This window comes from Podarcis cretensis (genome assembly GCF_951804945.1).
Source record: "Podarcis cretensis genome assembly, chromosome: 2".
NCBI lineage: Eukaryota > Metazoa > Chordata > Lepidosauria > Squamata > Lacertidae > Podarcis > Podarcis cretensis.
Window position 1 is genome coordinate 71,570,923 of NC_137171.1, and position 144,179 is coordinate 71,715,101.

The following is a 144,179-nucleotide window of genomic DNA, read 5'->3' on the forward strand; positions in this document are numbered from 1 at the left end:
TTCTTGCAACAAAGGGCTACCTACGTTAATCCAGCATCCTACTGCATATAAGAAAACGTATGCTTCATTGACTGCAGACCCGTGGGGCTTTAAAGTTTGAAAGCACTCGACCAAAAAAGGAAAATAAAAAGAAAATTCCGCAAGAAAGCTTGCTTTTAAAAAAATTTTTGGCTGCCACACGCAGCCCAAGCCCAGCGACGCTAAAATCCTCGATTTCTCCATTGTTTTCTTTGGGCAGCTCCCACTTCCGACTCTTGGAGAGACCCCCAAAGATGGCTTCCGAAGCTATCTGGGGACCGCTCTATCCGCCTTAAGTCTATGGTTAGCCGTATAGGCCGCTGCGCGCGTCCCCCGGGATGGCTGGGTGCTCTTTGCAAGGTCACATGGTTGAGCGCACCGGAATTTCCGGTTTCCTCTGGCTCGGCGTTGCGGCTTGGCTGTGGAGGCCCAGAGTGGCTGAGCTGCCTGCCTTGCTTGTGGTGGGTATCTACCTTTCGCGCCCCCGCTCTTTCTCTGGCACGGAAGGCCCAACCTGCCTGGCTGGGCTTGTGCGGCCGACTCCCGTCCGCCTTGGGTCGTGAGGGAGGCGGGTAGGGAAAGGGTCCCCCCCCCTTTGTCCCTCTTGGAGCAGAGAGACCGCACGCGGGAAACACGCCTGGCGCTGACAGGGCCGCGCGGGACAGGGCGGCGGGGAGGGGAGCCTCTTGCCAGGGATACCGGTGACTCTGACGCATCCTCAGCTCGTGGCATTTGCTGGGTGGGGGGCAAGAAGAGGGGGGCGTTTGGGCCGTAGAAATGCTCTCACGGCAGAGGGGGGCCTGGAGGGGTGTCCGCTTGTTAACAGTGAAGGAGGTAGACCCAAGTTCTGCACCCGGCGACGGCGAGGACTGTTGGTTTATTATGTATTTTGTGTCCTTTCTCTGTAGTATTATGTTGTGAATCGCCCTGTGATCTTCGGGTGAAGGGCGGTATACACATTTAATTGACAAATTCGTAAATAATTGGGGGGTGCGATGGGTTTCAAGCTTCCTGTGAGAACGCCTTTGGAAGGTTCCCCTTCAGTTACTGGTATCTTCAGTTGATAGGGTTGTTCAGAGGCCTCTCTTCCTTGGCACTTGGGTGAGCTGCTGCCAGTGTAGGCTAAGCTGAGGGTGTACCATTGGATTGGCTTGTGTAGTAAGATTTCCTGTGCTGTTAAACTCTGTCAAGGAGATGTGGGGCGCTTGCAGATTTGTGATCCAGAAGTATGATTGGAACTGAAGGTGTAGAAACAAAAATAAAACCCCTGGCTCTAGGAATAATTGTGCAAGCATCTGGGGAGGAAATGAAAAGTTAGTAAATTTAAATGATCTCAGGAAGGTGTTTTTATTTTTAAAAATCTGTTCATTGTTTTATATAGTTAATTGTGAAAACAGTAGATATCACCGGCTATCTTAGAAGGGGGCCTCCCGCCTTCCCATGTCTCACACGACAGAATGCTAGCAGTAACACATACATACACATATGCATTCCAGGGTGTTGGACTGGATGACCCCCAAGGTCTCTTCCAGCTCTACAGTTCTATAATTCTATGATAATCTGAAAAGCTAGTGCTCTTCCCTTTAAAAAAATTTTTTAATTTTATGTGAAGTTGTGTAGATGTAATCATATCATTTTTACATCTCATCCCTAACTGGCCTTTTGGGAGGAAGAGTGGGATAGAAATTTAATAAGTTAAATAAAAATGTCTGCTTGGAAGCTACTTCTGTTGAACTCCATTGTATCCACCCCCAAGATGGTAGAATTAGGAGTGTGGCCTTAATTAATTGGCTATGAGTAATAACTGTAGTCTTGGAATCAAAGCAAATGCGGTCACACTTTGTTCCAGTGACATGTTGCTGCTGCAGGCAACACATAAATGAATGACAGATTCTAATTATGCAAACCATCAATAACCCTTTACCTCTCCCTGAGCTCCTTAGAGTATGAGTGGGATAAGAAATGAAATAAATAAAAACGGCATTTCCCCCATTATATTTACTGAATACCTGGAAAGGCTTGTTAATGGATATAGAGCATATTCTTGTTTTTATTAGTTTTAATATGGTAGAATTTTTATTCAGAACACACTCTATTTGAGCATTGGCTTGGGAACACCTAATTCTGTAGCCATATTTTAATTTTGTTACAGCTGCACTTATATGCTGCCAGAAGACACCCATTCCAAACTGGCTTTAAGCAATTTAATATAATAAATAACTGAAAATGCAAATAAACAAAAGAACCAGTTTTAAAACAAGCATTAATTATTACAAATCATCAGCATCAAAAACACTCAAAATAAGGAAATCAATATATTGAACCCTTTTTAAAGTATAATTATTATTTTAAAAGTTATATTTTAAAATGCATCACATTGAGTTCTTGGAAAACAAAGGACATACCTCTACAAATAGTTTGTCTGCCATTAAAAATTGTTGTTTTTTTAAAAAGTTGTGTACAGTAACCTTCAAGGCAAAAATGGAATATTCTTGGATTGAAATATTTACCTAGTTTCTCTTGTGCTGCCATTTCTAATCGCTGCTTTCTGTCCTTTCATTGTTGTGCAGAAAATATCCTGTTTGTCCTGTGTAAACTATAGCAGTTCATTGTTGCAAGTGATGGAAAGTTGTTTGCCATTGTCAGAAAATGTAGTAGTTGGTTGTTGCTAGGATAACATGCAGTTAGTTATCAGTTCAGTAGTTATTCTTACAATGCTCAAATCAATGCAAGTCATAAGGTTATTTGTGACTTTCTTTCAATACAAACTGTTCACAGGCTAGTTGAGGCACAGAACATGTATAGGAAGTGACACATAAAGAGAGGCTTTGTTTATCCTGCTGCTCAGTCTTTTCTTCCCAAACTGCTCCACCCTAACACTCAGCTGTGCTGTTTTGCAATTTATCTTTGTTAATTCTACCTATAATTCTGGTAGAAATGTATACTAAACATGTTTTTCCCCCAGTGCACTTGGGATCAAGGTATCTAGAACTCAGCACATTTTTGCTTTAGTTTACTAGATTATCATATTTTCTTATGTTTCCATGCAAGTTTCCATGCAGAATTAATGCTAGCACAGGTTTTTTTTACTTATCAGTATCAGATTAATAATATTTATTCCCTGGACTGGAATGTGTATTGTATGAAGTGAAAACCCACCCATTGGTTGTGGAAATGCATATTTATAGATTTATTTTTAAAGCCAAGCCCTAGAATGTATGCTGGAAACAAAAGTATTTTTGATATAAACATTGGAAACAGCCCAATTGGACAATGTGGCATAGTGCTGGCCACATATTTGCCCATTTTTTAGTCATATTATTCATTTGCAGAGTTCTTCTGAGGAAGACATAATGCAACTAGTATCATGGTTGTTCCCGTATGATTAATAGTGGTGGATCTGATCTTTCTTCTTCTTTCACCTTCAACATATTGTACATAGATTTAAATTGGGATACATACAGACTTTTGTTCTTTATAGAGTGGGTGTTTAAGGCAAATTGTGGTGGAGTTCAGGAAGTGCTGTACATTTGCCAATATCCAGAATAAAGAGCATCTTGCTAGTGTTTTTGGCAAAACACAGGTGATTTATTTGTGGGCAGTTAGGATGGACTGGAAGTGGCTCTGAATTTCAGGTATGCTAGGTGTGTGTAAAGTTCAGTGAAGATTAGATAAGAACTCCTCTCTCTGATGTGCAATGTGCTTTGCTGGACCTCCTTCTTTACTCTTACTTCCTCTTCTTCTGCTCTTTCCACTCTCCATATCTCTTTTGACACTTCTGAATAAATTATGGAGCAACTTCACACAATAAATTAGCACATGTTGCTTTTCTTTGGATATGACCCATGTTGTGGTATTGATGCTATGTTTTAAATTGCTCTAATCAGAATGGGCTTACTTTATAATTCTGATTGAGTTAAATGCTGTCTGTAGATGTGCAGGATTCACTGAGATGTTGAAAGACCTGATGAACGTTCTAGACTGTTATTGATTCAACCACTCTTGTGAAACATAGGACCTTGCAAACCTCTTATCAGTAGAGGTGTTGGGGAAATGTTTTGATTTAGAATAGTTGTCTCACAGTTTACAATGGAAATTCGCACTGTCTTTCATTTGCACAGTGGTCAACTGCTTAGCTTTTGACTCTTACCTTGTAGGTTCAAATCATTCAAGAAGTTGAACTGGGTAATATTTGCTGGTTTAAAAGATAAAATTTATTAGCCAGAAGAATGCTAATTTAGTTGGCTTTTTATCATATTTTTATCTTGTAGAAAACACAGCTGCAGTTTGACAAAAACAAGAACTCTTTCTTCTGTTTGTCTTATCACAGACAAAATGTGGGGAAACCCTCGACCAGCCAACAGAATGGGTCCTTTTCGGTAAGTGTTTAACATGAAATAAGTTTTTGTATTTATATTTGTCCTGCATTAGGCTAGATACCATGTAATAAGATGACACAAAATCTCTGCTTCATAATTGGTAGCCACTTGTGACAACCCACTTGCACAGCATCCCTACAGGGCTTGCCCTTCCCCTCCACCAGCTCCTCCCCAAGGTTTCCTAGTGCTGCTTTTTATGTAGTCAAAATAACATCTCGAGTACACACGAGGGAGATACCATTAGTTCTGGGGGAACCATGGTCATGGAATGCTGATGAGAGGAAGAGGATAGAATGGAGTATCCTGGAAGCAGATGTAGCTGGTGCATATAACTCAGTGTACACTTGGAAGGTATGAACATTTCCCTTGTCAAATTGACAGTTATATTAACAAATGCCTACAGGAACTATTAAATGTTGTTTTGGCAGAAAGTAGGTTCCAGAAAATAGATTCCATTCGATGTTGGGACACTATAAGGTCATGGAAGAGTGTTTATGCTCGTGTTTATATGTGCAGGCCATGAACTTGACCCTCATGGCCAAAGCTGCTTTGCTAGGCTACTAGAACTGTACATTATGCCTTGGTTTATGGTAGGGCCTTGGAGTTTCTAGGATCAAATGCTCCTGGAAACTTTATGGCATGCATGCATATGCTCTGACACAATGAAAAATCTTGAGAGAAACAGCTATACTGACAGAACCACATTGATAGGTTTGGGGAAATGTCTTCAAAGAGTAATGGATAGTAGCCATCAGCAGACGACAGAGATGCTTTGCTTTTATGCATGGGTTTGCCTACTAAATACGCATGAGACATGTTAGATGGGTATGCAGTTGTTATGGTGCAGATGAAGGAGCACATGAGGAAGGTGCAATATGCACTACTGCAAATTGAGATCCAAGTAAAACAATGGTGCGAGTCGAGAAAGTATATAAAATCTCATAATTGTCTCCCCTTCTTGATAGTACGTTAGTACAACTAACACATAGACTGGGCAGTGTCATTCAAATACAGTATTGAGCTTGTCCACAAAGGCCTTGTTTTATGAATATAGCAGCATGAGCATAGTTGCTCAACTGCTTAAGATAGTGATAAAACCAGATTTAATGGAAATTCTTTATTTGAAGGAGCATCAAGGACAAATGCGGTGGCTTCCTTAATGGAGAATTCCAAATGCCCCAGCTGTATGTACTGTGAGACTATGTAGATTGTTACCTTCAATGACTCATTAATATTTCAGGTATTCCATGTTGAGTTCAACTGGGAATTATGGTGAAATGGGAGTACGCAAGTTTACTTGTCACGCCTGTCGTATACTGCCTCCTCTTAAACTACCAAACATCAATATCTTCTGCGGATCTTACTGTTGAACAGCTCTGTAAAAGGTTTAGAGAAGACATGCTGATGTGTAGATTACAAACTCGAAGGACATTATGAATAACACTGTCTTTATTTCTACAGTGGGAGCCAAGAAGAAAGGTTTGCTCCCGGGTGGAACAGGGATTACTCTCCTCCTCCCCTTGATAGTCTTGCTCAAGAAAGACACTCTGGCAACTTCTCTGGCAGAGAATCACTTCCTTTTGATATCCAGGGACACCCAGGCATCCTCAATCCTCAGTTTGCCAACAGAGAGGAACCTACTTTCAGCTTTGGAGGTAGAGATGGACCACATAGTGACTTCAGAGGTGGGGAGGGTCATTTGCATGGTTTTGGAGGCAGAGATTACCCACCTGATTTTCAGAATAGAGATGAGTCACACTTGGACTTCAGGGGCAGGGTGCCACTTCTTCCAGATTTTAGAGGCAGGGAGATGTATCAAGGAGATTTCCAGGATAGGGAGGGGCAGTCTATGGATTATAGTGGAGGAGACATTCCTCCAATGGATTACAGGAATAGGGATTCTTTCCGTATGAACTACAGGGATAGGGAAGCTCATAATATGAGCTATAGAGGCAGAGATGACGCTCCATCTGATTTTCGTGCAAGGGGAACATTTGATTTAGACTTCAGAAACCGAGATGGATCTCACCCACACTTTAGGGCAAGGGACATGTCTGAACAGGATTATAGGGGCAGGGAGCAGCCATATTCAGAGTTTAGGAAAAGAGAAATGCCTGATATGGACTTGAGGAGCGTGGGTGCAGCTGACCTAGACTTCAGAGACAGAGATGTACCCCATTCAAATTTCAGAAATAGGCCAAAATCTCAGACTGATCAGGATTTTAGGGGTAGGGATGTGCCACCTCCTGTAGATTTTGCAGACAGAGATGTGCCCTCGGTGGACCCAAACCTTGTGGACTACCAGCATAGCCTTTCTACAGTGCCGCCAACAGATAGAGAATGTGAGGTAGATGAGGCTGGACTTGCTGCTAGGGAGCGGTCTTCCTTTAGTGTTCAAAGCAAGGAGTTTCCACATTCAGAACCAAGAGCCAGAGAAGAAGAATCTCAAAGACAGAAGCCCGAGACTGACTCGTCACTAGACTTCCAAAGTAGCTGTGGTCCTCTTCCTACTCTTCAGGATCAAGATAAGCCTTCTCAGGCCTTTGTTAGCAATCAGGAGTTCCCTGCGGGTGAACAGCAAGTATCTGAACCATCTGCTCTTGGACTTAAGGAAAAAAGTGACCTGGATTTCCTTGGAAGGCAGGATACAGACTACAGGGGCATTGAGTATCGAGATGTAGATCATCGACTGCCAGGAAGTCAGATGTTTGACTATGAACATGGCAAGTCTTTTGCAGAGGGCAAGTCTTCTAAAGATTCTCAGCCAGATCTTCAGGTATGTGATTTGTTGGAAAGCTTGTATCTATAATCATGTGTAAACATATTTATGAAAGCTTTGGAAGAATATGTTAATTACAGCCTCCCCTCCTTTATATATTTAAAACCTAGTTAAGCTACTGTAAGGTAATATTGCAATGATATTTTATAACATTGAAACTTTCTCAAATCTAGTAGTCTTCCTTTGCTTACTAGTAATTCAAATTGCACATTCCTGACTGACAGGGGACTTCAAACAGTTTACATGTGAAGCTGGTTGTGCTTCAACATCGTGAACGTCTTATATAAAAACAATACAGTGTTATTTATTTTAAATCATTGTAAACAGTTTAGTAAAATGGTAGGTCTTCATTATTGTCTTTAAAGTTTCCTTGAACTTTTTCTTTAAGGACCAGGATTATAGAACCGGCCTCAAAGATATAAAACCAAGCAAGCTGATTCGACTAGGAAAAGTGCCTCAAACTGCAACAAAAGATGATGTAAGTATTTATTTTGCTTCTTGAAACTTAATTAGAACAGCCAGTATTCCACAGTAGCAGTTTTCTCCATATGTTGTATTATTTTTATTGTTGTTGTTAATTAAATTTATATGCTGTCCTTCATCCAAAGATCATTAGCCAGTTTACAACATAAAAGCACAAAATGCACAACATAATAGTGAAAACAATAACATCCCCAACACACACATTTAAAGGCCATATATAGTTTAACAGCCAAAGGCCTATTTGAAGAGGATTGTGTTTGCCTGGCACCTAAATGTATGTAATATGGGCGCCAAGCAAGCCTGGGAAGAGCATTCCATGTGGGGGGCCTCTGTGTAAAAGGCCCATTCTCGTGTTGCTGCCCTCTGGACCTCTCATGGAGGAGACACACAGATAAGGGCCTCAGATGGTGATTACAGGGTCCGGGTCAGTTCATAGGGGGAGAGGCGGCCATTGAGGATCTGAGGCATTTAAGGCTATATAGATCAAAACTAGCACTTCGAATTGGATCTGGAAATTAATTGGCAGCCAGTGCAGTTGGGCCAGGATTGGTGTTATATACTCAAGCTGTCTTGCACCAGTGAGCAACCTGGTCATTGAATTCTGCACCAGCTGAAGTTTCCAAACTTTTCAGAAGCAGCCCTGCGGTAGAACAGAATGTTCCTTTTTTAAAAAATGTTATCGTGTAGGGTTTTTTTTTAAAAAAAAAACTTAACTTGAAACTTTGTTTGCTTCTGTAGATTCTTAATGCTTTCCAAGCGTGTGTTGGGACACCAGTGAAGAATATGCGCCTGAAAGATTATACTACAGGTGAGAATTTATTCAGTGTCTGTTGGGTGGATTTACATTTCACCTTGCAATTATGGCTTCCTTTTCTGACATCCTTACTACTATTGATTAAATGGCCTTTGGGTCATCTAGTCTTCCCTTGCCTTCTTCAGGATTGAGCCCAGGCTTAGCAGAGGTGATTTACAGCTGACTTGCTAATTCTACAGTAGCCATGGAAAAAACACCCCAAAAACACTCCTAAAGGAAGCCTTCTGGAGATGACAATGGATTGTTTCTAGTGGATGCTCCTTATTAAATCTTCTCATTGGGCAAGATTACTTGCCCTGTAACATCCTATGTACAAATAGTCTTCTCTTGAGATGTTGTGGCACCTAATTCTAGTATCTTCAAATACAGATAGCTCTAAATAGCTCAGTGGAAACGTTTCTATACTTATATGCTTCCCAAGTTTCTATACGTTGGGTTGGACTTCTCATTTCAGAGGATGGCTTCATTAAAATCTCCTGGCCTCAATCCGTAAGTTCCTGACTTGTCCAAATAAAGTTTGGTTAGGAAATAATTAGCAGTTTTCTTGGTGGGGTTTGGGGAGGCAAAGAAAGAAGGACAAGGTTAAACATGAAGGTAGGGAACGTGAGACATTAATATTATAGTTCCAGAAGGGGTGAGAGATGCAGGAGGAAAAATAGGGAGATGTTCTGGAACTTTTCCTTTCCTTTTCCTGCTCCAGTCTGATTGTAACAGAAATCTCTATAATGATTTAAAATCTGGAGCTTCTTTAAAGCAAACAGTCCTGTAACCTACTAGTGTGTGCTACATCCTTAGTACATGTATTTCCTGTGTCGCTGTGATGTGGGAATCAAATAGTTTGCTTATATACCCTCAGTCTGGGTAAGGGCACTGAAAATATCCACAAAGTTGCAAATTTTTCTTTTCAGAAGTTGTTCTTGGAGTACCTCCAAACTGCTTTCAATATCCTGAGTACAGAATCTGTTTGGAGACTTTGCATCAATTTAAAGGGAAGCAAAATTCAAACTGCTATTTGAACTTGGTGTATAAAGAGCAGTGTCTTTGTGCTATTAGGGCTGCTTCTGTGAAGGAAACTGGGGGGCTGTGAGGAGATGTAACAGCAGGCCATCATTGGCACTCTGAACATGTACCTTAGCATCATGCAGTTCCTCCTTCGCTTGCAGATGGAGATCAGAAGCTTCTGATCACCGTTTTAGGCAAAGCACAATTTGCAGTTTGTCTGAACCCAGCAAACTAAGCTTTCTGCAAAATGCCTGTAAGCCAGGTTTGCAAACTATTGAGTTGAACATTGCTTGCAGTAAATCCATAGTTTAATGTTTGGGCAAAACTGCAAATAGTGGCTTGATGCAGATCATGGCTGGAAGTTCCTTATTTTCTCATGTGGGGGTAGGAAGCAAAGTGAAAGCCTAAGGCTTGTTTTTGTGATGCCAAACCATGGGTGAAATTCAATATAGCACTTAGGCAAACATTCTGTCCTCCACCTCTCTTCCCTGTGTCTCCTAAATCTGTTCTATGGGTTTCCCCAGGCCTCTGGAGCAGATTTGATGCTGGCATGGGGTGCGTGTAGGGAGAAAGATCCATTGTGCAACCAGAAGTGTTCTGTTTGCACAATTATTTAGTTGAAAACCACCCCATGTTCTGCTGTTAAGTCTGAGTAGTTTAAGTAAGTCTATTCTACTGGATACAAACATTTGTCAATATATGGAGATTCTCCCTACAGTTTTCTTAATCGCAGTGACAAAGAGGCCATCCGGCGTAATAACCCCTAACTGGGAGGGAAATCATATGATCCGTGCTTCTCTGCTTCCTTTATGTATTGCTGTTTACAACATGATTCTGTTCAGATTTATGATTTTTTTAAAAATATAATAATTAAAGAAATATTTACTATAAAATATTTATTTGGAAATGATAATTTCACACCCTTCTGTATTTCTACTCCCAGAGAGGTTGACTGCTAGTAGTAAATAGTTAAAAAAAATACAGCATCATATTGAAAAACTAGAATTAAAGCATAGGTGTGTGCAGTTTTGTTTTACTTTCGGTGTCAACAGATTTCTTTTTGAAATGTTTGAAGCAAACCCTTTGAGCTGAAAAACAAATCCTTGGAATTGAATCCCAGTGTTTATGTTTCTGACAAGTATGTTGGGAAATAGAGAATTGGGATTAAGTAGGGTTGAGTTCCGTTTCATGAGTAACTACACTGAATGAAAAGTTCACTAAATCATTCGTAAAATAGAATTTAGAGGAGAGAAACTTATTTTAGCACTCTGGTATGTATAAGCAGGCATAAAATATGTGTTTGATTTGTATTAAGGTGTAACTTCTCTTTGGATTATGACGTGGGGGGGGGATTACTAATGTGCCCGGTGGGGTTTGATTTCCAACAGTCCTCATCACTGCTTGAGAAGCTGTACCCAAACTAGGGAGCTGAGAAATTCTGTCAACCATTTACAGAGCTTTCAGCCAAAACTAAATTGAATGCCATGTTCTGTGTGCTGCTGCAATACAGCAGAAAAACATAATATATAGAGGGGATTCTGGGTGCAGAGAAAGTTCTGTATTCTACAGGCATCTAGGTTTTCTGGGAAGAAAATTCTATTTTAAGCCACCTTATATATTTGTCAGAGCAATAAATCTAAATATTTTGAAAACGATAGGATGTGAAAGGGACGAAAATATTTGAATTATGTTCATATTTTGATAGTCAAGTGTGTTCTTGAATTACGAGCAACTGAAAGCACTTTGAGATACATATTTTGCAACTATGATTTGATGTTTGTATTGATGCTTGGGGCGGTTTCTCAGGAGGTAAGCCCTGAAGGGGTGGCATGAGGGTAGAGTTTGTGCAAGAGTTCGTAAAATGTTCTCTATCACAATCTGTGTACGTTGAGAACTTCTCATGTTAGCTGCCTTGTTAAAAATATATATATGAAAAGGTGGAATATAAATTTAACAAATAAGGTTTGGTGAATACTTTAGGTTATAGTGAGTATTACAGGTTATATCTGTTCAATGAAAGATCTTCATTCAGTCCTTCTCTTACCTGTTTTTGCCATAACTGAATTCTGCCCCTCATCTTTGGCTGCCCTGATATTTCTCTAACTCAATTAGAAAATAGTTGCATGTGGAACTGAGTTTCCTCTGTGTAATGCATGCTAAAGCTCTGGTAGGCAGGGAGTTTGCAGCTTGTTGAAAACATGGCATATTTAGTTCATAATTCATGTAGCCTCTTTAGGCAGGTATGCTATGTTGATGTGACCAGATAGCAACTGTAAGTCTCCATGTGAAAAGTGAGCAAGTATCGCCTGAATCTATCCTCTCTGATAACGTAACATAAGATATTTGTTCTTACTTCTCTTAAGGATGCACGCTTCACCTAACCACATCATACATGATCAATTTCATGCTCTTGTTTCTGGGATTTGACTAGTTATAATTCAGTCTGTGTTCTGCCATATATTTTGGCAGCCTAGATCTGACAGGATGTTTAAGCAAGCTACAGGATTTGAGCATGATGGTAGACTGTTGATGATTTGAAACTCAAAGAGAAGAAGAGATCTGTACAGTGGTGCCCCGCAAGACGAATGCCTCGCAAGACGAAAAACTCGCTAGACGAAAGGGTTTTCTGTTTTTCGAGGTGCTTCACAAGACGAATTTCCCTATGGGCTTGCTTTGCAAGATGAAAACGTCTTGTGGGTTTGCTTCCTTTTTCTTAAAGCCGTTAATACCCGGGGAATCCATGCTCCGCAAGACAAAAAAATCGCAAGACGAAGCAACTCGCGGAACGAATTAATTTCGTCTTGCGAGGCACCACTGTACAGTCATACCTCGGGTTAAATATGCTTTGGGTTGAGCATTTTCTGGTTGCTCTCTGTGGCGACCCGAAAGTAACAGAACACGTTACTTCCAGGTTTCATCGCATGCGCAGATGCTCAAAATGACATCACACACATGCGCGGAAGCGGCGAATTGCGACCCGTGCACGTGCAGGCACAGGTTGTGTTCGCTTCAGAATGTGAATGGGGCTCCAGAACGGATCCCGTTCGCATCCAGAGGTATATGAGTAATTTGGGGGAGAGTTGGGATGGTTTTTCAGTTCATGCCTTGGTGCATTGAAGCATCTCATTTCCCCTATTTAGGGTATGGACACGGGTGGCGCTGTGGATTAAACCACAGAGCCTAGGACTTGCCGATCAGAAGGTTGGCGGTTCAAATCCCTGTGACGGGGTGAGCTCCTGTTGTTCGGTCCCTGCTCCTGCCAACCTAGCAGTTCAAAAGCACGTCAAAGTGCAAGTAGATAAATAGGTACCGCTCCGGCAGGAAGGTAAACAGCGTTTCCGTTTGCTGCTCTGGTTCGCCAGAAGCGGCTTAGTCATGCTGGCCACATGACCCGGAAGCTGTACGCCGGCTCCCTCGGCCAATAAAGCAAGATGAGCGCCGCATCCCCAGAGTCGGCCACGACTGGACCTAATGGTCAGGGGTCCCTTTACCTTTACCTACATCACAGGAAGAGAGAACTTAATGTCATTTTTATGGCAGGCAGCTTGAAATTGGACATACGGCCTTTTGTTTCATACGAGTCAAGAAATATTTTAAGGAGTGGGTTGTCTCTAATAATGCTGACCAGTGCCATCATATCCAGTGAATGAGCTTGTGAGCAAGTCACTTCGTTTTCTAGCCAGTATTGTGATTGCTTGTTAACTCCCAAGAATGATGTGATTATCAAGTCTAAAACTAAATAAATTATTGAATAAAAGTTTTTTTTAAAAAAAGCCAAACTCCCAGTGTTGCCATTTGTCTGAAATATAATTAAGACAGCCATATTCCATTTGTTTCATCAAACCACAGTTCCATGGTGTCAATTTCATAGAAATTACATGTGATGTAATTTCTGCATACAAAATTTCATGCCCTATTTTTAAAATAAGAGATTAAACTACAGTTTCTTTTTGTTTGTTTGTTGGTAAAGGTAAAGGTACCCCTGCCAGTACGGGCCAGTCTTGACAGACTCTGGGGTTGTGCGCCCATCTCACTTAAGAGGCCAAGGGCCAGCGCTGTCCGCAGACACTTCCGGGTCACGTGGCCAGCGTGACATCGCTGCTCTGGCCAGAGCCAGAGCCGCACACGGAAACGCCGTTTACCTTCCCGCTGGTAAGCGGTCCCTATTTATCTACTTGCACCCGGCGGTGCTTTCGAACTGCTAGGTTGGCAGGCGCTGGGACCGAGCAGCGGGAGCGCACCCCGCCGCAGGGATTCGAACCGCCGACCTTTCGATCGGCAAGCCCTAGGCGCTGAGGCTTTAACCCACAGCGCCACCTGCGTCCCTTGTTTGTTTGTTGATATCATGGATAATTGTGGCTTAAATAAGCCAGGTTCTGTGAATGCAAGCCAAGGGACTAGGAGGGAGTGTGCAGTCATGTGATCAATTCTCTGGCCAATACCTATTATGTCTGAACTGAATCCTTATCTCTCAATTTATTAAAAATGATATGGTGAGTTACATATGGTCAAGTGTAAGCTATTGTATGGAGGCCATTTCCAGCAATCTGCTATGCCTATAATGCATAGACCAATCTGAACCTTTATGTAAAATACCCATAAGCTCAAATACCAGTGATGACTGTGATAAATATGTGTTTAGAAAGATATGTAAGATGATAGTCACCATTAGAGAAATTCATACCGTTGTATATACCTTTTTTGAGGTTTTCCTCTGCCATGAATTTCTGAGCACAAACTAAGCAAGTTGTTGCTGTTAACAACAACTTGTTGTTTTAAAAAATAACTAGTATGGAGTGGAGAAGAGACCAAATAGGGAACATATGGAAATTGTGGAGTTTAACCCTAGGCCCCTACCATGATCCAAAACATTTGTATGTCGTTGTTGGGAGTGGTCATTAGGAGATTTGAAGCAATGAATTAGTTCTCTGATGTGTTTTAGTCTAGTACTTGACATAGACTGGTCTGAATGCAGTGGTGGGCCAGGTGAGGGCCCATAATCTGAAGCTGAATTTTGACAAGATTGAGGCACTGTGCAGAGGTGGTTCCTGGGTCTGGGAATTGAGGCTGATGTTGCGCTTACCCTAAAAAGGGGCAGATACATAGTCTGGGTGTGCTCTTGGTTACTGGTGGCTCAACTAACCTCTGTGGTAAGGAGCACCCTTCACCATCTTAGGTTGATGCACCAGTTACAATGGGTTCTGGATGGGGATAAACTACTGGCTGTGATCCATGTGTTCGTAACCTCTAGGTTGGATTGCTATTATGCAATCTCTGTGGGTTGCTGTTAGGTTTGGTTCAAAATCTGCAGCTAGCGAAGAATGGTTTCTACTTCTGAGTGGAGTCTCCTGTTTCACCCACAGCATCTGTGTGGAAAGAACTGCACTGGCTGCTGATCAGTTACTGAAACAAATTTAAGCTGTTAGTGTTGGCCTTTATAGCCCTGAGTAGCTCAAGACATGGATATCCCCAATAGACTGACCCAGTCATTACTGTCTGCTGAAGGGGCCCTCCTTACTGCGGCTCAACCTACAAATATCTATTTGGTGGGCACCTGGAGAAGGGCCTTTTCTGTTGTGGCACTTACCTTGTAGAATGCTTTTCTGTTCAGATCTGGTGGGCACTAAAGGTGGCATGTTGCCTGCCATGAACTTTTCCTGATTGCTAGTGTTGTTTCCTGTTGCCGTTGGCTACTGTGACGTTGTTACGAAAACTTGTTGTTTTTATTTACTGTGATGTTTTTACTGTGACTTACTGGTTTTTTTAAGGTTTTGTGTGTTATGATTTGAACCGCTTTGGTATTTTTGAAAAGTGAAACCTAGTCTAAAAATCCTGTTAATAAGCAAATTTTAAAAAATATGCTTAAACCAAAATACAAATAGGCAGTGCATAGAAAGTTTGAGGCAATTGTCATCTTCATCCTGCTTTGAATTGCTGAGAAATCTGTTGAGGGTGCTGTGTGGATAGTGCTAAATTTGTATGGCAGAGAATGAGCTTGAAAATTGCTGCTTGGTCACAAAGCTTACCAAGTGGCGTTGGACAGGCTGTGGGAAGCCAACCTAACATTTACTTCAGGGTTATTGGGATAAAAGAAAACTATTTCCATATTTCAGTGTAAATTACAATATAAACTCATTAAAATTGCATGCAACTCTTGCTGGCCTTATGAGAGGTATAATAAATAAACATTTGATTTTTATTAAGATCTTAAAGTGGGAGATTGTCTCAGTATATGGAAGTAAAAATAGATTTAATGACAGAAGGCATTATCTATTGTTTGTGTAGAATATGATTAATTTCAGCAATGGTGTTTGTTTCTAATAGAAAGTCACAACAGTTAGTCTTGTGGTAAAAATGTGTCACAAATTTTATTTCCGATTGGGAATTTATAGACCTGTACAATCCTTTCCCTAGTATCTTTACCTGATGGCAGCTGTATTGCTGGGGTGTGTGGAGGCAGAGGAAAATCTACTGCTTGCAAACGTATTTCACTAGAATGCAAATTTTCACACTATAAGTAGGTAGACAGATAGCATGAGACTGTTTTTAGAGGTTTTGTTTACAATCAAGCAGCATATAAATTCTGTTAAATAAAAATAAAATAAAATGTAGTTTTGCCTTAAGAAACCTTTATAAAGCTGCTTAATTGATTGCACAGAATTCAGTAGCTCATCTTCCACATACATGGGCATGGGCATTACTCAATCTGCTGGTCCCCGTGCCTCCCGAGAAAATAGATAAAATCTAACACTGTTAGCCAAAATTTAAGTTATTAGTGACATGGAGATACTGCTGAATATGATATTGCCTTTAAATATTCTGCCCTCTTTGCCCTTCAGTTGTGTAGCAAGTTATGTCATGACATCTTCTTGCTGTAAATTTGCTTAACAGCCGCCACCAATAATATTGGTTAGGGATGGACACACAACATACAATGTGATGACATCACAATATGGATAAATGTTGTTGTATATTATGAAATGCTGCTTAAAAAATAATAATCATTGTCATTATTAACAACCCAAAAGTGCGGTAGCAGGGTGTTACATCATGGTATATAGAAAGCAAAAGAAGCAATAAATAGTAAGAAAAGGAAATGCTAAGAAACTAATATAACTCAAGACATCCATATGTCCTGAGCTGACGTAGATGGTGAATCTTGATCATCAAGGTCCAAAGCATAAGAAAGAAAATCCCACCAGATGGCATAGTTCTGGATCCTCCAACCCCCAGGAAACTTTTGTGTTCTTCCTTCCCCCCCACCTTAGCCAAATTCCATAGGTTCTCACATCACACATCCCTATGCTACCTGTAAAATGTTCAGCGCTGAGTGATAAGGAGACCAAAGCATTGCAAACTAGTTTTAGGACATAGCATCTTTCCAGTGATTTCATGTCAGAGGAAGGTGGATATCTCCTGATAGACAAAGATGATGTGTGTGTATGTCACATAGAGTTTCTGGTATTTGTTTGCTTGTTTTCTTTAAAGAAAAAACAAAAACAAAACCTATTCATACTCCTGTGCCAGTTACTTATCTGTGCTACACAAGGTCTTCTGTTGCATTAATTTGTTCTATCTGCAATACCAGATCGGACAGAGTTAGTACATAATGTTTATGTTTTGTGTTATTTGTGAAAAGAACTGAAGCATCTGAGTAGATGAAGCAGTCAAAACAAAATGTTTTATTTTTGTTTCATTGTGAATTATTCCATTGCAAACCAGTTCTTGCAGTTTCAGCCTTGGAAACTTTGCACACTGTTCCCTGCTTAAAGTGACACATCTTCCCTTGAGTAAGCCTTGGTATTAATTTAGATGGTTATGAATCCTTGATAATTTTGAGGTAAGGACATCTTTATGTACCCTTCTGGCCTCCGTTTCAGGCAGATGGGTGCATCGCTTCTTGAAATAACTTTCATCGCTAGAAAATACTATTCTATTAGTGGAATATGGTTAACTAACCATTTTACAATATGGTTAAAGAGATTACAAATGGAACCCCCCCTCCCAATAATTGCTTGTCCTTTAACTTGGACTACCTGTGAAGAAAGGAACAATAACATTTTAGGGTAGTCTTGTTAATTTCCTTGCAGTGTTTTAGAACTGCATTAGATCAGTTTAAAAATCAAAATCAAAAGGGTTAAAAAAATTATCTTCACTTGAGGTGAAAAAGATTCTGAGACTAATACTATTACCGTAGTAAAAAATTAACAAAAACTTAAGCACTTTGACTTCTTGGTTTCACAAGGGTTGAAATGATGCCATTGAAACCAGACTCTGCTGCCTGGACTTTTGAAATGGGTGTTATGCTTTTTTAATAAGTGTAACTCTGTAGTGTTCAGTATCTCCTTAATTTCTAGGAGAATTGGCCCTTTACACTTTGGTTGGCTTTTTAATGGAAACCCACATTGCCTACTGAATTTTACAATGTTTAAGACCAATTTTTAAAAGCACCAACTATTGCCTTTGTTTTGTTTTATGGGGAGCATAGGGTGGCGGTAAATGGGTGTGTGCTGAAGGGAAGGGGAAACTGGGTACTGAAATTGTGGCTTTCTGGCACTAACGCAAATCCCGTCTGTATTTAAATGCTGTCCCCAGGTTACGACTATGGCTATATCTGCGTGGAGTTTTCCCTCTTGGAAGAGGCCATCGCCTGCATGGAAGCCAACCAGGTTGCTTTACACTTCGGTCGAAAATGCTGCTAGAAGAATATTTTTGTGGGGAGGGTTGACACCTAGTGATTTTTTAAAAAATAAAGATTCAGAGAAAGTCTTCCCCCCAAAAAAACCTGTACAGCATAACAGCCAATATGCTGATGTATTGCAGAAATCTGGAGAGGCTTAATGTTCCACAGAAAGAACTTACGTTCATTTTTTTCCTAAATAGTCTGCCTCTCAAGTTGTGCATGCTCCGCAGGCTTGATAGTTTCTAAGTGTGGTAGTTAAGGAAAGGTTTCCAGTTCTGGTGGTTGTTCTTATGAGCTTGTATATGTGGTAGATTTCAAGTGACAATAGCTAAACTGCTAATGTCAGATGTTTCACTTTCTTGATTGTACAGTAAAATGAAAATCTGTACTTCCTCTAAGCAAAATAGTTATGTTTGAATATGCTCTTGGGAGTGCAGACACACACACCCCTCTACGTGTATTCATGGGCTAGACCACTAATATGCAGCTCTGAGTGAAAAATCCAATTTGCATGCCTCATTTGTCTATGTGTTTTCATCTGGTTGGAGGGGCGGGCTTTGTCTGTTTCCTTGAGTATTCATATTTATATTTTTATGCAAGTTGGAGCTGCATAAGAGAAGTCTGGCCTGTTCCAGCTGCACCTGGTTAATCTGAATGTCTTAACATTTTCTTAGAAATAGAAAGTCACTAGCATAGCTCCAAATTATATCTTTGGCTAGGTTTTTATATATATATATTGAGCGCTATAAATAAAAAGTAGTCAATTATAGCAGAAAATGGATCTTACAATAATACCCATGGCTTGGAAATTTTAGAAAATAAGCCCTATGTTCCCCCCCCCCCCCACTTTTAAGAAATTGATCAAATTCTCAACTATTTTTACATAGTAAATTCTTACTTGTTGTTACTCAGTTCTTCATATCCAGCTTGAGAAATTTCTTCCAGTTTCTGGCTGCTACAATTCTAGAAGTGATTTTCTCACAAAAATAATGTAAGCTGGAAACACTGTGTCCTTGGTAATCTCAGTGAACAGATTGATGCTAAATGTGATGATTTATACCCAGTAATTTGAGAAATGAAATTTAGGAATCCTCGCCACGAATCTGTTCTCATAACATGATTATCAGATATAATGACCAGAGTGCTTCCCTGTCCAACAGCTGTCAGGTACTTGTTTATACATATTAAAGTAAAGCAGCCATTTGAATGTTGTAGTTATTTTCTGACAGCATCCTATTTTTGTAGAATCTACGGATTGTCCTTCTAGATATTGTCATTGCCCATCCTTTTTTTGTTTACTGTCCCCCGTAGCTCAAAAACTCAGGGCAGCACTATATATAAGCCTGATTATAACGCAGAATATGAATTTTCTTTCTTTCTTCAAAATTGGCTTAACCAATAAGGAAGATGATACTTCATTATTATGAACCATTTATCATTCACTTTGTACAATAAAAAGTCTCAAAGTGACTTGGCACCATTTATCATTCACTTTGTACAATAAAAAGTCTCAAAGTAACTTGGCAATGTAAAATACATACTTGAGAAACATAACATACATAAGCTCTGTAGTTCTTGCGGGGGTTGTTTCTTAACTCTTTCAGATGTTCCATAAATTCTCAATCACGACTGAATTTGAAATATTACTTTGGAATAAGAATTCCTTATACCTTTAGCAGCATTTCATAGCTGCTGTTGCAGTAGTCTGTCTGCAGCTTTATTCTGAGCTGTAGCTAGGTCTTTTTCTCTTCTTATTTGCATTTATACCATACCATAGTTCATCCTATTCTGGACAGATAACAGACGATAACTACCCCAAAAGGGGAAGTGATGGCAACAAATTTGGATGACATTAGAAGAAGATTATACAAATTCAAGGAGGATAAAGGCTATCAGTAGTTACTAGATACAATGGCTGTGTTAACCCAACTACCTGAGGCAATATACCTCTGAATGCCAGTTAGTGAAAGTGACAAGTGGGGAAAGTGCTGTTTGGCTCAGGTTCAACTTGCAGGCATCCCACAGAGATCTGATTAGCTGTTTTGGTAGCATAGTTTAGATTTGTGTTAAATATGGTTGGCATTTACCACAGTGCTGCCCACTAACAAGGTTTTATTTTCAAAACCCACATTTCTCTTTCACCAGTGGCCTGGAAACAGTTTCCCTGTTTCTTCTTCATCTCGCTTAAGCTGCAGCAAACTCAGATGTTGTTTCCAGTAGCCGTGCAGCCATAAACAAGTTTCCCACCATTAAAGCTTCTTATTCCGCAGAGAGTCCCAAATTAATCTGAGCAGTGGCTCTTTTGTACACATGGCTCAAAAAAGCACTGGCACAAGGTTAACCGTCAAACATAAGCAGAGGGCATACTGCAGAGCCCCTTCCCTTCCTTTGGATCAACTTTTGATTTATAATATTTGGATGCTTTCTGACTCAGGATTGACCAGGTTCAGCTTCTGCCTGTTCATTAACTGTAGAGTTTGTGTGTGTGGGTGTGTGCTCTATATCAGGGCAGAATTTCTCTTTGACGTATTGTACATGAAGACCCCTCACCCTCAAAAAGCTACTTTACTTTTTGTAGGAAGTATGCCTGATGTACTGTCTTCTGCCAGTTTGGACTGCTGTAGCCAAACCAATTAAAATATGTGGGGTTTTTTTAATGTGCCAGGAGAGTTTTAGAACCCTCTCCTATTCAGATACAGAGAAAAGCCCAGAAATGGATTCAGTGTCTGGCCATATCGGTGAAGGCACCCAGGCGACAGGAGCAGGGGGCTACTAAGCAGGATCTGTTGATGATGATGAAATCCACAGGGTTACTGTTGTCCTTGTCACCAGAGGGATTTATTTGGCATTCCATGCACTCTTGTTGCTGCAAGTGCAGTGCCATTTAATTCAGGGTAGAGAAATGAGTAAAGCAAACAATAATTGAATGTGTCTCCTGTTCTCACTGATAGAACACCCACTGTGTGATATTTGTAAAATTTTAATACCATGACTTTCATGGTGGTCTGTGGTCAGTTGTCCTGTCATTTGGTTTTGACATCACTTTCTCTGTTAGTATGTTGCTGCTGTCCATTTGGGGTGAGATGCCTTTTTAGGTAGGGAAGAGGTGCGGAAAGTAACATGTCTAATTTGCATCGCCTGCATACACGGAGCTGAATTGTTATCTCACTACCAAAATGACTTCAGAGTTAATGAACTGGCTCCTTCCTTCTTCAGACAACAGCCTTGAAAAGGAAAGAATTTAGCATTTCTTCTTAATAGAAAATTACTGAGTATGCCTTTTTTTTAATTGAAGAATTCAGTTATTTCAAAAGGTTATTTCATTTTGAGGACATGTTTAGCTCCCTGTGTGGGAGCAACCTGTATTAATTTTCAAAATCTCAGCTATCCAGGGTATTCATGTGCTTTTGTTCTTTATAGTCACCAGGAGCCGAGGAAGATTAAAATGCTGCCAGTTCTGCCTTGTCTTGGTTCCTATTCTAAAATAGCCAATGTCTGTCATTTATTTTAAGCATAGATTACCTGTGATTGAAAACTGAAGAATATTTGTATTAGATGATGGCATTAGTATAGTTGTCGTGATACTGTTGCCAGTCAGTGAAACGACTGAGCTGACGCAAGGTTGTGTTACAAGGTTTATTTGCTATGCCTGAGTTGGGTGATCCATTTCAAGTTAGTTATAGCCCTTGTAATACAAAGGATATAAATTCCATAAACCAAATTGATAAGCGTGTTCAATTTCTCACAGTTGTTGAGTAGCTCTAACACAGCCAGATCTTTCTCTTACCATTTTCTGGATCATTGATAAATCATTAGAATGAGCTGGATAAGGAACTGTAGAAAAACCACAAAATATGTTCTCTTATCTTTCCAGTGAGGCCTGATTCATGTTAAGTTTGAAGCCCTTTGCCAACAGTGGTTCTTAACTGTGGTCCATGAACCACTGACGCAGGCAGTTTAAGGCAATTTAGAGCATTGACTTAAGGATGAAACATTGAGGCCAGCAGCTCATCTATGATACGTTTGACCAGTTGTGACGTAAAAGGAAGAGAACTTTATTGGGAAGAAAGGCTGGTGAAGTGTGTGGCTGCAATTCTTGCAGTTCTTCTTTTACTTCTTATGTGCAGTCTGTGGCACATTCACTTGTTAGCTGCAGTATCCAGCAGTGGTTTTGCACTAGCAGAAAGCACATGATTGTGCATAGTGGGGTACATTATCTTTTTGGGATTGATCCTGCCAGCTCCACTCCATGCCTTCTATGCTGCTCCTAAAGGTTGGGGAACTCTCTTGAAAACATGGGATATGGCATGGAAGGCTGTCGTGGGGAGGAGGAAATACTAAAAACTGGATGGCTCAACTTGCATGAGCAGAAGCGCTTTCCACTAGTACAAGGCATCATAAGTTACAGCCCAATATCTTTTTCCAGTAAAGAACTTCATTTGTGTGCATCTGAGGTCTCAGACTGAGCATTTATTTGGTTATCCTTGTGATATCTATGGAACTACTGTGGAAAACAGTGTGAGACAACAAGTTGCTCCTGCAGCTAATTTTGTTGGCACCAGGTGGCTAGGATTTCTCAATGGGAACTCCATTGTGCAGACAATCCCCAGCCATAGCAGGGCTAAGTGGTTCACCTGATGCCATGGTGATGAGGTATGATTGACAGGTGGGCAGCCTCATCCACTGGTAAAAATGGTCTTCAGGGTGGGATCTCAGAATGCAGCTTGTCCTGTCTTACAACATCTCCATTAGCTACCATGTAAGCACAGCCCCTGACATCATCTGAAGTTGGCCCATTCTTCCACCCCCACCAGTTCCTTTCTTGCTTTTTGTTCCTTCCCCAGTGGCATTTAGGTTTGGGAATTCTAATCTGAGATAGCCATGGTGAAAATTGAAGCAGGGCAGTGGTTATTCTGGGCTAGTTAATCCAAAACAGTTTTTTCTCTGACTCTGTCAGTTACAGTGGTGTCCCGCAAGTCAAATGCCTCGCAAGACGAAAAACCCGCTAGACGAAAGGGTTTTCCGTTTTGGAGGTGCTTCGCAAGACGAATTTCCCTATGGGCTTGCTTCGCAAGACGAAAATGTCTTGCGAGTTTTCCCAACTTTTTTCCCTCCCCCCCCCTTTTTCTAAGCCGCTAAGCCGCTAAACCGCTAAAAGCGCTAAGCTGCTAAGCTGCTAATGGGCTTGCTTCGCAAGACGATAAAACCGCTAGACGAAGAGACTCGAGGAACGGATTCTTTTCATCTTGTGAGGCACCACTGTATTTGCTTCCGCTTGCTTACTACTAGCATGTGCCTTCCCTCTTAAATAGCAGATTTACTCCTGAGGGAGTGTACCCTCAACAAGGAAAAGATAGGCCCTTGAGGGCTTTAGTTAATACAGTGGTACCTCAGGTTAAGAACTTAAATCAACCTGAATTAAGCTGAGAAACAAGTTTGTAACGGGGGGCGGGACTAAGACCAGGATATTTTAAGTGTCATACTCTCCTGCCTGAGTGTTAAAGACACAGTGAAAAGCACTTGCCTGTATATCCCATTGCTATCAGAGGTATGGTAGGTGAGCAGCGGAGATAGGGCCTTCTTTCTAGTAGTGCCTAGATGGTCGAATGCTGTCCCTGGTGAAAGCTCTGGACTCCTTCCCTACTTTCATGCAGGTCCACAGCTAAGGCCATTTTTCCCCCACTAACCTTTTAATCTTTGACTATTGTGTCCTATTAATGTGGCTACTTATACTCTTTTATGTTTTGCAGTGGTTTCATTGTTTTAAAGCTACCTTTTGACAGTGTTGTATAAAGCATGGAATTAAATGGAATTAAAAAAAAATGTCACTAGAGTCAAATGCGTGAGAAGTTGGTATAATACAAGTTGGACAATGTTAGGAGAATTGCATGAGGAAAATATTTGCCTTTTGCTTTCATCTATGTGGGTGGCGCTGTGGGTAAAAGCCTCAGCGCCTAGGGCTTGCCGATCGAAAGGTCGGCGGTTCGAATCCCCACGGCGGGGTGCGCTCCTGCTGCTCGGTCCCAGCGCCTGCCAACCTAGCAGTTCGAAAGCACCCCCGGGTGCAAGTAGATAAATAGGGACCGCTTACTAGCGGGAAGGTAAACGGTGTTTCCGTGTGTGGCTCTGGCTCACCAGAGCAGCAATGTCACGCTGGCCACGTGACCCGGAAGTGTCTCCGGACAGCGCTGGCCCCCGGCCTCTTGAGTGAGATGGGCGCACAACCCCAGAGTCTGTCAAGACTGGCCCGTACGGGCAGGGGTACCTTTACCTTTACCTATGTGTAAATACTTTGGCGATCGTATCTTTGCATAATTGGATTGTGTGTGCTGGCAATATTGTGTTGCATATTTTGCCTCTGTACAAAGGGGGAGTCGCTTGATTAACCAAGAGATTACAACAGTCCTTTCCATGTAGCTTTTACACTTCTGTCTTCTTTAGTCACTCTTGTTATTCTTTCGGCAATCGTTTTTGTAAAGCAAAATCTCATATCAATATAGGATCCTGCTGAGATTGCACTAAAAAGGCTTTCTGTCTTCTTCCTCTGGTTAGGGGAAGCTCTTATTGCTGTGGGATTTGGAAGAGGTGTCCACGCTGTACAGTGGTACCTCGGGTTAAGTACTTAATTTGTTCTGGAGATCCGTTCTTAACCTGAAACTGTTCTTAACCTGAAGCACCACTTTAGCTAATGGGGCCTTTTGCTGCCGCCGCACCACCGGAGCACAATTTCTGTTCTCATCCTGAAGCAAAGTTCTTAACCCGAGGTACTATTTCTGGGTTAGCGGAGTCTGTAACCTGATGCATATGTAACCTGAAGAGTATGTAACCTGAGGTACCACTGTAGTAATATGACCACTAAATAGTGACCATATTCATCTGCAATGCTAAAACAAAAACACAAACTAATACAGTAGCCCCCTCCCACAACACAGTTAAAAGGACATAGAATGTTAACCAGCCAAAGGCCTGTTTAAAGAGAAATGTTTTTGCCTGGCATCTAAAAATATATAATGAAGGTGCCAGGTGAGCCTCCTAGGGGAGAGCATTCCACAAACTGGAAAGCCACTGCAGAAAAGGTCTGTTCTTGTGTTGCCACTCTCTGGACCTCTCCACTCTCGTGGAGGAGGCACATGAAGAAGGGCATCAGATGATGATCACAGTGTCTGGGTCAGTTTATATGAGGAGAGGCTGTCCTTGAGGTATTGCAGTCCTCCGATATTTAAGGCTTTATAGGTCAAAACCAGCACTTAAAATCGGGCCCATAAACTAATTGGCAGCCAATGCAGTTGGGCCAGGATTGGCGCAATATGCTCAAATGGACTTGCCCTCGTGAGCACCCCGGCCACTGAATTCTGCACCAGCTGGACTTTCTGAACAGTCTTCAGAGGCAGCTCCTTGTATAACACATTGCAGTAATCTCTTTGAAAACACAGCATTTTGGCGAGGGGGAGGAATGAGTTGTGCATTGGGTAGTGGCATGGTGCTGAGTGTGTGCTGTTTGTGTGGTTTGCATGTGTGTAGCATGTTCTCTGTATACATTGACCATGCCAGTCACTGGTATGTGACCCTTAGAGGGGTGGCCTATGTCAGTGTGGTCACTGGGCTGAAGAAGGTTCACAAGCCCTGACTGATAGGCATCACCGTGCAACCCGGTTATCTAATGCTGTTCTCTGAACCTGCCACCCTAAGTAGGAGTGGAACCATGGTAAAATACTATCCCCAACTCTGGAGACCCTCTAGTCCAGGCTTTCTCAACCTTGGATCCCCAGATGTTGTTGGATTACAACTCCAATCATTCCTAGCCAGGAGGACCAGTGGTCAAGGATGGTGGGAGTTGTAGTCCAACAACATCTGGGGACCCAAGGTTGAGAAAGGCTGCTCTAGTCAGATGCCATGGTCAATGCTATCAAAAGCCACTGAGAGATCAAGCAAGAACAACAGGGTTGTGCTTCCCCTATATCTCTCCCATAGAAGGTAATCCAAGGCCCATTCTGTCCCCAAACCAGTCCTGGATTAAAATGGGTCCTTCTGGAGGGTCTTTGGTAGGGCTACCAGTATCACCCCAAAATCTAAAGTTGTACAGTGCTTTACCACCAGAAGTGGTATTTGTGACTAAGGGATAATTCTCAACTTTCTCAGAGTCCAAGTAAGGGTTTGTAGGAACAGTCACACTACTGCCCCCTTCAAGGCATTAGGCACCACCCCCTGGCTCAAAGAAACATGAACGATTTTCTTCCCATGTAATATACGTGGCATTAAAGTGCATGCTTCTAAGCCTTATTTGTACTACAGCATGACTGGACATGCTACTTGCCTTTGGCACACACTAAGTCGAGTGGTAAGAAGCTAATCTCTTGGAGAGATGCTCTGAAGGATTCTTGTACCTCCTCTTTGGGGTACTGGAGTAATCACCAGGTTTGCTCCAGGGTAACAGCTGCGTGGGTCAGCCTACTATGCTGCATCTTACAAAAAACATTTCTGGTTGGAATCATCCTTTCATACCTTATATAAAAGAATGAAGCCCTGCTTCTGATGATACAGGAATGTATTTTAGTTATTGCCAGAATGAGAGAGTATGAAAACCCTTTCCTGTCTTGACAGAACATCAACTAAGACCATACTAAGACACAGAATGGCAGTGTCCAAGGGAAGTCCCATCACATTGGTAGTTTTGTGAATTTGATGACCCCCTCCCTTTAAATTCGTTATTCAATAAGTGCAAAAACCAAGCAATATGCAAATCACCAGCAGTGAATGTCAGGGTGCAGACTGGTCATTGTTCACCATCTTATATGGGTATCTTAGCTTCACTTGACAATGCTAACATATATAGACTACGTGTTTGTGTACTGTGAAATATTGGCATAGTTTCTCATAAAACTTTCTTCACTTCTTATAAAGAAGGGTGTTTGCCTCCCCTGGCCCATTCATCTGAGTGCTGTCTTTGATAACTTTCCCTGCCTTAAAGTAGGATGTCACAACTATGCATGGAACTTTCATAATGCAAGCCTATTAATAAATAAAGGACACAGTTGTGAGAACTGAATGTACAGTTGCTTCCCTCAGGCCAAAACAATGCATTGCAGTGAAGCAGAAAAATAGCCCTGTGTACAGTCCCTCGTGTGCAGATTGATAGTACATAAGCAGTGTGCAGGGGACTCTTCTTGTCCACCTAAAGGAACTAGTAGCTCTTGAAGGCTTGGAGATGATGATAGATCTACTGTTGAGGCGGAGGTTGTAGCCATGAAGATGATTAAGTTCTTATACAGTGGAATCTTGGGTTGCGAACGTGATCGTGCGGGATGCACATTCGCATCCTGCAGCATTCACAACCCGCGTCTGCGCACATGCAGGTTGCAATTCGGTGCTTCTGCGCATGCCTAAAGCGTGACTGCCAAAACCCGGAAGTAACTCATTCCGGTACTTCCGGGTTTCGGCGGTCTGCAACCTGAAAAAACGCAACCTGAAGCATCTGTAACCCGAGGTATGACTGTATATGTTTAAGGCTATTCTGTTGTATTTCACATATAGGGTGGAACATTCTTAAACAAAATCATCTCATTTTGTAGCTTATTCATTGACTCCTTACGCATCTTGTGCCATAGGAAAAAATGTGCTTCTTAGAAAATCTTAGTGAAAGCAAGGACTTCAAGTGTGGAGACATTTCAGTTTTTTATAGATCACTTTTATTTTGTGTTTGGCATTCATGGTGAAGAGTCCCTTGATAGCCTTTTTATGACATGCTGTAACGTATTAGAAGAACCTTGGCAGATTTCCCATAGCATTGTTTTCTTTCACAATTTAGAAGGCACAGCACAGGATGTCTTTCTGTCAAGTCAAGTTGCTTTCTTGAGACAATTAATCCAGGCTGTTCCTTTTCTGTGCTTTCTGTGCTGGTAGAGAAATGAATATTTGAGTAGCTGCAATAGTTCATATACAGCTATCCTGTTGTGACTGTCCTTCCATTGTTGGACTGCAAATTAGTGTGCATTCTGATTGCCTGATTGAGCTTTTCACAAGAATCTGTCTGGTGATGAAATGTGTGGTGTAAACATGCCTAGTGAAACAACTGAAGAAAAAATTTGCTCCTGCTGCAGCTCGTTTTTACTGTGTATTGGTTGTAGTCAAGTGATTGTTTGGGCTGTTAGGAGTCCAGTGGATCCTGGTTTTTTTGTTTAATTTACTGGCATGGTTAAAGGAATTAAAATCATACATGGCTCCAAGTAGCAGTGAGCTACATGGTAGCAATCCATGACAGAAAGTGTGCTTCTACAGAAACTACTCACTGGCTGCAATCATGCAGCATATTACAGAAAAGAGCTTGCAGGGTCATATCCAGATTACCCATGGGATTCCGGACAATATCAACTTTCCTGTAGCAAGAAGCGAGCAAGTCCTCTTTGCTGTAGAGGTAAGTTTGAATTACCCTCACTGACTGAGTAAATCCTATATAGGAATTATGCAAGGGTAATAGCAGGAATCTAAAGGGCCATGTGTAACCTCCTGGGCAGGGCTTTCTAGCCTTCTACCTTTAGCATTTAGGATTCTGGATAGCTCAGTTGGTTAAAGCGTGGTGCTGATAACTCCAAGGTTGCAGGTTTGATTCCTGTATGGGACAGCTGCATACTGTATTCCTGCATTGCAGGGAGTTGGAATAGATGATCCTCATGGACCTTTCCAACTCTACAGTTCTGTGATTCTATTACCTTTGTGTCCCTCAAAAGCTACCCTGAATGTCAGAATACCTTCTCAAACAGATTCTGCTGACGTTGTTGGATGCTAGCCAAAATATTTAGGTGCTATAACTCATATGTGGGCAACTTGCCGATTGCAAGTTGGAACCTTTCGGAGTGCCCTATGTTGGTGCCCAAGTTACTCCCACTGCAAAATTCCTAATGCAAATCATGCTGTCCTCTCCCAGCTCAACAAATAGGAGTGTGTTTTTTTGGGTGAGGAGAACTGGGTGGGAACTGTCCTTCCATGTAAATTGTGCTCTCCTCAGCCCATCATACAGCTGTTAGGTGGACTGGCTGGTAGTGTGGGTGTAAATGGATGTGTTTAACTGTGATGGGGTGGCTGTGTATGTGTGAATAAGCATAATTGTGATGGGGTATGTGTGGCCCTGCCCACTGCCTTTTCTCACCCTATCTGCAGGCACATGGCTACTGGCCACCTAGTTATCTTTGGAGAGAAATAGCATGCTCCACAGCCTTTGTGCTTAGAGGGATTACTAGTGCTGCTTCTAGCCTCCCCTTTTCATTTGGCAAGTAAACAAAGCGGCTTACAAAAGTTTTTAAATATGCAATAAAATATACACTGTATGCAAAATCTAAAAAATAAAATCATATAGTTTAAAACCAATTAGCCAGATTAAGAGCCAGAGATAGCAAACTTGAAGACTAAATCAAACAGTAGAAGCACGCTGAAATCAGAGGTCTTCAGCCACCTTGAAAATGTGTGTCCAGTGTATGGGGAATGTTTAGAAGTTCCAGGTACTTCTACTTCAGTGCTCTCCACAATTCCTTTCTATTTTGTCGCAAGCTGAATAAACTGTGGAAAGTAAGCGCCACAAACAGTTTTGCATTCAGATCTCAAGATAATGATATACAGTGCTATCTGGTGACATCCAGTTTGGGCTCTGAGAATTATCAACACTCATTGTGGTTGGATCTAGACTTCTGTTTGTGGAAGGACCAAGCTCCAGCAGAGGGTACCGCTGAAGGGAAGGGGGAGCAGAGAAAGTGGTTTTTTGGCATATTCTTTTGCAGTTCCACACTGTTAAGAGGGGGTCTTACAACTCTTCCAAGTATGATTACCAGACATCTCCGGTTCCCGGGGACAGCCCCTGGATTTACCAATCTATCCCCAGACAAAATCCATCCGCTGAATGTCCCCGGATTTAATGTAATGTCCCCGGATTAATCATATGCCTGGGGACTTCCAGACCCTCCCCAGAGCCCAAAGCAATCATCCGCTACCGCTCCAGAGAGGGTCTCCTCTGGAGCTGGAGGTGCAGCTGGGCTTTGCTGCAACTCTCCTGTCTTTCAGCTGACGCTCGAAAAGAAACCCCCCTCTCCATCAGCTCTGCAAACAGCCCTGCTCCTCCTGCTTGCTTGCTTGCTTGAGCCGGAGAGGCAAGGCTGCTCTTTGGAGAGGCAGAGCTGAGGTGCAGGGAAGAAGCCTCCCTGCATGACATCTCTGCAAGCTACCCTGTCTCTCCTGCTTGCTCATGAGGAAGAAGGAGCACTTTTTCACGCCTTTAAAGCCCCCTTTGCTGCATTCTGCCTGCTTGTGAGCTGAGCTACCAAGCCGGCAGAAAGCAGGATGCTGCCTTAAGCCTTCCCTTCGCTCTCCCAGACAGAGGCTGTTGCTTCAAAGTTAAGGGTGGTGGTGGTGGAGGAGGAAATTGTCTTGCCTCTTTTGCTCCATTCTGCATGTTTGTGAGCTACATTGGACTGCCTTGCCTCCCCTCTCTCTGTGTTATTGTCTGTCTCCCCATGTTTTCCTCCTTACCCGTAAACTCTTCCCAATTCTCCCTTTGTCTTCTCACACATTTGGTTCCCCAACCCTATATATTATTATGTGCTGCTGCTTCATTTTTCTTCCCTTGCACCCACCCCCACTAGCAAAAAATAAAAGGTGAGGAATGTTTTATGTTTATTTTGGGGGTGTTTATTTTGGTTCCCCCTGAACAGCTTTCCCGTTCCCTTCTTATTAAAAAATGAACCTTAAAAAAATTAAAATGAACCTGTAAAAAAATTAAAAGAGGCTACCTCTGCTTGCTTGCCTCCCTCCCCTTCTCTTTGATAAAAAGGGAGAGATTGGTGGGATGGGGCTTGGAGGGGGGTACCTTCTGTGTCACGATAGGTGTAAATGGAGCAGGGAAGCCTTATGTTCTTTTAAGTTATGGCTGCTCTTGTTGAGATACCTCCATTGCAGGGGGTTGGCCTAGATGCCCCTCAGAGGTCCTTTCCAAATCTGTGATTCTGTGATCATCCCACAGTCGTTTTCTCAAACTCGACTGGTGCCTGTGCAGGAGACGCCTGTGCGGGCAGGGCAGCAGCAGGAGGAAGGGGTTTATGCTAACGCTTACTCCTGAGTAAGCCTGTAGGGGATCGCAGTGCAAGGAGGGAGAGGGAGGGAGTGGAAGCACAGCTAGCCCTCCAAGAAAGCAGGCCGGGACCCAGAGGAAGGCAGCGCAACAGAGGAGACCACAGAAGAGAAGATATTACTACTTAATTTTTTAAAAATAACTTTACACACACACACACACACACACACACACACACACACTATTTATTTATTTATTTATTTATTTGTCCCTGGATTCATTGAAAAAAATCTGGTAACCTTACTCCTGAGTAGCTTTTCCATGGACAGGGGGAATGAGTGCCTCCCCACCTCTTAACAGAGGAGTCTCATGGATGGAGTTCTGCCAACACATATTTGTTCATTTCACTGGTGCCATCTTGCGCCTGCATTTCATAAAAGTTATTGCTGTCATCTTTGTCTATTCCTGGATTTTTATCACATGGATCCAAGTAACTGACATCTGGGATCTCCTTAATCACAAGAATATTAAGGACTGTTTTTAAAAGACCAGTTTGAAAGCTCATGGTCCAATGCTGGGTACATATTGTGGGTTAGATGTAGTTGTTCATTGGGGTTCTGAAAAGAAGTAATGATCAGGCCTTTTCCTTGGCTACAACAATGAAGCAAGGGCATAAAATCCAAGTCCCTGTAGACGTCACTGTCTTTTTAAAGGGCGAACTGTTCACTGTAGTGTAAACTACTGAGCCTGGGCTTGCCGATCGGAAGGTCAGCGGTTCAAATCCCCATGATGGGGTGAGCTCCCATTGTTCGGTCCCTGCTGCTGCCAACCTAGCAGTTCTAAAGCACGTCAAAGTGCAAGTAGATAAATAGGCACCGCCACGGCGGGAAGGTAAACAGTGTTTCCATGCACTGCTCTGGTTCGCCAGAAGTGGCTTAGTCCTGCTGGCCACATGACCCGGGAAAACTGTCTGTGGACAAACGTCAAATCCCTCGGCCAGTAAAGCGAGATGAGCACCGCAACCCCAGAGTCGTTCGCAACTGGACTTAACTGTCAGGGGTCCTTTACCTTTTTTTATATATATTTGGGGATAATGAGAAAACTTAATCATTTGAAAGACAAGTACAACTGTTGCAAATGGAGACAAATTCCAAAAGGGTAAGTGTGTTGGTCTGTCACAACAAAAACAAAATTGGGCGGAAGCTTAAACACTAACATGTATTTGTAGCCTATCTTTCCATAGGACAAAACCCACTGTTAGATCCATAAGTGGTAATTTAAGGGGCCTGGTATATAGCAAGTTATGCCAAGTTCAGAGAGGAGAAGGGGGAAATGTGTGCATTAAAATGAAAGGTCAAAGAGTCAGTAGAAGTTGGTATGTAACAGTACCCAGGAGAGCGGAAATGGAAGATTCAAGCAGTGTGGTGACATCCACTCATGACTAACAGCCACTGGTGAAAAGATGTAGCATGGTCACCAGTTTAAGTGGACACCTACAGAAGGTGTACTTTCCTTAATGAGTAAGCTGTTCTTAGGATTTGTAGAGTCCATCAAATGGCTAGATCACTGCAGCAAATATTGTCCCTCTGTAGGTATTTACTCACAACTGATCTTGCTATATCTGTTCATCACTAGTGGGAAACGTGGATCTTGTAATAATTTTATTGGGTTCCATGCAACCTGTACCATGCATAGGAGTGACACATCCACCACTATCTCTTCTGTATTTTGTCCTAGCTTTGTTAAAACAACGGTCACACATTTCCCCCCTACTTTTCTTGGGCTCCGGTCCGGAAAATAAGTATGCTGCAATAAATTTGTTACATCTTTGAGAAGACCCTCTGTGGCAGGAATGGTCAAGATGATGCCCTCTATATATTTTTGGTCTTCAGTTCCCAACATCACTCACCATTGGTCATGCTGGTTGTGGCTGTTGTGAGTTGTAGTCCTGTAACATTTAGAGAGCACCATACCCTTGCACTAAAGATTGTGTGAACCTGGGTGTTTGCAATTGAGCAGGGCTTGCAGAAGATGTAAGTGAAATTCTAAAAATACCATTGAGAGCTCACAAAAGTTGTACCAAATGTAACGGCAAGGATTCCTGTATATAATATTCTTCCAGACTATAGTTGACTAGTTCAGGTTAGCAAAAGACGAATCTTGCATCTCAGAGAATGCTGCTTTTTTCACAAGAGCACAAAGGACTATTGGAGCTGCTATGTACTTTGTCCTACATTTTCCATAGTTGCCATAAGATCTGGGCAATGGCAATAAAATGAAAGCTCATACTAGTAACAACTAGTTCAGCTGTGGCCCTTTGATCCACAAAGGTCTAGTTTTAACATGCAACACAATTGAGTGAGTGCTCATCTGTTGGTAGAGGCATTATTTTTGTTTATTAAAATATTTATAGTCTGCCCTTTGTGAATGCAGATACAAGGATGGGGTACAGAACACAAAATAAAAACCAACTAATCAAATTTATAAAATAGACAAGACATAGTAAAACACAACATCAAAGAAATAAAGCAACAAATAGTTCTGCAACTGTAGAGACCCTAAGCGTATCTTGTGACACCCTACTCCTATTAAAAAAGTTTCTTAAAATTCTGTTACTGCTCAACCTGAGAGTGCTTTGTAAGTTATCTCTCTGGATTCTCCAATATGGTACTGTCACATCTCCTTAAGTCTTCCTCAAGAACTAATTCCCCATAGTGGGCACTTTGGCCCCCATTGAGTATCTGAGTTTGGAACTTTATCATCTTAGGTTCAGATTACAGTACTTGTTTCTAAGCCTCCTGTGACAAAAGGGAACCCCTTGAATTAGAAGTTTAAAAGTTTGTTTTTAAAATGAACCTATGCGCAATTTGGGAACAAACTCTGTATTTTTGTGTTTTTGTTTTTATTTAAATTTGACCTTTTAGGTTTAACATATCTCCAAGGCTTACAAACAGCATTTTTTAAAAAGACCACCACCACAAACAAGGGGGTATTCAGGTTTTATTCAGAGCAGACCAATTGAAAATCATTGTACCTACCTTAGTCATGTTCATTAATTTCAGTGGTTCTGCCCTGAGTAAAACTTAGATGAATACCACCCATTGACTAAACAATATTAGAAGTCATCAGGATCATTTACAACAAGGCATTTGGGGTTGGAGAAGGTCTTCGCACAGGACAATGGATTAGCCTTGGGAGTGGCCCAACTAGAGTAAGTCATAATGAGGTGCCTTTTCCTGCTATGTCTTCTTTCCTGTAATATCACAGGGCAGTGTAAGAGCAAGAGAGATACAAAGCAGAGTTCACACTGCTAAAGATCTGTGTGCCTTGGCATGGTTATCTTGGCTAAATGAGGAACTGATAATAGTATATACTGAAAATACAATGGTTCTTCATTGACAAAGTGTTTGGGAGTAGCACTGTACAAGTTGAAATTAGCGAACATTCAATCTTTGGGGGTTGGGTCTGAAGTCCAGGAACCTCTCCCTGCCCCCATTTTCAAATCTTTGAAATGCTCTGTTAGGCTGACCCTGTGTTTTGTCCTTTGACAGCCATCTAATTCCTATCTGCATGATCACAGTAAGTCCTTTATAATGGTGTGCCCACATAGTATGGGGTGACTGAAAATAGAATCTAAATTAGGAGATGTTGAGCTATAAATTCTATTTTTTATACATTTTGCTGTGATTAATGCCCTCTCTCCCAGGAGCCCCAAACTGTGGCTCCATTTGTAACGTGTATGTCTGCTGCTTCTCTGTATGTGTCTATGACTAAATTTTATTATAGCATGTTTGTTAAGATTCCATACCAGAACAGCATGGAGAACCTTCCTCTGCTATTATGACTTTGGTGATTTGCCCCTTCCCAAGCATGACTTTGGCCAGCATTTCAACCACTTCCTTGCACTTCTCAGAGTGCAAGCAAGAGAAAGGAGTGTTGGAAGTATTCTTCATTGGAGAGCATTCTAGAATTTGTATATTTGAGCCCTATGTTTTTCAAGTGGTGTTCTTCTTTAAAAAAATCATTTTTATTGATTTTCCAGTAAAAAACATCCAATTAAATATCCAATCATAATACTTCAATTAAGTGGTGTTCTGATGAAACCTGGACTTCCTCATTGAGAAGAAGATAATAATGGCATACAAACTTGCCCACTAGAAGTTATCTTCCCCTGTGATGTGCAGCGATCGGGATGTGTGCATTGGTGTCTTTTAAAATGCACTGTTATTTCACACAGGACCATGATGAGTATTGGTAAACCTGGCAAGTGCTGCTTCTGAGCAAGATGTGCAGGCTAAAACACACTCCAGATTTTTCTGCAGCTGACAGGGTTTAAGGCATATGTTTGAGGGTTGCTCAGCAGGTGTTGAAGTGTAAAATATTTCCTGAATTTACATTCTTACACATTTATTTGGGAATAAGTCCCATTGAATTCAATAGGAACGTTTCCAAATTTTACCTTTTACAAAAACGGAGAAGACCCCAAAATGGCTGAAAACATATTTGTATTAGGGAGTGGCCATACGCAAAATGGGAAAATGTCTGAAAGCAAGTGCTAAAATGCTATTTGGTTATAAGGTGTTTAAATATTAAGGGTGGAATCCAGTTGGTGCTCTTGTGCTCTTAGAAGGGCTTTTGATTCAGTGGACCCATCTGCTAAGAGAGGAAGGCAGTTTTTGCCAGTGCCCCTGCAGCCCCCCAAATTGGGTCTTCTATTAGCAGAGGCTTTTGCTGGATCAGAAGCCTTTCTGGGAACACCTAAGCAATAAGTGGCTGCCCATTTGCAGGATGCTCTCCGCAGATCATTATATATCTTTAGGCACCAGGCAAAAACATCTCTATAACCAGGTCTTTAACTATCTGTGAGCTTTTAGAAATGGGTGGGATGTATTAATGTAAAACGCTCTGCACTTGGTTTTAATATATCTGTGGGGGGCATGGTTGTAAATCATTTTGGGTTGCCTTGGGCAAGATAAAGTGACTAACAAATTTTAACAACAGCAACAACGATGACTGGATTGCACCCTGAGCTATTAGTAAATATACTGCTTAAACAAACAAGTGTGATACTTTAAGACTGTAATGCTTTTTTTTTTTAAAAGTTTCCTATCACTGCCTTTTAAAATTGTGGTGAATGGGAAAATGGTTTTAGTAATATTTAGAAGGACTTTTGAGAGCCACATTTGTGGTAATAAGTACATTTTCTTATTTGCTTTAAGCAGACTAATTATCCATCTTTTTGTAAGAGTGTCTCCAACACTGAATAGCAGCTGCAGTTGCTCTAAATCTCTAATTGTTTTGGCATTCATGTGTGTGCTCTCCCATCCAATTCCCTCAAAATCTTCCCTGTGTGAGTAAAAGAGCTTCCTCTGTGTGGAGCACAGAAGAAAGAGGATTTTTTTCCTGCTGGATTGGGAGCCCTGGAGAATTCACAGTGATCAGCCAGAGTTTCTGGCAGCACAAGACTCATGCTGAACTGACCAGCCAGAGGGGATTTGGGCAAAAAAAGGAGACAAATTTAAAGATAGGAGCTGTTCAAATGAATTGTACCCTAACCTAACTCCAGCATGACATAGATACTAGCGTGGACAAAAGATAGCAAGATGTTCACAGACACAAAGCGAGACAGTGTGAAACATCCCACATCTAGCCTACAGTATATAAATATAAAATTCACAGTATTAGGAACTGCCTGGAAACACCCTCATTTAGCTTGACACTGACTCTAGGCTTTCCCTATTCTGTTCAGTAATGCACCCTTGCCATAATTTAACAGAGTGGTGGTGGGGAGAACACCTGAAGAAACTGGGTGCTAGCATGTCCTATTGTGTACAGTTTTATAAACATGTTACCCACTTGGTTAAACAGGCGGCAGTTTCCTCTTCTCACCCCTTCCTGTGTAGTTCTCACCTGTCCCAAATGTCTGGGTTGATGTAAAGGCAAGCTGATGAATTTAGCAGCCAGCCATCAGATAGGGAGAACAGAGGGAGGAATGTCATACTTTCAGTTTTTCCATCAGCACAAACATTTCAGCTCACTACATGCATCAATCCCTCCTCTCCTCCCACCACATGCTGTTCTGGGGGGTTTGTCTGATCTTCCCCAAGCCAGTTTGTGGGTGGGTGGGAGAGTGGAAAGCCGCATTGTGCGGGTTTCTATTAATAGGGCCCAAATTGTAATGATCAAAGTGTGCCATCCATTTTTGAAAGTTGTGGAATGATTCAACATTAATCAACCTTAGCCTTGAGCATTAGACTACATGGATTTTGAAAGTATTTTAAGATATAGTGTGAAGAGTTGGGCAACATTTTCTGTTAACATTGCAATTCAGAAGGATTTTTCTGTGAAAATAATACTATTTCTTGACACTAATTTTTATTTCAAAATGGCAGTTGTATGGTAACTGTGTTGTAAACCAATTTACACTTAAACCTGAATGATTAATTCCTGAAGATGTATTAAGACCACATATCTAGATTTCAATTAACGAAACAGTGGCAAGGGCACCAAGCATCACACAGCTGCTAGTATATGGAAGTGAGCTTTAGGCTTGCTTTTCTTAAGCAGCAGTCCGTCCGTCCCCCCACTCATCCATATTACATGCCATGAGACGATCTTCAAAGCAGTTTGAGATATGGGTGTGTATATCAGATCTTTGAAATTAAGTTCGCAACATTCCAGGTATTTAATTCCTAGGTGTTGCTTTTCGTAGAGCAAAGCAGGTTTGGAAGGACAATTCTGTACTGCACTTAAACTTACCTGCACGTGCCTCTTCCCCCTAGTTGCTTTTTCCTCACCTCGTTCATGGGGTTTTAGAAACATATTGGCAGTGCAAGGAGAGGGGTGGTTGCAGTGGGTGAAAAAGGTTTACTCTCTGTGCTTCTCTGCTGAAAATGGAATGCGCCAGAAGCTGTTTTATGCATCTCTGTGTTTAACATGTCGTTTGGCCCTTGTTATTAATGCTTTATAATCCAGAAATGTAATGGTGTACATTTCACACCCACCCATCAGCGCTTCTTATTTCTTATTTTTAAAAAGAAAATGTGAGTATGGCTGATACCCAGTGATATCCGCCCACTTGTTCAGTGACAATCCACTTGTGCAAATGGGACTTCCTGTTTCTTTCCCCCTACAGTCCTGTGTGCCCCCAAAATCTGTGACAGAGGGTCCCCCAACCCTCCAGGGCAGTTGGGGGCTGCAGGTGGGAGAGGAGAGAAAAGAGAAGTTCCTTAGCGTGAGCAGATGCCTTCCCATGCTACATTGGCTCTCACCCTTTGACTATTACCAGAATGTGCCATTTATGGTGATGATCTGTCTGGGAATAAAACTCAGTGTATCAGAGACTGCTTGAAAATCTCTGCGTATAATCTGTTTTGGGAATGGAAAATAGAAGCAGCATAAAGACATGTCTTGGGCAGAGCGTGGTAGAAGGATGCATGTGAGCAGGGGGAAGGCTAGGATAAAAATGTAATAAGAAAAATTATTCTTAAAATAAGAAGTGAAATGTTAAACATCACTTAGGTGCTTCATTCTCCTTCCTTTAAAAATGTGCTAAAGTACAGAGATGAGTTTTAAAGCTATAGTCTCTGAGATAGAAATAGAAAAGGGTTCAAAAAAACCAAACCCACCCAACACCTTTTCCCTGGAGTGTTTTCCTGTGATGGCAAGAAGTTGGTGAGCAGGCTAATGTAGTTTCTGACTACTTGAAATTCTGAGGGATCCAAAGTCAATACAGCATTGCTAACACAGCCACTATTAAGCGGTTCTTATAAAGAAAGAAAAGCTTGTTGTTGATGACTGCATCTGGTAAGTAGTAACTATGATTGTTAATAAAGTAATATAAAAATATGCTAATAAGTAATATAGCTATGTTATTGTTCATGAATGATTTTTGTGTTTCAGGAGATCAGCTGTTTCCAGGTTGGAATCCACCTCACATTTAGGAATATGTGGAGCGCAACGAAAGTGTGATCTTCAGTTTGAGAATCTGAATTGGAACATCAGAGTATAAAAACACAACAAACCGAAGAAATTCGTATATTACTGCTGTTAACAAATTAGCCTTGATAGACAGAAAATACTTTGGTTGTCATAATCTGACTTAAGTAAAAAATTGTTGTAAAAACAAAGGCTCCTGGTTTTTCTTTCATTTGTGTAGGACTAGAAGAATACATGCATTTTTATTTAATATATGACTGATAAATCATGCTTTGAGTAAGCATGATAGCTGAAAGCATTTGGAAATAACAAAATTAGCAGAAGTAATGCTTGGTACCTATTTAGAAGTGTACATGTTTGCGTAAGACCTCTAAAAGATTTGATGAATACAATACAGACATTTAGTAGCAAATTTGCATGGGCCCAACCCTTTAACAAATTAATGAGCACAGGGGGGCATCAGAGTTTTAGCATCAGAGTCTGACAAAGTCTAGGTTAAGGGGGAGGCATGCTGTACAGTGTTCCTGTCTGTGAAATGAGCTAACAGCTGGGCCAGAGGTTATCCCCAGAGGAAGATACAATTTAGGGAGCCAATCAGAAAAGACCCTCAAATTTTGAAGGGAAAAGGTCAGAGTAGATAAAAGGCTGTTGTCTGAATGCGCTAGTGGGGAAAGAAAGGAAGGAAGAAAAACTAAACTCAGGGTTGACCTGGAATTAGAAGCAATATATCTGTGTATGTTGCTTAGTCTTAGCTTAATAAAACTTTACAATTAGTTTAACTTGCTTGATCTGTCATAGCTTGCTTTAGTTTGGGTTGACTCCAGAAATGCATGTCTTCAAATATGGTAGTAGGATATCTGTTGGGGCTACACTTTACTGTTTCACCACAGAATCCTCACAGATGATAAAACTGACTAATGGAACTTGAAGGGAGATGATGTCTGAACCAAATTATAGAGAACAAGTTTGGATTTGGATATCCATTGGGGGCGGGGGAATACTGGTTTTGTTGCTAAATAGAATATTATTGGAGTCACTCATGAATACCACTTGGGATGGAAATTACAAATCTATCTAGGGAGTGAGTAGGAAATTGAATCAAGAAAAACAAATTATATCTGCTAGGCACCTTTTTATCTTTACTGTCATGGGACATATGCATATCTCCCGTAAATAGACGTTAAACATGCCCATCTTGGGAGCTTTTCTTAAAACGACTCTCTTGCCTTTATTCCATGGAACTAATATTTGAAGGGCTGTCATATATGGTAAGACCCATCAGATGTGACAGGACTCCCCCCCCCTTCCTGTAACCCTTCATGCACACACCCTCTCTGCTCTGGCAGGTCCGCCAACCCACTGGAGTTTATAACAGAACTCTGGAGTGATCGTTCCTTTGTGTTTTGTCAAAAGAAGGTGCCGGTTTTGTTTCTTTCTGTATTTCGGTAAAGAGCAATGTGTTAGTGCCAGAAGCACTTCCTGTATTTTAAAATGGTGCTAGATATGTGTCCGTCACCTTTTCATCATAATTGTATCGATGACAGGTTAAAAGTGTAGAGAGGCGGGTATTTTACTTTCTTCTAGACATCCTTTGAAGCAACCGACTGTTCTGATTACAGGATATTTCTTTCGTTTTAATAAACTCGAGTACCACCTATCAGCTGAACATTAAATCCTCTTATGTAGGCCATCACAAGTTTTTAGTGCTTAATATTTCATAAGTAGATTCTAACTGGCAAAGTGTCACCTGTTTGCTTTCATCATAAGACGAGCTCTCCTGAGAATCTCTTGAGATGTAACCTACCTTTTCTGACAAAGTTTTAAAAGGAGACGTGTTTTAAGATATTGCTTAAGCCTTGTGTTCAGCCTGCAAGTCAAGCATCTGGCTTGCCAACGAAATAAATATGCATCCTAGTTTTAAGCTACATGTAAGGAAAAAGTAATTATTATTTTTTAAGCCCTAAGACTTTCTGCACTACCACACACCATTTAGGATCAGGTAAGGGGTAATAACGGGTGGCGCTGTGGGTAAAACCTCAGCGCCTAGGACTTGCCGATCGTCAGGTCGGCGGTTCGAATCCCCGCGGCGGGGTTGCTCGGTCCCAGCGCCTGCCAACCTAGCAGTTCGAAAGCACCCTCGGGTGCAAGTAGATAAATAGGGACCGCTTACTAGCGGGAAGGTAAACGGCGTTTCCGTGTGCTGCGCTGGCTCGCCAGATGCAGCTTGTCACGCTGGCCACGTGACCCGGAAGTGTCTTCGGACAGCGCTGGCCCCCGGCCTCTTAAGCGAGATGGGCGCGCAACCCCAGAGTCGGACACGACTGGCCCGTATGGGCAGGGGTACCTTTACCTTTACCTTTATACCCCACCCATCTGAATGGGTTTCCCCAGCCACTCTGAGCAACTCCCAAGAGAGGACTAAAAACAGAATAAAACACCAAATATTAAAAACTCTTCTAAACAGGGCTGCCTTCAGGTATCTTCTAAAAGTCAGGTAGTTGTTTATTTCCTTGACATCTGATGGAAAGGCGTTCCACAGGGCAGGTGCCACTACCGAGAAGGCCCTCAGCCTGGTTCCCTGTAACCTCACTTCTCGCAGGGAGGGAACCGCCAGAAAGCCCTCGGAGCTGTACCTCATATGACTGGGTAGCAGTCATATCAGTACAACATAGCTCAGTCAGGGTTGTGGGTTCAAGGTGAAAGATTCCTGCAGGGGTTGGACTAGATGACCCTCATGGTCCCTTCCAACTCCAAAAATCTACTAAAACATGCTGTTACATGTCTGTGCCACAGTGACATGGCAGGTAAACTAGACAAGCAGTGGCTTCTTTACCACAATGTCTTTACCATTAAATTTGCTTTATTAAGTCCAGCCTGTATTTGTAGCATATGGCTAAAACTTAGTTTGATCATCTCCATTTTCTCTTAACACGCACATGTATAACCTTTATTAAAGGCAATACCATTTTGCCTCTTCTTTGTAGAGTTAACTTGAGATTTTTGCTCTGTCAGCTTATAGAAGTATAGAATCGATGTATCTGAAATGCAAGTCACCTTTTCCTTGTTTGTTTTCATTCATTCCCAACATTTCAGGTGTTTAAATCAGCCACATGACTTTCCCCAATAAAGTCCCTCTTCAGGTTTGTTTGTTTTTGTTACGCTTGGCATGTAAATTCTCCTTTCTCTTTTTGATTTTAATAGGGACACCTTGTGATTGGTGGTAAAGAAGTGACTCTGGAATACAGCCAGTCGCCTGAATTCTGGCACTGCAGGCGTGTGAGTATATGGAAAGAGAACTGCAAGTTGTCTCAGAAAGAGAATTGAGAATTAGACCACAGATACAGTGTATTGAATGCTATCCTGTTGGTGTGCTACTTTTTGGGGGAGAGATCTCCAGCTGCTAAGAATGTCCTGGGTATATGTGTACCATTCCTCTGCTGAGAAAATAAATGTGATTTTTTTTTGATGTGGAATCTTCCTAAGCCCACATGGGATGGTGCTGCCAGGGTTTCCCCATTGGCAGGGGAGGGAATGTGCACAAAACTAGACGGTTTCTTAGTTGAGAATTCTTTCTTGAATTAAATGAGGCTTTTGTGAATTGGTGTCTAGTATAAAAATCCCAGAGGTATTTCCCCCGTTTATTTGCTTTATTTATTTGTTTATTTCATAAAATTTATACACCGCTTGACTGTAAGAAGAAAACAACAACAACAAAAACAAAGTGGTTTACAACTTTGGTAAACAGTAAAATAAAGAAAAAATTATAACCCTACTTTAAAACATACAAAAGTTGAAGTCCTAAAACAGATTAAAATTACCTCAACTTCCTAAGTATCTGGGTAGGCTTATCTAAACAGCAGTGTTTTCAGTATGCGCAAAAAAGAGAGAATACAGTGAAGGCGCCTGCTTGATCTCAATAGGCAGGGAGTTCCAAAGTGTAGGAGTTGCCATACTAAATGATCAAGCTCTTACAAATGCAGAATGAGCATTATTTGGCACCTGCAGTACTTTAAAAGCAGACATTAAAAGTAAGGAACCTGCACTACTGCAAAATGTTTTGTAATATATAGGGCTGCTGTAAACAATGAAGATAATAAGCTTCCCAGTTAGCTTGATCAAGAGCAGGTTTTATTACAAGTAAATTTCAGTGAAGAACATAAGACTTGGATGTTGCCATTGAGGAGTGATGATAAAAGCTTTGAGATTTTGTTCCATTGAACTCAAGACCTCTTCATGACACAGGCTCCGGTGCTGCTTACCTAAGGCCTAAACCACACTATGAGCAGATGCATGGGAGCTGCCTGCTTGCGTCTCTCCAATAATGTGTAATTTGGGGGGCAGGGGAAGCATAATGTGTCATTCTGTAAGTATCCTTCCTCTCCCTCCTTCCCTCCCCCACCCACCCCAATTCATTTAGCTGCCACTTTCAAGATTTGGGTAAACACTAGCATGACAACACATGCTTTTTATCTGCACAATACCATGGAGATTGGGGCAGATGGGGCTCAACAACCTGGGAAGAAGAACCTCATTAATCCTGGAGAAGGAAAACTCTGGTCTCAAACCTCTGCTCTCTTGCGGAATATCTTTGGGACAAGAAAAGGCTTAGGAGTGAACCCTACACAAATCCGGAGTGGAGCCCTAAGACGGTCGGATGGCGCCTTGTATGCCTCCTTCTGGGAACTCCTACAGCCAAACTGGTGCCAAACATATTGCTCTGCTTCCCTTTGGACCACATCAGCGAGGTCTTGTCATTTGGGCAGCCCAGGACCACCATATGTATTGCCTAATGCAGTGGTTTCACTTCATCCCTAGAGGCGCACTCCATTGTCTCTCAAAACAGACAGATGCCAACAGCCCTGGAGATGTAGTTGGTAGCACACACACACACATTTTGATGCAACATTCAGCTTATGCTTTAACAAAGCAATGGCATTTGTATAAGAGCTACGAAGTATATTGGATGGAGAAAAACATTTTAAGTGTCTTTCCCTCATGCTGTTCCTCTTTCATTGCAGTGTAAAGTGTCCACAGTAGGGTATCGTTCATCCTGTTATTACTGCAGACTCCCAAGAGATGGTGAGCCTACTTTTGTTTAATTGACATTTAAATAAACAAATAGTAGTGTGAATGCTAAGTGAATAAAAAACTGAGATGCACGTGGCCCTCCAGATGTTGTATACTGCAACTCCCATTGGCACCAACAACATCTGGAGGGCTGTAGGTTCCTCAGCTATGATGTGCTAGCAAATATTGCCAGCATTATTTGTAGAGTTATTGCGTTTCTTTCTGCAGATGGTTAACTTAAAACTAGTCAAGCACTGTCCTTGACAGAGAGATTGGTCTGGATTTGGAACAGTCTTTAAGTTTGTATGAGTTGCAATACTTTTTCTTTTTTTTTTTGCTTGAAAGTGCAGTGTTTCATCTAAAGACTCTTAAGTAATGCTATGTTGGCAAGCTGGCACTACCAAAGAGAGAGGAAGGGAAGAAATTACCTCCCAAGCTGTTAAAGGCTAATGATGGAGATTTAGAGGAACAAGTGGTGCTACTCATGTTTATGCTGATCCTTGTATCTGGTTTGTTAGTGTGATCCTGCCTATACCTGGTGTAAATCCCTAACAAGTCTATAATATGTAGACGGCTAAGCTGAAAACAGTTTTCACTAGTACATATAAGGGGCTAAAAGAACAGTTTTAATACAGTGGTTACTGCAGACAGGGCTTCACTTGTTTTACTTTTTGCTAGTAACAGAAGAAAAGGTTGAAAAGGGGGAGGAAGAGTTATCTGAGGAACCAACACCAGAGGAAGAACCTCTTAAGGACCCTGCTCCCCCACAGGAACCTTCTCCTCAGAAACCTACCACTGAGCAGGGAAGTCAACCTCAGGAACCTGAACCCAAGAAGGATGAAAGTAGGGAACAATGGCCTTCACAAGAAAAGAAAAGGGACTCTGAATTGTACCCACCTCGAAGGGAGAACCAAGAACATGGTTCAAGAAGAGAATCCATGGAAACCAAACATCAGGAGGATGAGAGTAAAAGTAAGTAGATTATACTTGCAACCATTTGGTCTCACTGACTGAGTTCATAATGGATACTTGGACTTGAGTAACTTGCAAAAAGAGGCTTGAATTGAAGCTTGCAGTTTAGAATTCTCTTTGTGTTCTGCAGCATTATTGATTTTAACACTGAGTAGTCTTCAAGTCAGCTGAGCCTAATACCAGGAGCTTTTGACACAGGATGACAGAAAAGATGAAGTACATTTCTCCTCCTGAATTAATATTTCACTTTCTCCTTGTAAATTTGTAACAGCAATTATGCTAAAACGCATCCCTCGCTTCACTCCGCCGGAAGTGATTGTAGGACTTCTGGCACCCTACGTCCGCTTGTCTACTTCAAGTGTGCGTGTCATGAAGAACAAAGCTGGTCGGATGGGCTACACCTATGGCTTCATTGAACTGGACTCTCATACTGTATGTTTTCATTCGCCACCCACCACCACACAGTATAGTATTGACAATTCTATGGTAGACATACACTTGTGCAAACAGTGTCACCCGTCCTGTAGCTCCCCCCCATGTGCTTCATGGGGAAGGAGAGGAAGAACAATTCTGTCAAATCTGGATGTTTTCCTGTGCCTTTATCTTCTTATGTGACGGAGCCCCCTTCTGGCTTGTGTTTTTGTGTATAATGTTTAGTTACAATATTGGAACTTCTTCTTCTGCCTTCTCTGTCCAAGGCTAGCCAGCAGTGGTTGATAGTTAATGCATTAAGAGGATGCTCTTCCTCCTGATGTGGCCATAAAGCTTCTACTTTATAGTTTATTAAGCACTGCTCAGTGTTGTCTCCAAACACAAAACTGTGGTTAACCTTAACTATGGTTTACAAAAACAAGCCAGCTTCATAAACCATAGTTTGAAGCTGACTTGCTTTAGAAAACCATGGTAGAGAGTACCTATTTTGTTTGATTTCACCTGTAATTCTGAGCTATAGTTAGTCAAATTTCTGAACTCCTTGTGGCTATGTGTCATAGTCTGGGTTTGAGCTTTTTCTTCAGGGCATAAAGGCTGGGCCAAGAGAAAGAGTATGCCTTGGATCAACTGGTGTCAGAGGGAACTGGTGACCAAGAGGAGGAAAGTGAGAGCTCCTTTGGGGACTGGTGGGACTCACTTGGACTTAGGGCCGCTAGAGGAACTTGATGGGTGGGGGTATAAATAATAAAATTATTATTATTGTGACAACTTATTTCTGGCTTAGTGGCTCAAACTTGTCTCCCCCCCACCCCCATCTGGATTCTTGTCTCCACAGGAAGCAGTCCGCATAGTGAAGGTTTTACAAGATCTGGATCCCCCAATCAGCATAGATGGCCGTGCTGTGGATGTAAACCTAGCCACCGGAAAGAGGAGGTAATAGAAACCTCACTAAAAATACACAATTATGACTCTATGTTATCAACATATGCTTTTACACCAGGCATCAAAACATTCAGATTGATGCTTGATTAAACATTTGAGGGAAGTTTTGCAGAGGACGTTGTTTACAAAAACAAAACAAAACAGTAGCGTTATGACGATATGCAGTTGAATCTCTTTGTTAACGTGGCTGTGAACTCAGCTCATAGTTCCTTTGCAACAATGTGGTGATATCACATCTAAGCCATTGGAAGGTAGTCATAGTGAACATGAGCAACAGCCGAATGAGCTATACAGCCAAGTTTCTTGTTGACCAAATGGTCCACTGACACTAGTAACGTTAGAGTGAAGCAAAAGTAACACTTGCCATGCATGTAGAATCTTCAGAAAACTTAAACTGGTATTAATTCAGATGTTCTCTTTCTGTTTCTAGAAATGAATATGGAGACCATAGTGATGTTCCACGCTATAGCCAGGTATGCTTGTAGTACAATCTGTGATGGCACTCTGAGGGAATTGACTCCTGCCTCAGCTATGCGGACACTGAGGGATTGAAGAGTTTGATTTATGAGTGTTTGCTGGCATTCTTAACTATTCTATAGAAGTTGCCACGAGGAAATTACCTGCATTTTCCAGTATTGGTTCAGATTACTGCCCTTCCAGTTTTCCTCCATGATGAGCAGGAGAAAGTCATCTCTTCTGTAGGCATTTCGGTAATACACATCTGATCTGACTTAGCGCCTTTTGATGTCAATAGAGGACCACTTACTGGCTTTCCTGAGTTGCACATTTAGGTCAGAGAAGCATACATCGGTGCCTTTTATTGCATGACAACCCAATACATGCAGATTAGTCTGGAGTACTTTGAATTGTGGGGAAATGTCCACCAGATGTTCTGCTTTCTTGGTTTGTGTTTTTAAATGCCTTTTCTGTATTAGGGCAAGCGGGGCTCAGGTGACAGGAGAGGCGCTGACTCACAGAAGCGAAGATCAGAGTGTAAGACTCAACTTCATTTTCTTGTTACTGTGTTCTTCTGGTCACTTTCTACTTGTGAAAGCTCAGTGTCCTTATTCCATTTTTAAAAAATGTTTCTTATAGGGTTATATCCAGCAAAGCACTGCTGTGAATGTTTCATCAGCATACAGATTTCTACTTGTGCAACAGAACATTCTTCCCTCCTCTTCCCCCTGTGCACCCCCTAAATCTATTCTAGGGGTTTCCCCAACCCTCTGGAGCAGATTTGGGAAGGGTGCAGGAGGAAGTCTAGTTGTGCAAATGGAAATCCTTGTGCTGACAAGACGTTTTGGTTGAATTCTGACCATAGAATTGTTGACATTTTCAATAACAATTATAAGTTTTTGCAAATGCACTTTTCAAAGCTGAGTATGCTTTGAAACAAAATGAAACATGTACACCAGCCTGAAATTTACTGTTTTTTGGATTTTGTATCGGACATCGGAGGTTTTTCAGTGAAAATGCATGTTGATCCTATGTTTGACTTTTATTCTGACTGCAAAATCTTGCAAGAACTTTTTCTGACTTGAAAAATTCAGCCAAATCTAGTGTAGAATCGTAAGGCTTCCCTGCGCTAAATGTGGCTTGCCTGTGAGCCATATGTGGCTTACCAAGTCATAGGAAGTAGACATTGGTCCCCACAACTTTTATTTCCTGATGGGATCAGGAGATCAAGCTATCTATCCTTTCGAGAGTGATTGGAAGATAGAATCCCTCTGCTTCTTCTTTAGAGAGCTACTCCAAAAGGTAGCCATAGGAATCTTTTATCTCTGATCTCAGCACTATGTACCATAGCACTGATATTGAAGATTACGCCTGGTCTTTAAGATGAAAAGCCAGCATTTGCCTTCTCCTTTAGCGCTGGAGTGGGGAGTGCTGCAAGTACTGGTTTTGTGTATGTGGGTCTGCTTGTGTTTGTATATGAGAGGGTACATGTTTCAGTGTTTAATTGCATTTGTGTTTGTGTGAGAGTGTGTGTATGTGTGAGGCTGAGCTCTGTGAAACTGCTGAGTGGCTCTTGGAGGGATGATTGTCTTTGGCTGAAAAGTTAGCTCTCCCTGCCCTACATAATTACCAGCTTAGAAAGGGTATTTGGAGTGATACCAAATGCAAACACTAATTTCTTACATGCACCCCAAGATCTGGCTTGGTTATAATTTGACTGGTTCTCTTCTGTTGGATTGACACTTATTGGAGGCCTCAGGAAATGATCGGGACGCAGGTGGCGCTGTGGGTTAAAGCGCCTAGGGCTTGCCGATCGAAAGGTCGGCGGTTCGAATCCCTGCGGCGGGGTGCGCTCCCGCTGCTCAGTCCCAGCGCCTGCCAACCTAGCAGTTCGAAAGCACCTCCGGGTGCAAGTAGATAAATAGGGACCGCTTACCAGCGGGAAGGTAAACGGCGTTTCCGTGTGCAGCTCTGGCTCGCCAGAGCAGCGATGTCACGCTGGCCACGTGACCCGGAAGTGTCTCCGGACAGCGCTGGCCCCTGGCCTCTTAAGTGAGATGGGCGCACAACCCCAGAATCTGTCAAGACTGGCCCGTACGGGCAGGGGTACCTTTACCTTTACCTTTACAGGAAATGATCAAGCAAAAAAAGTGACACCTTCTCACTCCTTGGAGAGAAATACATTGGAGCACAACATGTAGAGATGTGCAGTGCTAGTCACCTCGTCCTTATTAAATTTTTAGGTTGAAATTTCATCATCTAGTCTCTGAGCAGGATAATTTCTACCCAAGCATTACCCCATTCTTTCAGGGCTGGCCTTACCATAAGACAGAGTTTCAGGGTATCTTTAAGCAACAGCAGTTACAGTGGTACCTCGGGTTAAGTACTTAATTTATTCCGGAGGTCCGTACTTAACCTGAAACTGTTCTTAACCCGAAGCACCACTTTAGCTAATGGGGCGTCCTGCTGCTGCCGCGCCGCCGGAGCACGATTTCTGTTCTCAACCTGAAGCAAAGTTCTTAACCTGAAGCACTAGTTCTGGGTTAGCGGAGTATGTAACCTGAAGCATATGTAACCTGAGGCACCACTGTATTTAGTTTAATATATATTTATTATCCTGGCAACCCTTTTGGACTCTTCCCCCTCGAACACCAGAATGTCTTGGGCCATCTCTGTTTTTATTTAAATAATGTTTGACATCTTCAGAAGTATATGATGTTTGTCTTTACTTCTTTTTCCCCCTCAGCTTCCTCTGATGTGTCCACATTCATTTATGATCCAGACACTGGAAACTATTTTGACCCCATTACAGGGGTATACTATGATCCCAATACTCAGGTGAGGGCATGTGCATGTGTGTGCTCACTTTGCCATTTCAGTGCCAGGAAAAAATATTCTGTAACCATGTGCCAAATATCTCCTTCCAGAGAGATGTTCCAATGGGTCGAGAAGCATCTTCATCCCCACCACCACATACTGGGAGGAGGCGCAGGAGCCAGGATAGGGCAAGTGAACGAGATGAGCCATCCGGTAGAGATAACCGAGAGAGAAGAGAGAGGCACAGAAACAAGTCAGCCAAGGTAAAATATCTGCGCCATCATCATTCTTATGAACTGTACAAATTGGCATGGTCCAAAGATTAATGCTGCCATAGTCAAAGCTTGCTTTTGCAGCTAGGCAAGTCTAGGAACTTGCAAAATATGCAGTAGATCGGGTTTAGCTTAACCTGTAGATAATCCAATTTCCTTTTAAACTCATAATCCTTTTAAGGCACCCAGCTTCTTCATGAGCACAAAAGCTCATTTGATCATAAAAATAAGCAGATCAAACACTCTTTCAAAAGAGGGCACGGGTTTGTGGATCCAGAAACCAAGTGCCACTAAACCTAAGTGTGTATTTTAAAAGATGCAAGCAAAGTGACTAAAATATAAAAATCATTATTTGTAGAAAATACTATGATTCACTGGACTGTTGAGATGGTACACTGCAGATCACACCACTTGAGTGTAGACAGCATTTTAAAAATGACCATTCACTCTTGAAAACATACAATCCTACTTAGTCCCTGAAGTTGCCAAGAGAGCAAAGCCCAGTTCACATCCAGAACTGAGAGTTCCAAGGGAGATGTTAGTAAGCCCATAAATGGGCACAAATAGTTCAGTATAACTGTCAATATTATTTTCTTCTTTTGAGATAAAAGTTCTGAGAGTGACAAAGGACTGTAATTTGATTTACAGGCTGCTTCCTCAAATTGCTCAAGCTTCCAGTTTTCCTGTGACTCATCCTGAATAAATAGGAGAATTTTCCAGTAGTAAACTGGATATCTAAAATACCAAGTTTCCATGAACAAACTGGTCTGATACTTGTGGTGTAATCTCCAGAGAATCTTACGTGCTAAGAGTTACCCAGTAAATGAATGCATTGCACTTGCCCTTGTTTAAAAGCTAGTTTGACTTGATCTGAATAGGGAGGGAAGAGCAACATTAATTGAATTCAAGAACAGGAGCTGAAAGCATATTTTCAACATCTCATACAGCCAGTAGCAAATTTCAACACTTGGCATACGTATTCCTCCTTACAGCTTTGTGCGCTGTTTGCTAAGTATCTACCAGCTACACAATCCCTTTGGAACACCCCTCTGACTCTCAGCCACAGTTTGTCATTCTTAGATGCAAAAGAGTATAACTGAGGATAGCAAAAGTAGGAGAGACAAGAAACCATGTATCTCCTTTATGCTTGTTGCTGTAAAGGACGTAAAGGTACTAGTAAGAAAAATGGTTGGAGGCAGGCAGTGGGGAAGTCGAGCTGGCAATAAGTTTTAACTCCCAGTCTTAATGTTTCAGAATGAGAATCCAGAAGAAAAACCTCCTGCAGAAGATGTCTTTAAAAAACCACTACCTCCAACACTGAAAAAAGAAGAGAGTACACCCCCAGTAAGGACTTTACTTGGCATTTGTCATCTGGAACATTTAATTATTATTTATTGATCTTATCAAGTATGAGGCTTACTGTCATGCTGAAATTTGTCGGGTGCATGTTGTAGTAAGCTAGTCAGTCACAATTCTTAGCACTGTAGCAGGGAAAGTGTCCTGTCCCCCTCTTTCTTGCAGCAACACTGAATGGACTGCTGTGTGGTTAGGGGGCCTCTTGGACTGTATCCCTAAACCTACTTTCAAGTGGGAGCCATTGAACTTAGTGGGACTTACTTCTGAATAAATTTGCATGCATAGGATTTTGTTGTTAGTGTTTCTCTTGATGGGCTAAGTTGTTTAGATTTCATTTCTCTTCATATCAGTTTTTTTTAAATTGATTGAAAATGAGGAGAAATTGTAACAGATTTCAAATTGTCCGTGTAATGTGCATCAAAAAAAGCAACATGTCAACAGGAGCACCATGTGCAAGACAGAAGAGGCAGCAGTGCTGATCTAGATTTGGTCTACACATGCAGCAGAAGGTTGCATTCAACTTGTGAGCTAGTTGAAAGGCCTGTACCATTTCAGTCTCTTGTTTCAATCAGGGATTGAGTCAAAGTCAAATTTATGCAACAATAGTACCACTTCCCAATTATCTTTATTTTGCATGCAGGCACGCTTTCCGTTTGTCTTCTTACATTTTGGCTATCAGTTTCCCCCCTAGTGAGTTCATGGTAGAGGCGAGATTCAAACCAGGGGTTTCCCTGATTGTAGCTTAGTCACTTAGCAACTGTACTAGACCAGTAATACATCAGTTAAGGCATCTAAGACCTCAGATCCACTGAATTGGCTTTGGTTTGCATGTGGTTCTCATTCTGCCCCCCCCCCACTCCCACCCCTTCAGCCAAAGGTGGTGAATCCTCTGATAGGACTCCTAGGAGAATATGGTGGAGACAGTGACAATGAGGAGGAGGAGGAGGAAGAAGAGGAACCACAGCCACAGCCTCCACGGCCACCAGTGCAACAGGAGGAACGGCCACAGAAGCTTGAAAATGATGAAGAAAAGCTGACTGACTGGAATAAGTTAGCATGTTTACTTTGCCGGAGACAGTTTCCAAATAAAGAAGTCCTGATCAAGCATCAACAACTTTCCAATCTTCACAAAGTAAGGAAAAAAGCAGCCCATTCAGGAGAATCTGCTATTCATACTTCATTTAACAAAACTTCTCCATATTTCACAAGTGCCTCTCAAAGATGTAATTTTTCCTGATTTCTCTTTCCTTCCTGTATTGTGTCCTGCTTGAACGCACTCCTTTCTCTTTTCAGTGCTGTGATCTGCTAGTGTTATGCCTGCTTTTGAAAACAGCTTCAAATCCTGGTTTCAGATTGTGTTAACCACAAGGCAGGTGTAGCATTAAACCATGGTTCATACTGAAAAGGGACGGAGGAAAGAGGATGGTACATGTGAGCTTGTGGGAGATATCAGAAAGTGTTAGATGATCATTATGATCCTGTTTTCTCTTTTCCAAAAATTAGCTCAGTGCAAACCTTTCCAATCCCCTTCTCAGCAGAAATAAAAATCAGAACAACAGTGAGAAATTAACAACAGTGTTAGATTAGCCAAAGACTTCCTAAAAATCCCAGGTTATACCTGAAAGGGAACAGTCATTGCCTGCTGAGTTACTCTGGGGAGGGCATTCCACCAAGTTGGTGCCCAAGCTTCATTTGGCAATGACACCCGAAACAAGGCCTCAGGTGGCCATTTTTAAGAGAATGAAAAGCTGTCTTTTTAGGAACAGAAATACATGGAATGGATATGAATAAATTTAGTTTCTTTGCTTTCATTTTGCACTCTTAGGTATATTTATTTTGTAGTAATATGTACTCAGCTGTTGGAATTCAGTATAGCACTTCGTTTTATTTCCAATTGTTTGCCCATACATCCTACTATCTCGCAAAACTTAAGAAGTGGCTAAACATTTTACATGGCTAGAATAAATATTTTTCATTGCATGAAGTGAGACAATTCAAAAGCTATTCATCCATTTTGCTTCTTACAGCAAAACCTAGAAATTCATCGTAAAATAAAGCAATCGGAACAAGAGCTTGCGTATTTGGAGAGGCGAGAACGTGAGGTAATTACATCTGCTTTGTATGGTCCTGTGCAGCTGTGGCTCTGCATAAACAAAACATTAATTCCCTGTGTGCCCCACCAATGCTTACTTGGATGTGTGTGTGTGCGTGTGTGTGCATGTGTGTGTGTACGTACGTACGTACGTACACACACACACACACACACACACACACACAGTGCAGCAGGTATCTAGATTCCAGGTCCTGAAAGTGAATTAAACAATCATCCATCATCTATCCAATTTTTTGTCATGACGTAACAGCCTTAAGCAGCACCATCAGTTGATATTGAGAACTTTCCTTTGTGTGACCTCTGTGCCTCCCTGAGATTTCCCTTGCCATCTGGAGAGTGCTGTTGTTTACCTTGTTTTTCTGGGTGCCATTAGTCTACCTGCTATTTAGAAATAAAGTCAAGTGCCAATAAAGGCTCCAAGTGGGAAAGAATCAAGCAACCTGATCGTGTAGGAACATGGTTTGTTATAAACACCCAGCCCTGGGGACTCTTCTCTTAGCGTGCACAGAGACTGCACTGGCTCTCATCTTGCCTTGATAGGGAGAGACACAAAATGGATCTGTCAGAAGATGTAGACTCTGACTGCTAAATTTATGCCCACAGAAAAGTCTTGCTTTCAGTGTGCAGCAGTGTTCTTGGATCTGAATGTCAGGCCCCTCTCTGTCTTAATGCTAGCACTTCATTCCACACTTCCAAAGAAAATTAAACACCCTGAAAGATAGCCAAATGGTTTCAATTTCATGGAGATGCAAGATCAAAGTGGCTGATACTTGTACTTTGATATTACATTGATAAATTAATATGATGGGCAGGCTCTTGTAGATGCTTGTTTGGAAATGTCTGGAAAATAAAGCAAGATGCTCTGTTGCAGTGCTGAGGTACTGGGGAATTTTTCTCCACTCCTTAGGTTAGTTGCACAAATGTATAATTTTTAGTGAATGAATGCATTTTGGGAGGGAAAATCTGGGATGCCATCTTCACTAACTCTGCCTTTTAATATAAAGGGAAGGTTTAAAGAAAAAGGAGGTGACAGAAGAGAGAGATTTGAGGAACGGAACTCTCCAGAGAGAAAACGACCGAAGAATTTCAGGAATTCTGAAAGGTATTGGGACATTCTTATCTCAAAGTTGTTTTTGCGAACTTATTCCGTAACAGTGAAACAGGCTGCTTTGCAAAGTGTGCTCTCTCTTTGTTAGAGGCTCAATGACTATCTTACAGGGATGCCATAGTAACGGCTTTGCTGAATTGACAGATGGTGGTGATGGTGGGAACTGAAGTGCCTCTCAACTCTTTAGGTTGTATCCAGCTAAGTTCTATTCAGAATAGATCTACAGTATTAAAATTAATGCACCCTGGCCTAGATGCTCATTCTTTAGGCAGCTAACAGCCCGGCTCCTAAAGTTTCTTTGCCTCTAGAAAACACGCTATTGCTTATACAATAATTTCTATAGCAGATATGCTCCTGAAAGTTTATTCATGCCAGCATACTTACATTTGTTTGCAGTGACTACAAGCCCTCAGATAGAGGAAGACTGGAGAGCAATAACAAAGGAAGCCGTATGATGCAGGCTATGGGCTGGAAGGAAGGTTCAGGTCTGGGTCGCAATGAACAGGGCATGACGTCACCAGTGGAGGTAAAATTCTTGTGTTTGCAAATGCAACTGTTTTGAATCATTGCATCTTACAAGCATGAACAGTATCCCTGCAATATCTCTGCTTACTGGCATCTGAAGTGCTATTAGTGGAAGTGAGGTAAAGGGCCTTCTTGGTTTCAGCACCCAGGATATGGAATATCCTGCCCTGGGAAGTCAATCTGTCCTCCTTATTAGCAGAGTCTTCACATGAAAACATTGCTGTTCTAGTTATATTTTTTGTTAACTCCTGTTACGTTAGCCGTCTTGAGCACTTAACTGAAGTGGAAAGTGAGGGGTATGGTTTTTTCTAATGTGGTTGGCAATACTGGAGCAAGGTGGGTTGTGGTGCTGAAGGTGGGATTCAGAAAAGAATCCCCAAGAATGGAGGTGGCATAGCATGGCCACTTAAAGGACCAAACACTCAGTGTCCTTATTTACAGCATTTTTTAGGCAAAGCTAACTGGTATTAAATTATGTATTCTCTGTACATTATCCTTACTCAAAGCAATATTGTTAAGCTATGTTTTAAATAGCTTGAAATGGCTTTTGATTGTTCAGGTACTCACTTGAACACGCAAAGGGCTAAAACTGTCTAGAGATAGGGGTGTGTGCATGTGCAGGCAAGTCCTGCCCACAATTTCCCTGCATGTGGGCTCCTTTCTTATTTTTGCCCAATGAGTGGAAAGACATGAGGAGCCTCCATGGGTGGGCTTTTGCGGGGAGGGGCAGTTTTCACCCTCATGAGTTTGGTGAATGCCTGAACTGGACCTGTCTGTAACATGCCAAGCAATGTTTATTCCTTCTCTAGTGATAAGAAATGCACTTGGTGAATGTTCTAGGTGCAAGTACAACTAGCTGCTTTTATCTCTCTCTCTCTCTCTCTCTCTCTCTCTCTCTCTCTCTCTTTATTTTTCCAGGCTGAAAGTCGAAAGAGGGGAGCAGGATTAGGGACCCAAGGGAGGCCCAGCAGAAGGCAATCTAATGAAACGTACCGAGATGCTGTGCGGCGAGTCATGTTTGCCCGCTACAAGGAACTTGAATAAACCTGGAAAGAAATCCCACCATACCCAACACACCCCATACCCTTCGGCCCTTCTTTGTGTCTGTCTTGTTTTTTGAATCAATGTTTTTTTGCTGCTGAAGTGTGTTTTTGTTTTTGGAATAAAACAAAAAAGTCAATGTTTGGTCTCTTCTTTCCCTCCCTCCAGATTTTTGAGCTGAATCTTACTGGAGAAATAGTTTCTGTTCAAATCCCTTTGAAATGATAGTACATTGTTATATAATTGCCTCATTCTTTCTTTCATAAAGTGAAAGAAAATAAGATTATTGATATACAATGAACAACACGGAAATATTAAAGAAGTAATAAATGACTTCATAAGAACAGAAAGGGAAATCGAAAGCAGTGCAATGTTACCAAAATAATGGATACAGCACAATGTATAAAGAAAATAACAGCAACTGCATAAGATTAACTGCCAAAACAATAAAGCAATTATAGATGGATACAGATATTATATAAAATTACCAAGCTCTACATTGCAGTCTCCTAATACTCACTGCAGCCCATCTATTTCTAAAGCACTGTAAGTTTCCTAGCTGTTCTAGCCACATGGTATGCTGCTGGTTTTAGCCAAAGGCAGTGCAACCCTAAGCATAGCTACTCAGAAGCAAGTCACACAGTGTTCAATGGGATTTAATCTTAGGTAAATATGTATAGGATTCCAGCCTGTAGTATGCTACAATATTATGAGAGCCTAGTATTTTTTTCCGCCCATTTGATGAGTGGCCAATATCAATATCCTCTTAACCTATGCTTTTACAACAAATGCCTCCTTTTGGGCAAAGGGTTTAATTCTTATTAACCCAGGGTGCATTTAAACAATGTGCAAATTCAAATGTTTGGGAATAGAAATACACAAACCATTTTAGGCCACCATTTTCTTGTTTACAGCCTCCACACCCACTACTGTATCCCTGCTGGGGAAACCTATATATGCATCAGTATGATACCAGCCTTACTTCAGAGCTAAATAAGGGTGTGCAGGTGAGAGATTGTAATCTGAAAAAATGATGGGGAGTGGCTGAACTCCTGAGTTGCTGCAGTTCTAGTAAGATTTTCCTCCCTGTTGTTACATCCACAGGTCCCAAGTCACATCCAGTTGTGCTTGGAGCTCAGAGCCAATGTTCTCACTGGAGCAAACTTCTGCATAAACAAGCTTAGGATGCTTTTCCAACTAATGTGCTTGGTTGCACATTTAGCTAACAATGCTTTCAGTTTGTACAGAAACCATAAAGCTTCCCCCCCCCTTTAAGTTGATAATTTGAATTTCAAACAACCTTCCTAAATACCAAAAATGACACATTCTCAGTGTGTGTGTCCTTATGCAGCTAAGACAGCACCATCCAACACACACAGGAGGCAGGCTTTGGGGGAATCCCGGGGTTTGCAAAAATACAAAACGTATTTAAGAAAGAAACCCCAAAGGTGGGGCAGCCAGGAAGCGATCCACTGTGGCCACATCTATTAGAGAAGGTCAGGGCTGGCTGAGACCAGGAACAGGACGATCGCTACACATGACAAAATGTTGCTGCAGGTTTCACTTGCAGTTCCCTAAGCATTAGTCCTTTATAAATAGTAGCTCAAAGCTTATTTTTGGAAAGTCACCGTTTTGGCTGAACTCTATTTCTACAGGCGCAGTCATTCTGCAGTGTAAGGTGTCGCTCCTGAAAGTGGCTGTTGAAGGATATTTTGGTATTGAGAGGCATCCCACCTCTACCCACCCGCGCCAGCCATTTTGGGAGGGTTAGAATTCGGGGGGGTGTGTGTGGTAAAATTGGGAGATCGCTTTCTCGCTCGCCCCATTTATGTGGAGACCATCTTCCCCGCCATTTCATACGGTGAGTAAACAAGCGGCAAGCCTTTTGTTTCCCTGTCCTTAGTAAGGCCCGTTTATGTATTTGCAATAGGACCAAAAATAAGACCAGAATCCGCCTTGACTAGGCGCCTCTGGAGAGGGAGGGGCGGCGCCGGCTACAAAGCGACTCAGTGGAGCGACGGTCGAGACGTTTCCCCATTCCTGTGTACAGTATATGCTTCCTCAACAGTAAGCCTCACTGTGCCCAAGGAGACATAATACCAAGTAAATGCGCACAGGATCGCACCCATTACGTGCTTCGCTTGTTTCTCCAGAACGTGGCAATTCTGCAGAAAAGGCTTTTCTATAGACTGCATGTGAATTGCGATGTACCATTAAGGCGTGTGTTAGAAAGTCTACTTAATATCATTTCGCCATTATTATTATTTTTTAAAAAATTAAACATCATCATGGTGCATTCACACACTCCAGACTTCTGTTCAGCTCGCCGGCTTTATGAAATGGCCGTGATTGCCGGCGATGTCAATTTCACAAAATGGTTGTCTGCCCAGCGGGATCTTTGCAGTCGCTGCACATCACTTTTGCACAAAGTAGGCTCCGTGGCCGGCGGGGAGGAAACCCCGGGAGATGCTTGAGTCATGGGTCTACTTGGGAGCGACAAGCTTGCCGCGGTGGGTCTAGCTTCACATCTCTGATGTCCCATCACGAACATTTTTGGGCACAATCCCGCTCTTCGCCCTCCCTCCCCCACCCCGCGAAACGCAATAAACGAAGGTTGGGCTCCAGCACACCGACGCTACCCAGCAGGCCGCGCGGAGCTCAAGGCTGCCTCTCGAGCTCGCGGCTCGCTGGAAGCTTCCAGGAGGAGGAGCGAGGAGGCGGGGAGCGCGAGGGATTGTGGGTAGAAGACGGCGAGCTCCCCTTCAGCGCCATTTTGTGGTGTTTGACAGAAGCTGGTGTGGCTACTGCTGTAGCTGTTGCGGTGGCAGAGGCGGCCCTTGGCCCATTTCCCCTCCCCGGTAGGTACTGAAAATCGGGTTTCCGATGCGGAGACGGCTATATAGTCAGTAGAGAAGAACTCGGGAAGAGTCCTTAGTCTGATTTGGGAATAACGAATTATATTTTTTTTTTTTTTGCTCTTCATAAGACTTTTAAGCCGTAACTGGAGCCTCCTACAGCTTCAGAGGCGCCAAAGAGCGAGCGAGAGAGAGAAGAGGCGCCATAGGAAGCCCGGTTTTTTGGGGGGGGGGCGCGGAGGTGGGCGCGGCGGTTTGGAGTGCCAACCGTCCGCTTTCTGAAGCAGGGGAAGGCTTAGGAAATGCTTCTTCGGTGGGAAGGAGCTTCAGTTTTAGGTGTCTCTTTAAATGCCTTTCCGTCCCTTCCTCCGAGTCGCCGCCTCCCCTTCATTGCGTTTGTGGCGAACTCCGCATAATTGCTATTGTGGTCCCTATTGTTGGTCGCCGCCGGTGTGGTTGCGTCCTGCGTTTCTCTCTCTCTCTCTGTCTGCTGCGGAATATCGGCCACCATTAAACGCCGCCCTGTCAGCCAGTCTCTTGCAATGCCCAGCGGGAGGCACCCGTTGTAGAAAGGATTCTTCTGGTTTAACTTAACCAAGACCAGCGTGGCCATTCCGCTTCTGACTTATCTATTCCTTCCCAACATAAGCGTACCTTAAGAGTCACTTTTTGTGAATTTCTAAATATGTCTTTTAACACCTCGGCAGATAACCCTTTTTCAGCGATTCCCTGATTATCTTGTTACTGTTTTTCTTTTTTGCTGCAGACATAGCATTAGGAGCGAGGGTACTGAAAGCCATTTTTTTAGTTCAAAGTACGCTGTTGGAGGGGCATTCATTACTAGGGTGTCTTTTGTAGGCTTTACTTTGGAGCCTTGCATTTCTGCACTATGCTTTAAAAATGATCGGTTCGGTGTCTGCATTGATTGTTTTTCTTCTCCTAAATAGACAACTCAATTCACTAGAAGCAGGAACTGAAGGCAAGCCATGGGTTCTGACAAACGGTAGGCAAAAGCAAACATTAAAGTATTACATAATGGTGGCTGCAATTTCAGAGATGTAGATTGATGAAATATGAAAAACACTTTTTTCCCTGATGTGTTCCAGATCTGTGGTGAATGTATCTCTTTAGCAATCTTCAGGCGTTACTTGCATGATGGGAACATGTGTGGCCAGGGCGGCTGCATGGTCACTTGTTTAGCCCTGCCCCAAGTTGAATAGCCCCTGCTTCTGCCTTTTTGAAGCAGAGTGCCTATTTGCTCTACAGTATAAAAAACCTGGACAGTCAGGGTTCTAAATTGTGTAGGAAGCTTGCATGCACCTCGTTGGATCACACCAAATATCCATCTTGTTCAGCATCTTGTTTTTACAGTAGCCAGCAAATGCCTGTGGTAGCTTGCAAGCAGCACTTGGTTTTAGCAGCACTCTGCCCACATATGATCTTTGGCAACTGGTATTCAGAGGCATATTGCTTCCAGTGTCATTAATTTGTTTAAATCTTTTTTTAAAGCCTTCCAAGATAGCCCTTATTAGATCTTGTAGGAATGAATTCCATAGTTTTAAATGCTGTGGGAAAAACATTTTTTATTGTCCAGAATTTTCCCACATTCAGTTTCACTGAATGATCCCAAGTACTGTGAGAAATGCTTTTCTCTATCCCCCTTCTGCACATCATTCATAATTTGGTACGCCTTTATCAGATCCTCCCTTACTTTCCCTTTTTAAATTTAAAAGGCTCCACATGTTGAAACCTTTCCTCATAAGGGGTTGTTTCATCCCCATGATCATATTCAATCTCCCTTTTTCAGCTCTACAACATTCTTTTTAGAAACAGAAGCCATAATTGTACTCCATATTCTGTGTATGGTCAAACCAAAGATTCGTATAACCATATTATGATAGTAATAGCTTTATTTTCAGTGACTTTCCTAATGATCCTTAATATGAAAATCATCATTTTCACCGCTGCTGCACAACACACATTTTCATCAAACTATTCACTATTATCCCAAGGTCCTCTTCCCTGTCAGTTACTACCTGTTCGGATCCTATATAAACACATGTGAAGTTGAGATACTTTTTGCCCCAATGTGCCTTATTTTACACTTGATTATGTTGAATTGCATTTTCCATTTTAATAGCCATTTACCCATTTTGGATGGATCCTTTTGGAGCACCTTGCAATACTTTTTGTTCTTAACACCTTGAATGATTTGGTGGGATCAGCAAACTTGGTCGCCTCGCTGCTCACCACTAGATCCATTCACAACAAAGAAGTAAAATTTCTAGTTACTCTAAATGACAGTGCCCTTGAACAGTTGGCCATGGAAAAGAACAGAAGGGTGGTGACCCCTCTACTTGATCTTTGGCATCCAGCACCTTTTGTGACTTGTAAATGTTATTGAATTGACTACAAACAGTGACCATAATGCTTTCAAATTGAACATACATGTAAGTGAACAATTGCCAAGATAGTCACACTTGACTTCAAAAGAAGAAACTTCACAATGGTTGGGGGGTTGTTCAAAACTATAATAATAAAAGCTCAGCTAAATTGCAGGTGAGAATGGATACCATCAAGCCAATGTAATTAATGAGCAAAGTCAAATAATTATATGGAGTAAGGTTTCTTTAAATAAGTAGAAGTCCTATCCAAATCAGAACAAAAAGGAACACAAACTTGGCAAAAAGAAATGCAAATGGACAATGAGGGATGGAAAAAAGCACACTGCCAGTAGCCATAGATAGCCCTCTATGAATTTATGCTGATCCTTTTTTAAAGCCATCCCAGTTGGTAATCAGTGCCTCCTGTGGAGAAACACTTTCTTTTGTCCCTTAGTGCAGGGGTCAGCAAGGTTTATCTTGCCTGTGCTGGATCTGTCCCATGGAGATCCCTCCATGGGCCGGATTGTGGGTGCGCGTGAGCACACCCCCTGCGATTTTCAGCGCCGTGGAAGCGAGTCACCGCACTGTTGTAGTTTAGTGCGTGGGCGGGCAACTCGGTTCGGGGGCAGCTCATGGACCGGTCAAACGACCTCCATGGGCCGCTTCATGGGCTTCCGGCCCATGGGCCTTAGGTTGCTGACCCTTGCCCTAGTGCCTAAAAAAATCTAAACCCCTCCTACTGTCATCACTTGTCTTATCCATACATTGAGATTAATCACCTGTGCCTGTCTAGCACATTGAACATGTAGCATTTCAGAGAAAGCTACATTGAAGTTCTTAGCTTTCAATCTGCAACCAAGCAACCTAGAATACAATCCCTGCTTCAGAGTATATGTCACAAGATGATGGGAGGACCTGTAATCTTTGAGTCTGGTCCTAAATGCACAACCCCTTTCGCCAGATGTCCTTGTGTGTTGATGCTTTCCCTGTATGCGTTCACTTTACACAGGTAAAGTAATAAAAGCTGCTTTGATTGTTTTGATGGAAAGGAAGAGTAAAAATGTGTTTAATAAATAAAAGTGTTTTTTATAAAGCACTTGAACCACTTTTGTGCATGTATTAACATAGAAAAACAGTTGTGTATTTAACATATTAAAGAAATACACAACACTAACACAACTAAAAAATAGCTAATACGTTAGTTACAAGAAGCTGAGCAAGAGAGTGTACAATACTTAGGACCCAACTATTTGTATATTTTACCACATCAGTGTAAACAGTAAATAAGGACATACATCCCTGTAAATTTAAATAATCCCTGAAAGCTAACGATTTTGGAGTTCATTTTTTAACAAATAGATTTCTTATTTTTTGTCTTTACAAATGTTAAGTAAGATGCATATTAAGTAATTTTTTAGCATTCTAGCTGTGTCCCAAATACTATAAAAACAAATCCCAAAAGGCAGGTAGGGAATTTGTTTTCCAGTGAAATGCTATTGAGATTTTAAAAGCAGTTAATGTAGCAATCATTTCTACAACTGTGTTGTCTTCTTAAGTAATTTACAACACAATCCTGTACACATTTTCTTAAGTCCTGTCTCCCCCAAAGCTTATTACCTAGCAATTGGTTTGGGGATTGTAACTCTGAAATCTAAAATCCTGAAGTTACCTTTTATTTGTTAAGTGTAAAACAGCCAAATTCCAACATTTACTTTTTTATATACATGCAAAAAGAGAGTGCAATTTTCATGCTGTCTTCTATAGCTATTTAGTCAGTCATCAATTAATTTAATTTTTTTTATAGAGGTAAAAATCACATGAAAAAATACTTGATTTTTTTTTCCAATTTAACATTAGTTAGGATTTCTTAAAATGAATGTCTCCCTATAAAGTCACAAGTGCATAATAATTCTTATTAGTCAAAGTTGTACCTGAAATTACCCTGGGCCAGCTTTATATATTCCTGGGTAGCTCTTTATGAAAAGGGAGAATCACATGCAAATTACAGACAGTGACCTGACTGCACACATGTGCATTGCATTGAACCCAGAAGTAACACAAAAAGGGGTGGGGTGTTTGCAGGTTTTTTTCAGTGGTGTTTCAAATACCGTATTGGCCTGAATATAAGCCTCACTTTTCCCCCAATTTCCAACCATGAAAAGTTTAAGTGCGGCTTAAATTTGCGACCTTACAAAAATTGGCTTTTATGATATCTCTGCTGAAACAGACATACGGTAAAACAGAACAGGTATGAGTCCCTGCTGAATTTTAAGGGAGTGGCTTATATTCGGGTATTGTCTCTCTCTCTCTCCCCCCCCCTTGAATTTTAAAGGTGTGGCTTATATTTGGGCCAATACGGCATATGTGATTTCACTTTAAGGTGCAATTACTTAGAATGTAGCCCCCACATAATTTGGGAGTTACTTGTATAGCCATGTGTTTTTCTCTCTCTCTCTTTCTCTTTCTCTTTCTTTTTAAGCCATTGTACTATGATGTCCCAGTGTGGTTGGGGCTACTTGGGGCTTTATTTGATTGTTTTTTTGTATAACCCTGCTGACCCTGTTAAAAGCTTTGCTGATTAATTACATTTTTCAAGCTGTCTGACTTGACCAACTCTTTGTGTAGTGTGAGCAGAACTGAACGGAGCGGAAGATACGGCTCTATCATAGATAGAGATGATCGTGATGAGCGGGACTCCAGAAGTCGTCGACGGGATTCTGACTATAAAAGATCTAGCGAGGAGCGCAGAAGTGACAGATACGATGATTACCGGGATTACGATAGTCGGGATTATGATGGCAGAGATTATGATGGTAGAGATTATGATGGTAGAGATTATGACAGTCCTGAGGTGAGCGTAATGTCTGTGTACATGGAAAGTTTTGAACAACACATGTTTTAACTTTGGTTACTGTTATGCAGAAATGGGAAACAGGTGGCCCTCCAAATACTCTTGGTTAGCATTTTCCATCATCCTTGACCATTGTCCATTCTGGCTGGGACTGATGGTGATTGGAGAACCTCGACTGTTGGAGGGCTACAGGTTCCTTATCCCTGGCATAATGAGTGTTTTTGTATTGTGCTGTTTCCTGTGTTAATAAATGGTACACTTCCTAGCTTTACTTACTATATGGAGCTCATATGGTCAATATTTTTTCTGGATACTGTAGAAAGTAAACGTTGTATCTCATGTTTCTCAAGCAAAGAAAGGATTGTTTGAATATGAATTGAATGATTTTCACAAGTCCTGGTTTTTTTTTTAATGGATAAACTGCTATAGAGTCAGCTTGCTAAAACACATGCTTACTTGGCAGAGAGAGCGTGAACGCGAGCGGCGTAATAGTGACAAATCAGAAGATGGATATCATTCTGATGGGGACTATGGAGAGCATGACTATCGAAATGACAATGATGAGAAAGAAAGCAAGACCATCATGTTGCGTGGGCTCCCTATCACTGTTACAGACTATGATGTAAGTAATACTTAACTATTGTCTTTAGAATATTTGGATTGCATTAGAATAAATGCTGAAACAGCTTATATAATCTTGAAAAGCACTCAATTTTTAATATTAATAGTTTTTTAAAAAATTAAACTTGCATACAGATTCGCGAGATCATTGAGTCCTGTGAAGGCCCTCGGCCTGCGGATGTGAGGCTGATGAAGAGAAAGACAGGTGAGAATGTTAACCTATTTTTTTTGGCAGTACCTTCCTCTTCCCCAGGCCTAAAACGTTTTCCCCACACCTGCAAGTACAATCAGAATGAAAGGTTTGCCATGGGTAAGGAATTTAGCCTTTTGAAAGGCTATAGATAGTGGAAGAAGCCTTCAGATTTTTATATATTAAAGGGTATGGTAAGTAACACCTACTGTTAATTTGTTTTTAAACTTTAGTAGTTCATTGCATGGTTACCTTTAAACATGGATCCCATTCAGGTGTTAAGGCAGCTTGGTTTCCTTGCCATGGCAAAACAAGAAGCAAATTCAGAGTTGACGTCGCATTTATAAAACTGCTTTGTCATGAAGTAATGAAGCAGTTGGAGAGAGATTCACCTGTTTTAAAGGAACTGACTAACACAACTATCCCGTCTATATCTGAATGCTGTCTCTAGGTGTAAGCCGTGGTTTCGCCTTCGTGGAGTTTTATCACTTTCAAGATGCTACCAGCTGGATGGAAGCCAATCAGGTTGCTTCACTCACAAAGTCTAGATTATTCCTGAAAATGGAACAAGTCTGTACAGTTTTTAAAAAGGAATAAATGAAAGGCTGAAGGAGTGGTTTGTTCCAAAACCATGACTTCCTAAAGATTAAAAGCTTTGTATATGTTAAAATTTTCGAAATGTGTTATAGTGCTAGAGAGCCCCAGTAGATTTGCCAAGCTGCCTGTTATAAAACCAGCAGATTACTATTCTGATAATAACGTAGCATTTTACCTGACTGATTTGGTCTCTAAACATTATTTCCATAGTAACTTCTCAAGTTTCAAACCATACAGGCTTTTCTGAATGCAGTAATACTGTATGTGCTTTATGCCAACACTAGCTGTGAAAGGGCAGTCTATTAAACTGCAGCTGCACTTTTATAGTAACGCATATGCCTTTTCAATATTACTTAACAAATGAAAGTGGAACATTGTGGAGTATTACTAATGTAATCAACAAAAAATTGTAATTAAAATAATAGTGAAATATCTCCCTGCTTATTTCCAGTGCATTGGTATGCTTCAGGATTACTAATACTTCAGTTTTTCATAGCAAAACTTCTCTCCCACTGAATCGCTGTAAAGCTAGACCTATGCAGCTGGTGGAGATATTAAAAATCTATAAAGAGCAGAAATACAATTATTGTGGCTTAAAAACAAGATTGAAAATGCATCTTTTGCTGAATTTTTCCACTTCTGACATCCAATAACCAGAAGTATAATGAGTATTTCTTTGGACTTCAAATCATGGGCAACCACCACAACACATAAGCTGAAAGAGTACCTAATCCTTGCATGCATTAAATGACTTTTATGGTGTTCATAGCATGCATTGGTGGCGCAGATGGGTGCCTGAATTAACATTAACTGGATTTACTAGTAAACTCTGCACAATTTTTAACATATACAAAGCTATATCAGTATTCATCTTATTGAATAAATTTCAAATTCACTCCAAAAAAATAACCACACATCCTCTAGCATTAGGGAAAAGTAGTCAAGTCTCCCCAGTGGCCCTGATGCTAACTGTCAGACAAACATGATTTAGTGTAAATATGCCAGCAACTTGTGTGTGCATAACCCAGTTTGTTCTGGGTCCTTCAACCTTCCCCTTACTTGCCTACTCTAGCAATAAAAGGATGAAATCTGCACCCTATAAGTTTCTTCATGCCATTTATATTTAGAACTTTATTTTCTGACGTAATATTTTAGCTAAAAATTAGGTTTAACATACACATCTTGACATACTTAAAGGTGCATCTCTCTGAATGAATAGCTGTTAATGGCTTACAGAAATTAGGGGAGGGATAGGGGAACTATGTATATGTAGGAATCAATAAAGTTTAAGTTGAGAAACTTGGCTTCTTCGTATACATTTAATCAGCTAATCGTTATAGCGTCAATCTAACTTTGAAGGGGCACTGAGAGCAAAATGAACTGGTACCCTATTGTGAAATTTCAGTAGCATTGTAGTTATTTGAAGAAAGCTAATATCTGAAGAATGCAAATTTCTTACACAAGCTTTTATGTGAACCGATGAATTAGTCAAAAAAGATTCATACTGAACATGTGTTCAGTTCATGACCTTTTGTTCAGCCTCCAGGAAGCTAACCAGGGTCCTCTTGGGAGAAATTACTGTACTTTCAAGGGGCGCTTCATGAAGAAAGCAACTGAAAACAACCCATTTGTTTTGAAGTTTTAAATTTCTAGGGTGTTTGGAGTTGGGAAAGAAGTGAAGCAATCACTTGACAATATTTTTTAAAGCGTGTTGCTATGCCAGTAGGACTCGGTCTCCTTTGAGACATTTCCTGGTTCCATGTCAGCGCTTAGTTTTGGCAGCTTGATCAACACTCCCTGATTTCGTTTACTTTTACTGCACATCCCATTTTCTTACTGCCCGTGTCCTGCAGGATTGAATGGGCAGAGTGTAGGAGGCGGTGGTTGGTTCTCTACGTCCTCCCCATATGTTGTCCATTTAATTCATGAGCACTGAATCCTCCGAAGTGTGCTCTGCCATGGGAAAATGGACATCTGTGCCGTGATACAGGAATAACTAAATGTGCTTTTTTTGCAGAAAAAACTGTTGATTCAAGGGAAACAAATCGCAATGCACTACAGTAATCCCAGGCCTAAATTTGAAGACTGGCTTTGCAACAAGGTAAAGCAATGTTTCACATCTTTCCTAGTTGCTCTTTAACTTCATTAATCATTATTGACTACACCCATAGAAGTGACTTAAATTTTAGTAACATTTAAAATTCAGAGTTATTACAGCAAAATCTAAATAAATTATAAGGCTTGCCACAAACAAGTACAAACAGTTCAGCAAGAATATACATACCCAGGGAATGATCTGAAGGTGTGAGAGGCCATTCCTTGCTGAAGCTAAGCAGGTCTGTGTCTAGTATTCAGTGCCTGGTTTGGTGACTTTTCTGGGAACCACTAGTGTACAGTGGTGCCTCGCAAGACAAAAAGAATCCGTTCCGCGATTCTCTTCGTCTAGCGGTTTTTTCGTCTTGCGAAGCAAGCCCATTGACAGCTTAGCGGATTAGCGCTATTAGCGGTCTAGTGGCTTTTAGCGATCAGCTGAGAAGCGGCTTATCAGCGGATCAGCTGTTAAGCGGCTTAGCAGCTTAGGAAAAGCGGGGAAAAAGCGAAAAAACCCCGCGGGAACTCGCAATATTTTTTTGTCTTGTGAAGCAACCCCATAGAGAAATTCGTTTAGCGAAGCGCCTCCAAAACGGAAAACCCTTTCGTCTAGCGGGTTTTCCGTCTTGCGAGGCGTTCGTCTTGCGGGGCACCACTGTACTTCCCTGGGTTCCACATTGGAAGAAAAGCGGGAGATAAATATGAGAAAATAGAAAGGTTAACAAACTTTAAAGGCAAAAACAACTGATTATTGGCTTTATGTAGAGATGGTACGGTGTTCTAAAACGATGAGAAATTCTGTGTGTTTTCCCTTCTCTGCTCTTAATGCACGTTCCAGGGCTATAGACCCATGCAGCTGATGGAACTGTGAGCTCTACCTCTTCTCAACACTGAACAATGTTTACTCCAAATTCAGTGATTCTGTAATATTTCAATAGAAAGATGGGCATTGCCAAGAAAATGCTATAGAGGATAGGCTAGTTTATTTTATAGAGGCTACTTGCAGAATTGCTATTTGTGTGAACGGATAAAGTTTGTTGAGACTGGTATCTGAAGGCTGCAGATTATGATTATATGTGGTAACAGTTTCACTTTAAATTAATTGGTATAGATGTGGTATGCTACAGCAAGCTTCATCAGCTGAATGATCTAAAAATGTAATGGATTTGTTTGTTTGTTAGTGCTGCCTTTACAACTTCAGGAGGCGTCTAAAATGCTTCCGTTGTGGAGCAGATAAATTTGGTAAGTTCTATTTGAGTAACTTAAACTAAAGATATTTTTATTTCACAATTATAAGTTATGCATGTTATTCTTACTCTGACATAGAGTAGAGGCGTCTTGATGTAACAACCTAAGTTACTGCATGATTAAAATTATTTTTTCTGATTTGCAATAAAGATTCAGAACAGGAGGTACCACCTGGAGGACCAGAGGCTGTTCAGTCTGTAGACTACTACTGTGATAGTGAGTAAAGTCTCAAGTCTTCTGTTATACTGTGGAATTGGTCGGCCAAAGTGTGTGTTGCAAGACAAAGTCCATTTCCTGCCAAGTTCCCCATAGATTTGATTCAGTATTTTCATTTTCATTTCAGAAGAGTAGACCATAGGGCAGAAATCCAAGGTGCTGAAGCACAGTAACCCAGAGATTTATAAGAAGTATTGATATCGTTTTAGCTCAGGACACTTGAAACCCAAATTTAGCCCTCACAGCTGTTGCAGGGCTTTCTTTACCCCATTGTTTTCCCACCTTCCTCAGTCTTCAAGCATGTTTTTCTCTGTTGATGTTTTTTAAACTGATCTTTCTCTACCACCACTCTAAGAGCACATACTCCTCTGCTTCCCCTCCTTAGTACGTTACTCTTCTTTTTCTTTTTCATCAGTGGCTCAAGTTTCAAAATGTTCTCAGATTTCAAAAAGCTTTGCTGCAGATTTTGTAAGCTATTCTTGGTAAATAAATTTTCTAATTATGAAATGTTGAGCATAATAAAACATTTTGGCACTTTGAGAATTGGTTTTCTCTATGTTTTCCCTTCACTCACTGCCTCTCCCTCCCCTTTTTGGGTCCCTTTCTGTAGACAAGAACCCTCCCCTCCTCATTGTTTCCTCCCCTGCAATCATGTCATTTCCTATAAGACTTTATTCTCTTTATTGGGTTCTTCCTGCTCCCCATTCTTAGTACATATAGGAAAGGCCTCCTATCTAGCTTTATATTTATATTAAGAAGTTCTAACATATAGGCAACAACCGATTTATGTGATTCCAAGGGACACATGCCCGCCCCAGAAATCGCTAGGAAAGAAGGGGTGGGGCAAGCTTATACACACTCCATCATTGTGTACAATAACCCAGAACATAACTCCCACATAAATCAGGGGTTGCTTGTACTCATATTTAAAACTACATCTTACTAATGTATTCCTGTGATAGTGAGTGTAACATATAAATGACTAGGTTATATTCATATATCTTAGGTGTTATTACAAAATATTAATACAATATTTTTTAATTTATGAATTTGGTGTGTTCTTACACTTAAAGGGTAATATATGGAGCATCTTGTAATAACTTGTTATTTGTTCTCCTAGCTCTTATTCTCAGAAACATAGCCCCTCACACAGTAGTGGAATCGATCATGACAGCGCTATCACCATATGCTTCACTGGCAGTAAATAACATTCGACTTATTAAAGACAAACAGACCCAACAGAATAGAGGCTTTGCTTTTGTACAATTGTCTTCAGCAATGGTGAGAACATACTTTATTTCACTTTGATACTGAATTTCGTATATGGTCACTGGAAAAAAGTAAAAGTATTCCAGTTCAGTGAGATGTGCAGCATCTTGAGCAACTGCACCTTCTCTAGCTTTGTAGAGGTAGTGGAATTAAAGCAACTTTTGGAGGATCATCTTATTGAAGTACCACATTTATGGCTTACATAGTACTAGATGAGTGGGCAAGACACTTCTTAAATGTGGTGAGAAGGCTACAGCGTTTGGTCATTTTATCAGTCAGAGGCATTGTATCATAATAGGACAAAATATTGTGTAAAGGTATGCAGCCCACGTGATGTGCCTGCCTAGCTCAGTGCCCTTCTGAGCAATAATTTTGTGTTTTAATTTGAGCTTTGTCCAATACCTGTAATTTCTTTCTAGGATGCTTCTCAGCTGTTGCAAATTTTGCAGAGTCTTCAGCCACCTCTTAAAATAGATGGCAAAACAATTGGTGTGGATTTTGCCAAGAGTGCCAGGAAGTGAGTTTCATTAACTGCTGCTCTTTCATATTTAAAATGTATGTCAAATTTTCTCCTAATGGTAAATAATTGGAAATTGGTATTGCTGCTATATTTGCAAATGTCAGTGATAAAACAGAAATGAAAAGGTGTTTTGAAGCTTTTTATGATAGCAGGTTGTCTGTGAAATGTTCTTAGATGTTTTTCTTGTTTTTAGGGATTTGCTTCTCCCAGATGGTAATCGTGTCAGTGCTTTCTCTGTTGCTAGTACAGCCATTGCTGCAGCCCAGTGGTCATCAACCCAGGTAGGGGATCTGAGTCTAAAATTGATTGTTGTAAATGACCTTGCCTTATTCCATCAAAACAGCCTTTGTGTTTGGTTTGGTTTGGTTTGGTTTATTTACTTTACCATATCCTTTAATTTATAGCCTCAAAGTGGAGAAGGTGGAGCAGTTGACTTCAACTACCTCCAGCTGGGACAGGATGGCTATACCCAGTACACTCAGGTACGTATGACTAATATTATCTTAGGTTCACAAGTGAACGGAAATAAGTTGTCAGAAAGTTTCCTCTCTTTTCGCACCCATTCCAATGAGCTTCTGGGAGGATAATGCATCATCCCAGAATCGGATTGGGCTCTTCCCCAGTTTTTTTTTTTTTTTTTTTGCAGTTAAGCTGAACCTTAGACAGCATCATCTATAAGATTCCCCAACCCTCCAGGAGGCAGAAAACATCATTATTATGCATTTCTTTTCTATACCACTTTATATTTTAAACGAGGGGGAATCTCAAAAGCTGTTTACAACACATTAAAACATCAAATAAAACAATCCAGAATCAAACATTACTGAAGAAAGTCAAAGTATACATTCAAAACAACATAACAGGAAACTGAAGATTTCAAAATAAAACATTACAAAGGCAGTAAACCACAGAATGCAAATTTAATGCAACAAAAATATCTTAAACGTTTCGTAAGAAAACATTGCTAAAGGAAGTCAAATGTAAAATGCACATTTAAAACAGCATAATTAACAAGAGAATATCTTAAGCATACAACGCATCCTGCCAAGGGTGGTTCATGGTGGGTGGTAGCTGTAGCAGCTCAGCCCTGATGACCCTGGGTCTGCACTAAAGAGAGAACCAAAATGGTCTCCAACCTCTTCAGCAGCCTCAGCTTTTTGTAGCTGGAGTCAGTCAAGGCCCGCCCTCCCAAAGCTGGGTGGAAAAAATTCCACAGGGCAGGGAGCATGACTTCCAGGACTTTTCTTCTATAAATTTATTTCTGTTAAGAGCCAAGCCTGTGTATTTTATATTATGTACCACACAAGTAATTTTGTCTTAATTCTTTGCATAGTGTTCACAGGATTATCAGCAGTTTTACCAGAATCAAGCAGGAACATTGGACACAGATACAGCTACAATATCAGGTAACAGTTTCCTCTTCCTATTACTGTGGTAAAATTCTACTTACCCATTTTCCTGTGCAAGAGCTGTACGGAATACTCAGTGCTGGTCTCTGCATTCAGTAGAGTGGCATACAAGGGTAAACAATGAGTTTGTGCATTTGAACAGTCTAGAAAATCTAAATGCTCTAGTTCAGGCATGGCCAAACTTGGCCCTCCAACTCTTTTTTTGGGACTACAATTCCCATCATCCCTGACCACTGGTCCTGTTACCTAGGGATCATGGGAGTTGTAGTCCCAAAACAGCTGGAGGGCCAAGTTTGGCCATGCCTGCTCTAGTTGAGTAACAAAGTGCTATTGTAGTTTTTCAGATTGCTTTGCTGAACTTTTAATAACTCTATTGCCAGGTACTCCAGTGACAAGTGCTACTACAGCAGCTGTTGTTTCCCAGAGTCCTCAGTTATATAATCAACAGAACAGCTCTCCCGATTCTCCGGTAAATATAATCTGCATTCTGTTGGAGTGAGATTTTATCTTATAATAATTTGGAAGGTACATTTGCCTGAAAGATATTGGTGTGGCTTAGTAAAGCTTGCATGTATAAACTCCATTTTGGAAGTATTGACCTGTATGTAGTATACTGAATAGGTTCATTTAAGGCAGCCTTCAAGATCTAGTGAACTCCAGATGTTTTGAACCTCAGCTTCAGTTAACTGCTTTTGGCCATGCTGATTTGGCTGGTGGGAATTGTAGTTAAAAAACCATCTGGAGGGCACCAGGTTGAGGGGGACTGAGTGTAAGTTTTTTTATGTTAAGTTACTGAACAGTTGCAACTTTTAAAGATCCTATTTTTAAATTGTCCCCCCCCCCATAGACTCAAGTAGCACAGCCAGGCACTAGTGCACAGGTGCCATCAGCATCTTCAACTGGCGTGGTCCCTGGCACCAAGTATGGTAAGCAAACTTCCCTTCCAATGATTAATGGAAATAGACAGCAGTTTACACTCATATGTATTGATAGTGCTCATTTTTAGGACAAAAGTAACCATGTGGGTAGGATGAACTTGTTTTTAATCGGCTGTAGTGTTTTCCTGAAGTGAGAATATCCAAGACCTTTGGGGGTTGGGAGGCAAAATGAAAGGGCAAAGGCACTGCTGGAAGGAAATGAGTGATACAGAAAACAGGTAAAAGGGAGTTGAGAACAATTATCAGAATTGCTATGAGCAGAATTCCAGATGATGCCTGTGGGTGTCTCAGACCTAGGGCTGATCGAGACTAGTTCATTATGAGCAAGTTGGCCAGACAACTGCTGCTTTATCTTTTTTTTTTTTTTAATAATTTTTATTAACAGTTTTGTTTAAATTACAATGCCAATAAGCAATACAATATAACATCTCTTGACATAGATCTCTTCACTTCTTTGGACTCCCTCACATCTCCCGCTCCTGCGTTCCTGTTTGAACTTTTTTCCAGCAAATTTATCCCCTTATTTCTATTCTTATTATCTAATTTTCCAATGTTATATCTCTGATTTTAACTATCCTTTATTCAAATCTTAAAGAATTTAAATATAACCTACAACTTCCAAATTTTTAATCCTTCTTTAAATTTAGCTTATCTTCATAATTCACTTCATCTAGCTTAATGGTGCCAAGTTGTTTATACTCTCGCATCCTTCTTAGCATTCATACAATTTACAATATTTTTGTAGATAAATCTTGAATTTCTTCCAATCTTCTTCCACCGTCTCTTCTTCCAGGTCTCGGATTCTGCCAGTCATCTCGACAACTGCTGCTTTATCATATTTACTGTTGTGATTTGTGGTTTTCTTGACATCTACTAAGTAATGGTGATTTAACACACGCAGATAATAATAGCTCATATTTCTAAATTTTCAGCTGTTCCAGATACTTCTACATACCAATATGATGAATCATCAGGTTTCTATTATGATCCTGTAACGGGGCTCTATTATGATCCAAACTCCCAGGTAAACAGTGCTCGCAGCTCTTTTTAACTAAAAATAACATGGGGTCATAACCTGTGCCAAATCATGCATACCTTTTGGAAACAGAGTGTCAGAGTAATCTGTTTCCCAGGCCTTGAACAGTTACTGTCAGTGGAGAGTACTGTGGTAGAAGTACCAATTGTCCAACTTGGTATTAATTTGCAGTAGTGACATGTGCATTCATGCATGTGCTGTTCACAGGCTGCCATATAGCCATTTGATTGGTATGTCTTTCAAATCTTTGGTATTATCTGACACAATCTGAAGAAGTGTGCAGGCACATGAAAGCTCATACCAATAACAAACTTAGTTGGTCTCTAAGGTGCTACTGGAAGGAGTTTTTTATTTTATCTGAAACAGTGTTTGCACAGACAGTATTTCAGAAAATCAGGCTGCATAGGGAGTTTCTCTGTCGATTAATAATGTGAACCCATAAAAATCCAAATTTAACTTGAACTTGTTCTTGGTTTTGGTATCTGTCTCTACACGAGTTGCATATGAGGAAATTTATTTTTTTGAAAGGTAACTTGATGTATAGGATATAAATATGAATTGATACGGATTTTTACCCCCTCAGTACTACTACAATGCGATAACACAGCAGTATCTTTACTGGGATGGTGAGAAAGAGACCTACATGCCTGCAGCAGAGGGTACATCTTACCATCAGAATAATGCATCTTCCACAAAAGAAGGGAAAGAGAAGAAAGAGAAGCCCAAGAGTAAAACAGCTCAGCAGGTGATGATCAGAATGACAGTTTTAATTGATAAAATCAAAGTTTGCATGTTTGAACACAAAACACTCTTTTTACTTCAATCACGTAATGAAAATTGCATGTCTTATTAACAATATTAAGTGAAAAACTGGATAGCTTAAAAGTATTTGGCATCATAAGTAGGCAGGTGTGGTTACATGTTTACACTATCAGTGGGTCCCAATATGCTCAAATCACTAACAGGATGACACCTCTCGTGAACCTAGGCAATTTAGTAATAAAACCTTTAAATAACGAACTAAACACTTAAGTTGGTTATGTAAAGATTTTTAAATACATGTCTTTTCACACTAGTTTGATAGCTCATTTGACAAAATTGAGTTGCATGTGAATAACCTGAAATCTGTAGATGCGGAAAATGTGGTATTGTATGCAGATACTAAATTTGATTTGTTTTATTGGTATAGACTTAATTTATGTCAATGTTTTCCTATTTAGATTGCTAAAGACATGGAACGTTGGGCTAAGAGTCTAAACAAACAGAAGGAGAACTTCAAGAATAGCTTTCAGCCTCTGAATGCAAGGGAGGAAGAAAGACGAGAATCTGCAGCAGCTGATGCTGGCTTTGCTCTGTTTGAGAAAAAGGTAAAGGTTGGTAGGATTTAATATCGTAAAAGGATATTGTATACAGTTTTTGGGCTTAACAGTTCTTTCTTTCTTCAGGGTACCTTGTCTGAGAGACAGCAGATAATAACAGAAGTTATAAAGAATGGTGGTGAAGATGATAACCCACTGAAAGTGAGTGAATAGAAACTTGCACTGACATTAGTGTTGTTTAAGGTTTTTGTTAACATGCCTAATTCATAAATAAGTTTTGGCGAGTGCTTTCTTTGAGCTGTGAAACACGTGTTCTTTTTGTGATGGAGCAAGAATCAGAATTGATTTTTTTTGCAAGCTTATATTTAGTGGTCAGTCTTATTTCAGCTAAACATGTTAATTAATTAGGCTTCTGTGTCCTTTATGCAATAATTTAGAAGTTTGCAGACAGAGGTACTGAAAATAGGAAGGAGTATTTTGGGACGCTTTTAATCTCTGGAGTTGCAAAAGGGCTGTTGGCCATTGTGATGAAACTTTGTTGGTCTTAGCTGGGAAACTGATCTTTACAGTAACTCCTTTCTTTTTAGGGTGTTCCTTCTAAAAAGGAAGTAAAGCAACACCTGAGAGTTATGGGATATGGGACATTCAGTAGAGTTCTAATCTTGTCAGGGAAACAAATGCAATTTACACGTTCATAGGGTGCCTCTTTGTCAGGCATGTTGAGCTGTAGAACAGCAGTGGCCTGAGGTTTCCTATATCAACCCTCTAGTAGCCTGGTAGAGCCCATAACAATCTACTGTCTATCACCTGCCCTTTAGTGTGATAGAACTTGGCAGCTTGTATTTATTGGGCTAAAATGACATTACTCCTCTTCCAGCGTGGATTGGTGGCTGCTTATAGTGGAGACAGTGATAATGAAGAGGATTTCTTGGAAAGGCTGGAAAATGAAGAAGAAAAACTAACAGACTGGAAAAAAATGGCCTGTTTGTTATGTAGAAGACAGTTTCCAAATAAAGAAGCTCTAGTCAGGCACCAACAGCTCTCTGATCTTCATAAGGTAATCAACTTCTTCAAACAATAAACTCAATATTACAGAATTTTATAGTTGCCACCCAAAATAACTGAATATCAACTTGTTCTCTTGGCTTGGCGCGGGGGCGGAAGCATGGAAAGTGGTCAAGAGGATTCTAGACAAGTGGAGAGTTTCTTTTTTCCCTCTGTAGTTCGAACCTTGTCATCTTAATTATAGTTACTTTTATCTCACCTACTAAGTAATACTAAACTCCATTTTAAAAAGCACAATAAGGAATACCAACATAAAAAATGTTAGTATTTTTTCCACAGGGTAGTTGATGATAGAATGGCTCTGGCTTTGCGGGGTGGGGGGCAGTAGTGAGCTGGAGCGCACTCTTAATATTACTATGCCTGTCTATGTCTCCTGTTGGGATACTTCCCACAGGGTTGTATCCCACTCCCACATGATTGGGGGGGGGCACAACTTTTGTCTGTCTTTTTAGATACACAAAATAGTATGTGGCATTGAGCTTCTCACTTGCAGTGTTTTATTACTTATGGATATTGCTTGTTAGGAATAAAACTGTGAGGTAGTCTTAAATCAGAAAATATTTTTTAAAAAAATAGCTTCCTGTGCCAGTCTCAATTATTCAATTTTGATGATTGTTTTTTCCTATAAAGCAAAACATGGACATCTACAGGAGATCGAGACTATCAGAGCAAGAGCTTGAAGCCTTGGAAATGCGTGAGAGAGAGGTAAGTGGTATGTAAACAAGACAATAGATTTTGAGGTGTTCATTCAGCCCCCAGGCAACCATTCCACAAGCATTCTGTTGCGATCCCCAAGATTTGGGTTAATTCTATTGCTTTCAAAAAGAAATTGGAATGATAGAAATGCAAACTATGGTTCTCAAAAACGAAATAATTAAAAGATGGGAAGTCCTGGATTGAAACTTGGTAGCTGAAAAAATCTCAAGGGGAAGGAATATATCTTGCCAACCCCTGACATTTAGGAGCTTCCAGTGTCGTAGTTTTCTGCAACACAGAAAAAAATACATCTCGTTCACATGTGTCTTTTGGGGTGGGGAATAAAGATTTTAGATCAACTAGTTATGTAACCAAAATCTGCAGAATGATTGCCATTCATGTACTTTATGTATTAAGTGTTGCAATCTGGTTCAGAACTTTTTGTTGTGCCCCCTTTATTTTGTCAGCATTAAAAATGGGCAACAATTCTTAATTCTGAAAGTAATTGAATCCAGTAGCAATAGAGTGGGATCAGTCTGTATGATGTGCACCCGTTCTTTCTCTTTTTCTCCACTGTTTGGATATTGTACTTGACTCTCTTGCGTTCTATGCTGCCTACATCAATAGATGCCACATTGTTTTGCTACTTAGAAGCAGAAGGGTACTAGAGTATGTGCTGGGGTTGACAATGAGTTCAGAAGTTGATGAAATTGATATAATTTCAGATGAAATACAGAGACAGAGCAGCTGAAAGACGTGAGAAATACGGCATACCAGAGCCACCAGAGCCAAAGCGGAAAAAAGTGTTTGATGCAGGCACTGTGTATGTATTTGAAATACTTTACCATTTTACATTTAAATTAAATTCTCTAAATTTTCCTTAGTTTAACTGTGTGTTTGTTTTTTAGGAATTATGAACAGCCCACAAAAGATGGCATTGACCATAGTAATATTGGCAACAAAATGCTTCAAGCTATGGGCTGGAGGGAAGGTTCAGGATTAGGAAGGAAATGTCAAGGTATCACAGCCCCCATTGAGGTAAGCAGGGAGGAGTTGTATATGGTTATCATCCTAGATAGTTGAAAAGTGGTTTAAAAATCTGAATTACACTTAAGTACACAATCTTAAACATGCCCACGCTTCCATCTCTCTTGAATGGAGGAGAGATGCTCAGAACAAGTATGGCAGTGACAGATTTAGGTGACTTTTTCCCATTGGGAGAAACTCTCCACACTTGCTCACACCATTTTGTGCTCCTGTTTCTTTCTGCCTTTATGGATGTGACAGCCATTTTGTGTTAACTACGGCAGATGTTTTCTGAATAACACTCATGGCACTTTCCAAATGTGCACACTGGCCCAAAAAAAGGTTGCTGAATTGGGACAGCATACCTGAGGAAAATTTTTTTTGGGGGGGGGTGGATCATACTTGTTTGGCTAAAAAGTGAGTTTAAATTATTTTTCAGAGGTGGGGTGTTCTTCTCCCATTGAGACTTGTGATGAATGAAACGTAACTTCTGTGGTCATGTTTGTTTTGCTGCTACTAAAATACCTATGTTTCTTTGCAGGCTCAAGTGAGAATGAGGGGAGCTGGGCTAGGAGCAAAAGGTAGTTCTTACGGTGTCTCTACAGCAGACTCTTACAAAGATGCAGTACGGAAAGCTATGTTTGCTCGATTCACTGAAATGGAATAAGCACCGTCCATCTTGGAAGCAGAAAAGCATGAAACATCTCACCCTATTTTTCCCCAAACAGACTGTTAAAAACCTAATGACCTTGGAGGCATTGCAGTTACTTTAGTTATGGCTTGAGGTTAACTACTTCTAGTTTCAGGATTTCCATTAATTCCAGCGTGTAGTGCTTCTCTTTGTGGATCATAAAACACAAAGCACCACAGCTTCATGTTGGAAGAACCATAACTAGATTAAAAGGGGGTGCTGGATCTTTATACATTTTTGTACATAGTGTAAATTTATGTGTCATGCTATTAAATTTGTGTAGTCAAAAACCCACACCTGTCCTGTGGAGCAGTTGAGGAAGTGTTAATGTGATTTTACACTGTTATATCTGCCTACTTTGTACTGTTTCTCATTTTTGGCAAAACTTTCCTGTATATTTTGTAAGATATGTCTTTGTATAGTTTTTTTTTGAAGATTTTGATTATAGATGCCAGTCCAGGCTTCTTTCAAGAAGAAATAAAGCCTAAACCAAATTTTGTTTCTCAGCGGGGAAAGTTGATTTGTGGCAAAGAATAAGTGACAATGTCTAACTACCTGTTTGCTGATGATAACAAATAGATAGAATACCTTTGGTCCTGCTCTGAAGTATTGAGAAAAGGATGTATGTATGTATGCCATAAATGGCACCTACTGCCCTAGTTCCCATGACACCAGCAGTCCTGTTGACAACACTAACCAAGTTATTTGAGCTCTTATCACATAATTGGGGTTGTGTTACGGGAATATAGCTATCTGGGGATTAACAAATAAGAAAGATTTAGGAAGACTGCAAGTGTGCCAGCAGAACTCCAGTAAAAGAAATGGGTCAGGATCCTATGCCCAAGCAACTATATAGCCAGTCCCCTACTGCCACATCAATTTCCTTTCCTTCCTAGTATGGGATAGTGGTTTCTCCTACCTTCTCTGCTCCTGTTTGATGGTTTTTCGCTTTCTTTGCTTTATTCTCACCTCTTGTTTCTCTGGATTGTCTCTCTTGGTTCTGTTTCTCCACTTCCGGTGGCTTTGGCAAGAAAGCATTCCTCCTGAATAAAGATACAAGCAAGTGTAAAGTGCATTGGAGAGTTATTAAACTGAATGCTAGAGCTGCAGTGGTGCAGTTCACTTCAACAGGGGATTCCCTAGCCCCTGAGCATGGCTAAGAGCTTTATTCAGCTGCTGTCTGTAGATTCCCTAATGCATTATTTAGGAAGGCAGCACAAATAGGCTGGCTACAGATGCAGTAGGCAATTTGGACTTCAGCAAAGGGCAGAATTGCTCCGCTCCTTAAGCGAGTAGTTGGTGTTGTCTTGGATGGAGGATCTACTGGAGCATCCCTCTAAATTCTAATAGAAGGCTTCTGCGTGGACCTTTTTGCCTAGTGAGGTTCCCTCCAGGTGTTGTATCCTTGCAGAGAAGCACAAGCCAGAGTGCAGCAGGCAGCTAGCTGCCAGTCTTTTCTCTATTCCCTTCTTTCCTTCCCATGGAGATGGAACTGCTTGGCCTTTGTATGATACTATCTTCAATTATCTAAAAGACTCTCACATGGAGGATGGAGCAAGCTTGTTTTCTCCTTCAGAGACTATAGAGTCTGAAGCAATGCATTCAAGTTACAAAACATGAAATCCTGTAGGAATTACCTTTCTGTGAGAGCCGTTTAACAGACATGAGAGGTGGTCTTCTTCCCTTGGAGGCTTTTAAGCAGAGGTTGGATGGCCACCTGTCATGTAGGATTTTGTTGAGATTTCTGCATTGCAGAGGGCTGGACTAGATTACCCTCTGGGTCCCTTCCAACTATGATTTATAATCTGAATTGAAGTAGTGCCCTAGGCCAAGTTCTACCCACATACCTTAGAGTAGGTGCTGCCGCATCAGAGTCAGATTGTCAATCCCGGTTCCAATTCAACCTCACCCCTCCCAGTGATGACATCCTTTAGTCGGTGGCTCAAGCACCCTGTCTCAGGAAGGGAGAGGTTGCAGGAACCAGGGGAGTAGAGCGCTCTTCTCTTGTGCTCAGGTCCTGCTTGCAGGTTTCCTACAGGCATCTCGTCGACCACACTGACAACAGGATGCTGCGCCAGATCAGCCATTGGCATGATCCAGCAGACTCTTCTAGTGTTACGAGATTCGTTTCTGAAGAGGATTTCCATGGCAGGTCTGGTAGGGTCAGTTGATTGAGAATGGAGCTGTCAGAAACAATGGCACAGCAGCCACATCTTCCTGCATCTCATGTTTGCCCATGTGGATAACATCCATCAGGGCACATCGGGGGAGGAGAGAAGAGAACTGGGTCTCTGTTTTTTGCACAGGAAGCAACAAGAACATAAAGTGGACCCTTGCTGGATCAGACCACAGTCCTGTTACAGGAGCAGACTTTGTTTTGCACACCAACAGAAGTTCCTGGAGAGTTCAGAGGCAGTCCCACATACAGCACCTTGCAGTAATCTAAAAGGGAGGTTACCAAGGCATGGATTATTCTAGCTAGGTTACATGTGAGGGCAGGGGCAAAGTTCTCATTATCAACCTAAACTGCTAAAAAGTACTCTGTGCTTTTGCCACCTTGGGTGGCAAAAAATGAACACCGTTCCCCCAGAGTTAGGTCTGATTGTTTTGAGGAAGCATAATCCCCAGAAGAAGAGGCTGAACACCACTCACTGGGTACGCAAAATGGGGGTCAGCTCCTCTCCAGTTTTGGGCATATATTATTTGGGTAGCTGTGGTTGCATACATGTGTTTTTGTTTATTGTTTGTCTTTTGGCACTTCTTCAAGTACACCTAAAAGAAAAGCTGGGGTTTTTTAAAACATATTTTTAAACATATTAAAAACATTTTGTAAACATATTTTTTCCAATTCATTATAAATCATTTCCCAGAAGGCATTTGCAACCTTACAAGATCATCACATATGAAAAAGTTTCCTTTCTCTTTACATTTCCAACATATATTGGATTCAGACTTACACGTTTTTGCCAGCTTGCTAGGCGTCAAATACCATCTATACATCACCATGTAGTTTTAAAGTGTAGCATGCTGTAAATTTTAAATCTTTCCAAATTCTTTCCCATGCTGCCATATCAATATATCCATTGCCCAATGTATCATTGATGATTTGACCATTGCATCCTTCCATTTCACATTCTAATAATAATTTATACATTTTAGACACTATCTTTTGATTATTCTAGTTGGGAGGTTTGAGTTGTAAAGACATTTTTTTATCTATCTAAAATATCTCATTTAATTGGTGATATTGGGGCCAACTTAATATTCCACTTATTTCTTCAAACTTTTTAAGCTTAACCTCCTCTTCCACCTCTATTAGCAACTCCCTATATGTTACCCAGTCCACTTCCATGTTCTTTTTCTCCCACCACTATGGCTTCTACTGGTGAGTGCCACATTGCTGTTTTCTTTTCCAGCAAGTTTTTTTTATATTTATCCCATACTCTATATAATTTTTTTTTACTAATTATATGGTTGGTGAAACCCAGCACTTTTTTTCTGGGGGTACACAGGGGTACACATAACCTTAAACATTTTGTGAATCTAAGTTTGGCCTCATTGGGCATTTCAATATGAGTAGGAAAATGAGAGTACCCTAAACATTTTTTTTAGAAAAAAAAAGCACTGGTGAAATCTGTGTTCCAGTTTTCCCATGCCATAAATATGCATACCTGCCAAATTTCTTATGTCCTTCAAAATCTGCATATTCTTCAATAAAAACCGCTCCTTTAACCAGCAAAGACAGGATGCCTCATAGTATAGTCTTAAGTCTGGCAGCAAGAAGCCACCTCTTTCTTTTGCAACAATTAAAATTTTATATTTTATTCTTGGTTTCTTCCCTTGCCGGATAATTTTTATTATGTTTCTTTGCCATTCCTTGAAGCATCCTGCATTACCAATCACTGGAGCTGTCTGAAATAAAGTCATCCTCGGTTTTATGACTAAAACCCTTCCTAATAAAGTTTCATTCTTCCCCATATTTCTAACTTTTTCTTGATTTCTCTCCATGTTTTAGCATAATTACCTTGAAACAAATTTAATTTCCTTGCTGTTAGCCATACCCCCAAATATTTTACTTTTTCCTCTATCAACAGACCTGTTTTTACCTCTAGTTCTTTTTTCCTTCATGTGTTTCACTAACATTTTGGTTTACTCTTGTTCATCCCACTAACAGTATCTGTTTGCTTCTCATGATGTATCTATAATTCACCCTCTCAAACATTTATCCTGTATGAATATCCCTTCCACCTAATAAAATGTACAATGTGATGTGGTTGGGAAGATTACATATACAGTGGTACTTACATATACAGGTTACATATGCTTCAGGTTACATACGGACTCTGCTAACCCAGAAATGGTACCTCGGGTTAAGAACTTTGCTTCAGGATGAGAACAGAAATCGTGCTCTGGCGGCACGGCAGCAGCAGGAGGCCCCATTAGCTAAAGTGGTGCTTCAGATTAAGAACAGTTTCAGGTTAAGAACAGACCTCTGGAACGAATTAAGTACTTAACCCGAGGTACCACTGTATATGGAATAAAAATCTACACCCACAACCCACCACCACCATTGCTGCACCCAATAATAAGCTCTGCTGTTTGTGGATGTGTTCCCCTTCTCTTGGTTAATAATATCATTCTGTGAGTGATTTGTTTACACATCCAGGAGCACATGTTTATCTTAATTTTTCTGTTCCTGTTTTTCAAATACCCACGAATTTTATTTCCATCTGGGTGTGTCCCAAATGCCTATCTGGAATCAGGACAAGGCAGGGTAGAATAGCCCTTGGCACAGAATCTCCGTCTGCACTGCTGCGTAATCCCCACTAGGCGACAGCAGATTCCCAAGAATGACAGTCCCTCCTTACCCCTGCTACACAGCGCTTTCTCATGTGGCTTGCTCAGAAAAGATACATTTGTCTTTACCAACCAATAAACTTGCAACCAATAACAGATACTGCATCCATGAGCTTAAATATAGCTTTATCCATGGTAGCAGATCCACAATAGCCATTGAACATAAGCTCCACTCCTCCAACCCAAGTGGCACTTTAAAGGACCTAAAGTCTATCATCTTCTCTCACTAACTTTCGGGAACCTCACTTCCACAGAAAGTACGGCTGTGTGCATGTGTGTGCCAGTGTATGGGAGGAGAGGGAAATTATTTCAATAAGCTACAACTTACTGTGATAGAATGCTATGATTCTATTTGATATATTTGTGTGTCACTGCTGGCAGAGGAGGGACAGCAAAACCCTTGGACCCAATTGTTTTAAGATTAGATTATGTTGACTTCAGACGCCCTGTGATGATTCCACTAAAGCAAAAGGGCTGCAAGCTCTGGTAGGGATTGTGGGCTCTTGTCCACAATATCCTTTATTTTCTTCTTTGGGATGCAGCCGTAGCAGATGTCCAATGTCTTCTCCACCTGCCACTAGTCAGTGAAGGGCTCACAAATCTCTTGATGTACCACAACACTCTGTTACATATTGCAGAAGGAGATCCTGGCAGGCTGGATAGAAGGACAGACAAGGGAAGAGTTTCCCAAATGACATGGGCCCGAGCACTAGATGGGGTTTATACGCTTGTGTTGACTCTCTATTGGGCATTCAACTGATAACATCATGAATTGCTACTCCCTGCCATGCCCTGGACAGCGCTGGCATATGCTCTGCGCCACTGTTCCAGTATAAGCACCAGTGGTGTGGTTGGTTAAGTTGCCACTGCAACCAGGACTGGCTGGCTCAGATTGAGCAATTAGGCAAATATCTGCTCCCAAAAAAAGGACCTGAGGTGACATGCTAGACTCATGTTTCTCTTGGTGAGAAACTGTTGGCACAGAAAGGGCAGGTGTCCTTCAAAGACTACATGGAGACTGTGGCAGTGGTGTGCTTCCAAGCCATTGCTGGAACCAACGATGTGGTGGAGTTCTCAGAGGTCACTGCCAGAGGAATACCAATCGAGCACAGAATTATCTCCAGAGACAGGATCTGAGGCTCAATGGGCCATTCGGCAGGAGCACCTGCCAAGACTTCCTTCTCCAAATGATGCTGTAAGCCTCGGGGAGTGATTGCAACGTGCTGCTTAGTGGATTTTAAACAGCACGGGCAAGAATCCATGCTCCTTGCCAAGACAAATCAAAAACCAATTGTGCCCATCAGTGGTAGGGACCACAGTGCTGTTTAACAGATGACTGCTGCACCATCAGTATGCAGAAAAACTAAGGGGAGGGGGAACAAATCAGGAAAACCATGAATTATAGCCAAACCGCACAAAGAATCCAGGAAAAAGAACAAGGGAGATCCCTAACAGAGAAAAACTAAATTCTAAATCTCACTGTGAATATATATATTTTTTTAAAAATTCCTGAGCGGCTCTCTTGACACTTAGAAAAGATCTGAATGGGTGGCCATCCCACAATTTTCAAGGCAGGAGGGAGGGGGAAAGAGAGGGAGAGAGAGAGAAATTTTCCTCTCAGGAGGAAGTTCAGAGCACAAGCTCCCTGATCACAGCTGCAGAATGCTCCTTGAGAGGGCTCTGAAGAGATGTAGAGCCTGTGTGTGTGACTGCACAGGAAAGGGGGTCTTACAGTAAGTGGCTAATGACCAGCATGCTCAGTACTGTCTACACAAGAGTTTCCCTCCAGATGTTGTTGGACTTCAGCTCCATCAGCCCCAGCAAGCACTGCCAACACTCAAGGATGATGGGAGCACTGGCGGAGGAAGTAGGGGGCAGGGGGAGTGCACTGTCACTGGCAGTGCGATCCTGGTGGGGTGCCATCGTGGCTGCCCCCCCATGCACTGGGTGCCACGCCCCCGCAGACAGTGCACCATGGCCCTAGGAGGCGTGCCATGCCCCCAGGGCATGCGCCAGCTCTCCGCCCCCCGGAGCATGAAGCTCTGCCACTGGATGGGAGTTGTAGTCTATCCCCCCTACCCCTGATCTACAACTGACAGCAGCGGCATAGCGTGGGTTGTCAGCACCCGGGGCAAGGCAAGTAATTTGCGCCCCCTAACCCGGGGCAAGGCAAGTAATTTGCGCCCCTAACCCCCAACCTGCCGCCGCTGCCAGCTTCTTCTTGCTGCTGCCTGGGCTGGTCAGGTGTGGTTTTCTCCCGCGCTTAGCGCTGCGCTGGGCGGCCGCTGCACTGTCCCTCCCCCAGATAGTCCCTCCCTCGCTCTCTCTCCGCTCCGCAATGCAACACACGCCTGGCACCCTCCCCCTCCACAGTGGGCGGCGACCCGGCAGCTCGGATCGGATTCGCACAGCCAGCACTGCAGTGAGAGAGAATGAGTGAGCCAGGTAGGGGCAGAGAGCTGCGAGTGCGAGCGCGCCCCCCCAAATGTTGCGCCCGGTGCGGCTGGTCCCCCCTGCACCCCCCACGCTACGCCACTGACTGACAGTGGGCTTCCAGGGTTTCAGACAGGAGTCTTTCAAAGCCGTAGCTGGAAATGCCATGGACTGAACCTCAGAGCATCTGTGTGCGAAACAAGTGCGCTTACAATTGGACATTTCCCCAGGGTCTTATTACTAAAGGAAAAGTCTGCAAAAGTCCTGAGAAATTGCTATTGAACAACAACTGGTCCATATAGTCCCAGGCCCCCTTCAGATTGTTGCTATTTGCAGGTAAGATTTAATGGCATACCAGCAAAATCAGGTTGCACTACAGTATTAAGGTGGATTTGGTGTTCCTGCAAACCACTGGGGGCGGGGGGAATCCACACACCCTTGCCCATGAATTATTTTGTGGCAAGGAAAATGCACTGGATACGACATTGCCTAACCTTCCCGCTAACAAATCAGAATGACTATTCATAAGCAGTCAGCGTCATATAATCTCCACACAAATTTTGTGCTAACAAATCAGTATAAACAGGTTGTCTGGTCAGTGAATAGTCTTAGGCTGAGGAATGATTGCTGAACATCTTAGGCAACAGCGTGTGCATAATCTTAGGTTGAGAGACAAGGGACCCTGATGAGTTTAAATCTTACTTCTACTCATGTAAACGTTTCTCTCTCTGTGGGTACAGAGCGCAACCTAATTGTATGGGCTACAGTGAAAAGATAGAGAAAAATCACTTCAGAGTCTAGTCTTCAACCCAGGGAGGGTAAGATATTACAGTAAGGTTACCAGATTTTTTCAATGAATCCAGGGACACTTTTCAACTTTAGTAGGAATGATAGGATTTTGTCAGGGGACTGATTTGTAAATCCAGGGACTGTCCCCGGGAAACGGGGATGTTTGGTAACCTTATATTACAGCAAACAAGCTAGTCACATTGTTAAATACTTTCCACCTTATAGTTTACTTTCTTACATCATGGGTAAACATCTTCAGAAATAGATAATGTAAACTAATGTATATTTTGGAGGCTAAATTCATAAGATTATCCTTGTGTTTGTACACTTAGTTTGAAAGTTTCCATTTCACTAAAAGCTGACCTTCAGTCTGCCACAGTTTGAAGTTCTGAAATATCAAGTTATGGAAGATTTGAATGTTCTAAAATGCCAGTGCCTGCAGCATTTCAAAGCCTTTGATTTTACCGTCTTTAAAAGCTAAACTGTATTTGCAATTGTAAAATCAATTGTTAAGTTGTTGGCATCCATCCGTCTCAGGAGACAATGGTGGAGTACACTTTCGGGGGTGAAGTCAAACTGTTGGAAGGTTGCAGCACTTGCTGTGGCTGTGGAGACCAATATGGGAGAGACATGTTTTGTTGCAGCTGGGGCAGATGAAGGCATCCAGTTTTGCTGCTTCAGGTGCAAAACGACATTCCTTCTCTCTGTGCTCCTCCCAACAGTCATTCTTCCTCTGGTCCCTGCTAAGGATACACAACCTGACTGTATCCAGGCACTGTGGTTGCCTGCAACCCACATGACAGGGTTGATGTTGCCAGCCTTCATGTCATGTTTGCAGATACCCAAATCAAATAGAAAATTTAATCCAATGAATTCAATTCAGCCAAGATTAAGGACAAAAGACCTATTGGCTGACACATCTCTTTGTCATGGGAATCTGCTTGATGTAGTATTTGATGTGTTGTGAGGTATGTCTGTAGCAGAAGCTGGGTTCATACTCTGGGTCTGCGGCTACTCTTAGAATTCATTTTCTCTCTAAAGTAAGCAATCAGTAAAAAAAAGTCTCCTCTTTCCTGGTTCTACTGAAATAGAATTAAGTCAAACTAGTTTCCTCACTGGAAGGGGGAAAACGGGGGTGGGACCACTGACTGTAACTTTGCAACATAGTCCACAAACATGTAAAAGGAAAAATATTTGCCATTAACTTCAAGAAAATGTTTGACTTCATCTGGCATCCAGGGTTGGTGTTGAAGCAAAAACATATGATCTAACTAAATCTGTGCACAGATCCATCAAATGAAGGATGTGTACTGAAAACAAATTAGAGACTTCAGACAAGCGGGGTGTAAACAAGAGAGCCCTTCTCAGCTCAAACTTCTTTACTAAACACATTGATAATTTCCCAGCCATCTTGAGCTACTCATCAAGCTCAGGAAGACGAGACGAAACAGCCACCTACACGCTATCATGACGTAATAATAATAATAATAATAATAATAATAATAATAATAATAATAATTTATTATTTATACCCCGCCCATCTGGCTGGGCCTCCCCAGCCACTCTGGGCGGCTTCCATAGAAACCAAAAATACAGTAAAATCACACGTTAAAAACTTCCTTGAACAGGGCTGCCTTAAGATGTCAAAGCGATAAACAACTACCTGACATTCAGAAGACATCTGCTGGAAGGGCATTCCACAGGGTGGGCGCCACTACCGAGAAGGCCCTCTGCCTGGTTCCCTGTAGCTTTGCTTCTCACAATGAGGGAACCGCCAGAAGGCCCTCGGAGCTGGACCTCAGTGTCCGGGCAGAACGATGGGGGAGGAGACGCTCCTTCAGGTATGCTGGACCGAGGCCGTTTAGGGCTTTAAAGGTCAGCACCAACACTTTGAATTGTGCTCGGAAACGTACTGGGAGCCAATGTAGGTCTTTCAAGACCGGTGTTATATGGTCTCGGCGGCCGCCCCCAGTCACCAGTCTAGCTGCCGCATTCTGGATTAGTTGTAGTTTCCGAGTCACCTTCAAAGGTAGCTCCACGTAGAGTGCATTGCAGTAGTCCAAGCGGGAGATAACCAGAGCATGCACCACTCTGGCGAGACAGTCCGCAGGCAGATAGGGTCTCAGCCTACGTACCAGATGGAGCTGGTAAACAGCTGCCCTGGACACAGATTTGACCTGTGCCTCCATGGACAGCTGTGAGTCCAAAATGACTCCCAGGCTGAGCACCTGGTCCTTCAGGGGCACAGTTACCCCATTCAGGACCAGGGAATCCTCCACACCTGCCCGCCTCCTGTCCCCCAAAAACAGTACTTCTGTCTTGTCAGGATTCAACCTCAAACTGTTAGCCGCCATCCATCCTCCAACTGCCTCCAGACACTCACACAGGACCTTCACCGCCTTCACTGGTTCTGATTTAAAAGAGAGGTAGAGCTGGACGGTATGAAGTTTACGGCATGTAATGCCTTGAAAGAAAATATTATGAAAATGATATATAGGTGGTACATGACCCCAGTCAAGCTAGCAAAAATATACCACCTGTCAGATAATAAGTGTTGGAAATGTAAGGAAACTGAAGGAACGTTCTTTCACCTCTGGTGGACTTGCCCTAAGGTTAAGGCCTTCTGGGAAATGATATATAATGAGCTGAAAAAGGTATTTAAGTATACCTTCCCCAAGAAACCAGAGGCCTTCCTTCTGGGCATTGTCGGCCAGAGAGTGCTAAAGAATGATTGAACATTTTTTATGTATGCAACAACAGCAGCAAGGATACTTGTAGCGAAATATTGGAAAACTCAAGATTTGCCCACGCTGGAAGAATGGCAGATGCAACTGATGGACTACATGGAGCTGGCAGAAATGACTGGCAGAATCCGAGACCTGGGAGAAGAAGCAGTGGAGGAGGATTGGAAGAAATTTAAGGACTATTTACAAAGACACTGTAAACTATATGAATGTTAAGAAGGATGAGAGATTTGAAAACAACAGGGCACCATAAAGTTAGTCGAAAAGAGTATGAGAATGAGTGGATTCTATGAGAATAATAAATTCTGAACAAATAATGTTAAAATTAGGTATTTAAGACTTAGATTATTATTCAAAGTTAGGGACAAACTATTGAAAATGTGTATAATAAGAATGGAAATAAGGTGACAAATTGCTGATTAAAGTTTTATTAAATATGGAATGCAGGAGCGGGAGATGTGAGGAAGTCCAAAGATGAAGAAAAGTTGGTTATTACATGATGCTAATTATTATGTTTGTTCTTGTTATTTGCATATGTTGTTTCTTTTTTTTGTATTTTAAAGAAAAAACCCTTAATAAAAATTTATATAAAAAATAAAATAAAAGAGAGGTAGAGCTGGGTATCATCCGCATACTGATGAACACCCAGCCCAAACCTCCTGATGATCTCTCCCAAAGGCTGCATGTAAATGTTGAAAAGCATGGGGGAGAGGACAGAACCCTGAGGCACCCCACAAGTGAGAGCCCAGGGGTCTGAACACTCATCCCCCCCCACCACTTTCTGAACACGGCCCAGGAGGAAGGAGCAGAACCACTGTATGACAGTGCCCCCAGCTCCCAGCCCCTCGAGACGGTCCAGAAGGATGTTATGGTTGATGGTATCAAACGCCACTGAGAGATCCAGCAGAACTAGGAAACAGCTCTCACCTTTGTCCCTAGCCCGCCGGAGATCATCAACCAGTGTGACCAAGGCAGTTTCAGTCCCATGATGAGGCCTGAATCCCAACTGGAAGGGATCTAAATGGTCCGCTTCTTCCAGGCGTGCCTGGAGTTGTTCGCTCGCTCAATCACCTTGCCCAAGAATGGAAGATTTGAGATTACTACAATCTCATCACACATAGAGCTCCAAATGCATCTGATGGAAAACTAGTCCAAACCTTAGCAAAGTAAAGTTCCACTCCAAAGAAGTGGAGATTGAACACATCTTAAATTATACATACCTGGGTCTCATAATTAATGCATTAGGGCACTATCAGAAAGTCAGGGGGGAGCGGGGGGGGGAGTCTATGGTGTGTTTTGTGCTGGCTCCCCCCCTTTTTTGCACAACATTGAATATAATCCTTCTGTTTATCATCGTTGACGGCTGTGAAAAGCAGGGAAATGTGCAGGGGGAAATTCAAAAGAATTCCACATTCTTTTGATTTGCAACCAATTCCCCTGCTACCTGGGAGCTCCAGCAACAACTGACAAGAGAGGGAAAGGTGGATGCTTTTCATTGCTTCTTATCCTAGCCATCAAAACTTTCCACTTTCTGGCAATTCCTCAATCAAACTAAGGCACTCCCCTGAACAGAACTCACGCCAAACATTTAACTCAATAGCTGACAAAACCAGGTGTCCGTCAATCATGCAAAAAGATTCAAGCAGCTTGATCAAGAGTTAAAAGCAGCCACTTGCTCTGGAGATAATGGACAAATGCTATCACAGAGTCTCTTGCACTGCTACAGATTGCTGGATGCGATCAGCAACCCTCCTGGCAACTACCAGTTGTGCCAACAAATGCAGTTTCGTGCCCACTAGTATGCACATTTGTGAGATTTAGCCAAAAGTGGGAGCCTGCTATGATGTGTAACCAACCACGTGTTAAGCTGGTCATCTGTATGTTCTTGCCAAGTGTCCTGGGCACTGTGTTCCCCAAGGTAGATCTTATGTACTGAAGTTCTCACCCTGGGCCAGCAGGGGGATACTGTAGATAGTTATGCAAATGAAGGATCGAAAGTGACATTCAGTGATTGGATAGTTTTAGAAAGTTGTTACAGTAACGTTGTACTGGAGCTCTATATAAGCAGGCTGACTGAACCCTTCAGTTCAGTTCTGTTCTGGCCTGTGAATAAACAAGAGCTGTTTGAAGAATCGCTGTGTCGTCTGATATGTTCACCCACAACTTAACAGTAGAAGCCCCCCTGTTCCAAAAAGGGTTGAAATACAGACCCTACCCACGCGGTTCCTTCTCACCGAATTGTCAACCAGTCAGGAAAGAGGGTGACTACAAATCCAGCCCTCAGCTGGTTTGTTTTTTTTTTTTAACCAAAATAAAATAAAATGAAAAAATGAAAACTGTGTTGTCTCAAACCAAAATGGATCTGTTCTTGGGAATTTGCATCTCCAGCATGGAGGAAATGCTGGGAACTTGCACATCCTGTCCCGCCTCCAGCGAGGTAACAATGGAAACTTCTCTTAGTGGCCTTGTGGCTCTGCTCTTGGTGGAATAAAAGAAGATAGTTCTTTCTGCCTGGGCAGTAGCAGCAGCACCCCCTTCAGGAAGCATCTGGTCCTGCAGCTTCTGCAGCACCCCCACTGGCAGAGAGCCAGGCACACAGTAAGTGCTTTGATTCTCTTGGTGATTGTTTCTAACTGGAGGGAAATAATTTCACGGCAAGAGTTTCCCAGCATGGAGATTTAGCCGGTCGATAAAATGCATTTCCTCATCTCACTCTCTCTTTAGGTCTATTGATCTTGCTCAAAAATACCTTCCTCCTGGCAAGGGGAGATGAGTCAGACCTTGAACTTTCCTTCTTTAAAGTAAAGAGAGAAGAAAGGGAAAACAAAGAGAGAGGACTAATGCAGGCAGTTTTCTCCATCTCCAAGCAGGCTGCTCCAATCAAAGAGCGATTCGTAACATTTCTAATATTAAATGTGCGAGGAGAGAGAGGAGAGTTGAAATGAGAGCTCTGACGCAGATTGTCACCCAGGTCACCACAATGGGCTCGTTCTTAATGATCTGCTTGCCCCATGAACAAGTCTGGGCAATCACTGATAGTGTTCTGAACGAAGACTGCCAACTCTTTTAAAAGTCTGGATGTTCTATTGTTTGTTGGGTGTGCTGAAATGAGGGCCATCTCTCCCACACATTGGAAGCGTCCCCAGTGAGAGAGGGGAAGAGGAAAGTGGGGATTGTGTCAGTCAAATCAAATTGTCCCAAGGGCAAAACTGGAATCTTTGGGGCATCCAACTTGGGGCAAAATTGCATGATATGACGGAGGAGGAGAAGAAGAGTTTGGATTTGATATCCCACTTTATCACTACCCGAAGGAGTCTCAAAACGGCTAACATTCTCCTTTCCCTTCCTCCCCCACAACAAACACTCTGTGAGGTGAGTGAGGCTGAGAGACTTCAGAGAAGTGTGACTGGCCCAAGGTCACCCAGCAGCTGCATGTGGAGGAGCGGAGACGTGAACCCGGTTCCCCAGATTACTGGTCTACCGCTCTTAACCACTACACCACACTGGCTCTCGGAGATGTCTGCATGCATCTTCGCTTGCATTAAGAGTTTAAAAATAGCCATTGGGGAGGAGTATGTGGGACCCTAACAGGGCGTAACACTATCCATGTGTGTGTGTGTGTGTGTGTGTGTTTTCCTATCAGTCTATGAACTCCTTCAAGGGAAGCATGAGCAGGAGGAAACATCCACCCCAATAGGTTGTTGGACAGACTTGCTGTGAGACCTCTTCCACACTTGTCCACACCAACATTATGTGTCAGTTGCTAGGGGGACCTACAGGTATCTCCAGGGCATTGCCTCTCACCAATTCCTGGGAAATGCCAGAGGCTGCCTCTTTTGCCAAAATTTGAGCTAGGATGTGACAACGGACAACTGTGGCAAAGCGTTTATATGAGATGATGAGTTTGAAACTGGCTATTCTATGTACATGGCTGTATTTCTTTGGAATTGCAAAGCATTTAAGTCAGAAGTCAGAAATTTAAAGAAGTGCAGTTATTGAAGAATAGGACAAAGGAAATACTAAGATTGGGAGGAAGCAGATATTGGTTTCAGAGAAACCACATGCAACTGATTAGGTTGCTTCTGCTATGAAAAGCTTTCACAAACCAATGCTGCTTTCATATTCACTTGGAGCCAAGGTGCATGGATAGTGTCATCACAAAATTTAGTCACTGGGTAGCACTGGACTTCATTGTGTTTGGGTGGAGTCAGAAGTTTCCTGTTGCTCTTAATAGAGACAATAAATGTCTTGTCTAGCTTTCTGACTGGTGGGCCCTCTTAAGAGGACGGCAAGTCTAGTCTTTCCTTGATTGTGTTCTTGCTTCAAAGGGATTTCACAATTGATTGACTAAGAAAGGTTTTCAGTATTCCCAAGGAAGGAGTTATCTAGAGTGCCAAACTGTTTTAAAAGGCCCATTGTCCTTTTCGGGGGGGGGGCACCCCATTTTGAGTACTGCTTTGATTGGTGTCGATGATTTGTGAAAGGCCACGTTTCTGTGACAGGCCACCCAGAATATATAGATGCTCACAAAATTATCTGCGACCAAATTTTGTCCCAGATTGTGTGGTTCTTAATTACCCATTTTTGTTTATGCAGTAGCACTAGTGGGTTAGTTCTATTCACCATTTTCCAGATTGAATTCCCAGACTCTAAACATTGCTGGGCCTGTACAGTTTAATCTTGCTGCAGCTTTCAATTCCTTCATGTATTTCTCATTCTGCGTATCATGTGCATGAGGAAATGTGTGTGCTGAACTCACTTTTCTTATATTTTGTATACCTGAACACAAAGTGTTCACTCCTGTTTTGTTTCTTCATGGGTGTGCAGGCTGTCCCTTCTGCAACCCTTTGGGGATCTCACAACAGGAAACTCAAGCAGTTCTAGCATTTTTAAATTGCTTGGGAATACCTAAAACCTTAACCATTTGGAATCAACTGAAATTATATAACCCATAAGCTTTTGCCACCAGAAGTAATCTGCTGCATCTGCCATGTGAAGGAAGATCAGATCTGGTTGGGCATAGATCAACAGCTGATAAGCAGAGAAAGTAAATTATGACTAAATCCAGCTGGAACCAATGGGACAAGTTTGTTTCTTTTGTTATTTACAAACAAATTTATTTCTGTGTGCCAGGTCCACCCCTATTTATGCAGCAACTGTGGTTCCATTTTGCTACCAAATTAATGAGCATGAGACAATCAAGTTCAGTGTTAGAATGTTCTCTCTCTCTCTCTCTCTCTCTCTCTCTCTCTCTCTCTCTCTCTCCCTCCCTCTCTCTCTCTCTCTGTGTGTGTGTGTGTGTGTGTGTGTGTGTGAGAGAGAGAGAGAGAGAGAGAACTTTAACAATGAACTTGATAACTTTTCTGCCTAGTATTGGACTATGATGCATTCATTATAATGCAGCAGAAAGTCTTAGGGCTTGTACAAAGTGTGTGTGTGGGGGGGGGAGAGGAATGCAAAAGACTCCCTCCTTAACTGTGCAGAACAACATGTTTGTTTCTGTTATTACTCTCCCTGGCAGACCCAATTTCGGCCCCCGTTTTTTTTTGCAGTGAGTCAACCTACTAGTTGAAGGACTTAGCTGATATTAGGACTTTTCAAATAAATAAAAAAACCCAAACAAATAAAAGTGCCTGCTAAAACCCTAAAATAAAGTTGCCAGAAAGGAAAAAAACAACATGTGCAGCTGAAGTGTGAATGCGTATTGTGATGTTGTTGCAGGCAACTATTGGACAGTCCTTGTGACATCACTGCTTACAAGTAGCGCACATGCCACCCCTCATCACAGGTGCAGTGTTAGAACTATTTTTAATTTGCTTTACATTTTATTCTTACTTTAGTGAGTTCTTGTTTCAGTGAGAGCCCTTAGCTGGTTAGACAGATGAGCACTCATAGCCCTTTAAAAAGAAAAAAAGAGCACGAAATTTTCTGCTCCCACACAATACTCCTACACAATACAAACAGCATTGCAATTCGGGGGCGGGGGGAGATAGACAGATTGTGCAATAGCACAGGTACAGCAGCACACAGAGAGGGGGGAAACTTACTGGAAAATCTCCAGATGATGGCAATTCTACCCCATTGAAAGCAGTGAGATTTAAGCACACTTTTCAGTGCTCACAAACTTCAGCTGGATTTATTGATATATTATGCATGTCATTTTCTCTAGGATTGTGCCCACATGAATTCATCCTCAGTGAAGCATGCTTTTTCCCCCCAACTGGGACCAGCTACGGTGAGAACAAGCCAAGATAAGAGCCATACCACCTGAGGTGCAGAACATCCACTGAGAATAACCCAGGGCACCTCCAGAGACTCTTGGTGTTTTGCAGGAGGGATTTAATTGAATACCTGAACTTTGGGATTATGTATGTAGGGACCTTTCCAGGCATCTTTTCTTTGGTGCATCCAAAATGATTTGTGCTCATGTAGCTATACATCAGACTCTCCAGAGATTTGTTCTCCTACTTTGTTTGTGCTGAAGTGTTGTTCCAGACAGCAACTGCTGTTGTTGTCCAATTCTGAACTGCTTGCTAGGAACTGTAAACCCTAGTATACCGTTTCCTTGGCCCAAAATTAGGTGCAGGCTCTCCTAGCCAGCTCTTAAGACAGAGGGATTTCCTGGCGGTGGTGATGGAAGTCCTGTGGACCATTGGCCAACCCCCACCCTATCCCCACAGCCTGTGTTTGGTGCTGCAGTAAGCATTTGGGTGGGCACAGCTGGGTTAGATTGACTCCTCCCAGGCTCCCCCTCCCCAGATCTCAGAAATGAGACAATGTGATAACACTGGGGGAGCATTGCAGAACAACAGATAAATCGGAATGATGTGTGGACAATCCATTATAAATCCACTTCTAGTGCACTATTGCTGCATCAATGATACGTGAAAAAAATACACCTGCAAAAAACCATCGGTCTGGATGGACCCTAGGTAAAAGCATTTGTTATCTGACACAACAAAATGCCCCTGGGTTACGGAGACCCACCTGGCCTTACAGAGCAGTCAGGCATTTAGTGTCACCAGGTCCCATGCTCTGGAATACCCTTCCAGTAGAGATTAGGTAGGCACTCTCACTGTTACATTCCAGGCATGTCTTGACCCTTTATGCTGACCAGCCTATTCATTTTAATTTTCGTAAGATTAGCTTGTTTTAATGACTATTTTGTATTGTTTTTATGTTGGATTTTGATTGTCTTCGTATATCTCTTTGTACACCATCTTGATAATTTGCATGAGATGGCAGCATATAGTTTTATACATATATAAAAATAAATAAAAACATCTTAAAGGAAGAAGAGGGTGGACTTTTTTTGTGGTTCAGAAAGTGACAGGGAAATGCATTGTAAAGTGTGGGGTGAATGAGTGAATGAGGGGAAGATGCATTAACTTCCTGCGAATGAATTGGTATGACTAATGTTCATGGCACTGTAACTGCCCTGCAAACAATCGCAACAAATGCTCAAGAAAGATTGGATATAATGAAACCTCCAAGTAAGATTGGCACGAATGCTCAATAGATGGGGGTCATCGGGGCAGCAGGTGGGGGCTGGTCAGGGCCAGGTTTAGGTTTGATGAAGCCCTAACCTACTGAAGGTAATGGGGCCCTTTATATGTCCAGCTGTCCTTGTCGCTGTTTTCCGTGTTGAATATATGCTATATGGTAATTTATAGGCCTATTACTTACATCATAGGAGCCTACACAACACAAAACACTGTTGCTGTATATAGGTTTTATTTTGTTTGTTAGCTTGCATTTTGGAAATGTACATCCATTTGTTTTTTCCCTTTAATTTTTTTGGGGGGCCCTCAAGAGAGTGGGGCCCTAAGCTATAGCTTGTTTAGCTTACATGTAAATACGGCACTGGGGCTGGTCCAACCTCTTGTGCAACACAACCTAATAGCTTGAATTGCAGAGAGGAGGCAGAAGAAGCTTGCTCCCTTACCTTTTATGTTTTCAGAAGGCAATGGGAAAGGCAGAATTGTCTAAAACTTGAGGTAGAGCTTGTGGATTTCATTAAGCTTCTGCTAAATGTTAACCACCGCCCCCCCCCCCCCAAAGTGACCTCCACAGAGACCTCCAGCTAATTCTATTTTCTGTATCTAAAAACCACTTTCTCTCTTTCTAGAAATAAAGAAAACATAAAGACAATTTCCTTGTCAATCCTGTCATCACTCTAACCCGGTGTTTACTTCATGTGGAACAGGAGGTGGGAATTGAGTTGTCCTTTACCCATCCTGGGCAATTGAGAATGCTAGTTTCTAGACCCTGGACTAGTATCCATGGATTTCTGTAAGCTGCAAGAGCTGGCAAGAGAACACAAGCCTGCCTTTGCCGAGTCCAATTCTCCATGTTCTAGCCACTAATCTCTACCACCTCCTCACCAGGAGACGAAAATAGGCTCCAGGAGTTCCGAGTCCTCATTCCCTTGTTTATAACAGCTTGGCTCTCCTTCCTTCCTCTGCAGCTCCCACTCCGTAACTATTACTTCTGCCTTGGGGAGGGCGGGGGGAGTCAAACAGAATTACAAAGTGCTGGCACAGTCTACGCTCGCTCCACCTGGATCAATAGATTCTTTGAAGTTACAGCAACACATCGCTCCAGCTCACTGCAAAGTTGTGGCTTGAGTCGAAAAGCGCCTTAGGCCCTGGCTTCTCAAAGAGAATTACAAAAGGCAGTACCTGCACTTGCTTGAAACATCACAAGCCTCATGACTGACAGCGGAGAGGCTTGAAATTGGGATGTAGCAACCTTTTCCCACCCCTAAACTTCATCTTCAGTGTTTGTGGTAACAAATCCAAAAGGGCTGGCTTCTTAACCTTCCTCCACAACCACAAAGGGGCTCAAGGCATCTGGTTTTAATAAAAGGAGAGGCTGTTGCAAATCATGTGATTTCTCACACTGGAGCTCTAAAAACACACACAAACGCCCCATCAAACAGGGCAAATAATGCTGAAATGGGCCTGCCAATTTCTCCTCTGCACATTTTGATGTTGAATATTCCTCAGACTTGAAATATCAAACCCAACCTTCTGATATTAGCTGTGTATAGTTACCAAATGTGATACTTGGTTCCAGTATTTAATGTCTAATGGATTACCTAGGGGAGCATTCAACAGGTGATTGTCCTTAACCCCTGGCCTACCTGGCAGCAAGTCATTCCACCAATCCCCTTTTCCAGGGTCAATCCACATCTCCAGTGTCCAAACCAAAGCAAAGTCCTGCTGAGATCCTGTACCATCCAAGCTGAGGTCCATCAACATGGGCAGCTGAGCAGACACAGCACCTTTTGTACTTTACATGCTGATTGCAGCATCTGGCTTGATGAGGCATGCGACCTTCACCTGTTCCAAGCCTATTCCAACTGATGAATAACACACCTCCTCCCAGAGCTAGCGAGCCCCACCTGGCCAGCTAGTGAGCAGGGCTGTGGGCCCTTGCCTGCCTCAGCCTCCTGGAGTGCCACTCCTGCTGCTCCCGATGCCTCAGAGCCCACCGTATTCATGGAGACTGGGCCCCCTCTGGCTTTGGCAATGGGTTCTGCTACTCTGGTTCCTGTGCATTGACTTCCATGCCTTCACCATCCTCCGTCACCCTGTGAGTACTTACTTACTTACTTACCCATCCCCTGCTTGCCCTGGTGTGCTACATCCCTCGCTGAGATCCTCTTCCTCCTCCCTGTAGTCCTGATGGTAATATGCAATGGTATATAGTTGTGGCTTTGGGGGAGTTTCCCAGACATGCTGTTTATTGTGCATTTGTGGTGTTTTGCATCCATGATGCTGTTGGGGTGATCCAGTTTTTGATCCTGTTTGCTCCTGCAAAAGGTTTCAGGCAGACATCTTGCTTCCTTGCCGATCAATCCATGTTCTGTAGCTTCCTGCTGAGTGAAATCCTTTAAGTTTCCATACCACAAAGTTCCAGGGGGCGGGGCAGTCCCACTTTTGTTGCACTACAGAGCAAGATGGCACTAATGAGGTAGCATAGGGGAAGCATTCCAGAACCACTAATAAAGCTAAATGATGTATAAATCCACCACCTACGCACCATTTTTGCGTCAATGGTGTGTTGCAAAATAAAGGAGGAAGGAAGGAGCCCATGATTTCATTCACAGAGGGGGAAACGCAATGGATAGTCAACAAAACCACACTACCAACAAGCAAAATGTAAGCAATGGAATTGGAGAAAGACCACTTTGAAGGAAAGTCTAGATTTCCACAGGTATGCAAAGGTCAAACTACACATTACATTGATAACATGGTTGGTGTTAAAATGCAGGGTTTTTCTTTCACAAATAGCAGCTGTGGGGGTGCTTCTCCAGAACTGGACCGGGAGTGGGGTGGGGTATGAATGAGAGTCCCCCCTGCAGCAGGTGCAGTTTCCCCTTCTCAGTTTGGATGAGGAACACAGTCTAATTTGATTTGAAGGAAAAAGCATGAACATCTGGGCAAACCACATTGTTGACATAACATATAGTTTGGCCCTAAGACTGTAAATAACATTTGTGCGTTAGGATGAAAACCTTAAAATGACTGCCATGATGACTAAGAGGGAACAAGTTGTCGAAAGCTCTTTATCTGTAAAAGTCACTGTTGGTTCAGAACTCATGTTTCATTTTCTCAGCAAACATTCGTTACACGTATTTTTTGTTTTGTTTTTGAGTGGGGGAGAGCACGTTTTTCCTCGGCTAGTAGTAATAAGTGGAGGCAACTCTGCAGGTTTGCCCCGTACAGTACATGAGTTCAAATTTAGAACTCAATCTTCCCTTGAAGTCTTAACCTTTAGAACGCTACCAGCAGAGCGGGAGGAAGACCTTTGATCTAACGCTGCAGACATGAGGAGTCTATTATTGTAACAGTGGCCTTTGTGCTTGCGATGCCTAAGGTTAGAAGAGTGGGAGGATGCTGCTGCTGCTGCTGCTGGTGGTGAAACAAGGGCTTTGAACAAGGGACATTTGTCCTGTCTGCAATGATGTCTGCATGCTGAGCCCTATTGGTAACCTTAATGTAGACAATGCCAAGCGAGATGGACCAATGGTTTGACTCGGAGAAGGGAAGTAGATATGTTTCAGTGTACATCTCTTCCCACCCGCTGGCCTCTACCTACTGATACAAAGCTACTGGGAAGAACGTCACGAGAGCCTTCTGCACATTTCCATCTCAATCACCACACACTGCCTAATGCTGGAGCACACTTGCCTGCTAATGCAACAAGTCCTGGGGCTCAAAAGAAGTGCAGCTACCCACCACCATCCTTCTATTGTCCAACCTGGTAGATATGCATTGGATTGAGCAGCTTTGTATCTGATTGGGGATACACACACACACACACACACACACACACACACACACGTGTGTATGTGTGTGTGTGTGTGTAATTAAATTTTCTGTTTTACAATTTAAAATACTCATTTAAACATCCTTCAAATATCAATGACTTCCTTTCTTCTCTTTCCATCGTTCGTTTTACATATTGTGAATCCCTGCATATTTTACAAAAACAGTATTCCATTATTGCATCCATCAAAACTTATTTACACTGTTGAATTTATCTTAATGCTGCCAACGTTTTCAGGTATACACAATCCCCCCCATATATTCAATAAATGTTTTCCAATCTTCTCTAAACGTATATTCTTCTTGTTCTTATTCTATATGTTAAGTCTGCAAGCTGCACATAGTCTGTTAGCTTAAGTTGCCATTCTTCTTCAGTTGGGACCTTGCTCATTTTCTATCAGTTATTTATCTCTTTGTAACCTGCCCTTTACTTGAAGGTCCCTGGGTGAGGTAATGTACAAGATATATTAGAACGACAAGCACAATATTAAATCTGAAAGAAAACAAAAAAACAGTGCCTTAAATCAGCATTACTGATACAGTCCAAATGAATGGTCTTGTTGGATTATCATGCTCTGGCCAAAATGTTAGCTCTTCCATTGTGACATCAATTTGCCAAGCAGAGAGAGCACCATGGAGCCAGGGTAGACTCATCTTCTGTCTCCTTGCAGTGAGGTCATTGGAGCCTTGCTGGTGTTTTGTGATTGAGGATTTATTTACACATGGGCCCAGGCTGAGCATGGAGGAAGATACTGCTGAACTCTTAACAGATGTCCCAAGTTCCTTGCTGCCCATCAGATTACTAAGGCAACGGCCTGCACTTGAGATCCTTCCAGAGAGCAGCTCAGCCCTCTTATCTCCTCATCTCCATTTCGTTCTGACTCTGGCTCCACATTCTTCACGCACCATACCTAGAGCTGGACAGTCTGCTTCTGCCAGAGGGGTTGGTGTCAGTGCAAGGGGTCAGAGGAGACCTCCAACGGTCGGCCATCACTTTAGCCAGCAACCCAATTAGCATATGGGAAGGAAAGGAGGGGGATGCTTTAGAGCTCCTGCAGGGTATGGGGAGGAGCATGGGGGTAAGAGAGGGTGATAAACCCTCATGGCGTTCTTGTTAACATCACTGGGGGCTTCAGTCTGGCTCACAACTGGACTTGTCATAAAACGATCTTTTTCTTCTTCTTCCTGCCAGTGACTACTAGTGGGCAGGACATCAAATCATCTAAATTCTCCTCTGTACGCTAAGCTGTTTTCTCCACATGACCACACATAAGCAAAGCACATTGTCAGAGTTCAAGCACACATTCCGGACAGGCAGAAACACTCAGGTAGGGGGTAGAGCTGGGCTGGTTAGGGGCATGGCTTGGGGAGAGGGGGTGGTTGTCAGAAAGGCTTTTGGGGGAGGGGAGAATGCCAAAGGGTGAGAAGGGGTGGGAAACAGAAAATTAGGGGGAGGAACCCTGTACTCTCCCTGCTTCCACTCCAACCACACCCCAGGCCTTTCCTGATAGTTCCCAGCTACTCAAGAGAGGTTTTTTGGTGGGTGCTGTGCTCACCTGATGTGCACCTCCTTGTTTCCCCATGGCTGCACCCCCAAAACTCCTAGTCAGTGAAGTGGGTATCTGCACATGTGCAATGGCTGTCTCAAATGTACACATCTCAGCTTCATTGCGGCTTATGTTTTCCCCCCAAATCAGATGGAAGCTGGTTTGAGGGCAAATGCATCAAACGGCCATATTTCTTTATAAGACTACAAGAAACCTGTGGGTTGTGACTAGTGTCATGGGTACTCAGCTTCAGACACCAGTGGTGGGAGTGCACTGGAGTCAGAGTAAACAGTGTTGTGTTGTCTGCTTGGAATAAGCTCTTGATTCTTCTCTTTGAATCTGGCGCTGCAGCTTTACCTGCCCTGCACCTGATGTCACATGTTATGTGGCAAGTGGGCATGGTTTGTGCTAAATGGACAAATGGGGAGACCAGGTGGGACGAATTAGGACCATGGGCTGGAGGTCCCCCTCTCTGCTGAGTTAGTCCATCCACTGACCAAGTGCAGGAATTGCAGGATCTATCTTAATTAACCCGCTAGCATATGGTTATCAGATTTTTTTCAATGAATCCGGGGACCCCCCCCCTTTTTTTTTTTTTTTGAAGCTGAGTAGCAACAGGGAGTCAGTAGTGGAGATGGTGAGGCAAAAGACCCTGGGCCAAAGCACACATGCATATTGTATAAAGGTGCAAAGCCCTTCTTTCGCACCCTGTGAAACATAAATGCGCAGAGTTTTTTAAAAACTGGGCAACGGCCGGCCGGCCGCAACTCCCGAGCCTCCCCTAATCAGTCAAAACAAAGGGGGTAGGGGGCAGGAGATCTGTAGCGCCGGACATCCCCAGTTCCCCTTTGGCAGTGACGGCGGCTGCAGCAGTCAGCAGCCCGCAGCCAGCCTGGTAGCGCAGTTGGTTCTGGCTGGGTTCAGGAGCTGCTCACTGCCATGGCGCCCACCATTTTCCCTTGCACACAAGACACATCATATGGGGACTTCTGGCGAGGAAAAATAGCGAGCGGCAGCGGGCAGCTCCTGAAGCCAGCCAGAGCCAACTGCGCTACCAGGCTGGCTCCAGGCTGCTGAGGCTACCGCTGCCACTGCCACATTTCCAGGGGAAAGATTTGCAAATCTGGGGACATTCTAGGGATGGAATTTATCTGGGAACAGATTTGCAAATCCGGGGGACTGTCCCCTGGAACCGGGGACGTCTGGTAACCCTATTCTAGCAATCCTTCCCTGATTTCCCCTAATGGGAGTAGTGCAATTTGGAAGTGGTTCTGAGGCTTCTCCTCTGCCGTCGTAGAAAGTGAAGGGATCAAGCTTTGGGTTCTTCTGTGAATTAGGAAGGAAGAGAAGAAAAACAGAAATAAAGCATTGCACATAAAACTTTCCATTTGCAGAATCTGTGTCCCGAAGAAGTGAAAGTACGCCTGGAGTCTAACAACCTGATTAATTCTGATTTCTGGGACAAGCTGCCAGGAGCGGGGCGATTAGGGCATGCTTAGGGTTTTTGACAGGCGCAAGCATGGAATGCGGCAGACACCCTGTGGGGAGGCCGACGTGTGCGCATGTGCTTCTTGGAAACTGTCTTTATTTCTCATTCCCAGCTTCCTAGCTTGATGTCTTTGACAGAGAGGGCAAGCCTGCTTTTGTGCGAGTCGGTGTGCTGCTGCAGTCATTTAGAAGCCCCAAAGAATGAGGTGATTTGCAAGGGAAAGTAGGAAATGCAGGCCCCTCCGCCCCCTCCTCTTCTCCTGGAACCCCAACCAAGGCCTTAATGCCACTGAGGCAAAGTGAGAGCGTGGCGCACAGTAACCATGGCCACAGAAAGGAGCCCCAAATATAACTCTTTGAAAGGGCTGCTTTTGCAGATGACCTCACAGCATTTTTTTCCAAGTAAGTAAGTAAGTAAGTAAGTAAGTAAAGGGTTAGGCTGTGATTTTTTTGCACATGACACGCAAAGCTGCCCGGATGAATTCCCACCCCCTTTCCAGCTCTCTTGGTGATTCATACTGGAGCTGCTGCAGATTATTATTTATTATTATTGCTGTAGCTGTAAAAGGGGGAGATTCACAATGCTGGTTTGCTGCCAGTCAGACTGGAGGGAGCCCCAAGGTGCATCAGAAGAGAGTCGAAGAGGCACCCCGCGTTTCAGGGTTGTTGTGTCCCCTTAGCTTTGCTCAGTTTGGAGGCCATCCAAAGCCAGCCTTTTGCTTAAAGCACATTCTACCCAAGGACTTCTTCTATCCCTCAACTATGCTGGTAAAACCGGGACATCCCGTTTCCCCCCACAAGAGCACAGGGGCCATTTGGGGCACCACAATCCTGTGTGATTCTGTACATCTCACTCCCCCAAAAAGCGCTTTTGGGGGCTGCGATTTCACGCAGGTGACGAGACTAACGTGGGACTGTGGCCCTGAAAGATGTTGTCCCGGTTTTTCACCGTGATGTGTTGGAGAATATACTCTGTGTGTGCTGGTCCTCTTGGCCCTAGTTAGCCAGGTTGACCACCTGATCCAAAGCCCACTGCTCCATTTGGTTTTCAATTGCTTTTGAGGCAGGAGTTCTTAACTCAGTCTGAGTGTGGCTGGTCTTGGGTCCGTCCTGAAATTTGACTAGGAGTCAGTCTCAGGCTCTCTGAAAATAGCCACATGTACTATTTCAAAAAGCCATGCAGAGAAGCCAGTTGTAGGAGAAACCAAGTCCCAGTGCCTTGGTTTGGTTTTCACTCTCATCTTCTGAGCACTGCCTGGAGAAGGTCTAGAGCTAGAATGGGGTCTCCTCCTTATGTCAATAACCAGGATTTATAGCCCTTCTCCAAGTGTTGTTAGACTCCAACTCCCATCAACCCCAGCCAGCAAGGCCAGTGGTCAGGAGTGATGGGATTTGGTGTCCAGGGCTGGCCAACCCATGAGGCAACTGTCTTGGGTGGCAGGACCCACAGGGGCAGCAGATCCGGCCTCCAAGGAGTGCAGCACCCATCACTGCTGCCGCTGTGCATTTCTCAGCAACCACCTCTGCAGCAGCCTCTTGGTGAATATGAGGCACTGCTGGTCTCCTCCCAACCCTAGGGAGGAAATGGCAAGGGCTGCCATCTGCGGTCTTTTGGGCTCTGCACCTACACAGTGTGATTCAGGGTTGATCCCTTTCCCTCGAAAGGTTCGACCATTGGGTAAGGTTGATTTGATTCCCCACTTGTTCCTGATGTAGATCTTCACTCACCCCTAGTGGAGGAGGCAGAATCTTGTGTTTTGCCTCAGTTTCCAAATCACCTTGGGCCATACCTGTTGGATTCCAGCAACATCTGGAAGGCCACAGATTCCCCATCCCTTCTTTAAGATAAAACAGGGTCTGTGGATTCTCCTGCCCAGCATCAGCACAGCCTTTCTGCTTGGCCACCTGTGGAATAGGCACCGAGGGTCTTTCAGGCCTGCCAGATCCACAGAAGCAGGCCTCACCTGTGCTGGCCTCATCTTGCAGGAAGAGCTTTGGTGGAGGGTTTCCCTGTCAGAAAGCCAAAGCGGACAACTTCAGGCCTTGCCACAGTATATTTGCCTCAATCCTTGCAACTGAGCTTTTTCAATAGAAGGTGAAGATTAACAGTTCTGCGGAAATGAATTTCAGATTGTAACGTCGCGTTGTAGTATTTGGAATTTGTGTTGTGTTTAGATAGTTCCAGCCAAGATGTGTGTAACCGGATATGTGTGTAACTGAAGCAGCGTGTACTTCAGACATTCACGGAAGAATTCCCGCGGGAGACTCGCACAAAGAATTTTGCCAGTGATTTTTTGGAATAATGAGTAAATTTGAGAACTTTGGATCGGCTCACAAAGAAAGCCAGCTGCACAATCCAGCAGATCAATTATTCCATATAGGTTATATTTGTGCAGCTGCTGCCCTTCGTTCTGCTTAGACAATTCTTGCATTTTAACATGAATCCCCCCCAAACCTATAACAGCCTCAATTAAGCACCACACGTCCTCTGCATCCCGCCAAAGGGCTGGCCCAGAGCATTCCAGTGAAGTCAGTGAGAACTGGTCCAATCATTTTTCTGGCCCTTGGACCAGGCCCCAAATCCCAAATGTGAATGGACAGAACTGCCTGTGTGGTGCACATTAAAGAAGTCATCTGAAATATATGCATGACGTCAAAGTGAAGGGCCCCTTAGAGCTGCAGCGTCTGTTCAGTAGAACACAATAGGACAAGTCAATGCTGAGCAATCATGAACTCGGGATCTGTGCTCCAAACAAAAAAAAACATTATGAACAAGTGTTGGCTTTTGCATTGGCTTACTTAATTCATCCTTATCCTAAAATGAACACTTTTTTTTATTTTTTTAAAAAAGCAGAATTGGGCATTTTCTTATCGCAAGGATTTCAGAGCCAGGGTTCCCACTTGTTTGGCAACTGGCTGAAGTGATATTCCGGAAGGTCCATTTTCCACCTCCTCTCCTTGCAGCGCATAGTTGAACTATGGAACTTGCTCCCACAGGAGGCAGTGATAGCCACCAACCCAGATGACTTTAAAGATGACTGGACTAATGGATGTCAAAATAAGGCTACTGGTGGCCACTAGCCAAAATGACTATGTTCTGCCTCCATGGTTGGAGGCAGTACTGCTTCTCAAGGTCAGTTGATGGAAGCCACAGAAGGGCAGAGGGCTCTTGCGCTCAGGTCACGCTTGCTGGTTTCCCACATGCATCTGGTTGGCTACTGTGAGGGTAGATATTGGAGTAGATGGGCCACTGGCCTGATCCAGAAAGCTCTCCTTATATTCTTAAGGCACAGCATGACGAAAATGGAGGGGCATAGGTATGTCAAGGGAAATCAAATTGTGTATGGTGGACTCGGATCAAATTGTGCACGGCTTCAGAAATGCAAGTGGCTATATTTTCCACAGTCCTCCCCTCCCCAGCTACTTCTCACCTACTTAACCACTTTCCATATTGCTTTCACACCACACCTGGTGACAGAGGCAGTTACTAGCGCACCAGCCATGACCCCTGCAGTTCTGTCAGCGTGATGCGCTGAGCCAGCTCACCGTGTCACACATTCTGTGCCAGGAATGTAGCATTCCAGAGGATAACGTGCGTGTGCAGAAGTGGGCTTTGTGTTTTATCCTGAGTGCTGCATTCCTGGCTTGGCAGTTTGCAGGACAGGGTGGGGAGCTGATGAGATGCAAACAATTAATTATTGGCAGATAGCCCCAGGCTAAGGCAGGGAGGTATCTCAAAATCACAGGTAGTGAAACAGAGGCAACAAATGGAGCTGGTGGTCAGACATTCGGTTGTTTATGAAATTAGATACTTAACCTCAGTGACCTTCTTTGTGGAGCTGCTGGATCCACTCAAAATCAATACATAACAAGAAATTTTATCTATATCCTGGACAAGCCCTGCCCAGAAGGAAAAAAGTATTGGATATTTGAGGAAGGGCAGAAGCTCAGCTGTTTGGTATATCCTTTCCATGGATAAGTTCCAGGGTTCAATGTGTGGAATAAGCAGCTAGGGAAAGCCCTATCTGAAACTCTGAAAACCTTGAGCAGGGAACCCCTTTTAGGCTGTGTGGGCCAGATCCTTATTGGATCCTAGCCTTGTGGGTCAAATTTGAGTGATGTGTGTGTGTGGACTCCAGGCAAGGGGGGCTTTGAAAGCACCATGCAGGGCTTGCAAGAGAAAGCAGTGGCTGCCAGGTGGCAGGTGGCGTCTTACCTGTTGGCTTTGACTGGGCCAGAGCTGCTCCCTAAGTGGTTTCACTCAGGGAAGCAGTGCCAATGGGATCAAAAGGCATTGCATCCTGTTTCCCTCCATGCTGGTGATATCCTCTCTCATTGGAAAATGAGAGGTTGCCCCAATTCCCAGAGTGCTTGACTATCCTGATGTTATAAGTTGGAGTAGCCAACCTGTTGCCTTTCAGATGTTGTTGGACTAAAACTCCCATCATCCCTGGCCATTGGCCATACTGGCCGGGACTGATGAGAGAGTTCAAGAACTCAAAGAAGGCACCAAATTGGCTATCCCTGACATAAGGCAATCACATTCAGGTTTGGGTAATCAAGGCCCCATTATGGCATCTTAGGCCTTTGCACTTAGTGTCTAGCTGAACATTGGTCAATGCCTTGTTTCCCCCCTATGGAGTCAGAGGCTCTTCAAGATGGTGTCAAAGATGTACAAGTCATCCCCACGGATCAAGCAAGAGCACCGAGACCTGGGTTTGAGCTGAATGCAGCCTGTGTGTCTGGATAGGCTTGCCTCCCCAGCGAGGGGGTAGCCAGGCCATGTCAGAAGAGCATTTGGTTCTGGTGATGACAGCCAGAGCTCTCCTGACAAAAGGGTGTCTGGAGAGTGTCAACCTGGGAACACTGCTTGGCCGCTCTTAATGTGCTGCTTGTGTTAATTAAATCAGTCTCCTAACCGGTCTCTGGGGGATAAGTTTACACGCAGCATTCCTGGTTCTGGCATCTTTCTGGCCCCTTTCTCTTGCAAGTCCAGAGCTCTTTCTGTGCAGCAAAGCCATGAGGTCACTGTGGAGGCTTAGAATCAAAGATGGAAAAACACATTTCCAACAGCGGGAACATGCAAGGAGAAGTAACTGACAGAGGCATAGGAGAAGGGTGGCGGAGGGAGGGTTTTGTATGATGAACCATGTTGCAGGGCCGGGAGTTGGGAAGGGCCAACCTTTCCATAACTTGGTGGGGGGGACTTGGGGTCTGAGCTTAAACGGCTCTGGTGAATCAATACGGAGATGGCATCTGCTGGAGGGAATTGGGCTTATGGGCTGGTGGCTGTGCTGTGATCCATCAGAGAGACCTTTGGGAAGGAGTGCTATGTGCACAGCTTGATTCCTGCCCACCATGGCTTTGGTTTTATGAGCTGAGACCAGATGAACCTAAGCATCTTTATCCTAGCTGACACCTCTAAGATGCTGCGTGGGATGGTGACAACAAGCAGAATCAAACAGGATGCGTTAATAGTTAGTCACTGCAAAATGTCAGCACGGGAAGCAAAAGTAAGGAAGGCAGGCAAAGGATTGCTCTTTCAGGGCCTGTTTCCACAACCATTTCTGCGCATCACAGGCTGGCCATTTGACCAGGGTATGTTGACTTTTGAGCTGCAATGTGTGATACACGGGGAGACCTTCTGTGCAAACATTGGTGACACACAAAATTGCTTCTCACCCCAATGGGCCATGGATGTTGAGATGGAAGGGAAAGTTTGGGGTTGTGCCCTGTCCAAACACTGAAGAGTGGTGAGAGGCCAGGTTAAACAGGACCATTTTGACAAGGTTTGGTTTTCATTTATTATCTACATAAACAGAAGCAATAATACTGCCCCCATGCCCACCTATAGAGCAGCTAGGTTATGAATCCCGGATGTCTTAGTGCTGCAGTAGAGTCTTGTACACATTGTGCTGTTTTCACTCAGTTTACATTGTGTGATTGTAATCTGATTGTGCCACTCCACAAAGTTTCATTGTTATTGTATTTGTATTGTTGTAAGAGCACTAAAAACTTGGGGGGGACCCACTGATGACACACAGAGAAGCCGTCTGTTCACATAAGTGGCGATAGCATTCAGATATCTGCTCCCTGCTGACTTCTGCTCATGGCTCCAGCACTGGGCAGTTCTGCACATAGCAGCACAAGTGAAAACTCAGCATGATCTGGCTGAAAATCACAAATGTAGTGCTCAGAAATGGATGGTTTGAATTCATTCTTATTCTTCCCACAAACTCAGTGTTAAGAAGCCATTTTTCTCAGCACTGTGTAGACTGTTGAGAACCATGAAACCTGGTCCTTGCCATGTTACTGGCTATCCACAGAATGGATTTTCTTTTTTATCTAGGAAACCAAGGACTTAACAAATGTATTGTGGCATAAGATTTCATGGACTAAGATGAACTTCATCAGATGAAGTAGCAGAACCATTAGATGATGGAGACTCTAGCTCAAGCCTAGGCTTTAAGGTACTACGGTGTTCCTTGTTATTTTTGCTGCAAGTGACTAGTGTGACTAGCCGTCTGGAAGTTTTTAACATGTTCAGGAGATGTGCAAACAGTTTTCAAGGGTGGATACATGAGATGCTTAACAAAATAAAAGAAAACCATTTTTGTTCTTCTAAAGATGTCACATTTTTAAAAAAATTCCTCCACATAATAACTCAGTCACAAGCTAAACAGCTTTCTGGCTGTTAGCCATAAATAACATCCCGACTTTTAGCAAGATACAATGCTCCAATTTACTTGGGGCATTTTAATTGACTATGCAAGGATTATGGATTCACCTAGGCTTCCTTTGATTTTGGCCTTTGCTTTTTAGAAGATCAAACAAGACCTTTGAGAAAACAGAAAAACCACATGTGCCAATTTTGGGGACACCTAACAGCCGTGGCCCTGGTTTCAGTGGGAAAACTGGGGGGGGGGCAAATCTGGTTCAGGAATGTGGCACTAGATCAGAGCCTTGCATGGCTGCTTTTCCTTCAGAAGCGAAGTGGCAGCATTAAAAAGTGTGAATAACATGATCTGGTGTATGGACCTTAGCACATCACCGTAAAATGCCTCCAGAAAGAAAGACCATGTTAAAATGTATACAGTTACTGTAATAGATTTGCCACAAAGATGTGTGAGAATTTGCATATATTGTATATTTATACTTGCTCTAAAACTGTTCAAGATGATTTATTGCACCTAGCTTATAAAACTGATTGCTCACCAAATTCCTTTGGAACCAGCTAGAAGTCGTTTGAAAATGAGTGGTCTCTTGCAATCCATGCACCATTATTGGTGAGAGTCTCGTAAGGGCAGAATTCTTTGCTTCAGTGAAAGGAGCAAAAGTGAGTTTCTGGGTAAAAATGGCTGCCTGAGCATCATTGTACCATCTCTTAACACTTTACAAACACTGTGCACCCTCTATTCTGTTCTCTAGGAGCTGCTTCAAAATGCTGGGGTCAGCAGGGCCTGGGGCTTCCTAACATTGTCTCCCCCAACCCTGCCATTGCTTCCCCAGCCCTGACTGCTTTGATACCTTCTTGCAAGCCAGATGAGCCAAGGGTTGGTTGGGTCTGACAGTTATGCAGCATCTAGAATTCGGCTCTCTAAATACCTGGCTCTGTTAGGTCTTTCCCCTTGAGGTTACAAAGTGCACATATTTCTCACAGAACTGAGTCCTGCAATTTTGCTGCCAGTCGCTCACTAAGTTTCCTGGAGCTGGGCAGGTCGTTACCCTTTTGCTAGGGATCATTATGGCAGCTTTGACATTTGTTAGGGCTCATTTTCCCAGGGTGAGTCAGCCAACTCCTGAAAGGCAGCACTGAGCTCCACACAACCCTGTTTCACACACATCCCTTGAAATTTCATTCATTTTGAGCAGTGGTATCTTGTCAAATCTTTGGGCAAAGCTTCTTTCTACACACTCTTCATCTGCAAAGTATCTGTTGCCTTGGGATGAACAGTAATTCTGGCATCCGGTGGCCTGTGGCACAATCGAAGGGATCCATTACACCATCCATTTTCAAACTGATCCTTGTTTGTTGTTTTTAATGTATGATTTTTGTTATTGTTTCTGTATATTCTGGAAGATGCCCAGAGTGGCTGGGGTGACCCAGCCAGATGGTGGGGTATAAATAACACAATTGTTGTTGTTGTCCCAGAGATGCACAAAAGCATCTTATACTGCAAAAGCTGTTCTTCTGGAGCCATTATTTTGAACATGCCCTAGAACTTCGAAGGAAGAGGTGGGGAACCCTTTTCAGGCTGAGGACTGCATTCCTTCCTGGCCAACCAGCTAAGGAGGCTATGTACCACTTAGGGAGGCGAGAGAAATTTCATTTGGTTCACATTTAAATGTGAGCTTACTTAGTTGGCAAGTTCTGAAACAAGAATCAAACCGAAACAGGTGTCCTTTGAAATTCGCATTCCTTTGAATTTTGCAGTGCAGTTCTCCAGTCATGTAATGTGTACAAAAATGCATAGAAGAGGGTAAAGTCTGCTTGCACCTTGTGGACATCACTTTGGTGCTGCTAATGCAGTGGTTTGTCTTCACCCCCAGAGGCACACTCCATTGTCTCCTGAGACAGATGCCAACAACAACAACTCTTTCTTTGGGTACCAGGAATGTTGGGATTTGGGGTGATGGAGCTAGCAATGAATAATTATATAATCTGAATTATATAACTTGCTCTTTAAAACAAAACACATCAAAGGGAAGAGATTTTAATTGCAAGTATTTTCATGCAACTTAAACCGTCTTTCAGCCTCTCTTGCATTTATGTAAACATTTCATCACAGCTGATGCAAAACTAGAATGAGCGCTAAGGTGAATGATCCTTCTCTGGCCAGCGCCATTTTACATTTACATTACAAATTGATTGAACCAAGAAATGGACAAAGTCTCACAAGCAAAAACTCCTAACGTTGGTTTCTTCCAATTTTAAAATTCCTCTCACTTTTCATTCTGAGGTTTATGATCTCTTTCCCTTTCTGTGACATACTCAAGCTACATCTTCAGATAGTTCTCCTGAAAAAGGTTTGGTTTTTTTAAGGACTAGTGAAGCAGTGTGCTCTTTTTTCATTGGAATAATTTGGAATATGTTTGATTTCAAATCTTCCTGGCCAGGGGTCTGATGGAAAGAGTTGAGAGTTGAATTAAGCTCTTTTCTCCATCCCTGATATGATGTGGGTTTTGGATCTTATGGACGGGGCCCAGTAGAACAGGCAGCCACTTGTGCAGGTGAAAAAGAGGCTCTTCTCAAACCAGAAAGTAAACAGACAAACTAAAGGGAAAACCAAACAGGGCTGGGGTGTGCCCAGTGTATGGTGGATGGGGAAATCCAGAATCAACAGAGCTGCTGCCAAAACAATGTGAAGCTGTTTTCCGAGCCAGAGAATGTTGCTGAAATCTTCCTACCTTAGCAGCGATGCTTGTGATATTTCATCAAATGATTGAAACATTTGGTTTCCTTTCTCTGAAGTTGAAAGTAGGCAATTAACACCTTGAGCCGCTCCTCACAAGGGTATCTTGCCCTCTTCTGCTTCTCATGCTGGTTGCTTTTTCTGTTTTTCTGCTGTCTTTATTGTATATGTCATGTCTATATATGTGAAATACATTAAATATTTATTTGCTTAACTTTAAACTACAGGGCTGAGCAAAAAAAACCCCTCCCAAATCTCTTTCTCTCCCTCCACCCTCTCTTCTTTCCTTCCTCGTGGAAGAGCTGTAGCTCAGTGGTACAGCACATGTTTGCAAACTGTCCAGGGTTCAATCCCAAACATCTCTAGGGCTGGATCTAGACACATAAAAGAAGCAATTCAATTAAACGCGTTGTAAACGTCATACAGGGAAGTTCCGTTGGTGAAAAATGGAGCTCCACAGCTCCATCTGGCGTCATGATGTTATAACGCATAAAGGTAAAGAGACCCCTGACCATTAGGTCCAGTCACGAACGACTCTGGGGTTGCGGTGCTCATCTTGCTTTACTGGCCAAGGGAGCCGGCGTACAGCTTCCGGGTCATGTGGCCAGCATGACTAAGCCACTTCTGGCGAACCAGAGCAGTGCATGGAAATCCCATTTACCTTCCCACCGGAGTGGTACCTATTTATCTACTTGCACTTTGACATGCTTTCGAACTGCTAGTTTGGCAGGAGCTGGGACAGAGCAATGGGAGCTCACCTCATCGCGGGGATTCGAACTGCTGACCTTCTGATTGGCAAGCCCTAGGCTCTGTGGTTTAGACCACAGCACCACCCACTTCCCTGTTATAATGCATACAAAGTGCTTTATCCTTATATATGTAGCTGAGTCCCATAGGTTACGTAGGGCAGGGGAAAGACCCCCATCTGAAACACTGTCACTGCCAGTCTGTGCAGACAATACTGAGCTTTCTGGACCCAGTGGTCTGACTCAGTATGAGACAGCTTCCAATGATCCCTCTCCCCTCTCCCTCCTTCAGGCTACAGAGTCTGGGAAGAAAACCCCCTGCAAACAGTGGTTCCATCAAGGTGCTTGCTCAGCTCCAGACACATGGGCAACAGACTACAGGAAACCACAGCTCTGCTCTCACAGCATGAGTTCGCGAAAGTAATCGGGAGAGTAGGGGGCATGGATGTCTTGTGGTTTCCAAATACCCAGTGTGAAGCATGTGTGTGATTTGTGTACTGTATATGGGGGGGGGGGGAGAGAGAGGCATGCGCAGGGGAAGGAGCCTGCTCCAGTGGTGTCTGAGAACACATCATTTCTCAGGCTCAGGGCTGGCTGACACAACCCTGCTGCAGCTCTGCATTTAGATGGCTCTTGCCATCGGATGGAGATGTCATTAAACGCTGAGCCTATCTGGCAGAACCCTGGAATGCTGACCCTGCCCTGGCCAGGGCGGATAGGCCCTTGTGGGGAGAGCGGACACCTGCAGGGTTTGATATCCTGCTTGTCTAGAGTCTAAGATGCCATTTGACCTCAGGTCACCAGAGCCGCAAACTAACCTCTCTTTTTGCCTTGGTTTATGTTACAGTTGAAAAGTGATTTCTTTATGGTTCAGTTCTTGCTTAACCTCCTTTCCTGGCTAGGAACACTGGGTTTTATTTTTCTTCACCCTCTGCTATGAATTTATTGCTTTTTTTAAAAAAAACACACAAATACAACCTTTTGTTAATGGGTGATATCCAACTAAGTCATACGCAGAGTAAACCCAATACTCTGAGTATGATTAGCGTTGGAGATCACCCAGCTGTGGTTTGCATTTGGAAAGAAACTGCCTTGGTACCATGCTCAGAGGACAAGGCTGTGGCTAATATATGGAAAGGAAACCTTAAAAGGTTGCCTATATAGGCTTAGGAAGCCCTACCCAGTGCATGTTTCCCAGGATTTCACATTTCCATTGTTGGAAAGAAAAGCTTTATCAAATCCCCAGGTGAAAGACAGCGGTGCTAGCAAGGTAAGTTTAGACGCTGGACTTAACGGTCTTGGTGCCCCCATCTCTTTACTTACTTCACTTGTTTCAAAATGCAGCCTTAACGCATTTTGAGGTTCTCCTCCTCATTCTGCAGCTGTGGGGGCACTAGACATCTTTTCCAAAGTCCTACCCTGGGAGCAGCACTAGCTTGAGTATCTCTGATCTGCCTAGAAGGTAGGGTGTAGATCAGGTTGAGTTCGTTTCAGTTACAACCCAGCATTAGAGGTTCACTTATTATTGCAGAGTTTCCTACTGTTCTTCAGGACAGAGTCTGCAAAAGCAGAAGGCCTATGCTCTAGTTATATGCATGTTTACTGAGATGTTAGCCTAAGGCTCCTGCTGTGTTCCGTAGGTCTAGGAGTATGGCATAAGTGTGCAGCATTACTCCCTGAATGGTCCAGCCAGGGAGCATCGTATACCCATATAGACAGTTTAGGCAAGAGCCCTCTTTGTGAAATTCAACATGAGCATTGACTCTTTGACAATGGAGTTCTAGGGATGAAGAGCAGCTGGTTTGCGGAGTTCTATTAATTTCTCAAGCGGGGTGGGCAATAACCTGGTTTATAACTTGGTCACTTGGCATTTTGTTTGGGACTTTGTAACCCTGTTTAATACTGTGAGCATACAAACACAGTAAGAGTTCTGCTGGATCAGAGCATTTAGCTAGGTTTGACATACATCTGGAATTTCCTGGACATACCCAGAATAATGCAGTTGGCAGCAGTGTCCTGGTGGGAATTGGGAAAATGGCTGCAAAAAATTGGATGTATGGTAGCCCATGTTGGCAGTGCCATTTTTGCTGATTTTCCATAAAAATAACTCAAAAACAGGGGTTTTTTTGTTTTGTTTTTTACAACTTTGGCCAAAAAAAGTGGAAGCCTGGAAACAACATATTGAGACATTGGAATGAAATGTGGTTTTAAAAAGGGTCTTCAGCACTGGCAATTTAATTTAGAAGAAAAAGCAGCTGGCAAGGCCTCCTAGTGTGGACTGGGGTCCCACAGCAGTTTTCTGCTGAAAAGCCATCTGATCTTATTCCACCCCCCACCCATGAAGGTACTGTTTATTGCAAATAGCAGTTAGGGGTGGTGCTTCAGTGGGAAACGGCACAGCCCTGCCACCGCTGATCCAGATCCAGAGGAAGGTAGCCAGTTGCTTTTGCTTCAAAATAAAATCAAGGGTCCAAAGGTTACTTCAAGAAGGTCCCTCCCTATTATTTTGTTAGCATAGTTATTGCATTACTATCTCAAGTTCATGGTGATGTGGCTCTTGAAATATGATTGTCTATACAAGCCATTAAGGGAGATGCAACCTCTGTCCACCTCAGATTGCCCTTGCTTCTCATGTGTGCAAAACCCTTGGGAAGTATAAGTGACTGAAATAAATCACTGCTTTCCTTTCTCACTGCAGCCTACTTAGACCTCTATGTGAGTATCACCAGGCAAATCAAATGTAATTATACACATGGTATCTGAGTGACTGCCTAATGCAGCCTGAATAGAGATGTCAGAAGCTCCTTATTTTAAGGAGGTTTCTTTTGGATTCACAGAATATGACATATGTTCCTGATTTCAGAATTCTATAGCTCCACAAAGCCAGCAGTGCTCCCTTCCCTCTCTAAAACGACTGGATTAGTTTCCCCTAATGCCATCTATTAAAATGAAGCCAAAGAAAGCTGCATAAGTGCCAGCCAATAGTCATCTGTTATCACGAGATGATCCTGAAGATTGGGTCCAGTCCTCAGCGTAGATTTTCAGAATCATGACTTGGCATTGTTGAATAAACCAATGTGAGATGAACTTTGATTTGGTTCACGTTGGAGACTTGCACTGATTTTAGGCAGCTATTGGCCGTAGGAAGAGCTAGTCTCTTGTCTGGCCCTGTCAGACAACTGTGCTCTAGACAGAGTGTGCCCCACTGATGTCTAGCTTTCCATTGAAGTTAATGACCTATTGCTTCTTCCTGAGTGCTCAGCTAAGCATGAGGGAATCTACTTTGACACATTACTGTAGGGTGGGGACGAGCTGACCCATAAAAACTCTCTTCCATCTCAACAGGTGCCAGGAATGTGCCCGGGATTTGATTAGAAATGGCACTGTGTTGAGATTTGTACATAATTGTTCTTGGAGGATTAGTTCTTAATTTTGCTGGTCTTCTAAATGCCGGAGAACACCCGTGATAGCTAAGCAGGCAACACTGCTTTTGCCCATGCCTTGGAACTAGAAAGTGGCACTGGTTGTACATTAAATATCAGCCTCTTTTCTGAACTTATATGAATATTAGCATCCTCTCATTATTGTAAGCAGTGCTATTTTTCTGGGAAAAGAGGTGCCAGAGCTCACCATGAACACTCCCTTGTTCTCTTAGAACGGCAATTCTTTTGGGAATTATAGGGACAGAACTACCTAAATTGTACAGAAATTTATTTATGTATGCTATTACAGCAGCAAGAATGCTACTTGCCCCCAAAATGGAAAGAAGCAGAAGTCCTAGCAAAGGAGGAATGGATACAAAAACTTACAGAATATGCAGAAATGGTGAAACTTACCGGAAAAATAAGAAACCAAGATAACAAACTTTTTGAAAAAGAATGGAAATGGTTTATTGAATATTTACAGATAAATTGCAAACAGATAAAAACATTGCCAGGATTATTGTAATAACCTGCAGTTTCATAAGAGTATATATTTAAAGTAGATAATTAAATGAGCAGAAGGAACTGCAGAAAGAGGGGGAAGAAAGTAAAACTTTGAAATGTTGAAGTGATTGACAAACTAATGAAATGTATAAATTTGAAAAGTATAAATAAAAACTTTTTTAAAAAATAGAATGGCAATGGCACCCACCTGAGATGTGCCAGAACTGAATTCTGGTGAGTTCCAGCTGAAAAATAGTTCTGAATGCCAGCCTCCATATGGTTGTGGCAATTGGACTTTACAAAAATAATGATCCAGAAATTCATCATGTAATCTTGGGCAACAAAAGGGCACCCCTTTCAGAAGATGGATTTGTAAAGCTCTTTATGGGGAAGGAACAGCAAAGTGATTTTGAAAATGCCCAGTCAAGGTGCTTCCCCATCCTGACTTGATTGGATTAATTTCATCCTGCATCTGATCTCTAGTGCACACACACAGCCCCAAGTGGCCTTTATTCATTCCTAAACTTTTTGCTATTTTGGCTGTGAAAAAGTCAGATGTTCTGAGGAGGCGGAGGAAGGTCAGGTGCTTGAAGCACAGAGCAGAAAATGGACTTAGCTGAACCGCAACACTTGGTGTTTCTTTTTCTCACTTTTGGAAGAGAAGCTGACGTTGGCACCTTGCCATGAAAAACACTGACTTCCCATGACAAGGGTGAGAACAACAGCTTCCGGGCCATTTCCCACTCAAGAGCAGTGTGGGCAACTCTGAAGGAGACGTCACTTCATTGAGGTCAACGCCTGTGGGGGACTAGGGGACACTTTGCCTTCCTGCAGAATGCACTCCCATATTGGTTTCTTTTCCTTAGTTGGTGTAACTAGTGGTGCCCTCAAGTCAGGACTTTGGGGAAGAGGTTATAACAATAACAATAACAATAACAATAACAATAACAATAACAATAACAATAACAATAACAATAACAATAACAATAACAATAACAATAATTTTATACCCTGCTTACCTGGCTGGGTTTCCCCAGCCACTCTGGCTAGCTCCCAACCAAATATTAAAAACATAATACAGCATTAAACATAAAAAACTTCCCTAAACAGGGCTGCCTTCAGATGTCTTTTAAAAGTAAGATAGTTTATTGCCTTGACATCTGTTGGGAGGGCGTTCCACAGGGCAGGCGCCACTACCGAGAAGGCCCTCTGCCTGGTTCCCTGTCACCTCACTTCTTGCAGTGAGGGAACTGCCAGAAGGCCTTTGGCGCAGAACCTCAGTGTCTGGGCAGAACGATGGGGGTGGAGACGCTCCTTCAGGTATACTGGGCCAAAGCCGTTTAGGGCTTTAAAAGTCAGCACCAACACTTTGAATTGTGCTTGGTTACCCCCTCACACACACATAGTAGCATAAGCAGGAGGGTCCCCAACATCAGAGTTGGTTTGCCACATTTTGAAGTAAGTGAAGTAACACACATTACTGTCTAAAGAAGTGTGGGGGGTTCCCCAAAAGACAAGAGACTGAAATTACCTAACTGCACTGCCGGTGCAAAGATAACCTGCTCAGTTTGTGTCGAGAAGAAAGCCCTCTTCGATTTCGAATAACAAACCTATATTCTATTCCGTTGACTGGAAATGCCTTCCTTAATGGGTTCTCATTGATCTGGACAGCCTAGGCTGCCTCCCACCCCCTCACCCCTGATCAGGATATGCTTCCATGGGTAGTAGTGTTGAAATATCAGCCCGTTCTGATATTGTGAATAGCCAGAATGCAAGTCAAGCATGGCATTTGGGTAAATGGTATGTGGGAAGTGGGAAGAATCCCCTCAAAGGCAGGGGAAAGTGGCCAAGCTTAGTTGAACTGGTGACATCCTAAAGAGAAAGTTTGGCCAATGCAAGAGCATGAGGAAAATCCATGTGCACCTCCACAAGGCTGTGGCCAGCAGGGAGATCTGAGCCATTGTATGCTGAGCTTTTATGGGGGATCTCATTGGTGGTCTATAGACATCTGGTGGTTCAACCTTGTTCTGGCTCCCCCTGGGCTTCCATCTATTTTGCAGGCGGCCAGACCCTCCGTCAAAGGGTTTATTAAAGCAGCTGGAAGCCAGGAGGAAGAAGCCAACTGTGCTGCTTTTGCCAGGAAAGGAGAGGAAATGGCAGCTGCTCTTGAGCACCCGAACCAGCCAAGGGGCCATTTTTGCCAGACAGAGGCAGTGACAGGATAAGCAGTCAATACGATCGGAGGAAGGGAAAGGTGGAATGAATAGGAGGGATGTGTAGAACGTGTGTGTGTGAGAGAGAAGGGGGGTAGAGAAAGAGAGAGCATTATAAGCAAAGAATTTGAGATAAGGGCAACCATAATTCATTTGGAGTATTATGTATGTGGAGTCTAACTCTAGGCCATAATACAAAGTTCTAATTTAACCCTTCAAGTGCCATGTTGCTATATGTAAAACCCAACCTCAGCCACAGGAAGTCTTGAGTGAGCAGAGTTTTGGGAGACTTTCGTTGTGTGTTTACCCTGCTTTATTCACTGAATTTTTCAGAGGGCCCTATTCTTAAATTGCTGCTGTTCTTAAAACAGGTTGAACGGAATTGAATTGAATTTATTTCGGTCCCAAACCAGACTCACACTTAAAACAGTTTGTCATTCTTTAAATGGAGGCTGACATTGTCTGTTATACCACAAATTAAAAGGGCAATGTTAAAAAAAATTCCTAGAGGGCTGAAGCACTGCTCTTGGAGGCAAGAGCACTCATTTGTTTTATGCTGGTTGGAGGGCTGGATTATACTCTCTACACTGAACCCACTCGGCCAACTTTAAGTTGTTGAGGTCAGTTATCATGTGACGCCATTTTAAGTGGGGTGGGGGTCACACACCAAAGGATTCTTTACGGTTTGCTTTCCTAAAGCTATAATTTCCCACCTACAGTGTCTCCCAAAGAGAAAGAGAGAGGACGTGACAATGCTCACAACCTTTGCTGCATTTTCACACACAAGCTCAGAGGTATGTTGTTTAAAAGAGGTAGGATGCCAGGCATCCCAAGGCATCTCCCATGCTCCAAAGGAAGTTTCCTTATTCCGTAAGAGAACAACTCCATCCAATATAACGTGTGGGCCTTGTTTCAGAACATCTTGGGATCATATTGAGCCAGACACGGAAGCCATCTGTTATGCAATTTTCATCTGGCAACCCGCCTGACGGAAGATGCAAAGCAATCAGTAAAAATATTTGCAAGATTGCAAATGTGTAAAGAGTTGAAGCCGGGGGGCAGGGGGAGAGGAAAGAAGAAAAGCAGAGCAAAAGAATGTGTAAGGTTTTCATCTGCCTGAATTAATGCCCTCTGCGGAAGTCCCGGTCCCAGCCAGTTGTCACTGAGATCCTGTTAGATTCCTTCATACAGATTCCTCTTGTGGGATGGCCTCTGCTTTCTATGAATTTTATAAATTTGGGTTTGGAAGAGACCTTGGGGGTCATCTAGTCCAAATGCTGCTCATTGCAGGAATCTAACCTGGGTAATAAAATCTGCTCCATGTTAAGTGGGTCTAGAAGTGGAGGTGTAATTGTATCTGGCTTGTGAGATACAAAAGGTAGCTGGTTGCCTCTGGTAGAATCTATCTGCAGCACTCCAGTTGTGTATTTGGGGCCTAATGCAGTTTGGATTTTCTGGCTTGTTTGGTAAGACCCAGTCTCTGGGTTGTATCCAACAAAGAATCCCGTCAGCACAAGGGTTTCTGCTTCTGCAACAGGATTTCCCCCCTCTCCTCTCAATATGCACTCCCTAGATCTGTTCTAGAGCTTTCCTCAACCCTCCAGAGCAGATTTGGGGAGGGTATGGAGCATCCACAGGGAGAAGGAGGGGGATGTCCCTCCCACAAGTGGAAATTCTTGCTGGTGAAAAAAGTTAGCTGAATACAACCAACTCACTGTAGCTCAGACTGGTTTACAGGTCGCTCAAATATAATTCAGTGTGGCTTATCCTATTTTGGAGGGCACAACCATCAGTAGAGGTGAATCCATTTTCATGGCTTGTCATTGCTTTGTTGCTAGTAACTGGCAGACCCAGGCTGTGAAAATGTACAGCTAAAAGTATCTCAAAACCGCACTAACTGTTAACCTACTCTGTGATGAGTCTTTTTCTCGTACTAAAAAAGGAAGTGAGAAAACCTACACTACAATTTTACATTTTTTGCTGTTATAGCAAATCTGTAAATGAGTGAAACTCAATAACAAGCCAGCACTGCCGGAGATCTCAGGCTGCTGGACAGGTAATATCTGACTGGAATAAAGGCAAGATTTTTTTTTTATTGGTGTGTGTCGTCAGTTCTTATTATCTTGCCCAGGTAGATAAAAACAAGAAGTCTTAACTGTAACTATAATGAAGGCACAGAAATTTGAGGCTACCTCAGACTTCAGAATTTATTATCTGAATGCTGCAGAAGATTCTTTCAATGAGGGTGCTTCCATGACAGCAATGCTGTGTGTGTGTAAGGGGGCAGGGTAAGTATGTAAGGCGTTGCAGTCTTAGTTTTTTATCAGAAGTAGTGTTCTTCCCTACTTCCATCTAACCAGAACCTTGACTTACCTGCCAAACATTCCATTGCTTTTTTTTGGTCTCTGCTCACTGACTGTGTTTCTGTAGCACACAAATTCCAGTCTCTACCCCACCCCAAAACAAGTTCATTTGTGATGAAAGTGTTGGAAGTATTCATCTACGCAAAACATCTCAGATTATTCCATGGATCATTTTGATGATCCCGCCCTCTGTGTGTGACTGCTTTGAGCATACTAGGTATGTGATAGAAAATATAATTCCATGTTGTTCCAGTGTGCAGGAAAATTTCATTGCGATCTACAACTCTTTTTTCTGATTGCCAACTTTTACCGTGGGAAATTGTACCGGAAGAATTCTTTTATTAAAAAAGAAAAGAATTTTGATCAAAAATTTCAAGTCAGCTCTGTTTTTCTTAGCTAGTATGGTCAAGTGTATGGGAAGATTAAGCTGACATACTGTGTAGGAATTTTTAAAAAGTAGAATTCAGTCCTGTCCTGATTTCCCCTTCTAGTTATATGAATGGAGTAGGGATAAAGGCATGTTTGTTTCAAGGTGAGGAAAACACACTATATGACTTTAGCATTCATAATATTAAGAAGTCAGATTCTGGCCTACTGTGATTGTGCTGGGATAAATTTTCTCAGTCTCAGACACTTTCCCTGGGAGGTCTGTTGCCTTAACTCAAGGAGCAAAGGGGATGTGTTTTAACATGGATCACTTCCAAGCATCCATTAAGTGATAGAGCAATGTGACTGCTAATGTGAACTTTACTAACTAGAAAGTGGATAAGGACCCTATTATTTATTCAGACTTACAATAACAGCTGTACAGCCCCCAGTCATATTCGTATACACTTTCTGCATCTGCATCCCTCTAAGGGGAAGTAATGGATGCATATTATAAGACGAAGACACTTGTAAAACTTGAACTCTTTGAGAAACATCTCAACCTGTGACACATAATTTGAAGATCTCAACAGATGGCGCTAAAGAGTGCAGGATCAAGGCAGCAGGCACTGTGCGGGCAGGCAAGTCCCATAGCTTGACAAAGAGCCATTGTAATAATCACCTCTGATCCCATCACCATAATTCTCACGTGGATCAAAGTAATTCATTCCTTGAGAGCGCTCAGCTCCCCAAGCTGGGTTCTGCCTCCAAGTCTGAGCACATGTAGAAAAGCTGCCAAGTTTGCTCAGCTAAACTCCCAACAAGCTTGTATATATTTCTATCATATGAATAAGTCATGCAACAGGTGGCTTAAAAAGAAAAGAAAAAACCTTACTAATATTAGGTGCTAATAAAGAAACACATCAATGCCTTCCAGGGGCACAAGGTAATGAGGGAAGGGGCCCTGGGTGTGGAAGACATGAATGATAAGGGCGAGAGACTCTGAAGGAACTTTTGTATAGGTCTGGATCTAGTACAGCATCCTGTTTTCACAGTGGCCAACTGCTGTGTTGCTCTTGAGTAGAAAACACCATTGTTCCTTGAACCAAAATAATTGTGGCTGGACACTAATCCTGTTCTGCTTGAAACTTTATTTATTTTATTTATTACATTTGTATTGCCTGGCAAGGCACACCCTCACACACACCCTTCGGTCTTCCTGAATACTAAGAATAAGAGGCTTGGCAACAAATATTTGGGTGAAATCTGGCCACAATTATTAACTACAGGTGTAAGAGGTTTGGCATCGGCATCGGGTAGATCCCAACACTTCTGGTTTGCCTGCCAGAAGAACGTACATTTTGGGGTCAGCTGGAAATAAGGGAGTCCCTGACCTATATGAAGGAGTAACTCCCCCAGTGGATTGCACCTGGAGAGCGATATGGCCCCTTGCCCCCACATGGATGTCTGGACAGAAGCATCTCCCCTCAATCTCTTTAATGGGATACCCCATTCTGGAGAGGCCAGGCAAAAGGCTACAGAAGAAACCATTAATTTCTGATTTAAAAAAACATCAACATGAAAATTCCTCAGCATGCTTCTCCTAATATACAGATTTTTATGCCATTTTACCCTAGTCCAGGCACTTTTTGTACGCCTTACTTGGCCGGAGAGCTGCATAGCAAAATTTGGTTTACATACTGTTTTGGAAAACACTGATGTGGCAACTTGACCCCAAGATCTTGATGAGTGGGTAGCCTGCATCATGAAGACCACCTGGGCAGGGGGACCAAGGGACACAGAGCTATTGTCATAATCTCATTTGTCTGAGGAACATGGATGTGCACAGCACACACACATTAGTGCAGAGGCCTCTCTTTCTCTCTTGCGCGCCAACATGTTCCAGCAGCAGGTGTGACCTATTTCTTGCCGGGCTGTTTTGTCTCTCCTTGCGGCAGCCCCTTCAGTGTAAGCCCCTATTAACACCTCGGCTGGCAGCAGACCCAGCCGTCTCCAGCTCCAGCATTTCTGGCTGAACAAGGCCCATCCTGGCTGCAGCGCAGCAGCCACTCCGCTCCCCAGAGCTTCAGCAGGTGTTTCCGTTCAGTGTTTCCCTCTCTTTGCTCCCCTCTTGGTCCCTTTTATTTTCTCCCCCAAAGGAGTGCTGTTATTAAACTGTGAGGTGTATGGATTCCATAGCAGCTCCCTCACCTCTGGCTGCTGCTCCTGATTGGAGAGTTCCAGTGAGGGGCATTATGGGAAACGAAACGGCCGTAAGTTATTATGAATAGGCCCCTCATCCTTCTGCCATGCCTCACTGTGCCAAGAAGTCTCTAGAGAAAAGAAAAGGCACAGAAGAATGACCATGCAACAATCCTGAAGGATTCTTACAGGATGTGAAATTTCTCCCTTGGCTATGCAGTGTTTATGACTACAAACCAGAGATACCTTGTTTAAACCCCCTGCTGTCCCCATTTTCAAGTTACCTCTTGAATGTTGATCATAGATGAGGAGCTACTTCACAGTGGTTAGTAAAAGCCCACCCAACTCCTGGCATGCTCTTTCACTCCTGTCTGTTCACACATTCACATAGGCAGGCGCATAAATGCAAACACCCGCTAGGATTCAAAACACTGTACCACTACTCTGTGATTCTGCTAACACCTGCAAAGGATGCTGCAAATATTTTGTGGTTTGTTTGTTTTTGGAGGAGGAGGATTCTGCAATTTATAGGTACACCATCATCATCCTCAACACCACAACCACTTTGGGTCCAATGGGTTAAATGCTTTCCCAGGGATTAAACCTTAACTTCCACTGAAGAAAGGCAAGTGAAGAAGATGATCCCCCTCCCCCCAAGTTGGCTGAGGAGCTTGTGCATGAGCACCACCTTGGAACACGTGAAGTGACATCAAGAAAGAGCAAGAGTGACATCAAGAAAGAGAAAGAGCATGTGCAGAGTGCCTGCTGGAAATGTGCTACTACCAGCAGAGGAGTGGGCAGAGTGAGATCAGGTGACTCGCACCCTCCGTCTATTTATACCTGAAACAATAAAAGAAACTGCTACCTAGATGCCAACAGGCTTCACACAGTGACGTTTTGGGGTGACACTTGGGCAGAATGAGGGGGAATGGACCTTGGGGCGCGGCTGCTTCCTGACATCCTCTGTTTAGGTTAAACCTGTAACTATTTTAGCCTTGCTTCTCGGCATGCACATGTATTTGCTCTTTGCACTTTACATTTTGTTTTTAGAATGTTTTATTGTGGTTAGGGTGCTGATTTACTTCTTTTTAGCATTATCTAATTGGAAGCGTACTTGTCAGAGCTGCCTCCAGGTCCCAGCTCACAGAGGACCAACGCTAGGCTGTGGTTATGTACAAAAGTCTTTATTGAGGTTCAGTTTCCATTTTAAAGCCGCAGCGCGCAGCTCTACGTCTCGACCTTAGACCGGCGAAGTCCCGTCTGAGTCTCCGCCCCTTCCACACCAGTTTAAGACTCTCGCCTTGCTCCACCTCTTCCTAAGTTCCTTTCTCCTCTGGGCCCTCCTGCCCGCTAGGGTTTCATCCTTTCTGGACTCCTCTGATGCTGACCCTGATGAATCTTCCCCCTCCTTCCGGCGGGCTTTAGGACCTGGTTCCCTATCCGGGCTACCTTCTGTGCCGCTCGCCTGTACATTTGAACTTGGCACGCGCGCCCAGCCTGCAGCTTTCCTCTTGACCGTTCCCTCGCTCTCCGATGGAGGCGTGGCCAACCCTGACTCATCTTCTCTCGCTGGTGGTACATATGTGGGCTCTGATACCTGGGACTCCTCCCCCCCACTACGCTCTGGTGGGGAAGCTGGTCCTGATTTCCAACTGCTGCTCTGGGAGTCCCCGCTGGCCCCTTGCTTCTGGGGTGTCCCCCTTGGGTCCCCCCTTGCCCTGCCCATCGGCGCCCCCTTCTGTGAATCTTCCGATTCGCTGGAGAGGCTCATGGAATCTATCGGGCTGCTGTCATCTTCTCCTACGCTGCCCTCGGATTGCTCCCCCTCGCTCTCCATCTCCTCTCCTCCCTGCGCTCCCGCTGAGTCCCTGACAGTACTACCTATTGATTTTTGTGATAATTTATTTTTGATTTACGTTTTCAACTTTATTTGAATTGCTTATTGAATTTGTTGGGGGTTTTCCCATCACTGGTGTGTTATTTATTGGGCTCTTAGATAATTCTGTTGATATGCATATATTGACGGAAACATTTAATTTCTTTGCCATCCTCATGAGCTGCTTTGAGCTTTACTTTGTTGTTGGATATGTTGCAAACAAATATTAAATCTCTTCTAACCTTTAACCCTCCAGGAACCACTGCCTATTACTTCACACCTCTGGAATTCAGGGTGATGGGTTCAATCTCTCACTTTTAAAGTAGTCATAGAAGCGCAGAGCTGGAAGGAGCCACCTAGAGACCATCTACTCCAGACTTTGCCAACTTGGCAAGCCTACCCAGGCATGCAATTTAGAACATGCAATTTTATTTTATGTTATTAACTGCTGATTTGACTTATATTTTGATAAATGTTGAGGCAAACCTGTTCTTAATGTTTATTTTTAAAATACTTTAGATTCTGTGTAAACTGCCTACAGTCAAAGATGATTAAATATGTATATAAATCCTGTTACTTTATTTAATTAATCAAGTTGACATGCTCCAAATACTTTGGAATACAGCTGGCTGCGGCTGATGGGAGTTGTAGTTCAAACCCTCTGTAGAGTGCCAAGTTGGCAAAGACTGGTGTACTCCAACCCCTTCCTCACTTCAGAAAAATCCAGAACTAGGGCACCCATAACACATAGCTGCCCCACCCTATCCTTGAAGACCTCCATGTCGGAATTCAAGCTCGGTCAGAGGTATGTGCCTATCTCTCCAGGCACCGGCTGAATTCTTTTGACCTCCCTCCGGCGACTCCCGGCAGGAAATACACACGAGGTCCGTTCCGGCGATTTTCCTCAGGCTGTGAGAAAAACACACCAAACTGCTTCTCCTACTCCCTGCTCTCCAGCATATCCCCAGGGAGGGGAATCAGACACAGACAGAAATGTATCTACATGTTTTATTCCTGTCTTCAGCAGTCATACAGTGAAAGATGTCCGCTCTCTTCAACCAACAGAGAGAGAACTCCAAACTCCACCCATGTACATCCTGTACAGGTCATATGACACACACACTGAGCTAACATCCGGTGCTCAGTACAGAATGGACTGCCCCTTTGTTTCCATGGCAACAGTCACACACATCCTGTTTGGCTTTGCAGCCACAAGCAGCTGACTTGGCTGCTAGAGCCTTTGCTTGCTGCAGCATTGCTGCTTTAGAATAACATACTCCCCCTAAAGTATCAATGCGTGCTGCGAGCAAAGCGTCATCCAGAGAAGAAAACAAACAGTTGTTATACTTATAACACTCCCCTGTTGTTTCAGTTCCATCCTTGGAACTACCCGCCACTGGTTTTACCAATGTACCTCTCTGGTTGTGTGACTTCCAAGGAATGAGTGCTTCTGCATTACCTTGGTTAGCAACTCTCTGTTGTGCCTTTGTCTCTGACTCAGACACAGCTTCAATTTGACCTTGGTCGTTTACAACAGCAACACATGCAATAGCTTGGTTGGCAAACTCTTTTGAATACCTCTTGGGTGGTACACCCTTCGTTGCTCTCTCAGACCTACGTAAGAGGTGCTGCTCTCCCTTGCTTTCCGGTTCAGCCTCTGAACTCTCTGGAGAACCAGTACTAAGCTTAATCAGTGGTTCATCCTCCTCTTCTGAGGGTCTAGTCATTATGTGAGATTTCCTCTCAATGACTGTGACAACTGAGCTGTCTGAGCTATCGCTGTCATCATCAGTACTACTGAACTCAATAAGATCAAACTCATCATCATCATCATCATCAGAATCATCATCATCACCTGTGGGAAATGTGTGAACAATCACTCTCTCCTGTTCAGGAGCACTCTCTAGAAATTTTGTGAGAATCACCTTACCAGATTCAGACAAAATTACTCTGTAGAGACCCTTTTCATAACCCACAAAAATGCCTCTGGCATTCTTTACTCCACCTGGAGCTTCTGTCCTCACATGAGACCCAAAAACCTTGAAATGGGCAACAGAAGGTTTTCTGTGGAACAGTTTCTCAAAAGGAGAACATCCCAAGTCTTTTGAAACCTTTCTTAACCACGTGTAACAAAATGACATTAGTGACTCAGCCCAGTACTCATGTGGCAGATGTGAACTAAGCAATTGCGCTTCCATTCCCTTTTGCAATTCTTTGTTCACCCTAACACAGACACATTTGTTCCAAGCTTCTTCGGAAGCTGCAATTTTGTGTCTTATCCCTTTCTTCTTCAGGAACCTCTGGAAATCCTGTAAGAGAAAAATTGGCTTCTCATCTGTGCAAAGACAATCTATGTCAGCATCATGCATATTTTTAACCTTGTCACAAAACTCTTTAAACCTTTCTAAGGCTTCTTTCGGTCTCTCCAAAAGATAAATCCAGACAAAACCTGTAAAAGAATCAACACATATTAGGTAATACTTTGCATTGCCTCTAGATGGTGCTAAAGGACCAATCACATCAGCATACACCCGCTGAAATGCCTTGTTAACCCTCGAGGTGACCTGCTTGGCGTTCTTCTTGGCTACACCTGCAAAAGAAATCATGTTAGAATCACAAGAATTACATTCCATGTAATCACTTTGATCAAAAGTCAACAAATACAGTCCATCTTTCTCTTTGGCAGAAAGATACAACTCTCCATCTTTGTAGATCTCGCAGTGTTGATCATCATAGGACAGTTTTAGTCCCTTCTTGGCGATCTGCGAAACGCTGAGCAGATTGTACTTCAACTCTGGAACCAAATAAACATCGTTTATAGTCAAGTTCAGACTTTTAAGATACACAGTCCCAATTCCGGTGGCTTCCAGCTCTTGACCGTTGGCTTGTTGTACAACGAAGCTTTGCTTCTTAAACGACGAAAACAAATCCCTGCGATGGGTCATGTGAACCGTCGCTCCCGTGTCTAAAACGAAGGAATTCCCCACTTGTGGTGTGGCTTTTAGGGACATCAAAGCCTTTGCAGGCTTCGCCTGTGACTTGGCATGACTTCTGCCTGACGCCTCAGACTTCGTGGAGCTTCCCTTGGCTCCTTTGTTCTGACGTGGCTTCCTGCAGTTCCGCTGGAGATGCCCAGTCTGTCCACAATTGTGGCATCGGACAACGTTCAAAGCTACGGCGTCTCCTCCAGTAGCTACAGCAGTGGGGGTGTTTGAACTCCGTTCTTCCCTCCCCCTGTCCTTGACTTCCAGGGCGGCAAGTCTGTCATGTTCGTTCAGAACCACGGCAAAGACCCTGTCCGAAGTCAAGTCTTGCGCTGGGAGAGACCCCAGCTGACTGGCAACCGTTTTGTAAGTCCGATTCAGGCTGTTGATCACCATGAAGCAAAACACTTCCTCATCCAGATGGAAATTGCGTTCCACCATCTGCTGACGCAGAAATTTCATTTCCGTCAGGTGCGCTTGAACATCTCCATCAGGCGCAAGCCTCAGGTTAGTCAGCTTTTCAAAATACAGCAACGCTGAAGAACCTGCATCTCTCTGATGTGTCCTTCTCAGCGTGTCCCAAACATCTTTCGCGTGCGGTAAATCTTGTATATGAATAAGCTGAGAGTCTGACACGCACAGAATTATAGCGGTTCTGGCCTTCACATCCTGTGACTCCCAAGCACGCGTTGGTGCTGCAGGGATGGGGTTCTCAACAGTCTCTGATTCTGCAGCAAAGCCTTCATCTTAATAGACCAAGATGCATAATTGTCACTGGTCAAAAGGGGTGGAGAAGGCAGGACTCCCTTCTTGGCATCCATTTTGAGTCCTTGCATTGACTCTCAAACACAAGCCTCTAAAATCCAATAGCTGGCTTGTTTACACTCTGTGCACCTGGCAGCAATAACACTGGCCGCTTGGAAAGTCCCTTTCCAACAGTTCCTTTGTAAGGGCCTAGTCTAAACACGAGCTGTTTTAGCCTGACTTCCAGCCCTTATCTTGAAACTGGCCTGCGTTGCTAAGCAACCACATTCCTTTCCTTGGACAGGAAAAACCACAGGAATGTTTGGAATGCAGACTCTTCTCTCTCGGAGCTGTTTTTCCCAAACGTTGCTCCCATGAAGCAGAGAATTAATCCATCTGCATTCACACTCTTAAGCCCGAAAATCTCATACCTGGGCTCCGTAGCTTGGCTTTCAGCTTCTTCTGGTCAGCTTCTAGCTGCAGAGAAGCAGCCTCCATCTCAGGCTTCCATGGAGAGGGATGAAAATAGCAGCTCTGCTCCTATTTCTGCAGACTTCCATGAATCGTAGCAACCGTCAACTGCTACCACTGTCAGAATTCAAGCTCGGTCAGAGGTATGTGCCTATCTCTCCAGGCACCGGCTGAATTCTTTTGACCTCCCTCCGGCGACTCCCGGCAGGAAATACACACGAGGTCCGTTCCGGCGATTTTCCTCAGGCTGTGAGAAAAACACACCAAACTGCTTCTCCTCCTCCCTGCTCTCCAGCATATCCCCAGGGAGGGGAATCAGACACAGACAGAAATGTATCTACATGTTTTATTCCTGTCTTCAGCAGTCATACAGTGAAAGATGTCCGCTCTCTTCAACCAACAGAGAGAGAACTCCAAACTCCACCCATGTACATCCTGTACAGGTCATATGACACACACACTGAGCTAACATCCGGTGCTCAGTACAGAATGGACTGCCCCTTTGTTTCCATGGCAACAGTCACACACATCCTGTTTGGCTTTGCAGCCACAAGCAGCTGACTTGGCTGCTAGAGCCTTTGCTTGCTGCAGCATTGCTGCTTTAGAATAACACTCCAGTCAGGGAAAGCCCACTACTATCTAGGCCAAATTGGTTCCATTGTCAAAGTGCTCTTGCTTGCCAGGAAGTCACATTCTTGCTGAGAGTTATTTGGTTGCTGCTAGGCCTCTTTGTTTCCAGATGTGCTGTTACACACCTCCCAAGTGCCTCAGAAAAAACGGGACAGCCTGTTATTTTTGCGTGAAATCATGGCGGCCATTTTGGGTGCTGTGCCTGCGCCTTGAAAAAGCACTTCATTGGGGCTGTGATCTTGCACAAGATCTCACCCCTAAAAAGCACCTTTTGGGGGATTGAGAACACAGCATGGGTCACACGACTCACTTGGGAGGGTGTCCCAGAAGATGTGCGTCCCGGTTTTTGGCTCTATACCATCCATGATCAGTATGCTGTTAGGAGGCCATGGAGCCAGTGCAGGCTAAATATGCTTGGGCCTTGCTGTTGTGAGAAGAGCATGAGAGCTCAAGATGTGTAGAAACCACTCAGCTTTTAAAAATTGGAGGGTTGTATCTGTATTTTTTTTTAATTGCTTGATGGTTCGAATTACCTTTGTAAATAGCCTTGGGAGGGTTTTGCCCTCCCATATAAATTCTTTAAATAGACAAAGCTGATAAGCAAGCAAGCAAGCAAACAAACTGTAGTACAAGTTCTTACCAGCTTTTTCCAGCCAGCTCATCAGCAGGGACCATCCATAACACATTACATTTTTTTTTTAAGCCCCATTTGTCACACACACCCACACACCCCAGTTTAACAAATACCAAATCCCTTCCTTCTTTGTCACAACTTTGCTACCTTCCCTTGATGCATGACGTGCGAACTGTCCTAAGGAGACAGAATTCCCGTCTCCTCCCTACCGTAATCCAAATGCAGTTCCCATATGCTACAGCTAATGCTGCAAAGTGATAACAGTTGTACCTTGGTTTTCGAACAGCTTAGTTCTCGAATGTTTTGGCTCCCGAATGCCGCAAACCTGGAAGTGACTGTTCTGGTTTGCGAACTATTTTTGGAAGCCGAACATCCGACAGGGCTTCTGCAGCCAATCAGAAGCTGCACTTTGGTTTCCGAACATTTTGGAAGTCAAACAGGGAATCGATTCTGTTTGACTTCCAAGGTACGACTGTATTTCTCATTGTCAAGGTACATTGATAGGAACATAGGAATCTGCTCTGTATGGAATCAGACCCTGGGTCCATCTTGCTCAGTACTGTCTACACACTGACTGGCAGCAACTCTCCAGGGTTTCAGGCTTGGACCTTTCTCGGCCCAACCTGGAGATGTTGGGGATCAGTGGCGTAGCGTGGGTTGTCAGCACCCGGGGCAAGGCAAGTAATTTGCGCCCCCTAACCCGTGGATTTTAGCAGGGGGCAGAGAGCTGCGAGTGCGAGCGCGCCCCCACCCAGATGTTGCGCCCGGTGCGGCCGGCCCCCCCTGCACCCCCCACGCTACGCCACTGTTGGGGATTGAACCAGGAACCTTCCGAATTCAAAGCAGATGCTGTACCACTGAGCTACAGTCCATCCCCAATACATACATGCAAAGCATGCAGATAGGACATCACACATGAACAACAACTGGAAACAGAGTCTTGGTCTACACATGCAGCCTAATGAAGTGCTACAATGGATTGCAGTTCTACTTCTGAGCTGCTCTCCGTTCTGCAGTTGCATAATTGAATGTTGATTTATTCCAGGGTTGGGGCACCTTTTTCATCTTGAGGGATGCACTCTCTCAAGAGCAACTTTCTGGGGCCTGCCTACTAGTGTTGGGCAGGAATAGAGGCAGCAGGTAGGTGGAGCAACAAACGACTCCTCACCCGGGTTCAGAAGACTACATATTTCTAAATGGACTATACGTCTCTGAAGCATAGACACAAAGACATTTAAACATGCACAAACACCCACAGAAAAATATATTAACAAGTACCGCTTGCCTATACAAGCAAATATGTTCCTTTTTGCCCCTTGGACGCCCAATCTCCTCCTGCCAAGACAATAAATGTTAAAGGGTGTGGAGTGGGAGCTCCCACATCTTTCCATTGAGTATATTTAGCCATTTCCATTTTCAGACTTGCATTTCTGGCTCCTGTCACAAATCCCCACTGCCCTAGCGAGGCTCCTTTAAGCATGTGAAAGGGGGACTCCTGCAACACTCATATGGTTTGGCTGGTTTTCTGCTGGCCATTATTTTGTCTCCACGTCCAGAGTTTCAAGCAGGAGGTAAATAAATGTCTCTTTTTCATACTTTCAGGGTGTTTCGTGTGTGTGTGCTGTAAAATACTCTACTATTGATGGGATCCAGCCAATAAATGCTGGCCCAAATAGGAGAGTCTTGCATAGCTTTTGGAAGATGGTTGTGCTTGAGCTTTGCAGTTCAGCAGCCGGGGAGCTGTGTGACCTTTCTCTGCCTGCTCTTGCGAAAGGGACACTCTCCCCCTCTCCCTCTCATTCCTTCGCCTTGCAAGGAAACAGTCTTTTGGCCAGCTAGACTTTGCTTGGTAGCAAGAGATTTGAAACTGTGAAAAATTGAGACCTACCTTTCTTTCTTTCTTGTTTAATAGTTCACCTGTGCCCTAACTCTATTCAGTCAGAGCTGCCTAAAACAATAGGACTTTGTGAAAGAACATTTCTTCCAGTGCCAGAAGAAAATCTGGCATGGAAATTGTACTCCTTTCCCCCCTTCATTTTCTCTTTCTGACACGCTCTCGTTAACAAAAAGCCTTTAAAGCATGGCTTTCCTGCGGTCAGTGCGTGACTGAGTGAGTGACTGGCTGACTGAGCCGTGCTGGAGAAATCCATATTAGACTTGTCTTTCAGAATAACTGTACCCTGGATAAATGGCCCAGCAACAAGGGCTTGTGTCAGAAAAGGGAGGGGGGCTCCTCAGCCATGTGGATATAGTCATTTAAACAAAGGATTTTTCTTAAGTTTGTTTCTGCTTCCATAATTTTCTTTTTTGGTCCTTTTTCCAGCAGTGTGGATGCCTCACTCCTCTCCCCAACCCCAACTCTGTCCCTCAGCAGTCCCGTTTTCTACTTCCAATCCTTATGTCTCTTTCCCCAGTAATTTAACTGATATCCTTGCAGTGTGAGCTTCACCACTGGTCATGGAGCCAGTACCACATGGAGGCATCGTCCAATGACCTGCATTGAGTGGCAGTCATGGCATATAGATAGACTGAGGCTTTGCCTCAGTGAACATTGACCCTCAGAACTTAGTTATTCAAGGGCAAGCACAGAAGGGATGGGAAAGCGGTGGTCCTCCAGACAGTGTTCGACTCCAGCCCCAGCCCCTACGACCAGTCATTAGGGATGGTGGTGGTTGCAGTCCTCTAGCAACACCTGCAGGGCCAAAGGTTCCCAAGGCCTGGTTTACAGCTTGGCTGCTCCAAGATATTTTTCTATCTTAAACTTTGTTGTTGTTTAGTCATTTAATCGTGTCCGACTCTTCGTGACCCCATGGACCAGAGCATGCCAGGCTTAAACTAGGGATGGGCAAATCAGTCAGTTTTGGTTTCTCTCCATTTCTCTCTTTTTTTCAATCTTAAATGCTCCACATTTCCATAGCAGTTTGCCATTTTTTTTAAAAAAAGTCCTGAAAATCCACCAACATTTTAATGTGAATTTACCCCAATGTGCACATATGGCATATAATTTTGCCTGCTATACACATTTTTACAAAGTTGTTTTCCCTAAAATTATGCATTTTGTATGTTATTTCACTACAGTATATGTGTTTTTATGCACACTTTACTCGAATGCACACATTTTTGTAAACATCACTAGACTGGAGAAGAACTGCATGGCAAAATTCGGAGAAGTGAAAATTTCAAAGGATAACTGTGTTGTTTCAGAAAATTCCAGTTAGGTAGGTTTGCCTTTAAATGTGGCCTGAATTGAATTTCTTCCCCATCCCTACCTAAGATGAAGGGCAAGATCCAACAACACATTCCACATTCAGAAGCTGGCCAGACTTACAGTTGAATCTTACTTCCAGCACCAGAGATGGAGTGTCCTTCTTCACCACACCTAGCTTAGGTGCTCAGGGCTAGTAACCTGACATACATGGCTCTGTCCTCCAATTCCACACTGTCATTCGCAGCCCAGTATTTGCCATCTGAGGCAGTTCCCTCCCTCTGCAAAACGGTAGGGCCAGTCCTGCCCAGCTGAGGTACTAGCTGGACTTTTCCACTGAGGGCTAAGTTCATTATGACTCAGATACTAGGTGGCACAGTTGTAGGGGTGTGATAGTGCCCTGCTTTCAGCTGCTGCTCAAAGGGCTCTGGTATGTAGCAGAAGCTCACCGTTCTGCCGCCTTTCCTGACACTGACAGGGCACGGAGAACAGTGAGGAATCTCCAGCCCAGTCGTGGAGTCATTGTGAGTAATTGATAGCTTCCTCTCCCCTTGCCTTGATGGTGCAGTCTGAATTACTCTCATGTCCGCTTTCGCTCGGCTGCCGAACCCGCAGGGAGTCCCGAGCGGCATTGAACTGTGGATGGGAAAAGCAGCTTTGCCTAATGGCAGAGAATTACAGTTTGGGGAGCTCACATCAAGGTGATGTGTAATAGTGCCCCCCTGCAGGGGAAGGATAATACCCAACATATGGCAGGGGGCTCCCCCAGCCTGCAGCAAATGGAAAACGTTTGCCACTTCCCTTTGAGGGGAGAGATAATGCTCAGACCTGCCCGTAAAGAGATTAGGAGAGGGAGGGGGCGAGGGCTTAAATGGAGCAGTTGGCAGAGTTTCAGGCCACACTCGGCTTCCTGTCTGAAACCCAATCGGCTGAGACAGCAGGCCAGCCATCAGCCCCATGCGCTTAAGATCCCCTGTAGGCTGCGGTGCGGCTGGGGATGCTACATCCTGAGGAAAGGGATAGCTCTCCTCTCTTGACAGCAGCACATCCATGTTTATCAGGGATTGTCTGTGGCTCTGCCATATTACTCTAACCTGGCTCTGCCTTGTCTCATCTGTTGTCAGGCACTGGGGACCGGAGCCCGCTGAGGACTTAGGCAGCAAGACAGAGCCAGCTTCCCTTCTGCACGACGGCTAAGGCAGCTCACCCAAGGAGGGAGCCACTGACTGGTGCTCAGCTGCAGTTTGGCAACATCGCTCCAGGTGGTCAGAAGATGGTATTGCAGCTCCCAGTGGCACAGGAGTCAGGTGACCCAAGGGCCCAATAGGGAAGCATGTGGCCTTATGATGCTTCTGACTCTGGCCAGGCTTCAGTCTGAGGCAAGCCCTGATAATGCCCACTAGGGGGCAGGGAATCGATGGCCCTAGACTACAGCTCCCATTATTTCTGACCATTGGCCATACTGGTTGGGGCTGAGGGGAGCTGGAATCCAGCTTCATCTGGAGGACCACACATGTTTTCCTTGCCAGCCTGCTAGAAGGCCTTCACAAATGTTTTAGACTGCAGTTCCCCTTAGCCCCAACCAGTATGGCTAATGGTGATCAGGCACGGTGGGAATTGCAATACAGAGCACCTGGAGGGCACCAGGTCAGGGAAAGCTACCCTAGCGGCTCCATTCAGGACTGCACCATATTAGTTCAAGGCCAGGTATGGTCTCTGTTGGCTTTGCCTTACCACCTTCCCCATGTTGGGAATGTTCTGGGGTGCAGGAGAGGATATATTGACTAATTATATCCTTATCCAACTTGTGCTAACAAGTTCCCAAAATATCAGCAGAGTTTATAGACATTCCCCTTTAAGTTCGCAACGGTAACGTGTGCACAGGTTCGCTAGAACCTCTATAATAATTACTCTGGTAATTTCCCCTTTGTTTCCTCTTAAAATGCAAGACACGACACAGTCTTTATAAAAGTATAAAAGAGTTTACTCACGTTCTGTTCACAATATGATCCCAGAAGGTAGGCAGGCTTAAAAAGGTTACATGCACTTAGAAACTATCTTATAGGAAGATAGTACTGTCCTCTCTTGGCTGAGAGCCAAGAGGGCATCCTTAGATGTTTCCTCATCGAAGGAAGATGGCAGAGAGAGAGGCAAGAGGCAAGAGGCAAGAGGCAAGAGTGGCTGCCTGCCCTGTGCTTTTATCATTACCTGCACAGGTGAGGCCACACCCACCTCTGGTCACATGCAGAGGAAGTCCGTCCCCAGGAAGTTTACCTGCTTGCTGGACAGACATCCCTCCCCATGTTCTAACATGTACACTCTAGGAATGTTGTCATTGACTGCTCCTGTGTTTACATCCCACACCCCAGAGGCCACAGGCCTTTGATGATGGGTGGGGCCCAGATGTGACTGTGACATAGGCCACACCCTGGCACATCTCAAATCTGGCAGGCAAAGACATCCTTACAGTGCAAAGACACCATTCAGCAAGGCAAAAGCACTCAAGGAGGCTGGTGGAGAGGCGTGGCCTGTGGAGACCCCCAAGAGCGAGACACAGGTGCATGGAGGGTTGTATTCAGGCCCCGAGGCCTGAGAGTCCCCACTCCTGGGGCCATCCAATGGTTCCTCCCACCATTCCTCTGCATCCAACCGGCCCATGACAGGCTGAGACTGTGTGGCTACCTCAGAACACGAGGTGCCGCCAGTTTCTGGGATGAAAACCCGTCCTGCATGAGGCTTACTTCACAACCTCTTCTCATCAAAGGCCCTGCTATTCCCTCACTTTTTTCCACTTGCTGACTGATCTTTTTATCCCACCCTCCCCTCCATATTGCTCTTGGGCAAGGGCAATGGAAACCGTACTGCAAAGAGTTCAGTAGCTAGAGATGCAGAGTGTTTTTTTCTCTCTCTCTCCCCCCCCCCCCATTTCCACTCACTTTCAAGTTGGAGGTGGAAATTTTTTGCCTCTGAAGCTTAGGTTGAGTGGGGGGTGAACACCATAGATTACGTGGGGCAGCAATGGCAAACTCGAAGCCAGCCCCAGGCGAATGGGGTCCTCCTTCTCACACTGAAATCTGTGGCATATTTTCCAGACAGAAATTCAGGCTGAGGTGCTTCCAGAAGCCTGGGTCAGAGGCAAGAGCACCTCCTCTGCCCCTTTCCTGATGGTCTGGTGGGATAACATCTTCCTGTCCCTGCTAGGTCCATGCCAATTGGTAATTGCCCCATTCCATTGTGAGAGCCAGTGGGGTGTAACTGCTGGACTAGAACTGAGGAGATCCAGTTTGAATCCCCACTCAGTCATGAAACACACTAGGCGACCTTGGACCAGACACTGGCTGTGTACACATTCATTTTTTATATATAAAAAAACACTGCAGTTTCTTAATAGTTGCTGGGGCTTGAAGCCCCGTGAAAGGTAAATTACTAAACTGCATTGCCCAGAATTCTTTGAGAGGGAAAATGTGCTTTGAATGTGCTCTGAAGGTATAGTGTGAAGTCACTGTTTTTCAACCTCGGCTCCCTCACAGAGGGTAGAATGGAGGATAGAATGGAAGAGGAAGAAGCTGAGGTCCTTAGATGAAGGGCAGGATATAAACCTGCCGGGATAGAAGCAGACAGAATATACCTCAACAGTGGAATGCACATTAAATGCTAATTTTTAAAAGAAACGGTGGGGGGGGGGCAGGAGCATTTCATCCCTGTTCAGCCCTAGCATTTCAGATATTGCTACCAGATCTTTTCTTCCTGGTTAACTCTCCTGCTGAGCTAAACCAGTGCTGATGCTGCCTGCATTCACACTGGCTCTGTTTTGCCTCAGGGAAACATGTATGGGCTGCATGGGTTGAGGGCCTTGGGGATACACCTTTGCAAGGGGGTGGGGTTACCTCAGAAGCCCTGTGCAAAATCTCCACAGAGATGCAACCCACAGCTTTCTGCTTCTTTTGACTGGCTTGGAGTGAATCTACTTAGCCTTTCCTCTCGCCACATTGCCTATGCTGTCTCATCTGGTTCCAGGCATGAGACGCCAGCTTTAGCTTCTTCTTCTAATGCAAACCAGACATATATATATATATATATATATATATATATATATATATATATATGAGAGAGCCAGCAGGGGGTGAGGGGTGGAGGAGGGAGGAAGAAGAGTGTTTAGATGGATTACGAGCAATTTCATCCTCCAAAGGCAAAACTTAATTTAGGGGCATAGGAAACCATTTTGCTCTCAGCATCTGGGCTCAGCAGGGGCTCCAGCAGCTCCGGCAGCTTCCAGGGGTCCTGAGGCAGCAGCGGTTCTGGGTAATTTGGGTCTTGTGCAGGTAAAGTAAAGGGAGGCAGGGACAAAGGGAAATGCTGCCAGTGTCTCAGGGCTGCTATGGGCTAGGCTATCATTATTACTTGTGTTATGGCTTACTTCCATGTAATTTAATTGGCATCCTTAACTGCTGCCGCCCACTGTGCAGGCAACGTTCTTTTTAGAAAGCTCAGCAGGGACGCCAAAGGTGATCAGAAAATGTAGGCAACAAGCCCAGGGGAAAATGGGATTTGGCAATCACCAGAGGTTAGAATCGCGTTCCATCAGCAGCTTGGATTGATGCCCTCTATTGACAGCAGCTCTTGTTCTGGGCTGTCATTCATGCCTTTGATGCACTGGGAGCAGGATTTGAGTGTCCTGGTCTCTCACCCATGCAGATGAGATCCTAGATCCTTACCTAGATCTTGCATGTACAGTGTGGTGATTGATCAGGTTCCCATGTAAGGATGCTTCCAGGCGGAGGCTTAATATCGTAAATGGATTCTTGTTGGCAACAGTTCCCCTCCCCCCTGGAAAAGGTAAATCTGGATTAAATGGGGGGAGGGAGAGGAATACAGACTGAACAACCACTGATCCCAGGCATGCACATTTCCTTGCTCTTGCAAAGATGGACATCTTTTCTCTTGCCTGATAAGCATATAACTAGGGGCATAGCCAAGGGGGGCAGGGGGGCAGCAGCCCCCACCAAGTAAATAAATAAAAACACTAAGCTGACCAATCACGTTTCAGATAGCTCAGTTTCACACATATCCAACATCAACCTCTCCCCCCCCCCCAGCATAAATCCTGGCTATGCCCATTCATATAACCCTCACTGCAGGGCCTGACCGTCCTGCAGGGCACCTTTACTGCAAATATTATTAAACCAATAATTGAACTGGATGCATTTGAGAGAGTTCCCGGGGCTCAGAGAGAGGCCAGGCAGCCGGACTAGAAGCAGTCAAAGTATAGCCAAATGTATTCACCAGCCTGTCTTTCTACCAGTATGTGGTAGTCCTTCTCTCTGCTGTAGACTCCTTTCTCACCTGCCTTTGACAGTCCATAAACATCCTGACACCAGTCTTGGGTGGCCAGGGGAAGTTTCTCACAGGTCTCAGGTGAAGCCCACGTCTTGCCTCCCCACCCATCCTTTGCACAGCATGATTCACAGGGAGATGAAGGAGCCTTTGTGCTGCGGCCAGGGAAGGCTGGTATCAGAGCAGCTCCTGGGAGGTGTTGGGTGTCAGGGACTGCCAAATCCACACAATTCATGCAGGATCACACTCCAGGTGGAGGTGGAGAGGGAACGAAATGGAAAGCTCAGACAGAACACCCCTTACCATGCAGGCAATTCAAGCATATGGCCTCCCGAGCAGGAGGTGTGAACAAGGGGGACAAAGGTAGGAAGTCATTACTCTGGGGCAGGGGTTCTCAAACTCCCCCCACCCCACCCCCCAGAAAATGGCTGAGGGTCTCCCACTTAATAAACTTCTGTTACTCTACAAATCAAAGCACGTACATAACTCATACTTCCATCATTGTAGTTTTGCCTTTCTAATGTGATGGATGTGCCTGTCTCCGGGGAGAAAGTTCTGTGAAGTCAGGAGAAAATTAGTGGACTTCATGGACCCTAAGCCACAGCAGTGTCAGCCTGTTTGATAATCTGGCCCTGGTCAAGACAGCCTTTGTAAAAAAAATATAATTCAAGGCCAAGGGAAGTTATTCTCAAGTGTTCTGCAGTGTTACTGCCCCCACCCCCACCGGCTACCACCGCCTGAGGCAGTTGTCTCACTTTGCCTAATGGTAGGGCTTTTAGCCCAGACCACAACCTTTCCATTGACCACATGAATGCAGTTGGCAGACCACCATGGTTCACAGAGCACGGTTTTATAAACTGTGCTCTAGACAATTTTATTTAGTTAATTTGTTTAATTTAATGCATTTATATCTGGCCTTTCTCCCAAGATGGGATTCAAGGTGGCACCCAAGATTTAGAAGCATCATTATAAAATACAGAAATAAAAATACATCAGAACACATGGGGAACCAGTAGCAGAATACAGTTTGCTCTGCTAGTATGTAGTCCAGTGATCAGCATTTCCAAAGGCCTGACTGAATAGGGATGTCTTAGCTTGCTGGCAGAAGTATGACAAAGAGGGAGCCAACCTAACCTCTTTGGGGAGGGAATTTTGCAATATGGGAGCAGCCACAGAAAAGGCTCTTGTTTCACCACCAACTCTGCTCCTGATGTTGGTTTGAGTGAGAGAAGGTGCTCACCTGAGGATCTTAGTACCCTGGCATGTTCACATAAGGATATATGATATTTCACAGTTTTGGGAATCAGAAGAAAAAGAGGGCAGTTCTTTATAATGGGAGATAGCTGACTACCCTAGCAATATTCTTGAAATCCTGCTGGAGATATATTAATGAGTAACAATTAGATTGCTTCCAGATGGTTGATATTTTATGGGAGAGATTCAATTGCATAACCAATAATGCATGCACTAAAATGAACTCTATCACCCTAGCACTTTAAACCCACTGTCTTTTGAAAAGAGGCTTTTTGTAGTTAGGAAAGTAATGGGGAAATTCACTAAAAAGTGTGGAATGAAGAAATGGTTTACAGGGAAGATGCATAAGCACCGCACAAGTAAATCAGGATGAATGTGCATTGTCATATAACCTCCCTGCAAACAAATCAGAATGAATACTCAGTAAAGACTAGACACCTTGTAACCTCCGTGGTAGCTTTATGCAAGCAAATCGACTGAATAAGCAGCTTGCCTGGAGGAGCCCTGACTTATTTAACAATACTTTTAGTGTGGCAAATCAACAGGTATATTTGCAATAGTCAGCTGGCATCCTGTTAATGTCTGGACTTGGCTCAAGTGCCTCCATAACTCCTGGGCCCTCGTGAGAAACTGCTGTCGAAAACCTGAGGCCAGTCACTCTCTCAGCTTAACCTATTTTACAGGACTGTTTGTTGTGAGGACAACCTTGCATTGCGATGGGTGGAAAGGCGCTAAGAAGCCCGCCTTGAACTCCTTAAAGCAAGTGTGATATAAAAAAAATGTGGTATATAGATTCAACCAAGTAGGTGCTTCTCTTAACGTCATCGTTCATCAAAGTCGCTTGGAGTTTTTGCTTGCCTTTGAAGATCGCCAGTAACGAATGCGAGCCTAGCTTTGAGGCAGAGGAGCCCATCTGATAGCCGAGAAGAGTAAAGAACTGGCTGTTGACCAACACACCGGAGGCAGAAGGATGCGATTTCAGGACTCTTTACAGTACACAGAAAAAGATCCTCAAGGCCTTTGAATTCCAGGGCATGAATCCCTTTTGCGCAGCTTGACTCCTCCTCCTCCTCCTCCTCCTCGCTGCCCAACCAGTGAACCATGGAAGAATCTCTCCTTCCTCTCTGCTCCTCCTTTGTCTCTTTCTCTTCCCCTATCGCTCACGGAGGGCCTAAAAAAAGGGCAATGTGTTAAAACTGTCTATGCATTTAACCTGCAGGTTTTTGAAAATGCAAACTGTATCAGCTGGCATGTGTGATAATTATGGGAATTGCAGCAGACAGGGGAGATTTAACCCTTTCCCCCCTGCCTGATCCTGAAGAAAATCACTCCCCTGAAGCTGATATTTGCCTTG

The 144,179-nt window shown here is 43.1% G+C and overlaps 2 protein-coding genes across 4 annotated transcripts; both read left to right on the forward strand.

Annotated features, from left to right (window-relative positions):
• The first annotated feature begins 339 nt into the window (after positions 1–339).
• On the forward strand, positions 340–56,387 carry RBM6 (RNA binding motif protein 6). 3 transcript variants are annotated; one of them, XM_079964405.1, is made up of 21 exons: positions 340–479; positions 4,290–4,397; positions 5,859–7,173; positions 7,565–7,654; positions 8,398–8,467; positions 18,071–18,144; positions 42,349–42,423; positions 44,166–44,226; positions 44,893–45,186; positions 45,458–45,618; positions 46,454–46,551; positions 46,991–47,033; positions 47,496–47,553; positions 49,763–49,854; positions 49,944–50,096; positions 51,360–51,449; positions 52,333–52,593; positions 53,489–53,563; positions 54,579–54,676; positions 55,079–55,208; positions 56,126–56,387. In XM_079964405.1, exons 2-21 carry the CDS (start codon positions 4,354–4,356, stop codon positions 56,249–56,251), a joined length of 3,408 nt encoding a protein of 1,135 aa, XP_079820531.1. In that variant the 5' UTR covers positions 340–479; positions 4,290–4,353; the 3' UTR covers positions 56,252–56,387. The 3 variants fall into 3 exon arrangements, with proteins under 3 accessions (XP_079820531.1, XP_079820533.1, XP_079820532.1); XM_079964407.1 differs by having other exon boundaries at positions 44,899–45,186; XM_079964406.1 differs by having other exon boundaries at positions 379–479; positions 4,349–4,397.
• Positions 56,388–58,950: 2,563 nt separating this feature from the next.
• RBM5 (RNA binding motif protein 5) lies at positions 58,951–79,764 on the forward strand. Its single transcript, XM_079964414.1, has 25 exons — positions 58,951–59,106; positions 60,051–60,106; positions 64,113–64,338; positions 64,802–64,960; positions 65,095–65,164; positions 65,601–65,674; positions 67,764–67,847; positions 69,019–69,079; positions 69,236–69,301; positions 70,422–70,582; positions 70,990–71,087; positions 71,284–71,371; positions 71,495–71,572; positions 72,424–72,496; positions 72,880–72,968; positions 73,347–73,425; positions 74,370–74,461; positions 75,057–75,218; positions 75,694–75,840; positions 75,919–75,993; positions 76,670–76,849; positions 77,488–77,562; positions 78,279–78,376; positions 78,462–78,591; positions 79,121–79,764. Exons 2-25 carry the CDS (start codon positions 60,090–60,092, stop codon positions 79,244–79,246), a joined length of 2,508 nt encoding a protein of 835 aa, XP_079820540.1. The 5' UTR covers positions 58,951–59,106; positions 60,051–60,089; the 3' UTR covers positions 79,247–79,764.
• Positions 79,765–144,179: the final 64,415 nt, after the last annotated feature.

Coding starts and splice junctions, on each gene's coding strand:
- RBM6 (XM_079964405.1), top strand. CDS start 4,354: ATGTGGGGAAACCCTCGACCAGCCAACAGAATGGGTCCTTTTCG. Junction 44,227..44,892: donor CTGCAGACTCCCAAGAGATG/GTGAGCCTACTT, acceptor ACTTTTTGCTAG/TAACAGAAGAAAAGGTTGAA. Junction 47,034..47,495: donor ATGTTCCACGCTATAGCCAG/GTATGCTTGTAG, acceptor TTTCTGTATTAG/GGCAAGCGGGGCTCAGGTGA.
- RBM5 (XM_079964414.1), top strand. Junction 72,497..72,879: donor AGATACAGCTACAATATCAG/GTAACAGTTTCC, acceptor CTCTATTGCCAG/GTACTCCAGTGACAAGTGCT. Junction 78,592..79,120: donor GTATCACAGCCCCCATTGAG/GTAAGCAGGGAG, acceptor GTTTCTTTGCAG/GCTCAAGTGAGAATGAGGGG.